General features: G+C 42.3%; 3 protein-coding genes across 10 annotated transcripts in view; all 3 read left to right on the top strand.

Moving 5' to 3' along the window:
* Positions 1-11,969: 11,969 nt before the first annotated feature.
* On the top strand, positions 11,970-111,171 carry LOC109981732 (plasma membrane calcium-transporting ATPase 1). Of its 6 annotated transcripts, XM_065955189.1 has the most exons (22): positions 11,971-12,534; positions 48,615-49,068; positions 60,318-60,515; positions 60,699-60,956; positions 61,712-61,837; positions 62,662-62,787; positions 66,810-66,845; positions 73,420-73,602; positions 76,194-76,408; positions 76,588-76,830; positions 78,843-79,084; positions 79,167-79,404; positions 81,951-82,130; positions 82,945-83,032; positions 83,243-83,349; positions 86,775-86,966; positions 90,633-90,846; positions 90,947-91,158; positions 92,887-92,994; positions 94,757-94,939; positions 100,369-100,582; positions 104,522-104,650. In XM_065955189.1, the coding sequence occupies exons 2-22, from the start codon at positions 48,873-48,875 to the stop codon at positions 104,524-104,526; spliced, it is 3,564 nt and encodes a 1,187-aa protein (XP_065811261.1). In that variant the 5' UTR covers positions 11,971-12,534; positions 48,615-48,872; the 3' UTR covers positions 104,527-104,650. The 6 variants fall into 6 exon arrangements, with proteins under 6 accessions (XP_065811263.1, XP_065811261.1, XP_020486313.1 ...); XM_065955191.1 differs by lacking the exon at positions 66,810-66,845 and having other exon boundaries at positions 11,970-12,534; XM_020630657.3 differs by lacking the exon at positions 100,369-100,582 and having other exon boundaries at positions 11,977-12,534; positions 104,522-111,171.
* Positions 111,172-121,783: 10,612 nt separating this feature from the next.
* Positions 121,784-126,440, top strand: pth4 (parathyroid hormone 4). Of its 2 annotated transcripts, none has more exons than XM_020627537.2 (3): positions 121,784-121,894; positions 123,485-123,573; positions 125,652-126,440. In XM_020627537.2, the coding sequence occupies exons 2-3, from the start codon at positions 123,488-123,490 to the stop codon at positions 125,911-125,913; spliced, it is 348 nt and encodes a 115-aa protein (XP_020483193.2). In that variant the 5' UTR covers positions 121,784-121,894; positions 123,485-123,487; the 3' UTR covers positions 125,914-126,440. The 2 variants fall into 2 exon arrangements, with proteins under 2 accessions (XP_020483193.2, XP_065811260.1); XM_065955188.1 differs by having other exon boundaries at positions 121,856-121,894; positions 123,488-123,573.
* Positions 126,441-127,104: 664 nt separating this feature from the next.
* The window catches only part of cept1b (choline/ethanolamine phosphotransferase 1b), a 14,899-nt gene continuing 8,680 nt past the window's right edge, over positions 127,105-133,323 (top strand). Inside the window, exons 1-6 of one of the 2 annotated variants that reach the window (XM_065955186.1) lie at positions 127,105-127,328; positions 128,995-129,292; positions 130,305-130,479; positions 131,066-131,213; positions 131,305-131,446; positions 132,584-132,668. In XM_065955186.1, coding sequence (XP_065811258.1) covers positions 129,102-129,292; positions 130,305-130,479; positions 131,066-131,213; positions 131,305-131,446; positions 132,584-132,668 — 741 coding nt within the window. In that variant the 5' untranslated portion in view covers positions 127,105-127,328; positions 128,995-129,101. The remainder of the gene's footprint in view (positions 127,329-128,994; positions 129,293-130,304; positions 130,480-131,065; positions 131,214-131,304; positions 131,447-132,583; positions 132,669-133,323) is intronic. The other variant, XM_020630704.3, reaches the window with a different exon arrangement.

Below are 133,323 nucleotides of genomic sequence, written 5' to 3'. Positions count from 1 at the left end.
TTTTTAACACTAGGTTTCCGAGTTACATATTGGACTTTTAAGCTAGAAAAACATTGCTGACCACCCACAACATATGCTGATATAGATCACTATGATTTGAGAATTTATTCAGTTTATTTGTTCCCTTTCACTTGTTGCAGTCTCTGGGTTTGACGCTTGCTATGAGCACCAGCTTCCCAGCAGATCCCAAATGTAGACCAAGAAAAATATTTTCTTTATTTATTTATTGGGGAGGATTTCAATTTTTAAGATATTTGCAGAGGAAGATGCGGCACCGGGGAGACAGAGGGGTATGACAAGCAAAAACAGTTGTCTCAAAGTTGCCATAACAACCAAAATAGTTCGACAGTCCAATGGTGAAGGATGAGCGCCTGGGATGTCGGGTAGTTCTAGTGCCAGATCACCTCGATGAAGGTTGGAGGAGCTGCGTCTACTCGAGAGCCGGCTTCTGCTGCCGGGACAAGGCCTCCTGGGCTTCTAGCATGGAAGGGGAGGCGGGTCCATATCAGCAGGCATTCCTCACCAACAATCCCGAGGAACCTACAAGACCTGAGAGCTCAGGAGCGCCCAGGAAAATGAATGTTCAAATGTTCTGGCAAACCAGGAGCAAATTAAATCATATCACTGAAAGTCCAGTACCCCAGGTTCTTCATGCTCCTATTGATTTGAACCTCTCTCTACGACTCTGACTCTGTTTGGTTCTGCCTCCTTCACATATAGAACTGGATCTGTGTACATGATGTTAGCTGTAAGCTCGGGAGGAAAAAAAACTGCTAAGTCTTTGTGATAAAAATAATTCAGATTACGTGGTGAGAGTGTAGCCATGGATACAACATCCAGTCACCCTTGTCAGTGCATATATGGAGAGATTTATGTGTTTCCACCTCAAGTAGTTGTCTAAATGCTGTGTGTTGTCAGATAGCTGCAGTGTAGGTGGATCCTGACCCCAGGAAGTCACAGCGTTACATAAGCCTGATGGATTTGAATCACAGCCTCCATTTCATAATTAACACTAATGCTGAAAAAAGTTTATCTGGAAATCGGTGGGGCATTCCTGCAGGATCAATGGTTACATGATTATCTCACTGGTTTTTGATGAGCTCCTGATCTTTTCTCGCCCTTTCAACTCACACATTTCAGACCTTGAAAGCCTCCAATTAAGGTGTTAACATGGTTTTTGTGTGTGTGTACAAAGCCTGGAAATATAGCTGAATAAATGCATGGATCATTTTCAGAGGTTTCAAAACAAATTTAATCCTTTCTGAATAAAAAATATTCTAATCACAAAAACTGGTCTGAAATCTCCCCCTGCTCGCTGAATCACTTCCCCCTACATAATGAACACTTGGTTGTTTCTTTAGAGAGCAGAAAGCTAGAAATTTAGGACAATGAATCATCCTCATCATAACATCATCACCAAGAGAGAGAGAGAGAGATAGATAGAGAGAGAGAGAGAGAGAGAGAGAGAGAGTACATGCCAAGGACATTACCTTTTGTTCCATTCAGGGAAATTTTAGGGCACAAAAAAGTGCCAGAATTTCTCTTCTAGGATCAGACATTTAAATAAAATGTGAGGGAAATGGTGTAAAGGGAGGAGAGGTTGAACTTCAGTCATTTTCATTTTTCTAAAAATTAAAATATTCTTTGCTGCTTCCAGCTGCTCTATTTGAAAAACAAAAATCATACAGTAGAGTTTTTAGAAGGTTATGAAACAGACTATAAATTAATATTTAGGACCGGGCTGTATAACCAACAACACTTTAGACCATCAGTAAGAAGATCAACTATTTCTACATATCTTCAGTGTCTGTTATAACTGCTGCCAGGTTGGTGTCAGACAAGGAAATTAAAAAGTACACGGCCAAAACTGATAAAAGCCCCCAAAGCCTCCACCATCCCCTGCCACTGACCAGTCAAACCAGTCATTCCTGGTGAATGTAAAACAAGTCACTGTTGCCAGTCGTTAGCAGGAAACAACTTTTAGTCAGGACTTCATTTTCTGCGCGCTGGATTGTCTACAGTCCAGTAAGAAACTTCAGAAGCGACAGTGTGTTCAGATCAAAAGTGAAGCAAAATAGAAATGTCTGCAAAATAATAACAATCTTTTCCTGGTTCATTACATCCCCTGGAGTCAAGTCCGTTCAAGGAGTCTCAGTCAAACTGTAAATAGAAAGTTACACAGAGGCTTCACTCTGGCTTACTGTAGCTGCACGAACCCCAAATACAAAACCAATGTGGTGGTGAGTTTCTTGCATTAAGAAGTTTAAAGTTTGCAGAGAGGAGAATATAACTTTTGAAATGTTTGCTGATGCATTTCTGGAAGTCTGGAAATCTAAATATTTTAGACATTTGCCTTTCTTAGACAGGACAGCTTTGGATTGATGGGAAATCTGGGGAAGAGAGAGTTGGTGATGACATGCAGCAAACAGCGTCAGGGCCGTGAGTCGGACCTGCGGCCAGTGCAGGGGGGACTGGAGCATCTGTAAAGGGGCGCCTGCATTACCAGCTGTGCTAAACCAGTGCTCCATTTTGAATCTTCTAACCTAACACAGACTGTTAGCTCAATTTGCAGATAGACATCTGTTACAGTAGATTTCGTTCAGCCTGCTTTTGCTCTCCAATGGACTGATTTAGCTCCATAGCCAAAGCCCGTTTCATTCTGTACAAATTGCCTCGAAGCCACTGTGACAAAAAATAAAAGAGGAAATATAAAGTCCTGTTTCCATGAAGCCACCTGCTCAGCGCTGCAGTGACTCGGAGCTACAGGTGGAATCGGTCTTTTGTATCTGTGAAACTGCGGGGCAGAAACCCCAATAACACATCGCACACTGATGTATGACGCTATTACGCTGCCGACAACAAGATCAGTCAGCAGCTGGCTCCAGTCTGTACTGCACCAAGCTTCAACAAATACAGCTCACAAAGACCTCGACCATTAACACTCTTAGTTAATGAAATCATTCATACATGTCTAATGATACTTTGGTTATAGTGCTGGTGCTGAAGGAGGGCTACAAGTTTCATTTCCACTGAAGCGGGAACTGAGAGGAGCTGATTTAGAAGAAAGACTGAGTCATGTGTGACTTTATGAGACAGGTGGGACTGGCCACATCGACTGGCTGAACAGGAATCCATTTAGTGACAAGCCGTTGACGGAAACTGATTTTGTATTATTGCCTGCAATTTCATTTTCATTGCCCTGACTCTGAAAATGAATGTGAGACTTGAAGATGATGTGGTCACTGGTTTGAAAAAAGGTTCTGGAAAACGTCCAATGACTAGTCGATTTTCCTCCTTTTTTGAGTGATTAAGGATGCATGTGTGTTTTTGTGAGTTATTGTTGCCTTTGAATCCATGAACAGGTGGATAGGTGATGTTTTTGAACTGAACTGAGGCCCTGTTCACACAACAAAGTGGGCAGAAAATGGTAATCTTTTGTTGTGTTTTGGCTTTCGGTTTACACAACATAAGCGTTTTGGGTGCCTGAAAATGCAAATTCTGGAAACTATTCCCGAGTGCAAACTTTATAAAACAGCACCGTCTCGGTGGTCATGTAAACTAACATTATGCAGTACCTCTGAAAACGGAGACATCTGGAGGTGGACAACAACAACAATGGCAGGTTTCACAGTATTTCAACTGGCATGTCTCCCAGTCGCCATTTCTTGAAATTTACTCGCTTTGTAGTTTCAGGTCACTTGGAGTAACAACCTTCCTCATCCTTCCATCCACACAAATGTTTTCTGCTTTAGCAATTTCTGTAGGTTTTTATGTTAAAGTCACACCGCCAACTACTGGCCTGGCATGAATACTACATCGTTTTAAGTCATTCTTTCAGATTAATTTTTGTTTTGGTTGTTATCAAAACATCATCTGAGTGCAGAACTTTTTTAGAAACGCAAACGGTTTCAGTGGATTTTTTTAGTGTAAATGTGGCCTGAGTCTCCGAGGACACTTTCAGGCTCTGGAACGCCTTCAGTTTAGATTAATGTCTTGCACTAGAGTCCCGTCCTTAACACATATGTGGCCTCAAACTTCCTTCAAACCATCCATTTAGGAGGTAAAAGTGAGATCCACTGCTATGTTTTTTTTTTTTACACATGAATAAAACTTTTTGGGTTGAGCTGCATGTGTGAACGCAAATAGCTGGTTTGTTCACGCAGGTGCTGGCCCCCTGAGTCAAATTTTGGCATGAAGTCATGGTGAGCTGATGTGTGAATGTAGGTAATGTAGCTAAGATTCAGGAAAATGTACCACTTTTTTATTTTCTGCTCACCAATATGTTCTTTTCCACTCGTTCACTGATACTGTGAATACATCCAATGATTTGTAGCATTGCTATTAAATCACAAGTTGTAAATACTGTGTGTGACTTTTTGTTTCCTCTGCCATCTTGGACTTCCCCAGTGTCCTTTCTACATTACGGCTTGCCAACTGAGACCCTCCCACCCTCTCCATCTAACAGGCAAAACTTCCTGCTGTGAGGCGCATGTGTGAACAGGCAACTCAGGAACATTTCAGGGGAAGCCTGTCCTCAATTTCCTATAAATTTTCAGGAATGCATGTGTGAAAAAGGGCTTTAGAAACAGTGACACTGTCGGTCTCAGTCAGACTCTGAGTCATTCTTACTTTTCACTCACCACCTTGTTTTATAATCGAAACACAAGGGCAGAGTGTTTTGGTTCTGCTCATTTTTAGTCTGCTGACTGTCCCGCAGGTTAAAAATGACAAACTGGTGTCAGATGATGTAATGTTCAGTTAAATTATGTAAATTCTATAAACTCAAATGTCTGCAAAGACTCTCTCCACCAACCACACGCAGATGTGACTCGAACAGAGTGCCTACAAATAAACTTATTGATATCATAATTATTAAGCCGATCAACTGAGGCCTTGTTGTATCTCTTCATTTATGGCCTTGCACATGAAGATTTTATCCAGGAGGTCTGGAGAGCAAAAAGCCTCATAAAAAGCACATTTAGAGGTTGAATAAGATGCAATTCTTATCTGACTTCTAAAGATGTGTCTCAATCCGGATGCTCTGGGTACTAAAATCTCATTTCAAAGGGTCACTAGCATCCCTCTCAATGCGTCACACAATGATGACGTGTGAGAGAAATGCATCTGAGCAGCTTATCAATCTTTTCAAGCTCCATTCAGGCACAGCTTGTCTGTTGAATAATTGCAGCAGAATGGTTCTGGACAGCATCTTCACAGTGAGATTGTTTGGAGGGCAAGAAGATGGAGCTCCATTTGTCATGCATACACTCTGAAAACCAGATCACAGGCTCTGTAGTTACTGACACCACCTTCTTTTTTTTTATTACCAGATAAACAGTATGTCAGGTTGGTGATGAGTGAGCCCCGGTTTGTCCCTGTTAGATTGAGAATGAAGCTACAACCTAGTCCTAAGTATGAGTCCAACTTCACCTCCTCTCCCTGGAGGATGACGGGGACAGGAAGCCTCAATGACCAGCCAACTATTCCACTTAAGAACAATTCAATTTTCTGCCCTTGCATCCCCTGTTTCCGTTGCTGTCTCAAGCCTATGCTCACGTCCCACAGGCTCTTCTTTCCTGTTCCTCCTGCAGTTTCTCTACCTCTCCACCAGGTGTCCTTAGACTTTACCTCTTTGTCAAGCCACACACCTCACAGCTACAAATCAGCCCTGCAGGTATCTGACACTCTCCACCCCACCTGCTAACCTGTCTCCACTTTTTACTCCTTAAAGACCAGACCATTTTCATTGTTAAGTTTCCAGTTGTACTCATTGCTTTGTTTCACTGTTTGAGCTTTAGTTATGTCAACTTACCTACCTGCCTGCCTGCCTGCCTGCCTGCCTGCCTTATATGTTAAGACTTAAATCTTTGTTCTCAACTTGTCTTCCTATCACAGAATGCGTTCGTTTTTTTTGTTTTTTTTCAATTATGCAAAACTCTAACACCATCGTATAAACCAAGCACCAACTTCCCGTGTTGAAAAATGAAGGAAATGCAGAAATTGCAAAACACTGCAGTTCCTCTAGTGTCAACTTGAGGCTGGCTTTAAAAGCCAAGAAATAAACATGTTTACAGCCTGGTTCAAAATACAGTCACGGTCTCTATAGCTTTTTCCAGGACTCATCAGTTTTGATTAAATTAGAGCAGAGAGCGCACACAGAATAACTGGGGCGTGGTTGATTTTGCTGACAGGTGGGCGTGTTGGAGCAGTTTGCCAGGAGGCTTAAGGCCGCCTTTACTCCTGCTCTTTGCCTGTTTCTAGAGTGATCGAAAGTTAAGTGGACATGGAAATTCCAATATGGCGACTGCCATCGTTGGGCTTTGAAACATCTCTTCAGACACCAATGGGTGATGTCACTGAGTCTTTACGTCCATGTTTTATACAGGTATAAGCCAACTAAAAAAGTTATGAATGAGAGTTTTGCAGGGTAATAATGCCACAGGTCTGTAAAAAGTTAGAGGCAGCCCGAGTCATACAATTCTGCTCTGAGGTGCCCGGTGGCCTTGCGGTTAGTTTTGCAGGCCCATGTACAGATGTTGCAGTCCTTGAATTGTCCTTTCTCCGCATTGTAATCCCCACCCTTTCTCACTTTGGTTCAAATCTCTTGTTGATACTTTCTTAAAAATAAGTCCTGAAGGGGTTAGCAGTCTGTTTACTTTTCAGTAATGAAGTTTGCATCTTCGATCTGTTGAAGACTGGGATTTCCAAATGGTGCCGAATTCTCTCCAAATACGAGAGTTTTACAATTTGGTTCATCCATAATTGAACAGTTGTGGCTTCTGTTTTCTTCCAGAACATTAAGACAAGTGTTTTTCTCATGATAACTGTGTGGGAACTGATTAGAGACTTCAAACAGCACCAGAAGAGGGCCAGGTTCCAAATGCCATATTCATAGCATTCAGAAAGAATTGGGAATGTGTTCATCCAAAATGGAGTTAACTCTGGACAGTAAACAGTGAAGAAAATTGACTTCTTCACTATTATTGTCACACAGCGGGGCTGCATCTGGGAGCATGTTTCTTTAAAAAAAAAAGTAAACCAGATTATGAAATACTGTATATCAGTGTCTGTGGTAATATTTATATCTCTCACCAGGTTGAAATGCCCTGACACACTCTGCCCACTGATTTAAAAAGAAGGCTTAAACATTGACGATCACTGAGACTTTAATGTTTGTCTCCTCTCTGGCCTGTCCTGCCTCAGACACACTCTGTAGAATATATTGACATTAGACACACAGTGTGTGTTGTGGCAACAGTGTGTCCAGGACTGGAAGCGAAACCCTGCAGTGAATCAGGCAGGTGAGTCGTGACACGGCACATTCCTCCAATCTGACCCACAGCAGGGGGTAGAACAGGTGGAGGGGCACAGCACTAACACTGAAACGTAACCAAAGGTGATAAACATCTCTACATAAAACCGAAGCAACAGAGAAAATGACACATTACCAGTCTTTGAGGTTAAAAATTCAAAGCATTTTCTGGTTTATCATATAATTTACTCTAAACAGGACCCTTATGAACTAAATGAACATGATGGAATATTTAATAGAACTTGAAAATCCTCTTTTTGCGACCATAACAAGAACCGACTTCTGTTTGCAACCAGCAGAGTCGCCCCCTGCTGGCCATTTGTAGGAACTTTTGTTTGAAACTTCTTAAATTAACAACTCATCATGAACATGTTGAGTGAGGTAAGAAATTAATTATGAATAATAAATAATAGTGGTCGACTCTTTTCTCATAGACTTAGTTGTACGGTTTTTTGAAAGCAGCAGTCACTCCCTGCTGGGCTTTTACAAGAATGTTGATTTGAAAGTTATTATACAAAATTAATTGTTACATTTTTTAAATTTAGGCCTAGTCCAAACGTAGGTGGTAATCTTTTGAAAACGTAGTGTTTTATGTGTGTTTTGGATGCACCTTTTGGTGAAGATTTTCAGAAACTCAGTTTAAGGTGTTTATTGTGTAGACGAGGAGAACAGAGTTTTGGTCTTGTAACGTCAGACTGCGCACCATTTTCTCCCCCGCTTGACATAAATGTGCGACGCTGTCACTTTTGTTTATATGTGCGACAGCAGACGTATTCAAACTGGTGCTGGTGTTAACGTCTGCTAACTGGACTTTTTACACACACATACACAGTTACTTTCCCACTATGTTGACTAGCCGAGACGCCTGAATAGACCACAGAGATCACTTCTGCTTCGTACAACACAAACCAGTTTTGGATGAGACCCGGTCAGACTTCAGGTGGTGGACAACTTTGATAATGAAATGGTCATTGCAGAAGAATGGAGAGAAAAATCTCCCATGTCAAAGAAATGCCATAACAATACGTTGTTTTGCGTTTTAATGTGGATGAAGATATCTTTGACAACTGAGCGTGTGAGCAGGATTATATATATATATATATATATATAAACACCTACATGTGGACTAGGCCTTCAAATCAGTTTGATGTCCTGTATTTGTTGTGCTCATTTTGGCTTAAAGCTCCTGTGAGGAACTTTTGGGTTGTTGTTGACAAAACGGATTCTTTGTCAATTTTGTCCTGTTCATATGTCAGAAGTGTTTTCTGATAGAAAAGCCATCCATTGTTATTCTAAATGCAACGCAATCATGTTCTTATTTTCTTTTTTGGAAACAATAAAGAGCCTCAAACACCTTTGAACATGTCTTTATACCTGAGCATGTATATTCCAAATATGAAGCGCTTACAACTTGTACCAACTATGACCTAAAGCATCAATAACAGGGAGGAGTGAGGAGCCAACAGACTGCAGGTTTATACTCAACAAACAGCAAACACTCCACCCACTAATAAGCACTCATTAAAGTGGAGAAGATAAACTCAGCAGTGAAACCACCTGTTGAGGTGATTCAAATGAAAACCTGCAGACCGGTTGGCTCTGGATGGATCAGTTGGACACCTCTGGAGTCATCCTCACAAAGTGCCTCACCTTACCGGTAGAAATCCTTCTGAATAATGCCAACAGGTTAAAGCTAAGGTCACAGGTAAGCACTCTGATTTGCACTGTGTGAAAAAAAAAATAGACATTTACTTCATTGTCAAGCCACTGAGAGCCTGCAGGTAGCCAACTTTTCTACGTGAAGAGTTTAATTCTAGTGTTTAACGGCTGATTGTAGAGACAGAAGACAAAATGACCACCTGGCAGGCCCGTGTTCCAGAAATGATGGTTATATACTTACAGCAGATATGCTTTTGGGGAAATGTAATGCCGCCTGAATGATGCCACAAAACTAACTGAATCCTGCCTGCCCAGTGCCAAACTGGAGGCCCCGTTTCCACCAAGCAGTCCCGCTCAGCTCTTTACACATTTATTCATGTTTCCACTGTCAAAAGTTAGGAAGGGTGTCAAAATAATTTATCCCGTCCTACTTTTTTTGGCACCTTCCTGTTGTGGTGCCCAAAGGCGCTGCTTGTCATCAGGCAAGGCAGGCAAATGCTTGGAACCCCAGACCAGTAGGGGGGCTCAAAAACTTTAAACCAGAAAATGTCTCAAAATATGCAAATTCTGCAATGACACTAGGAATCCTCCCTAAGGGGGCCCCGTCTGACAGCACTCGTTTTTTGGTGCCCTGCTAAGTGTTGCATGCATTATTGCTGTGAAAAACAAAGTTTGTCAATGAAGGTCAACAAAGAAACATTTAGGAGATTCATCCGTCTGTAAGAGAGAAAAAAGAAACAGGAAAGAAGAGGTAGAGGAGGAAGCGTCGGGAGTGAGCTGTTGCCGCCCTAATCATTTGGCGATGTGTGGGAACGGTTGGCTGTGGAAACGCAAGCAAGATCAGGGTTCAGCGTACCAAACTGTATTGAACCAAACCTGACCCGCTTGGTGGAAACGGGGCTGACACAATTTTTACCTGAGATTTCTTTGATTTCTGCGCCTTAAAATGTTTTTTTATCAGGTGAGTTTTTTTTCCTAATCGAGACCAAGGGACTATGGATAGATGGTGTTAGATGATGTACAGATTGTGAAACACCTCCAGGCACATTTGTTATCTGTGATACTGGGCTGTATGTGCAGATAAAATTGAATGAAAAATGTCCAGTTCTTGGATCTGTACACAGCTTTACACACACACAATGGATGAAAATCTGTGGTTTTCTGTGACTGATGGAGACTTTTGGGAGCAGATATGAGAATCAGCAGCTCTCCTTCATCTTGCAGTCAGTGTGTACTGAAAGTGAAGCTGTGTACTGTGCTGTTAAATGGCAGCTTTAACCACCTCTCTGCCTCCCTGTCATTAGCATAGCGTAGGAGGCTGTGCTGATTGAGTGGCCAGTTGGCAGTCAGAGAGAAATTTCTTTTCAGATTCTTGGTTCATGTTCTGTGTTTGGATCAGAAATGTTCACGACAAACACGAGCACAGCCTCAGCAGTGTACTTCTCCATTTCTTATTTATAAGGATGTAATTTGTCTGTTTCATAAATGCATATTAAGCAGATGTGAAACTGAGCGCTTGAGGATTCAGTAGGAGCAGTTTCACAGATTTTTTTTTTTTTTTTACCATAACAGCTGTTTTAAAAAAAACTACTTCTCAGCGGAAATGGATTTACATGACAATCTAAAACATTTGAAAAGACGAGTTTCTCTTTCTCTTTAAATGTTTAATACATACAATAACATCCGCTTCTCAAATGAGATTCTGCCTCATCTGTCTCCGCTGACATTTAATTTCAATTCAGCTCAGATTCAATTGAATATCTTTTACAGCACGTTTGAGTTGAGCCATCGTAAAAGTGTAAATAGTGTTTTTTTTGTGGCTCCAGATCCAGTCACAACAGCATTTATTCAATCTGAATATCTTACTGATGTGCCACCTTTAATGAATCCTGTAGTAATTCTTTGGGGCGGCTGTGGCTCAGCTGGTAGAGTCGGTTGTCTCTCAACTGGAAGGTCTATGGGTTCGAACTCCAGCTGCTGCAGACATTCAACCAAAAGTTGCTCCCACTGCTTCGTCGGTGTATGAATGTGTTTGAGTGCCTTGTTTTTTTTTTCCATCATTCTGAATTTTTGAGTTCCCCGCCAACGAGCACTTTCAACATAATTTCTTTGAACTTCCGACCCCTCCAGAAATCTCGTTTTTTTTTAAAAATTAGACTTACTATTTTGGACATCTAAAATACTAAAATGTTTGACCTTGCCATACGATATGATAGGACACGATATACTTTATTGTCCCTATGAGGAAATTTGTCTTGGCCTTACATGAATCCTTTTCCTCAATCTTGAAATATTATTTTAAATTTGTCTGCAAATTTTTAACCAATGTGCAAAATACACCACAACAAATAAAGTAATTTCATGTTGATTTGATCAGTTATTATGTTATTGTAATTTTCCTTCTGTATGCTAAAACCTTTTTACTGTTTTACTAATTATATTTGCTGAAACACTCTGACGTTAATCTTGATATAACTTTTCTTTTTCATGACGCATTGCGATTTTATTCTGAAAATATTGTGACTTTTAAAAACTTTTAAATCTAAATCTATTTCTTTCCCCTTATCGTGCATTTTGCCCTCCACTCCTAGTAGAAGAATAAGATAGAAGAAACTATGAAATAATAAATGTGATAAAATCGCATCAGTGGATTTTGTGCCATGGGCGGAAATGAGCCTCCATACTGTAATCCAGACCAGATCCAGATGTGGATTTCCTCTCTCTCCTCTCATGTGACGCTGCATCTCAAGTTTCCGGGACTGCAGCAGGCTGAGTCTGCGCCCGGGGGCTGATGTTCTCGATAGCAGGGTTCTGTTTCTGCCTGATTACCTCATTAATTCATAGATCCACCTTAAATACAGGGTAATCCCGGGCTGGTCCCTCCCTCCCTCCCTCTCTCTCTCTCTCTCTCTCTCTCTCTCTCTCTCTCTCTCGCGGTCTCCACCAGCACCAGCTCACCTCCCTCCCTCTCTCTCTTTCAGTTCCCCCACAGCTCGCCAGGAAAAAGACGGTGATCCGGACGTTGGGTCTTTTCTAAGGTCCTGTTTGAATGTGTCGGACCCCCACCTCCCCCTCTACCCCCTCCCCAGTCCCACCCACCGCTCTCCAACACAAACACACCACCAGTCCTCATTTACTGGATCTGCGCTTTGTTATCAGAGCCTTCCCCTCCTCTGCCTCTTTTATTCCAGGAGAGAGAAGGGAAGTTTATTTCTTCCTTTTCTGACGGATTGGTTTCGGACTCATTCTGGATCTTGCGTCCTCCGCTGCAGGACCCACATAGCTCGATGCAGACACGAATGTGGGCTAATTAGACTGGCAAAGAAACTGGTTTAAGCGCCGGAACAAAAAGGACGCCGAAGAGCTTTCTTCTTTTTCTTCCTTCTTCTTCTTCTTCTTCTTCTTCTTCTCCACCCGGTGTGTCAATCATTTTCCCACCACTGCAGTTGTCAAGTTGGGAGCCCTGTTGGGAAATGGACAAACCCCTCTGAAGTGAAGAAGCCGCTCTCTTCCTCACCAACACGACCACAGGACTTGATTTGGACGAGGATCCCCGAGAGGAGGTAAGGTCTTATATTCTCTAGCTTTTTTTTTTTTTTTTTTTACAAACTTTAAGCGCTACAAGTCCCATTTCTTTCGATTCACTTGTAGCCGAAAGACAAGAAAACCACCATTTATGCGGCTTCCTGTTTCAATTAAAGTGAATTTTACGCGTTTTTAAGGAGTCTATCGTGTTCCCAGTTGTCCGCACTGCTTAGCATCCGGGTTACGTTTCTTTACCTTGACACCCACTTATCAGCGACAACAGGCGATTTTTTTTTTTTTTTTTGGATTTCCCACAGGTGTGAACGCACAACTAATCTCAAAAGAGTCATTGTAACCTCAGTTTTTTTTTATTATCGTATATTCAGCGATAACCGCAACAGTGTCTCACAAACTCTCCAGACACGTTTTCTCCCCCTTTTTCTCGCCCCGGTAACGTTACGTGCCTTTCTCTCGTCTGCAGTAAACGCTGTCAAGTCTCCATTCAAAAATGTGGACGTTTAAAAAAAGAAAAAATCGACTATTCGACAAAACAAAGTATAGTTATAAGATGGATTAGAAATAATAACACTTATGATACATCGCATGTCTTGTCATTTTGATCAAATATTAACTTTTAGACTTGGTACGCAGTGTTGTGTACAGGCTACTTTCATTCGCCCACTGCTGTGTGTTTTCCACATATGAACGATGGCTGCGTACCGTTTGGTTAAAGTTAACAATTTAGTAAATTGCGATGTTGTTCATGTACTGAAGGTACGCCGAATTAAAGAGGTGCTTCTACTGATGCTGAGTGTGAGTTTTAATGCTGGAAAAATCCCCATGCACCCTGTTTAAAGAGGACGTCCATGTTAAATTGTGAGATTGTGAATGGCACTGTTGTGGGGGGTGGGGGGGGGTCTCCCCGGGCGACAGTGTCGACTGTTGCGGAGGCTGAGAGGCAGGACTCAGTCCGCCTCATGATGTCTCCGAGTGTCTGGAAACAGTTTGCTCATAGTCTCTATGCCTGCAATGTTTTGTTTTCCGTGTGATATTTCCCCTGGTAACAGAAGGAACCCCCCCCCCTTTGTCGTCAGTGAAATTACTCTGTGTCATGAAACTTCATTTAAAAAATACGCGTTCCCCCCCCCCAACTAACACTGGTTGCTGCAGTCTGATATTAAAGCCTGTGTGTGTGTTTCTGGTATCTCTGTGGTGTCATTGCACAGTTGTCATGAATGCGGCGCCTTCAGGTGAAGCTTGTTCAGCTTGTTGGAGTCGTTTGACCACATTTAGCACTGTCACATTGTAAACACTAGGTTACTTCTGCTTTTCAGGCTGGAAAACAGGGGTGGGAAAAAAAAAATCTCTACATAACTGGTTTTTATTTTAATTAACGGGCATTCAGCTCGCGATCAACTGTTCTTACGTCATCTGCAGAGATGGGCGGATGAGCACCAGTAGCTGCTCTTGCTTCTTTCTCTTTCTCTCCTCTCATTTCATCCTCTTCTCCAGCTCCTGCTCCCTCCACCTCCTCCCCTCCTCTATCTGGGTGTGTCCTGCCTTATTGCGTTAGGAAGGAGGGGGGATCCCGCATCTTGGCTCATGGTGACTCCTCCTCAGCTTGTGACCTCCAAACGAGGGCATTGCTCCTTCTGCTTTCCTCTGCTGCTAAATTCAGCCAAACAGAGAAAGCTTGTTGCAGGGAAATACACTGGCAAGGAAAACTTTAATGTTCTTTTACAGGAAAAATGTTAATTAGGCCTATAGGTTGATAAATTGGCGCTATAAGGCGACTATGTTGCATACTGCACCCTCAGGGAATAATTGATGGTTTTGATATTGTCTAAATCTACAGGGTTGTCTGTGCAACCAAAACCTATTCAGATTTATCTCATTTTAAGGAAGAAGCAGATTATTAGTGAAGCACTGATCTGATTTATTGGATCAGTATGACAGATTCAGAGGCTTATTGACATGTGTATGCAGAGAATCACATACTTTCACTATAGTATCTTTCAGTCCTCAGACCTACACATTATTAACACTTAGTATGAAAGATTTTGGGGGTGTCTTTATCGGAGGATTTATTGAAATTTTCCACCATGGCATAATTGCCGTCTCAGAGAATGGTTCAGCTACGGTGGTCTGCCCCGTATCAATCATGTCTTGTGATCTTATTCATTAAAAGAAGAAAACACCTATACTTCATAAAGGTGTTTCCTTCAAGAAATGGCGACTGCTCTGGTACCCTGATGTTAAAAAATGTAGTTTTTCCATAAAATATGATATTTTTTGCAGAGCTAAGGTTGTTTTTGCTTAAAGCTGCTTACAACTGCTGATCAATTAATTAAAAAAAAAAAATTGAAAGAAACATTTGGGGCAACTTTTTCATTTAAAAAAAAAAGGGAACAGAGACTATCTTTTTCTAGTGAGGACGCTGCGTTTTTGTTTTAATGCCAGTTCAGCATCTCCTAAATATCATGAAGGATGATGAATTGATGACGCGATGAATTGATGAGTTGCAGTCTTTACTACAGAGCTGGAGTAACGTGTCTGCAGAGATGAACATGCGGCATGCACTGACTGTAGACCATTCTGTGTCAAGGAAGCTGATTGGTTTATCTCACATCCTGTTGAGACATATGGCAAACATTACAGCACGTTATCTCAAGTCGTCTTTTTGCACAGCGTAAGCATTCCTTCACAGAAAAATATTGCTCATCTTTTCATGTCCTGCTTATTTCACTTGGTACATCTTCGTTCGTTCGTTCTTTTTCTTTTTTTTTTAAACACTGTCTTTGGGCTTCCGTGTTCCTTGCCAGGCTTCCTGCCATTAACTTCTACTAAAAGCCAGAGTGCTTCCTTTTGAAAATCAGCCTCAAATCTTTAATTCATCATCTATGAAAGAAACAGATAAGAGACCTGGTCCGAATGATGCCTGTGAATGTTTGCTTACCTGCAGCCTGGATTACCTAAATTCCAGATAGAAACACTGTGTGAGATCCCTGATGTTAGCATAATATTAGCGTATCCAGTTACACTTCTTAAAACTAAAACCAGGCTGGTGCCATGCCAATTTCTGCCGGATGGGTGTGGTGTCCACTTCCAGTCTCTGAGCCTTCTGGTATTTAATTCTCTACTCATAAACTTCAGTAATCGCATGCAGTCACACAACTTCACCTGCAGACATGCTGTACAGTTTCTTACCTGCAGACATGCTAAGCTGTCACTTCTTATGCACACTGCTGTTTACATTACTCTGCTGCACCTAATAACCAGTCACTTAAACTTTCCACTTACAACACGTCTGATTGTCCTGTATAGTGTTTTGTTTGGCCATTAATGGGCGGTTGTGGAGGGTTTACCTGTAGACAGTGAGCCTTACCTGCAGACATACAATGAGCTTTCCTTGCAGACATACATATTTCACTATGATTAATGTCAGTCCGGCAGTTACTTCATAAAGACACTGTCATGTCCGTTACCTGTCACAAAACTTTAGACATTTTTACAGAAAATCTGTTTATTCTAAGCTTCAAGTTCCTGGTAAATATATGATTTCATGAATGTATATAATCAAAGTTTAGGGGAAGTTGTTTCGATAACATAGACTTCGCCTCGAGTTCCAGCTGTACTTTTTCAGTAGCTGTTTTTAGATTGCATCAGAGGTTGTGATAGGACAGTTCAAAGAGTTAAATTAAAGTTCCCCCTCATGAGTTGCATCCATATTATCCTGTGAAGTATTGGTGTGCTTTTTCTTCTATTTCTCACTCAGGATGTTGAACTTTCTGATTGGTTTGCTTGACGTGGATGATCGCTCATGTTAATGAACACATTATTTTGGCTTCATTTGCATTTGAATCACAGCATGTTTTTTCTCACTTCATTGCAAAAAGGCAGTGTGTTGTTTCCTACATCTCCCATAAGGCCTTGTGGGAAGTAGAATATGAGGTTGCAAATGTCTAGGCAAAAGAAATTCAGAAACTATTTATAGACAACAAACCGGAGAGGACAATCTGTGGTAGGGATGGGAATTTACAGTAATCTGTGTACTCGATTACTCGAATTACCTAATGAACGAATACCCGAGTACCCGCAGATTATTATTTACCGTCGGAAGACTTTATGCCTGTAAAATGAAATAAACATCCACTATTTAAACATAAATATAAATAGATAACCAACAACAGAAAGCGATTTCAATTTCACGTGATGCGAGACTGCCTGTTTTCTGTCTCCTCTGTTTTCTACTTGTGCTTGTGGTTAAGCATCAAACTAGTATTTCTATGGTATGCAAGTTTAACGCCACATATCTTGCGTTGCACTGCACATTAACTTCATCGTTTTTGTCGAAGTACTTCCAGACGTCACTTTCCTTGACTGACATGTCGCAGGTGTAGCAGACGGTTCTGTATTTGTTGTGCTTTTGCTTTCGGTGCAATAATTTGGTCCTAGAGAGTTGCCGTAGCTGCCGTAAAAAAACAGCTGTTTTTGGCCAGAGAAGTCGTAAGTTTGTTTCCCGTTAATTATTTTCCTACCTAGTATATTCAGTTAGGCGAAAACAAAAAAGCTGGGTCGCACATGTAACCCTGTATGAGTTCAAGTTTTTGTAGCCAAAAGCAGCGCTTGCACAGGTGCGCGAGTAACGAAATGTTACTCGAACAATGGGGTCAACGGCGAGTACTCATCCCTAATCAGTAGTTGATCATTTTATTGACACATGGCCGCAAAAAAAGCAGACATTAAGATCAAACCTGTGTGAACAATAAAGCAAAATCACTGATGGCTGACCACTTTAAATATCATGCATGATATGTTGTGCAACAGAAGTACACTATTTGTTTCTGCAATTGGAAAGCTGATGTGTAGAAACTTCTTTCCTCGGATACTGGTGACAACGGGTCATAAATGATGACCTCCATCTATGTGTGGATGCCACACAGTCGTACACCTTCAGTGACTCATCCTCCTCATGCTCCTGAAGCAGTGTGGACAGATTTCTCTTTAAAATTCAGTGAAGAGTGGGAACCCCTCTGCAGACGGAATCCCTGCCTGTGAAGCAGATCCTGCAGCGCACACTTTGTCTCTTACGTAAGTCACGTCCATTATTAATGTCTCCGTCCTATATTTAAGATATGGAAGCTCTTTGCTCAGCGGGTCCTCTGTGTTTATGGGTATAATAGAGCTTTTGGCCTTTATCATTATTTTATGACCCCGCTGGCAGGAAGGAGAAAAAACCCCCCACTGTAGTAGAGAGCTGCTGGAGAATGACCGTGCATGATTATTAATTTATCTATTTGGAAATCTAACCTTTAATTAATGTGTGAGAGAGGTACCCTCAGCTCTACACAGGGACAACATTTAATCAGCACATTTTAATAAGGGCTGGAACAGTCAGCAGAGGTCTGCAGCCTTTTCATTTGGACAAACTCAGAGTAAGTTCAGACGGCATTCATTCTCAAACTGCAGCTTCTGACCGGGGTCTATTATATGCTCCAACAAAAAGCTCAGTTTGAAGAGAACAAGCACTGAAGTCCCACTAACGTGTCCCTTTATGAATAATAAAGGTTATCCTATCGCATCTTACACTATTGCATATATATTTTCGGGGGGGGGCATTTTTGCCTTTATTGGATCGGACAGCTGAAGAGAGACAGGAAATGTTTGGAGGAGAGAGAGCGGGGATGCCGTGCAGCAAAAGGCCGAGGTCGGATATGAACCCTCGGCCTCTGAGGCGTTGACCATAGCCTCTGTACTTGGGGCGCCCGACACCAACTCTGGTCGGTGACAGGTGTTCAGTAATGGACTCAGCACACGTGTCACCATACAGACGATGGCAGAGCTCCATCATGCTGCTGTGTTGTTGTTTCTGAGGGCTCATTCTGCACCTGCTGTTTGAAAATATCCAAACAGATGACATGGAGGCGTCAGCAGGATTGAAACTGGACCATCCGAGTGTCCTCCTCCTGATACACACTTACATAACGCCTGTGTGTGTGTGTGTGTGTGTGTGTGTGTGTGTGTGTGTGTGTGTGTGTGTGTGTGGATACTAGCAGGTGTTTAATAGTGGGGTTTATGGGAGTTTGTGTGTGACAGGAAGGTTTGAGCAGCAGGAAGAACATTCAACAATATACAGTACATATATGTATATTGAGACAAACCTCCAACCCCTCTCTACTCACCTTGACACAAAGGATCAAACTGGAATGCACCATAATTAAGGACAAAGCGCAAACAGCGGATAAAATTGTCCTCGTCTGGAGCTGCATTGTTGTTAGCAAGCTAATGTTAGCGCTCTTTACTTAGCTCGTAGCTTCACATTGCATGTACATTTCTAAATTTTACGCTTTCATTTCATGCAAATAAGCAGTGAGTACAGTGTGCTATTCCTTTTTTTTTTCCCTGATCCATCACTTAAAACAGCTTTCATACTCAAGGGGCTGAGCCAGCCGTCCCGTCCATAAACACGATGTAAACACGGCTCTGACAACAACACAGCCAGCAGGACTCACATGTCACACTCATTGTAAACAGTCATGACTCAGAGAGACATTCACAGATGATATACTTGATTTCAGCTGTATTTATGTGTAAAATGTCGCACGTTCTCCCTTTTAAACATCCAAGTGAAGGTTCATTTAAAGTAGCTGCTCTGCTGTAACCATGGACACCAACAGAGTAGTTAGAGTGCAGTGGAATGGAATGTTTGGGTTGCTTGGCAACAGTCTACTTTGAGTTAAATTGTGGAACTAGTTAAGTTGGTGGAGTTATAAAAATAATCTGTTGTTGATTTTTTTTACATTTTGATACTCTTTCCTACTCGTGTAGCTGCTGTGTGAAAGCAGCATCACACTCAAGGTTGAGGTGTTATACTCGATATCAGCTCTGCTGTGATTCTCTTTCACCCAGCCACATCAATCCCTCTTGTGTGATATTGCCTAATCGATATACCTGATCGATATGCATGAAATGAGTTAGTATTAGTCTAAGAAATAGACAACAACCTGTACACCTACAAACTGCTCATCAGCTCCTGAAAGCTGCTTTTATTTTGACTACATGGTGTTCATACATTTCAATACTCTCCCTAGATTTCTAGTTCTTAATTCTTCCCTGTGTGCGTCAACATGTGTTCTGAAACATAACTGGAGTAACAAACAACAATAAAGAAACATGTCGTGCTCAATGACTGGGTGACACATTTGTACCACACATGCGGTTTGTGCACCAAAGCTTTTTTAGGTTCTGGAAAAAGATGCTGGTTTGGCTTGAGTACTGGTTTCACTTGGTAACTTACATGAACAGCTGTTTCCTGTGCGAGAGTTTTTTTTTTTCAAATCATGGGACACCAGCTCATTTCGTTTGGCTCCATGACGTCACAGTTCTGATTGGTCAGTAGTTTTTCCATCCAGGGAAACGGTCCCCTGTTATCGAAATATCAACAACAACAACAAAAAAACCCTCGATGTGATGTGGTCGGTGATTCAGACGTGTTAAAACCAGGCTGTTCTTTTCCTCTGTTAAAACCAAACTGTGTTCATCGTTTGACCTCCATGTAGGCCAACCACAAGCGACGAGCAGCTCTGTTTACCACATTCAAATAGTATGAATAAGGTCAAATTACAAACCCCATGACAGACATGACATGTTTATCGTTGCCGTGGGGGGGTGGGGGGTGGGGGGGGGGGTAGCAGACAGAATCACTCCCATGATTCCCCAACAGCCCTGATGTCATCTTTTGTTATTGTTGTGATTGACAGCCCTCTGGTGGTGGTATGCTGTGCCATTTTTATTCTTCAGAGTAAACTGAGGGGTCCAAAGACTTGAACAGAGGAGAGAGATTCCTGGAATTGGTGTCTCTTCCAGCAAATATCTCCGTCTCTGTGCTCTAACTTCAACTTTTCGCACCTCCTGAAGGTGAAAGTGCTGCTGTGACACATTCAAGAGTGTGTGTGTGTGTGCGTGTGTGTTTTTGTGTGTATGTGTGTGTGTGTGTGTGTATGTGTGTGTGTGTGTGTGTGTGTGTCTTAATCCTGATGAAGCTGTTGATGCAGAGAGGTGTTGAAGCTTGTTGTGAATGTGGTGAGCTCAGCTGTGTGTGTGTGTGTGTGTGTGTGTGTGTGTGTGTGTGTGTGTGTGTGTGTGTGTGTGTGTGTGTGTGTGTGTGTGTGTGTGTGTGTGTGTGTGTGTGTGTGTGTGTGTGTGTGTGTGTGTGTGTGTGTGTGTGTGTGTGTGTGTGTGTGTGTGTGTGTGTGTGTGTGTGTGTGTGTGTTGCTCTGTGTCTTGTGACAGTGTTGATGTGCGTCAACAGTTGCTTTGAGAATCAATACATCTCAGTTAGCAGAGTTTTATCGTCTATATTCAGTCTCAGCAGATTGATCGCTCTGTTATTGATCTGCTGATGAGCCCCAATAATCCTTCTGCTTTCTTTGTAACAACACATTATATAACAGAGCTTACTTGAGTGGCACGGCGCTGTAACAGGTGGAGAGCGTCTCGCTGTGCGTTGAGTTTGTCTCGCTATTTATGTGTTCCGAGTCTACAAAAAGGAGACGACCTCATAAGAACCGCTCGCTGTCTGAAGGTTCCATAATGTTGGCCTTCATATATTATATATTATACAGACTGCAGCAAACAGACTCACGGCCAGCTCGGAGCAGCTGTGTGATTTAGACGGGTGTTGCTGGAGATCTGTGGTGGAGTCTCTTGTGTGTGTGTGTGTGTGTGTGTGTGTGTGTGTGTGTGTGTGTGTGTGTGTGTGTGTGTGTGTGTGTGTGTGTGTGTGTGTGATGCTGGCAGCTTACTTGGCATCCCTCTGCAGCATGTTAACAACTGATAAAGATGAGAGAATAGAGAGAGGAATGCTGCGGCAGAGAGAGTGTGTATCACAGAGCGCCCAAGCTTTCTACAAATAAGCTGCCAGAAGTGAGACACACACACACACACACACACTGACAGTGAACTGACTCAGTTAGAGGCTCATTATTTCATCACTGTCTAAACTCCGAGCCTCAGAAGCCCCGCAGCGACCTAAATCTGTTCGCGTCTAATCTAAACCTCATTCTGTGTGTGTGTGTGTGTGTGTGTGTTTGTTTTTAAAGCTTTACTTTCATAATGTTTCCGTTTGGTTTGTGTCTTCACTCCTGAACTCCTGAAGACGGAGAATATGAACCTCGGTGTGGGTTAATGGACAGTTTGAAACGGGAGATGATGGTGTGTCAAACAGCTGTGTTCACACATTTTGCTTTTGTGTTTAGAAGACGTAGAAAAAGACAATAAAAACACAAAAGGAGTGTATACATTTATTGTCTTCCATTGTGAATAAAGGCTGCTATCTGTCATGAGTAAAACACAAGATATAAAGCACAGTGAGCAGGTTGTGCGATCTTAATTTGTACAATTTAAGATTTATTTTTAGGCCTTTATTGGAGAGAGAGAACAGTGGATAGAATCTGAAAATTGGTAGCGAGAGAGAGAGGGAAAAGAGCCGCAGGTCGGATTCGAACCGGAGACTGTAGCCTCTCGTACATGGGGGGTGCGCACCAACCACTGCGCCAACAACAGCGCCCCGCTTCGTGCAGTTTAGACGGTGCTTTGGTTCGATTGCGCCAGCTGATCTGAAGTTTAGAACTTGTGGCATCGACTTACTGAAAAAATTCACAACTGTAGTGTTAAAACAAGCAGAGGTATTAAAGAGAGAGTCAGAGGTGTAAATTAAAACGACTAGATCGGGGCGGGGAATATCGCCGTGGTACCCGACCCGACTGCCTCCTGATGAGGGCTGAACATTTTGGACTGTAGAAGTATTTAGAATAACAAGTCTTTCTATCGTTGTAAGAACTCTGTAGTTCAACAGCAGGACGAGATTCCACTCAGACTCTGGAGTCACTTCAGTCTGAAGGGTGCTCATCGACTGCAGGGCGGAGGTGTACGTGTGTGTGTGTTTGTGTGTGTTAGTGAACAATCCCCTCAGAGGTATTGAGAGAAAGGTGTGGGTCAGAGGAGGAAGTGAGCAGATGGAGGGCGGATGGAGAGCCAACAGGAAGTGAAGGCTCGATGGTTTCCTCATGTTGTGCTGGCAACAGTCGAGATTTCACTTCCTTGTACAGCTAACAGGTGCTGTGTGTGTGTGTGTGTGTGTTTCAGATTTCAGTCCTATCCACGCCTGAAATCAAAAGTGACTCCACCAATAAGAAGAGTGATTCCATGTGTATGTGATCCAGCTCAGAAAGTGATATCTGATGTCACATAAACCCACTCCTACAAATGCTTTATGAATCAGTGAGAGACATTTTTGAAAATTAAAAAAGTGTCACATTCAGTGAGTTTAGAGTGTCGTTTCTGCAGTGCAGCGGGCCGCACTGTGCAACACGTTTTTAGAAGGTCACCAGAGGTGGTCACGAGCCGCGGTGAGTCAGGGTCTGAGTGCATGAGGAGCCGTGTGGGGGAAACCCTGCTGACGCTCAGTCCTGGTTCCTGTTCAGACTGCAGACGCTGCTGAGGTTTCTTTTCTGCCCTCCTGTCAGTGTGATGTGGAGCTGACCGGGAGCGCTGCCAGTACACACACTTGACTACCTCCATCTACCAGGTCTGTCTGCTCAGGTCCTCCTGGTCCTGTTGTGTTTGATTCTTGTGTGTGTGTGTGTGTGTGTGTGTGTGTGTGTGTGTGTTTGTGTGTGTGTGAGGGGTGGACCCGGTGGAATGCAGTGTTTGTGTTGCAGAGCTGGGCGTGGCTCTGTTTGACCGCGGTGACTGAACATGATCAGCACGCAGCCAGTCATTACACACACAGACACACACACACACACACACACACGGCTCACATCTGAACACACTCTGCTGTCACAGCCAACACATGGTGAACCAATACCGGATAACAAAAAAAATGTGTAAAAACTTTAGACACAACACGGCCCTGCTGCTCCTCTACTGATCTGGAACTCCTCTACAAAGAAACACTTCACTCCACTCGAGTTTGTTGAACTCTCTGTGTCGTTTTAACTCGGTGACAACGGGCTCGCGGGGAGCAGAATCAGATCTGCAGTTCTGTCCTCCTGACCTGTGATTGTGTTTGTCACAGGCGGACTCTGGGCTCGCCCCCTGGCCTTGGCTCTGTGAGATCATGTGCTCGATGAGACTGAAGTGGCTTTTCATTTCAAAGTTCAACAGAAACCAACACGTAGGAGAGGGTGGTGGAGGCACATGAGAGCTCTGTGTGTGTGTGTGTATGTGCGTGTGTGTGTGTGTGTTACACTTTCACATACACTTTTTATGTGGCTTTTAAACATGTCATACTTCTGTGTTTCGCATCTAACAACATAGGAAGTTTTGAAAATGCAAATATCTTGTAATATTCTGAACAAAACATGTCAAACTCCTTCACATAGCTTGTAGGAACAATCAGGGTCAAACTGCAGAGTTGGTGCTTGGTTTTCCACCTCCTCATATCTTTACAGCTCATGAACTGAGGACTGAAGAGGTTATCGTAATCATTTTAACAAGCCAACCAGGGAGCATGGTAGGCGACCGTCACAACCAAACATGACGTCACCACTGCAGGGGGTTGCAGATAATAAATAATCTCTCTTAACAACGTGCTGTATGTAATGACTTGTCTGTTGACCGGTTTACACAGGAGTCTGATACACTCAACTTTTAAAAAGAATGTAAACAGCCAGACCAAAAAGGTCGAATCTGAGCAAAAAATGTTGAATCGAGTATAAAGGTGTGCAGTGTGTCCGCTTGACGCAGGAACACCGGAAGTCACATACACATGACTGGCCAAAAAGCTGTTTTTACAGCGTAAATAAACATGTTTACAGCCTGGTACAAAAAACTAAATATATCTGATTTAGTTATTGTCATCACTGGCACACACTGTACAGGGGGTGACTTGTTTTTAAACGATTTAACGATTTAATTTGGAAAACGACATGTGTTATCTATAGTTAGGCGTGTAGCTGACATGATTGACAGGTGAGCACGATGTAACGGTTCATCATGAGGCTTAAAACCTGCCTCAGCTCCAGCTCTCAAGCCTGTCGTTAGGTTGACTGAGACAGGATTTCCAGCATGGCGGCTGCTGCTGATGAGTCTCCAGAGCCCCCCTGCAGGAACAGATGGCAGACATCACTCAGGCTTCAAACATTCATATTTACAGTGTATGGTGTTGACGGCCGAGGGAGCTCGGAGTTGTAAGGGAGAGGAGCGGACAATCAGTGCATGCGTATCTGGTGGAAGTTGTGGGTAAGAGACAGCTAGCAGGAGGTAAACTCAAAATGACCTGCAGAAAATAAGTGCAGGAAATACTTTGATCCACTGATGGAAAAAGGTTTATGAGGCTTTAGGAAGCTTATTTATTTCATATTCCTGTATGAATTCTTCCTGAGGACTCCCAAACACACGCTTCTTGTTTCTGTTTTCATGCTAATCTGTGAACACTTTTTAAAAACACTCGAGACTTAAAGAAGTGCTGCTGCACCCTGAGGCCGTGGTGCGTTCAGGATTCTCTGTTGAGCTTCATATTGACCCTTTAGAAAGAAACATACATCCTCTATCACTTCCTCACATCATCACATTCCTGCGCTGAATACCACCCTGTCACACTCAGCTGCCCTCTGATTGGTTGGTCAGATACTCCCCTGAACATGAATGGCAGCTTGTGTTTCAGACTCCGCTCTCTGCAGCCTGAACAGCTATTTTTTTTTTTGTTCATAAAAACCCAGGAATGTGTGGTGTCACATTGTCCAACTGGTTTTCAGGCCAATAAACAGCAGACTGTGAAGCTTTTTTTCCACTCGGTCACAAGATGCTCCACCAGCAGTCATCTGAGGCTGAGTAATGTGTGTGTGTGTGTGTGTGCGTGTGTGTGTAGTTGCTGAGCACTGCAAGAGGCTGACGGCTGTTATGAAGAGTTGTTTCGCTGCACAATAGGAGAGAAAATGTTTCACAGAAGAGACGTTCAGGGCTGCAGAGAGTGTAAGGATGGTTTTCGGGTGTGATTTGGTGAAACTCAAACATTACTGTAGTTTCTCTTTCCTGCAGCACCTTGACCTGAACCAGGAACCTTTTAATGCTTCTGGGCAGGTCAGAGTTGCGGCTGCAGGTCTTCAAATTTTATTTAATTTAATTTTATCCATCCCTTTTTATGTACTTGTACGTCCCCCTTCTTGTGAACACAATATCTTAGGAATGCGAGCAGGAAATATCTCCACATTCCACACAAACATCATCCTGGACTGAGGATCAGCAGATTATCTCTGTGGTCAAAAGGTCAAGGTCACCGTGACCTTTGGCAAAGGCGTTTTATCTGCGGAAAGTGCCGTCTGATTTTGAACACTCTGTGGATCTGCAGCACAGGTTCTGAGTTTTCCATCTCTTCATAACAACACATGTTTACGTCACCTGACAACCCCAGAAAAATATAGCATACAGCACAAAACAAGACTACATCAACCATTAAAAACATCGACGTCCGAGCCAGCACTTCACTTCGGTGATGGTTACTTATACTAGGAGGAGAATCCTTCCCTTTACAAAGTCTACAAAAGTAAAGACAGCTTAACGTATTTTCGAAGTGGCTGGGTGAATAATGCTGCCGTTTGGGAAGTGAAGGGCGAGAAATTCATCATCAAATCATGAATGCTCACGAGCTGAAATAATCTAATTATTGTTACCCAATGAGAGCATCAGGATCACTTTCAGACCGTGTCCTGGGGCAGTCATGTTAGTTAAATGTCCGTCATATTTAAATCAAGTTAACACGATATTTATTTTGTTCCCATAGCGTGGACAGCAGAGCGTCTTTAATCCGTCTCCTCCTGTCTGGGTTTTCCTCACGTGATAATTATGACTGACTTAAAAACTCCTCATCCACAACTCAATTAGAATATTATTGGGGAAAGCGTGCCTCACACAAGTAGTTGTAGTTACACCGTTTGGCCACTGTGTTAATCGCTTTAAAGCGTCAGTATCAGGAGTCTGTTTTCAACTCTATAACAAGACACACATACCTCCAACAGGATCTCTGCTCTGCTAACATGGCCGCTCGCTGCTCAGATTAAAACTCCCATTAGTGAGCGTATGATGTTGATGACTCATTTTGTTTTGTGATTAATTTAGCATCACATTGTTTACTGTTCCTCATTAATAATGCACTCTGTGCTGTATGATATAGCTGATGTGCTGCCAGCTCTGCAGCTGTCTGCAGACGTCACATTCATCATGTAGTGAACACAAACAGCTGAGCTCTCCGATCTACCTGTGCTGGAATCCATTGTTAAACAGGAAGTCCATGCTCTACTTCTCCATAACATCTGGTATACTCACAGTATGAGGCTGCACAACAATGACAGCCTCTTAAGGAGTTTCCACAATAAGTCCTAAAGAATAAGTCTGAAGGAGGAAAAGTCCCAGACTCCAGGAGGATTGAATCATGAAGTGTAGATTCTTCTGGGGCGTTGGTGGCGCAGTAGTTAGTGCGCGCTCCCCATTTGTGGAGGCTGTTGTCTTCCAGCCGGGCGGCCCGGGTTCGGATCCGACCGGTGGCTCCTTTTCTGCATGTCATTCCCCACTCTCTCTCTCCCTGATTTCCAACTCTATCCACTGTCCTATCTATCAAAAAGGCACAAAAAGCCCCAAAATAAATCTTTAAATTTTTTAAAAAAAAGTATATATTCTTCCAAATTCAAAAGCAGAGAGCATGAATATGTTATTGCAAAACTAAAATGTATGAACAGCTGCAGCATTTTTCTACAGCGTCAAAGCCTCCCAGTGACCCGGAGTTCTGAACAATCAGAAGAGCAGTGGAAACAGGAACTAATAATAAAGGTCGATTCAGCGCATTTCTAATGTTGCCTATTTAACAAAATCTAAAGCCATCCTTAAAGGAGCGGTGCTGCGTCGTGTTTTAAAAAGGGCCCGCGGTGTAGGAAGACTAATAGAGACGGCTGCTGTGTTGTCTGTGCGTGTCTCCGGGGTTGACTTCCTGTCTGTGAGGACATTAACCTGAAGGATGTTTGAGTGCACAGTGTGAGGCTGCAGCAGAATCAATCAGTCAGACAGGTAACCCCCCCCCCCACTCCACTCCCCTCCTTCTGCAGGACTCTCCAGAGACAGATCAGCGTGGACCTCACAGCTCCACATGAATAATGGTCGTCATAATGACTCCTGCTCTCTGATGCACACCTGACCTCTTCAGTTGATGCTCACATTGATTTTTTTTTTTTTTTTTCATTCTCTCTCTCGTTTTGTTTCCGCTGATTGCCATGAAAAATGTTGCTTTGAATATTTTTCTATCAGCCTGTACTTCATCCATCCAACACTTCCTCTGACCTCTGTTGTTTCCTGGGTTACCTAAAGGCCAATACATGATTGATCCTCTGTTTAGCCGTGTTATAGATAGTGCTAAATGTGAGAGTATTCTTACCTTGAGACTCATCTGGTTGAAATATGTATTTCAAACAGGAGAGAGAGAGAGTGGGGAAGCGGCACGCGGTAAGGGAGCAACAGGTCGGATTCAAACCCGGGCAGCCTGCTTGGAGGACTTAAGGCCCTGACACACCAAGGAGATCGGGCCCCGTCTGCCTTTTTTGGCCAATTCAAATCAGTGTCGGTCGGCGTCTGCACGGTCGTTGAGAGGGATCTCTCTGATTGGCTGTTTGGAGGTTTCATTCAGCTCCAGCTCTCGACACAGGTTCAGGAAAGCCCCTTGAGCATGCCGCTGTAGTCTCCATGCTTTCCCCCATTAGTGTGGTTTGTCCTTATTTGTCTCCTCCGCCTGTTCTTTTCTTCTTCCACTAAAAGCCCAAGAGCTGACAACGCCAGCGCCTTTTTTAACTTTTTATCAGACATTATTCTCCATTAGTAGGCTACCTATAATACGAGTGGTGAGTTATAGCGGTGTGAAAACGGTCGTCTCGTATCAGAACAACGGACTACCCGCCGCCTGCTGGCATGTAGAGTTATTTCCTCTCATGCAAGTGCAGAACGTAGGTGGTGGTTGGTCAGCGGCTGTAGTCTTTGTGGTGTGTTCAAGTGCAACTTTTTGCCCAAGACAAGTCGGCCTTCGTCACCACTAGTTCTTTGCAGTCTGCTTGGTGTGTCAGGGCCTTTAGACCTCTGGACATGGGGCAAGTGCACTAACCTCAAGGCTACCTGCGTCCCTAGGATCAAGTTTAAATGTACTGTATTTAATCCTTCTGAAGACAGTTGAATGAGGTGGTCTAAACAGATTTTCTTGAGGTTTTGCTAATTGCTCTTTTGCTTTTCAGACGACATTATAGAAGTCACTATATTCCGAGTCATAAAGCTGTAGCATTGACTTCCATAGAGATGAAATATTGCTCACATCAGTGTTTCTTATTGAACATTGAGAGAACATACCCATCTGTCTAAATGTCTCGCTCCTCTGCTCATTTCCCTGATAAAGGTGTAATAGTAATTTCTCTTTATTTTAATGGAATGGTTTCTTTATTTCAGGGATGGTTGCATGCTTTAGCTTGAATACAACGAGGGAAAAACCCTGTACACTTTTTAAGAAGTGTTGTTAATATTTCCTGGTTGTTGAGTGTTTGAGTCATGGGCTCGGCGGGGGAATGCAGCGTGAAGACTCGTCCTGAGTTTCAAAAATCTGTTGTTTTGCAGGGTAATCATTAGCTTTGGAATTCACTGACGAGGCCGGGGATTTCCTCACTGCCTCTGTTTCAAACTCAGGTTGTCTTTTGTTTTTTTTTGCACAGGTATTATGTGCATTTGAATGTAAGGAAACCCTACACACATGATGTATTCTGTTTTTATGTAATGAAACGTGTTTGCATTGCTGCAGTTATACATATTTAAAATGATGTTCTTAGGGTAGTACTCTTGAATACGATCGCTGTGTGATAAATCAAATCAAGAGTTGATTTAAAAAAAGGAACAACAACGTCATTCAAACTAAATAAATTGAAAACTGGTGACCAGCGGTGACAAACAGGCGCTCACCAGCAACAACGAACACCAGTCCAGACATCATGAGGTCTGAACCATGCTCCCTTTGTTGGTGGTTTTATAAGTGAACATCGTCCTATTTGTTTACCTGTCGCAGAACACGACACAGGTTTAGAGCCGACTGTGTGTCTGTGTGTTCAGACGGTAGCTGAGTAATAAACATCGGAGGAGGAGGGTGATGGCGGTTTGTCGAACACAACAAAAAGCGAAGCAGGAAGGAAAGAGGCTGATTGCTGATCCCATTTCCCTCTTGGAGACATTAAATCTGAGCTGCAGGAAGCTGCTGAATGCTCCCAGTGCTCCCAGTACACAGGATTCAGGGGCTTCTGGTCTTTGATTCGGCTGGGTTGTATTAACTCGAGTGTATGGTTGCTGGAGGAACTTCCATTTTGTGTTGATTCTGGCAGCCCCTGTGGACAAAAGTGTTAGTGTTTCTACTTTGACGATAAGAACCATTGCCTTGCTTTATAAAGATGTTGATCAAGTGTTTGTTTTGTTTCTATGGATTTGGACGTTTCTTTGATAGGATTCCAAACAATGCTGATTAAAAACGACATAAACGACTCATGTTCATCTTGTTTTTCTGGATCCCTTTGATTGTTTATTGCTCTTTGACCAGTTCTGTTCTTTCCTCCTTTGCATCTGGCTTCTTATGCACTGGTCAGTGATGTAATCGCTGCAAAGATTTGCCTGGGAAACTGTAAACAAAGGCTCGTCTGGTTGAATATCGGGTTGAGTCTAATTTTGAGTGATCGCTCCGGGGGACAGTTTAAGAATAACTATACTGAAATAACCCGTCTTTAACATCCATATGACTTTGATGAGGTCTTAAAAACACAGCGAAGGGATTGAAATGTCAGGATTCAGAGAGTACTCGGAGGACAATGTCTGAAGATTCAAGTCTGTTCAGTAAGAGTCCACAATTGTATCAACAAAAAGGTGATCACTGGCTGACTTTGAATGCTCCTCAGGTTGCTGGGTGACCTGTCGGCTGTAAAAGACTGTGGGAATAAAGAAAGTGACCCAAACCGCCACAATGGTGAACAAACGTTCTGTATGGAGGGAGGGGCAGAAAAGACTTCCCTCTTGTTGAGATGCTCACACAAATGGGATAGGTGGCACAGTGGTGGAGTCAGACTTTTTTTTTTATAGCTCATAAGTTTGTAACCGAGGTGTTTTTATAACCACTTAGATAAAAACCACATAGCTGCTTTAAAACAAAACCTCAACCAGAGGAGATAAGCCGTTTCCCTACAGCTGTTTATAAATCGCTGCACTACAACATCCTCTTGTTAAGATAAGCGCTGTATGTTCACATGTAAAGCAGCTGAATGAGTCAGACGCAGGGCTCGCGCTCACCACCATCATCACTCATTTGTTTCCCTGCTGTTGTCCCTCGTTTAGATTGAACCGGCTTCTGTTGGTGCCGATCTTTCCTCTCTCTGAACCGTCGTCTGCCGCCTCTCAGGATCGTGCTTGTGAGAGCTGAAAGAGAGATCGTTCAGACGACACGATAAAACTTCATTGACAAGAACGACTTATACAATAACATTATATTATGCATTGTAAGATACTTAAGAGGTCAGCTAGCGAGCTTTTTCCAGGTGTTTCTGGCTACGTTTCTGACATGAAACCCCCTCCTCATTCTTTTATCTTGTGCCTTTATTGGGGAGATAGGACAGTGGATAGAGTCGGAAATAAGGGAGAGAGAGAAAGGGGACTGACATGCAGGAAAAGGTCAGATTCTACATGGGCCGCCTGCTTGGGGGAATAGCCTCCAGACACCACTGCCCCACCCCCTCCTAATTATAAAGTTGCCAACATTAACATAACATTATAGCAGCTAAAGGTAGCAAACAATCCGCGTGACGCTGTCTCATGAAAGCCAATGTAATGATTTCATTTGCCAGCTTCCTAAAAATGCTCATGTTCAGCATTTACCCGTAGAAGTTCGAGTTATGGTTTTAGCTTCAGATACCTGATGTTGTGAACGTTACAAACTGTTCTCCTGTGACATGGAGTATGGTGCTATTCAAACAGTTTTGCCACAATAATAGCTCCATAATGGAGCCACCTGATATCTGAAGTTTGGAGACAAAGTGACGTGTCTGTCCACTCTTTGTCCTGCACTTCTTAAACGCTCTCATGCAGCTGATTCTGCCTGCTCCGATATCGATGGTATGTGTATGTGCGACCAGGTTCAGGATGTCATCAGGAAGGGTCGTGGCATGACAGCCTTTGTCGGACGTGTTGTGTGCTTGTGTTATCTTGTCGGGATGTTCACAGAGCAGCGCCGTCATATTTTTAGCTTTGTCTCCCTCTTCGTTTACGTCGTGAGGAAAAATGTTGCCGCGGCCCGCTCGGTGTGCCCCGCTTATCACCGAGCTGCAGACAGAGCTGTTATCTAACCTGTGAGGAGACACTCCCCATGACACACACACGCACACACACACACGCACACACACACACACACACACACACACACACACACACACACACACACACACACACACACACACACACACACACACATACGCACACACACACTCCTGAAAATCTGCTGTGTAATTTTCTTAGAGGGGAAACCGTTTATTTCTCACTCAGTGATTATCATGTAAAGTCATTTCACTGAGATGTTTTATTTGAGAACTGCAGCAATTCAAAGGTTACATTTACAGATTCAAAGTCTGAAACACACAATCCTAGAGAAAAAAAAGCAATCCATCCATTATCTTTACAGTTTTAACCTGTTCAGGGTCACGGGGGGGGGGGGGGGCTGGAGCCGATCTGAGCTGTCATTTGACGAGAGGCAGGGTTACACCTTGGACTAGACTCCAATCAATCACAGGGCTGACAGATACAAACAACCAGGCACACTTAGATGCACACCCTAAGGGAATTTAAGTCTCCAATTAACCTATGAGCATGTCTTTAACCTGTAGGAGAAAGCTGGAGTATCTGAAGGGAACTCAACTGCTCGTGCTGTGAGGCAACACTGGGAACTCGCCATCAATGCAACACAAGAAGCAAAATAGCATCTTTATAACACAGTAATGAATAAAAGCAACAACAGCAGGCGATGGAGGAGGGTCAGGTGTGTGACAATGTGCTCATGTGAACTTGGAAAGTTGTTAATCAAAAGTTGTTTTCAAGTTGTTCAAACTGGATTTCATTTGATTTTTTTTTATATTATTTTGTCTCCATATCAATTTAGGGATTTTTTTTTATTTATCAGAGCTGACATAGAAGCTTAGCTCTGGTTCCTCTTAAGGTGCAAGGCTAACTGATTAGCCCACAAATAACTTAGGGCAAATTTATTTCAGTTAGTCCTTTGCACCAAAATAAATTTGCCTTCAGTGATTTTTGTGCTCCTCTACATTTTTTGGATCGTGTCTGAGAGAAGGAGTCCACTGAATTATATTTTGAACGTCTCTGAGGGCACCGACCTCCGTTTTTGGAGTGGCTGAAACTCAAGAGTTTCCTGCTACTTAGCATACTAACGTATTAGCATTTACGCTAACCAGCAGCAACTGTTACAGCTCAGTATGAACCTTCTGCCTCAGAGTTTGATTGAACCCTCAGAGGGTTTCTTTGGTTTGGGGCTCCACCTTTCAGTGAGCGGCTCAGGGGAGGTCAGCTGGCTTCTACCCCAGCTGCAGGTGCCTTCACCTGGGCCTCATCAAAGCGGGGACGCCCCGCCCCCGCAGCCCTGCGGAGCTCGTTAGCTGTCGGAGGTGATTTGGGAGGGTCTCCTTCGGCTGCACAGCTGCTGACGCACTTCAAACGTTTCCCCCTCCAAAGAGCAGGCGGGTCGGAGCGGGAGGAGGAGGAGGAACATAAATAAATGCATGAATTCATGTTAAACAGTTTGACTGAGGGTTCCTTATAGAACAAGGTGAAGGGCACATTAACCTTTCTTTTAATTAAGCATTTATTAATCAATATTTCATGGATAATATGAGATTAAAGATGGAGTCAGTAGCTTTATCCTTTCAAAAAAAATATACTGTATATTTATAAAAAAAAAGAATCCTGCTCAATCATCACTTCTGGCCTTCCAAACATATGTGTTTGTGTTTGTGTCTGGAGAGATCCTGTCCTCTGCCTTAATTTTGGACAGGCAAACACCTGAGGTAGTGCTAGTGTGCAGTGTAGGAACAAGCAGTGAAGGTACACACTACATCCTGTAGTGAGTGTGAGCTTCTTTAGGCGATGACCCCAGGGGGGAGGGGCCCCGTTTGAATGTTGTGTTCACAAGCTACAAAAAAACATTTCTACTGATACCACCTTTAAAACAAATACAATCTTTCACCTTAAACTAGCAAATCTCTTTCATTATGGACCTCTTATCCAAGCCCCCCCTCAGTGACCCCTGGTGACCCCCCCCCCCCCTTTATAAACACTGCTCTAAGCTACGACAATCCCCGAGTGTTGATTTGATGGACATGGTCGCTGTAGATAAATCAAATATGAAATGTGATCTGAGCTGGCCACAAACTGCACCTCTGACAGAAAGTGTTTTTTTGTTGCACAGCCTGTTTTCAGAGAGTTCCCCTCCAGCAGTGTTTACAGTTCAACATGTAAACACTCTCACAGTTTAAGAAGTACACGGCTAAGGGCCAGGTGTGACAGGTGGAGGTGGATCGGCTTTGACAGAAAAATACCCTCATGTCTGAGAAGGATCCGATGGCTTGTGATTGGATCAACTGTTCCCAGGTATCGCAGAGTGTTGTGATTGTTGCTGTAACGCCGAGCAGCGTTTACAGTAAACACGCTCCTCTGGTGTCGTGGTCAGGCGAGAAAACACCACTGTTTGAGTTTCAACACTTTCGATAATCTGATTTTTAAACAACACTGAATGCTCATAATCAAACTGAGTTTCTCTCCTTTCTTCAGTCTGGCTTTGTGGTAATTTGAGTGTTTTTCCACTGTTCAGCGTTTTTTTTTCAGAGGGACACTGAAATGAACTCAATATATATATTTTTGTGTTAAGGCTGCAGCTATAGTAACGGTTGCCAGGAGCAGTTAACTTTTGTGATGTCAGATAAAGTATCATCTCGATTGAAGAGGAGAGTTTGTAAATAACATCTTGTGATTTCAATATTAAATTTGATAAAGTAGAATTATGCTGCGTTTGAATAATAAAATATGCAATTCATGCCCAATATGTATCTTTTAATAGTCATAGTTTTTTGCAGATAAAAAGACACACTTTCATCAAGTTACTTCTAGAAAACAAAGTTCAGAGATGCCCTTAGACAAAAAAAAAAAAAAAGGCTGGCAAAATATTCCATAACACGTCTAGGTTCCACCATAATGCCTGATTAATACTTCTGCATGTGATCTTTTCTGTCGCTACGTCGCAGTGGTCGTTTTCAGGAGAGTCGGGGGTTTGATCCCCAGCTCCTTCAGCCACATGCCCGATTTGTCCTTGGGCAAGACACTTAACCCCAAGTTGCTCCTGCTGCTTCGTTGGTGGTGTTTGAATGTGCGTGAATGGATTAGTTACTTCTGAAGGTTTCTTTACACAGCAGCTTCTACCATCAGTGTGTGAATGTGTAGGTGTGACCTGCTGTGTAAAAAACGCTTTGAGTAGTCAGAAGACCAGAACACGCTCAAGTCCATTTACCAGACACACAAAAAAAAACAGAACAACTCTTGAGGGGCCCATGTGATGAAAACCCTCCCATCAAAGTTTCTTTACATTGTTATGAAAAGCACCTCTGTAACGACGGGTTTAATCAGCCAATTTTTATTGATGTGTTTTCCAGTATATTCATCGCAACCTGGCCGTTTCCTCGGCCTGACTCCCTCCCCTGCTGTGCAGAAACCCTAATGGAGCGCATTGTTTCATGAAAAGCGCCGACATTAAAGGCACAGAGCGCTAAATCCTTCAGCCCGCTGTGGGTTTTGATTTTTGCAGCCTGTTGTCCTTCATCTGCTGCAACAATGGAGCCTTTTATCTGACTGCCTCTCTGCACGTCGTTCACACCTGGGGACCGACCGGTACCACTGGTGTCTGATGTGTCCACACACACACACACACACACACACACACACACACACACACGCTGTATGTACAGTCAGTGATGAAGAGGCTGAAGCTTCAGGCTGTAAACAGGATTATTGGATCTCTGGACGCTCTCCAGATGTTGCTGCTCTTTGTTCGGTTCTGATCCGTCTCACCCCGGGCGACGCCTTCTTTCCTGAAGGTCGTCTCTCCGTGTAGCCGTCTCCGGTGTCCTTCTGAGTTCATCAGCGGTGTCTCCTCCTCCGCCTTTTTGTCTCCCTCGCTTCCCCTCTGTCGCTTCATCTGACGGCAGGCACATTTTCTTGGCTCAGTTATTGATTCTTAAAATCACTAAAAGAATGAGGAGAAACATCCAGCGAATAGGATGTGATTACAAAAATGTGAGGCTGGCTATTGAACAGTCTCCGTCTCCAGAGCTGCTCAGCCAAAGATTGTGCAGTCTATAACTTTCAAACATCAAGGAGTGAGTTTAATCCCGAGCTGACGCAGACGGAGCTCTGCTTCAACCCTCTGCGTGGGCGGATGTGTTCGCACTTGTTTATTGGCCCATTTAACGTCAGACACTTCCAACTTTTTACCTTTTTAGAAGGCAGAAACTTGGAGGGTAGATACAGAAACAGACAAAAACTGTGAGTGATATAACACACAAGGAACCACGTGTGTTTGGCCAACCAGCTTGCCGTAGTTTGATTCTTTTGCTGCAATGAAAGGCAAGGACAGCAAGTTATCCCCCCCCACACACACACGCACACACACTAACACAGCAGTACAATAAACAGTGGGGGCCTCAGGTTGTCAACACTGACCTCTCATCCAGCCAGTCGGTCAGGAATCCCTGGAATGAAATTTCTACATGAAACCAAAGACTGTTGATTTTCTAGGATCAGTGTGTGTGACTGTCTGGTGTGTGTGTGTGTGTGTGTGTGTATGTGTGTGTGTGTTTATGTGTGTGTCTTTTTATTATTTATGGTCTGTCCAAGCCGTCTGCCTCTGAAATATCTCACTGCATCAAGGGTCATCTGTCCATGATCTCCATCACTCCTTCACTCTGTCACTATGATATACACAGAACACACATCATGTTGACGTGGGCTGTAACATCATCTGTTGTTGTGTTGCAAATCTCGACCTACTTGTCGCTTATCAGACTGCACTAAGTCTCTCCGGTTGCAGACGTTGCTGTCGTAAAATCAAACTGAGCATCTTCCTCATTTATCGATCAGTTTGCTCATCCTCTGATTGGACAGCAGAGCTTTTATCTGCTTAGGGTTCAGATTTCTTAAGCCTTCAATGCTGAAAATAGAAAAAACCATTAAAATACTTCCCAGTGTCTCGAGGATCGAACTTTGTACACAAGCATCCATTGGGTGGAAAAAGAGTGGATGGCACAGCTGATGGCGCCGTGAATCGTGCATCATTAGCTGCTCTATATCCGCTCCATCTCAAGGTATAGTGTGCTAATGATATTCAAGCTTAAAACCCTGCACATTAGCTTTTGCTTCTCCGTGCAGTTTGCTCCTGTTTTGCTGAGATAAACTCTCCGCACCGCCTCTCTGTACCGGGCAAAGCTGCACTCTCATCCTGATGCAGCTCATTTCTGTCCACAAAGATTTTTATCTGGATGGGAAGGGGAGTGGAGGGGATACCTTTTCCCGTTTATTGGGAAGTCCAGCCTCTCAGATGTGATTTCAATTTGAATGTAAAAGCTTCCTGCCTGTAAAATGAGCAGCTCTTCCAAATAGATTGTTGCTCTGGTTGACCAGTCTGTAATATTTACTGACTGTAATGAACAGGTGGGAAAGTTGTGATGATCACGGGATAGTCGGAGCATTACAGCAGCAGTCAGCACCAACTCTATTCATCCGGGTTTATTTTCACTATAACTGCACGTTGCTATCAGCAATGCAGTTTAGGAATGTGCCACCCAAGCGGCAACCTCCGGTGTTAAAAAATGAAGCCAATGTGGAAGTGCAAAATCCTGCAGTTCATCGAGTGTCCACTTGAGGCTGGCTGCAGGAACACTGAAAGTCACATACACACCACAGGCGAAAAAGCCGCTTTTCCAGCAGAAATAAACATGTTTACAGCCTGGTACAAAAATCAAAATAGGTGTGATAAGTTATTGTCTGTTTGGTTTTTGAAAACGATACGCGTTATCCATAGTTAAGCGCATAGCTGATGTGATTGACAGGTGCGCACGATGTAACGGTTCGTCAAGAGGCTTAAAACCCGCCTCAGCTCCAGCTCTCAGCCTGTCGTTAGGTTGACTGAAAGTTAGACTGAGACAGGATTTCCAGCATGGCGGCTGCTGATGATGAGCCTCCGGAGACCCCTGCAGGAACAGACGGATGACGTCACTCAGGCTTCAGCCGCTAATATTTACAGTGTATAGTACCACCTTTTACACCTAACGTCCATGTCGAAGTCGGGCACAGGGGTGTGACATCACAGTGTATCGCTGGAGCCGGCGAGGTGAAGTAGTGCTGTATGTTTACATATAAGAGGCATGTCTGATGTGAAGCTCCCGTTGTGTGTGTGTGGTTGTGTGTACATCCTGCCTCTTATATGCTTCCACAAAGCTGCAGCTGCTTTGACCTGTAGTTGTAAAGGGTAAAGCTCACTGTCTTCAGCACAAACTCCCACTGCAATTTAGTCTTAAATGTAAGACAACATTTGAGGACAATAACACATTTTCCCTCATTGTTTAATCCTTCTGTTGTTCATGGTTTATCAGGCTTTGTCGACATCAAACGGCTTTCTGTTTGTTTGAAGTTTTGAGAGAGCAGGTTAAAAGAACATAAAGAGACTAACAGGAAACTACCAGCAAGTCCACATCTGTACTGTTCCTTTTCCTGTGATGACTCATTCAACTAGTGTGTGTGTGCGTTTTAGTGTGTGTGTGTTCCAGCCCTCTGCCTCGTCTCTCTGCAGTGTGGGGATTTCCTTTTTCCACTCTGGTCACATGACTGCAGACATGGGTGTGGTCTCCTGCATTCTTGGCCTTTCTCTCTATTTCTCTCTATTTCTCTCTCTCTTTCTCCCTCCCTCACTCGCTCTCTTGTTGCTCTGTCTGGCATGCTGCGACACTCTCTCTCTCTCTCTCTCTCTCTCTCTCTCTCTCTTTCTATAATACACACACATCCCCGTCTAGACCAAACACACACTCCCTACTCAGTGTTTGACGTGCCCTGCATGCAAAATGTCTGTGAAGCCACTGTGACAGGATTCAATGGATTCAATGGGACTGTTTGTGTGTGTGTGTTTGTGTGATTTGTTGCTGGCTGCAACAAGGATAAAGTTCATCTCTGTGTGGAGGGTGTGGCCTACAGGGAGTTTGCATAGAGGGATTGAGTGTTTGTGATTGTGTGTGTGTGTGTGTGCAGGAGGGGGGCGCAGGCTGCTGGTTTAGTATGCAGAGCAGGTGTGTCTGCAGAGGCAGAGAGCAGAGAGGAGGAAGATGAAGGAGGAGAGCAGCAGTTGAATAGAGGGGACGGTCTGACTCAATTTAAAGAACAGAGAAGAAGAAAAACCACCCAGCCTTTTTCATGAACTGAAACTGGTCCTGTTTGTGAGTGTGTGTGTTCAACATGTGCAGCTTTGAAACAGAATCAGAAACATGTCTGTGCAGAAGCTGCACATTGATTTCTTGTTTGAAATGTAAATTCTAAGAGACCAAAGAGAGCACTAAATATTCTGAAGTCCATCATTGATCCTACCTGTAAGACATGTTTTAGGGCAAAAAGATCCCATGAAATGATAACCCTTCCAAGACGAACTCAGGGGATTATTCAGTTAGATGGGGTGTGGTGAGTTTTAACTATAATCTTACAGATAAAATTGTTAGTTTCAACTCTTGTTAGTTCTTTTCCTGCATGGTAAACTCGTCTGAGCAGGGAGGATGCTGATTGGCTGCAGTGAGTAAAGACAAAAAGAGAGTTAATGACATTGAGTGTCAGATAAGAAGCTGCTTAATTTACAACTCTTGTCAAGTGCTGCTGTTAGCATGCTAAACATTTTAGCTCCTGTTATTTATATTACCTCTGTACCATCTATATTTTCAGTCTGTAGGGGCCTGGGTTGGGAACCGGAGGGTTGCCAGTCCAAGTCCTGGTGTTGGTCTGGTAACTGGAAAGATGGCAGGGCACTTCCTGAGTACTGCTGAGGTTCTCTTGAGGAAGGCACTGAACCTCCAATAGCTCCGGCGCGCTGCTTGATGTCCCCGACTGCTCTCCATTAATGCATGTCCACACTTCCTGTTTGTGCACGTGTGTGTATAGTTCCGGGCTTAAGTGTGTGAGAAGCATGTCTCATAATAACAGAGTGTCAAACCAGAATTGAGTATGCAAAATAAAAATTAAGACCAGGGCAGTAAAACCGCCTCCGACTCATAACACTCTGAATCTGCTAGATTAGGCCTGTTGGATAGATACCCTTCAAAATAAAATGTAGTTAATACATCAAGAAAAATACGATTGAAAGACAAAGAACCCAAAAAATGAACAAGCTTCTAAAAAGGAGCATGACAAAAAACATACTTACGTCTTATAAACATTGTTGATGGGGAACCTTTGAGGAACTAATCCTAATAAGGAACTCATTAAATAATTACTACATTTATCTAAAACGTCTGCGTAATGCTCTGGTGTGGCCGGTTGACGCCGCTGGTTGTTATTGACCTCTCATCCTTTGTCATGCAAAAATCAGACCAACAAATCGAGCTTCTTGTGCAGTGAAGTGTCCTAACAGACTTTTCAAAGAGGTCTGTGCTCCAGCTTTTTTACCCTCAGCAACATTCAGCTTGTATTTTATTCATCTTGGCACTAATTAGCAGGTATGAGTGTGTGCTGTCTCACCATCGCTGGCTTGTTAGCCTGTGAAAGTGTTCCTCGTGCCTTGATTTATTTATGCAGCTGAAGCTCTGGAGTCCAGATTTCTGTTCACGTCCACGGCACATTCTTTCTTTTAAATATCATATATAGCATGTGACCTCAGCGTTCTGTGTAAAATCCAACATTATTTCCTGATGTTAAAAATGGTGGATGGGATGTTAGTCAGTATGAGTCACTCTCCTTCTTCGAGCCGTTTCATTTAACTGAAGGTAATCCTGACATGTGTGCCGTGTGATCTGCTTCACCACACGTCATGTTCTCACCGAGGTGGATTATTCCTGAAAAACTGTTTACATGTGAAAAAGACGTTTGCACGGTTCAATGTTTTCAGGTCTTTTCTAAAAAGATTCAACACGGGGACTTCATGAAAACAATAGAAACAAATCTGTTCCTCCGCTCCTCAGCGGGCTGATTATCAAACACATTTATATCAGAATATGGGAAGAAAAAGCAACGACTCAATCACAGAGACGGGAGTGTTTCCATCTCTTTATGATGGAAGCGCAGCATGAGGCAGGAAGCGTGTGGCTTCTGTTGTGTAACATATCATGACATGTTCAAAAGACACAAATAATCTCTGCAGAAATTAACAATCCTGTGGATGCTCACTCTCTCTCTCTCTCTCTCTCTCTCTCTCTCTCGTCCTGTTGAGCTTCTCATTGAACATTTTTGTCCCACCTGTTTGTTCTTTGTAGAAAAGTGAAGCTGAGCTCAAACTGTGATGACCTGAATCACAGTCTAACATTAAGTGTAACACTATTTCACAATCCAGATGTGTTCTCTGGGTTTAATCATGTGCACTATACTAATAATGGGGGACCAAATGAAAAGATAAACTACATTTTTAATTGCCACACGAACGTTTCGAGCAGTCACTCTTCTTCAGTGGACTAACTTATATTTGTCCAAAATAGGTACCAGTCCATCCCAGCAGACGGAGTCTCCACCCTACGCCCTATTTAAATAAAGACATGTAGAATGTAACTGGTGAGGATTACATTTATCACATGATTTGATATAGTATAGTGAAGAAGATCAATGTTTGGTTTCACCATTATTTTACCAACTAAAGTCTTGTTTAAATGAGTCTGTGAGGTCAAAGTGCAACACTCCACTCAGGCAATCTGCATGATCTCGTCTGCTAATTTGCATGACGAGAAACCGGAGCTGTTTAATGCTGTGATCATAATAAACATATTAAATATAATAAATAAGAAAGGTTTAACCAGGTAACCACCACTTATCAAATCTGCACAACAGTGAAGTCCTGATATATTTACAAGGTTGCTGCCGATAACTTAAAGGGATACTTCCTCCATTTGCATTAAGCTTTGTATCATTAGAAACCTGGTAGCCCTCATTTTCCCCTGAGATGGGAAATCTTTGTATTTCTAAGTCTGAAAAGGAACTTCCGATGACGCAAAAAAATGTGTCAGTGGGGTGAAAACTACAACGCTAGTTTCTCATATTTTGGACCAGTGAAGCTACAGACCACTGTTTGCCTGTGGACACAGACATGGAGTCTGTTTTCTGCCAGGAATTTCCAAGATGCCAATTCCTTCAGGAAGAAATCTCGGAAAGAGGTTGAGGAAAGGACCGTATGTGTAGTCTGTAAATATAGGACTTTAGTGGGAGTGGCCTGCGGTGCGGTGCATTCTGGGATTTGGTGTCTTTCATCCACATGAGCCAAAAAGACACTTTCTGCTTTTTCTCGGCCAAGAAGACACCAACTTCAAAATGTATTTCACATTTCTACTACATATATGACCCAATGTCAATACAGATTCATGTTTCAACGGGTGAAGTATCCCTTTAAAGAGTCTCTGATTTGTCATTATAGATCACTGAGAAGTCTTGAGAGAGGTAGCGCTGAGTCCCACATGAACGCTTATGTGCAAAGATGCTATGTGGTGCAAATATAGTAGATCTATTTGTCTTTGTTTGGGTCTTAAACTGTCTTGTAAATTGATCTCAAACAGTGAATGGAGTTGTGTTTGTCTTAGGCCTCGGAGTGTTTAGGAGTTTTATGGCTCTTAAACTAACATAATGTAGGACACTCCCTTATCCCATGCTGTGGGTTACTTTAGCCACACCCACAATGACTCTTCATTGGCTGGTTTGTTAACCCGGAAGCAAACATCCGCACCTCTGAATTGCTCGGCAGGATTTGCATTTTTGTTTTTTGAGCCACGCTGAATCTGACAGAAACAGAACATGTAAGGATTTAAAAATGGAGACGAGTAAAAACGTGGAGACAAGAGGCGGCGTGTTCATGGGATGAAGACAGCGCTTCATCTCTTTATGTGCGTATTATCTTCTCCTCTTACAACACACCTAATGCTTCATGAACGGCAGAGTGAACAGAGTGTGAGAGCTGGCGGAGGGTGTGTTACCTGTGTGTGTGTGTGTGTGTACATATTTGTCCGTGTCACTTGTTAGAAGTTGCACACTCGGTCACATGACATGGAGGAAAAGGTGAGTGTGTGTGCAGAACTTGAGTGTGTGTGTTAGCAGGTATGTCATTAAGGTCTAAAGATAGGAATGCTCACCTTTAGACCTCAGTGGGAGTGGTGGTGAAGCTAACAAGCAAAACAAAACAAAAAAGGAGTGTGTGATGTTTGTGAAACTACACCCAAAATCTGTCATTTGTGTCATTCTTTCTTTCTTTCATACGTCTCCCAACTCAGTCCACACCTGACCGTATGAACGTGTCATACAACTTATACTAAAACAGTAAAGTTACCTCACACCATGATCACCTTACATCTTATCAAATCTCAAAGCGTATCAGTGAGTTGTGTACTGAAGCTCTGCTGGACTCACTGCAGACGACCTTCCATCAAAAACATCTTAACCAGCATGAAGTAAAGCAGGTTGGTTGATTCTGTTTAAAGGCAGTTCATTGGAAATTGATTTAAATGTAACTATCATTTTTATGTATTTTTAGTGTTGTTTTGTTTTCACTCCTGTTGGCTTTCTTGTTGGAATGACTTCAGGAGTTTGTTAAAATCCAGCATTTTCCCGTTGCTTCAGAGTAAAGGTGTCGCTAACGGTGTAGCCCTTTTGTTTTTTTTTTAAGCTACCTTGTTGTATTGATACTAATGCAGGAGCATTACCATTAGACTTCCTGTCATTACCTCAAACCATAAACCATGAAAGTGTGACAGAAACGGATGGCTGCACGACTCCCCCGGTTAGCAGTTTCAGCGCTCTCTGCTGTGGTTTTAACTGTTAGTGAAGTTGGCTAATCCACTTTCAAAACAGATATTATTAAATGTTTATAACCTGAGTATTTAGAAAAATAATGTTTTTCCTGAGCCGATCCACGCTGTCATTGGGCGAGAGGTGGGGCTACACCCTAGACTGGTCTCCAGCCAATCACAGAACTGAAATACAGAGACAGACAACCAGCCACATTCACACCTACGGGGAATTTAGAGTCACCAGTTAACCTAACGAGCATGTCTTTGGACTGCGGGAGGAAGCCGGACTACCCGGAGAGAATCCACACATGCATAAGGAGAACATGTAAACTCCACACAGAGAGGCAGACGGGGATTTGATCCAGGAACCTCCTCGCTGTGAGGCAAAACGGTGCAGCCCCCTAAATGAAAAAGTCAATGTTGAGCCGTTTTCACATACGCACTCCGGATAATATCTATATCATTTTAGGAGGACTGCTGAGGAGATTCTCCTGACCTGGCAGAACCCGGAAGTAGCGGGCGAAGCAACAGAGTCCGCTGTATTACGCTATAAGATCGTAGTGGTCGCATGCAGACGCTCTATGCACCGTGCAGCAGTCACAGGATATAAACGTCACTCCCCCCTCTTATTGGCTCGAGGTGAATTCTCCGGAGAAAATCCTGTTGCGTTCTCACATCAGCTCACTCGGACTTGCTGCGGAAAAAATACTAAGGGTCTGGCAGGAGTGAAACTCTGGGTGAAGTCTGAGTGAAAGATTTGGATGCAGCTCCTCCGGGAAATATCTGGAGTTTTTCCAGGAGATTTCTGCAAGTGTGAAAGCACTATTCGAAACAGTTTTAATCCACAAGACGAGACAGGAGAGTAAAAGCTCCTCGCTACGATGTGAAAACCAGTTCACTGGAAACTTCACATTTGTTATTATTATTATTATTTATAAAAACAATTTACGATCATTAATTCCATCGATGGCGAGGAGAGATTGTGTTGCTGTAATGTGAATCGCTCATAGAGAATTATGTACCTATTTGATCTGCTCTAATGAAATACTTGTGTGTTTCCTCTCGTTAGCGCCCGTATAATTAAGTAATCTCATAATCTGTAATTAACACGTTCATCACCGTGACATCAGCGAGTGTTTGTGTAATAATCAACAACAAACATTCATGTGCCGAGGGTCTGCAGGCACTTCTTTTCACTTCTTATAATGACTCGACTTCTGGTCAATGAACGGACGGATAATTACAACACACACACACACACACACACACACACACACACACACACACACACACACACACACACACACACACACACACACACACACACACTGGCAGAGCGCTTGTTGAAACCGGATACTGTGGAGATATTAATAACAGCTTTAAATAAGTAAAAGACAGTAGATTATCACGTACAGTAGATAAGAGCAGTTGAGAATTTCCTTTTCAAAATCTCCTTTTTAAAAATAAATAATTTCACCGCTGTGTCCCCAAAAAATTCAACCGTTTGCTTTTTTATCCCAACAGAAAGAAGTGTCACAGCCAGCTAAAAACCAGTGAATAATAAGTGGAGGTGAAAAGCAGTTCCTCACATTTATTCACCGGGACAAATTAAGTTAAGACGTCCAGTTTTGAGAGTCAGGCCTGTGTTTGGTGAATAAAATGTATTAGTGTTTGTAGAGCAGCAAAGTCACCAAAACAACACGCACCACAGGAGCAAAACGGTTTAATCTGTGATTTTGAATCACAGATTAAATGTTAAGATTTTGAAAATCTTTTAAGTGTGAGCCCGGTTTAAAACCGTTATGAAGTCAGATTATGTAGATAAAGTAAACAGCCAACAATGTGCAGCTTCTGAAATGTTTGGACTTCTTCTAGGATAAGTCTTTCAGCTTGATGGAAGAAGCAATTAGAGCAGTGGTTCCCAACTGGTGGGTCGGGACCCAAAAGTGGGTCGTGGAGCCATTTTCAGTGGGTCGTGAAGGTGTGCCTGTGCCTGTTTCTGTATATCTGTTTTATCATGCTTTGTACCCTCTAATCTGATAGATTGAAACATATCAGAAATATGGTTGCTGTTTTTCATTAAGGAGTTAGTGGTGGGTCTTGAGCTTCGACCGGTTCAGAACCACTGAGTTAGAGGATTTTGGTTTTGTAGCAGGGAGACAGTGATGAACAGTTATCAAATCAAACTTTAAAGAGTAAAAAGTGAATCCATTTATCATAGAATTCATTTCCCTTTACATTAATCTTTTGATTCTGCTCCGTCTGTGGATCAACCGTAGCTCAGGCGGCATGAATCTCATATCGTCACGTCTAAATGAAGCTGTGAGTGTAACCTTACAGGGATGCACCCCCCAGTTTGAGAAACCAGTGACCTCACTGACCACAAATCAGCACAGGGGAGAACCCTGAGTCCAGCTCCTATAACAAGCTCAGTGTGTGTGTGTGACCATGACAGAACACTAAACTGTGAAAAATGGAGGACAGCCTTTGATGTGCACTTACATAATCGGTGTTGATGGACTGGAATGCCACACTTTGGCCACACACTTTCACACTCAGAAACACACACACACACACACACACACACACACACACACACACACACACACACACACACACACACACTGGTTCATTTACTGTATGGTACTCGCTTGTTGTTGATTGGCTCTCAGAGCTGCAGAGTGTTCTTTCCCTGTTCCTCTTCAGCATCATCCCTCGTACTCTAGACTTTTATTCACAAAAAGAAAACCCTGATATAAACTTTATTGTTTCATAATTATCTCTGTGATAGAAGGGTTGTTAATACACACATCATGGAGATGCAGTGCAATTTAAAAAAAGAGTGGAAAAACTAGACAAAAAGAAGGCGGTCCTGATCACTTTAGCGGTGTACACGCGCCTGTTTTTGGTTCGACTCCCCCCTTCTGACAAAGTCACCAAAAAGCAGAGTAGAAGAAATGGAAGTCAGATTTTTCTGAAGTTTTTATAGAACATCTTGTGCGGTGAGGTGAGTTAAGAGTCTTCTGTTCTGATTGGACGAATACCATAGCTGCAAATCAGAAATACTGAATTACGATCTCGGCGGGGGGCGATCTGTACTGTGTCTAATCACTCTGAGCCCAGTTCCTTTAGTCCGACCGCTCCACGCCATGCTCAAGCACGCTACACCTCCTTGGCCCTGGCACGGTTAGAAGAGGTGAGCTTCAGCACGGTACAGTTTCTACACGAGACCAAGTACAGGAACAACATGGACGTGAAGAAGTCTATAATGGATCCCTGCCGCCATTAGCGGGAATTCCCATCATACAGTATCGCTGTATCTGACTTAAATGACTCACGGTCTTTACTCACAGCCACCAAAAGTTTAATGACCTCAATGTTTTGAGGCAATGGTCGACATCAGGTGATGGGTTTTGAATTTGAATTGTTTCAAGTGATGAATTCAGCTCGTAGCTCTCGTATTGCTTGTGTGTTAGGCGTGCTTTGTGGCTGTACACACACACACACACACACACGCACACAGGAAGTAGAGCGTGAGCATTTATAGATTCATAAGCGGGGACTGTGGGGTCAGGGAGATGTAGTTTCCAGTTTGTTGTCACACCTTCTGATCTCAGTGTTACATGTAGATATGTTAATCTTTCAAACCTGGATTTACAGATTAAAACAGATGTGTGAAAGTCATCTCCAGGTGAAGCTCTCACTGGTTTGATGTTGGCAGAGGTGAACTATAACTAATGCATCAATCAGAAAAATGTAGAAATTATTATTTTTTTAAAGTGTTGACTGTTTTTTTCTGCATAAGAGTCTTGATCTCGGAGCAGATGGTTCAGGGAGAGCAGATATTTACAGACTAATTATGAATCCCAGAGGAGCAGCATGAACCGATAATCACTTGATATCATAGCTCTTTTAATAACCAAAGATCAGAAAGTCTCCTCTAATTGGCCCAATTAGTCTCTGTGCTGTTAATGGAGAAAAATCAGCTCGGACACGGCTGCTGTTTGTGTGTTTAGACGTCGACTGAGGGGTGATGTAAAAAAGTGACACTGTGATGTGTTTTCTTTCTGAGCTTTATATTGTGATATGAGAAAATACAGGAAGGTATTTTACATGTGCAGTCAGTTTCTATGAATTGAAATATAACATGAATCAAGCACCAGTGGAGGTTTGTGACCCTGTATAAACCAGCTCTCTCAGAACGCTCCGTTTTGGTGTGTGTGTCTCTTTAAGTACAATGACACCCCCCCCCCCCCCCCCCCCCCTGAATTTTCCCGGTGGGTTTATTTCACATTTTATGGGTCGATAGACACTCAGGTTACCCAAATAAATAAATGTTCAAAAACACTTGACATGTGGATTTTTCACAATATGTCCCCTTTAATTATTTTGGAATTTAAGTCTGTTTTTAGGCTGCAATAAATATTGTGATTATCATAGCTGGTGGCCTATTGGTCAGTAGCATGTCTCGAATCTGACCTCTGGCTCCTTTCCCCTTCTGCATGTCTCTCTCTCTCTCTCTCTCTCTCTCTCTCTCTCTCTCTCTCTCTCTCTCTCTCTCTCTCTTTCTCTCTCTCCCTGATTTCTGACTCTCTGTCCTCTGTCCTGTCTCTAAATGAAGGCATAAAAAGTCCCAAAATAAACCTTTAAAAATATAGATATATTCTGATAATGATATGAAGGGTGATAAATAAAAATTCTGCAGCTTTAAATAAATGTTTACCACTAAATCCACTCTGAGGGTAGCTGACGTTGAGCTTGACTTTTATTTGACTGCATGAAATGGCGCGATAGCGTGTAAAATGTTCACATGCTGAGTGAGAAAGCAGCGATCGTTTGTATATAATAATTTTTCTTCTTTATTGCGATGAATTCAGACTTTTGCGATTTCTTTATTGTGGCAGCTCATTTTGTGATGACGAGAAAATTTAAATTGATTATGCATCCCGAGTTTAGACGGTTTTCTGTCTGATTTTTAAAAGTCTGTTTTTCTGTTTCTTCTGCAGAACATGTTTACATCCCTGTTTCCATGGTAACCCCAGAGGAGCATGCACATCCGGGTCAGGAGTTAGCCTCAGTGTTCGTCTCCTCCGCCCGCCTCCTGTGAGAACTACACTACCCGCAATTCCTGTGAACTGACAGAACACACTCTGACATTTATTGTATCAGTGTTACAACAAAACAAACAAACAAAAAGCACTCAGTGGAACAAAAACTACGAAAACAACAACAAGAACTACAACTCTGCTGTGAAGAGGACCAACATGGCCAACAACACGGCGGACCACCCTCCGGGGAACTCGGTGGCCGAGGGGAACCATGACGGGGACTTTGGGATGACCACGGAGGACCTGAGGGACCTGATGGAGCTGCGGAGCGCAGAGGCAGTCAACAAGATAACGGACACGTACACGGACGTGCAGGGCATCTGCCGCCGCCTGAAAACATCACCCATAGAAGGTAAGACACGATTAGCACACAAAACAAGACTTCAGTCGTCCACATGTACTTTTCCTGCTTCATAAGAGTCACATCCAAGAAACGAAAATTCTGAGGGATTTAGCTTAACGTCCTGATTGGCGAGCCCGTGCTGAAAGTGGTTACGCTTTGCGCTGGTCTGACACAACATACGTACAACTTTATCTCCATTTTTTAGCTCGCCAAACCGTGCTGCTCCTACAATATGATCCGCTCGCTGTGCTTGTTGTTTTATTCAGGCGGCAGAGCGAAGGGAGCAGGCTCATTAGCCGAGGTTACGTAGCCACACACACACACACACACACACACACAGAGGTGGTGACAGAGTGTGAGGCACTAAACAATGACAATTCCCACAAACAGATGGACAACATTTTTGGTAAAACTCAGACGCGGTCGATATTTAGTGTTGATAGAAGATCCGTTTGGATTTCAGTCAGAGATTCATACGAGGCCAGAAAATGGCTGACAGCCGGCTGTTTGTGTCTCCCTCCCTCATCTTTTGATCCCTCTCACTCTGTGTGCTTTTATGAGTGTGTGTGTGTGTGTGCGAGTGTTTACAACCACGGGTCCATTCCAGGATTGAAATTAGTTCCAGCCCGTTCCCCTAATGGCTCCATAGATCATTGCTCTGTTCCATTTAGTAATCAGAGGACAGCTGTAGTCTCGTCCTCCACGCAAGAAAATTACTCACTTTAATGAAGAAACTGTAATTATTTTTTCACTGCAGAGAGGGAGGGAGGGAGGGGGGGAGGAATGTGGGGGAGGGAAACCCTGATGTAAGATTGAGGGCAAAGACACACACGCACACACACTCTCTCACACTCACTCAGTGATTGACTGTTACAGTGAACTAACGTGATGCAGGACGAGTGTGTGAGTGAACATTGACTCTTCTGCAGGACTTCTCTTCTTAGTGAAACTGTTCTTTTCTTTTTAGGCATTTTATTTGTGTTCACCCACATTTCATCACACATCAGTCACTCAGCATTTAATGTCCCTTTTACATTTTTTTTTTTTTTACATCAAGCCTCAGAACCACTGCCTCCTACATTTCCCATAATGCACTGGGGCATGGTTTTTTATTGCAGTGAGGACCACAGCCTCCGTACATGGGGCGCGCACACTTACCACTAGGCTACCGGCGCCCCCACTCAGATGTCTTCTATCCGACTTCTGACCAGCTGGTCCTCAAACGGATGAAGTTATAACCCGTCTCTCTCTCGCTCTAAAACCCCCCAAAAAGACGACCTTGTTTTTCTGTCTATAGCGAGGTGAGAGCTAGCTAACCTGTGCAGCTCATTCCCATTAGCGTCATGTTAGCAGTCAGAGAGTTCACACAGTTATATTTAACCGTGTCTCTGTATCAGCGCTGTGATAATGGCATGTTTTACTCTGCAGCTGCTTCACTTTCACTCTGATGGAAAAAAAAAAATGACACTGATTGAATTCTGAGCTGACTGTCATCACTCCGAGTTCAACCTGAAAAAAAAACACACACAAACACACACACACACACAGACGTCAGTGAGCGGCAGCTTTGAACCCCGCTGGTTAATGTGTATTGATGAATCAGTCTGCTGCCTCTTTTGAAAGTCATTGATCGTCAGCATTTTACAAAATCTGAGTGTATTTCATGTTGAGAGGGACACGCTGCCTCCTGGTGCGAGGCGATCTGACAGATGTAAACTTCATTTAAAAAGGACACGGGTTACAAAGAGCTTCACAGAGACACACATGCGTACCTAAAAATACAGTTTTTATTTTAGGAAAATGCTAATGAACGTCAGCGTGTTCTGTCAGCGCTCAGGTGAGACAAAGACAGGAGTTGATTTATTCTCACTTTTATTCCTTCATGTGAGATTATAATCTCCACAGACACACATTCAGCACTGAGGGCTGAAACAGGCAGAAAATAAAAAAAAATGGATTCAACTGTCACAGTCTGACTCATCAGCTGATGTTCAGATGTTTTATGCTAGTGTGAAGCACAAACAGTTCTGGGCTTTTTCATCTCTCATGTGCTGATTTTTCAGAAACTTGGGATTAGATGAAGCTAATCAAGAAAAAGGAGAGAAGTAGATGTCTCCATTGCTGACTCTTTGCTGAACTCAAACTATAGAAGTCCAACTGAAACTGTGCTAATGATTTCTGCTTAACTGCCTGTGTTGCTGTCAGTAGGCGGCGCTCTAAATGTTCTGGATTCACTTTTGTGGGAGCCGTCATGTCGTCCACTTTTTCTTACATTTGTCAGCAGAATAGTAAACATATTTTAAATCATTTGTCTGCTGAAACGGTCAAAAATAAGAACAGGAATCTGTCTCAACCCAAACTCTCGAAAAAGACGGCCATAAATTCAAAGATGTGTTTTCAAAGGAAACATCTCCTCATCATTCAGGCTGAATCTGGGCTACAAATCGGTTCACGCTCTCTCTCTCTCTCTCTCTCTCAAGGATTCATGTTTGAAGGTTCAGAGGTTCCTCGGCCTGCTGGCGTGTCAGATCTTTTTCTCGAGCTCCGTGGTGTGAGAAGTCAGCCACCAATCTGAGATCTTGCTTGAGCTGCGTGACCCGAGACTCATTCACTGCAATACACACACACTCACACAAACACACAAACACACACACAGCCTCAGGTCCTCCATGCCTCTGCCAGTTGAAGCAGAATGCTCCTCTGAGTGATCAGCGAGAAGGGGTAAAGACACCAAGACATGCAACGCTCTTCTTCTTCGGGGTCTTTGTGTGTTTGCTTTTTCACTCTTTCTCACCTCTTATGGTGAAGTCACCTGTTCTCGCTCTTCTACCCAACGCTCTGAAATGTTCCCAAATGTCATGGGAAAAGCTGAAAAGCCTGAATCCCTCTTTCCGTCCTCTAGCTGCACGTTCTTAAGAATAGATGCTTGATTTTGAGCACTTTGGATAAACTCTAATTGCAAAACATGAGGTGCAAAGTAGTGATGCATTTCGTTATTGCCCCTTAAATTACATGAATCCTGGCTGACAAAGAGAGAAAGTCTGGGTTTACCCCGGACGAGCCACAAGTCTGGCACAAGCCTTACAAAGAGAGGTTGAAATATGTCGTTTTGTCGTGCCTCTGATTTATTGGCCTGAGGGTTTCTGGAGCTTGGTGGTTGCATCATTCTGCAGCAGAGGATGTGAGCAGCGTCTCTGTATTAAAGGCAGGTTTATATCCTGTAGACGGCGGCGCGAGGAGACTGAAGATTGGAAAACTGTTTTCAATCTCCCACCTCGCCGTTAGCTTCTAAATGAAACTCCCCTGTCCAATCCAGTGTTCTTTTATCATCTGAGATGTTTGTTCCTACGACCACAACCACGAGAAAAGTTTTAAGAAGAATGTTCCCGGAGAGCGTCGTCGATATATGCGTGTCTCTTTTACTCTTTTGTCTCAAAGAAGGAACTGTCACACCATCAGTTATCAGCGTTTTCTCCTCGTTGTTGATGGCGTCCCTTTTTCGATTGAATCCCTCCCTCAGAACACTAAGTTACTTTTTAATCTTTCATCTCCATTAGAAACTTTTCTTGGAAGCTCCTCCGGCTTTCCCTCCTTATTCCTCGATGCTTTCATGCATGTGTTAGGAGAACTAGACGCAGTGTTGGGTGCAGGCTGCCAGTCATTCCTAGAAAAGTTGCAGGATGGCACTTGAAGCCAGAAGAGTTTGACTATGTGCATCTCCTGCCGGGTTTTCACACTTGATACTCCAGGGTCAACTGATGACCCTGATGAACGCCACAAGCCGAAAAGCGTCCGTCTAATATGTTTATAGTTTACAGTTGGTGAAGTTGTGCCAGAAAATCCTGAATAAAGGTTAAATAAATAAAAATCATCAGATCTTCATGTTACTAAAGAAAAGATGATGACATCATGCTGAACTTTTAGCTGACATATTGTGCATCTGGAGTTAGCTTCATGCTGTAGCTTTAGTTTCTAGAAGCATGGTTTCTCGCACACACTGTGAGTGGTTTTTACTCTGTACCAATCACAGATGAAGTCAAATGAATCAGTTTGGCACAGGCAGAGATGTGTTTGGCTCCAATAGCTGCAGAATGTGCTTGAATATAAATGAAATTCATTTTTATGTTCAAAGACTTTCAGCTTTAAGATGATGTGTTCAGTTAATGTGATGATTTCCCAAGATGCACCTCTGCAGGAAATGACAAATCACTTGGCTGTACATGAACATTCAGCAGCATTACTTACTCCATGTGTGTGTGTGTGTGGGCATTCATGTGCGTGACCTGCATGTCATCACATACCATTGCATGCTATAGAGCCACATTTCTTCATGCATTTTTAAACAGAGTGAAAGGTTTCTTTCATTGCAGGAAAAATCTGAATAATGTGGTCATGTGATCCAAACAGTGACACACAGCGCAGAGTTCTTAAAGGAGCAGTTAGCAGAATGAGTAGACGTTAGGTTCATGAAGCAGGAAATACAAAAGAAAGATACATGGAAATTAACTGTAATAATGAATATAATTAACTGTTTACAGGATGTTCATCGAGGGCAATGTCAGCTGAGATGATGTTTTAAAATGTAGCCATTAAAAAAAACATTTATATGGAATAAACACGTGTTTAAAAAAAAAGAAGCATTTTATGACTCGTATACACTAATAATGAGATGCGCACAGACATTGTGGAAGGGAGTTTGAGCTTTACAGTGCGTCTTGTTGCATAGCGTGAATGTAGACATGAGCAGGGGCGTTTTCAGACTATTTTAACTCGGGTGGCGTACCCGGAGGTACAGGGGTGACATGACTTGTTCTTTAAACTACCTTTTTTATTTCAAGAGATTTTCCTTATTTTGGCTTCAGCTGTATGTATGTCAAGTATTTCTTTTAAATCTTTCTTAAACTTTAACCAAAACAAAGATATCTTCAGTGTCACTTTTTGAATTTAGGGCCGGACCGATGTGGGATTTTTAGGGCCGATACTGATATCGGTATTGGCGAGGAAAAACATTCGGATCAATCTGCCGATATCTTTTTTAGATACATTTTCAATTTGTAGAGACGTATAGATGTTTATTTTGTTGATCCCTCAAATGCAGTTATCAAACACTTGTGGAAAACGATATTTAATGAAGTCAAGATGGTCACTCGACTGGAAAGTAACTGAGCATGTAGCTGCAGCACGGCTCGACACTCTGAAGAGTGATGATGCTTGTTGTAACCCGTATAGCGCCCTCTGCCAGTGATACTCAAATGAAATGCTATTTGACTGGTGAATAAATCTCATAATATCGGCGCGTGTCTGCGATAAAATTGGCCGATACTGTTAGTAACTGTCTACTTGTATTGGTAAGTGTAAAACCTCCAAATAAAAAAGTATTCATAAAGAAAAATAAGGAAACAAGATATTTTTCAAATTTATATTGTCAGAGATTTCAATTTAAAAAATCATATTTAGTCATAAATTGTGGTCAATCTGATGAGTGTACGAAGTTTAGACATTCTTAAAAATAAATGTGATGAAATCATATTTTGAACCCAGTATCATGCCAGTATACATATCGTATCATCCCTGCTGCAGGATGATTATAAAAAAAGATTGTTGGTAAAGACAGAGCTGATGTATGGATCACAGAGACGATCAAGAATAAAAAGGAGTAAGTTCTGCCAACATGGAGGACGAAGAAGAAGAAGAAGAAGAAGAAACAGGCGTCTGTGTTTGTAGTGGACATCAAAAAGTCTCTGAACAATGAGAGCGGACACTGAAACGTGTTGCTGCTCTGTGAAAGAGAGCGAATGACTGAAAGTGAAAACTGAGTAGAAATGTGCATCTGCATGTTGGCTGATAAACCTGAAGCTCCTAAACGTGTGAAGGCAGAGCGTGCTGCAGACCGCTCTGCTGTTCCAGAAACATCGTCTCACAGCTTTAATCTGCGTCTCAGCGGGGACGCTCAGCAACACAACGGTCCGACGCCAGTCATCAAATAAATCCTGCTGTCACAGTCACACACAAAAAATCAAAAACAGGCTCAAATCAGACTGGTATTGATGCCACAGGCAGAGAAAGAGCTCTGCTGTTTGTTCTCTGTGTTTTATAGAGATGGCAGCTTTCAGCATCATTCAGCAGCTTCAAACGGATCAAACCAAACTTTAAAATGAAACCACAGTGAGACGACAAACCACAGATGAAGACTCTGACAGCAGGTGTATTTTTATAATCTGTGTTCAGACATGTTTGAGAGCGGCTCTTTTGGACACGTGAATGGATATTACAAGCTGAATACTCAAAAATTTATTTTTCATCTTGTCTCCTCATCATATCGCTCATCTCACATCAAAACTCTTCATCTTTAGAGGTCACTTCAACCCTTCTTCATCTGCTCTCAACTCACCACATCCCTTCATTTAATGTCTCAATATATTTATTATCTTACATCTATAATTCCTGCTTTAAAGACGTCTAATGAAGGTAGCATGGCACAGGTCATGAGGTCATTGTCCAAAACCTTCACTTTATCACGATATCTTTGTTTTTCAGTGGTTGTCTTGTGATGTAAATTCGCCTCATTTTGGAGAGATTGTAAATTAACAAGCCTGTGCTGCAGCTACACAGAGAGTTCAATCAATCAATCAATCTTCATTTGTGTAGCGCAGATTCATAGCAAGTGTTATCTCGAGATACTTTACATAAAGAGCAGGTAAAAGACTGCACTCTTTGCTATATTACAAAGACCCAGCGTTCATCCATCATGAGCACTATAGCAACATTTAGCATGTAGCTAGATAAAAAAAAAGGCCTTTACAAAGGCAGAAATCTTGGGCAAATTCAGGCAACTCATGATAGCTGATTAGAGCGAGTTAACATGAGAGAGAGAGAGAGAGAGAGTGGGCCTGCTCTATACAGACTGATTAAAACCAGCACCGCGTTACTCTGAGAAATTTGACCAAATCAACAGGATTACAGCGAGGTAATGCCGTCTGGCAGGAGGAAACTGTCCGCCTCTTTGTGGGGTTTGAGGCTGTGTGGAGGCTGCAGCACAAAGCCTCAGAGACGGGCCTTGCAGAATCTGCACAGTGAAACAAAAATGATGGAGGATGTGTTCTTTTTAATGAATTTCATACTGTAGTAGCTTTTTAGATCTCGTCAATTAACAAAAACTTGTACCTTTTATTGGATATGTCAGCTGAAGAGAGACAGGAAGTTTTTGGAGGAGATAGCGGGGCGATGGCATGCAGCAAAGGGCCAAGCAGCAACATAACCGCTAGGCTATTGGAGCTCCAGCGTAATGACACTTGAAATAAGACAAATACACTTGAAAAGACTTCAGTTTTGACAGGGTTGGGCTCTGATATTTATCTTGCCTCCCTGCTCAGAATCGTTCGGTGATTACAGCATCTATAGAGAATAAAAGAAAGACAGATGGAGAGAAGTTTAGTGGAGGAGGAGGAGGAGGAGAACTCTTCATCTGATGTGTCCAGAGAGAATCCTCGGAGAAGAAGAGGAGGTCATTACTAAAACATGAAGAAGACAGAAACACGCCTGAGCTCATGTTTCTCGCTGACTTACAGAGTCCTGCTTTCACGAGGAATCCTGGCACTGCAGCCTGTTGAAATTCACATCACGTTCCACTGCACATCTCCCAATTCCTCCCAGAAAACACAGCAGCCATGTTTCTGCCCTTGCAATCACACCGAGGAAGTCGCACACTGCTCTGAAAAACACCCAGATTTAGTGCAGGAAAAAAAAACAAACAGGGGAAGCGGATCAGTGAGTCTCGATTCCATTCACTCTCGTCCCTGTGCTGCAGAAGCCGCTGTGAGTAAACACAGATTGCTGAAGTTACGGTTAATGAGGTCCTGTGGTGATGAACTGAGCTCAGAAAATCCTCCGGTGTTAGAAAGAGAAGATAAACACGAGCTGCTGATTACGCTTAATTGACGGAGCATTATAAATAAACTCCAACTGGTGAAGAGGTTTATATGAACTTCTCACCCAGATGTAATAAGAACCAAACATGAGGAGCCCTGAAGACGAATCCCCCTCCATGAAAGCATCCGGCTGCACAGAGAACTCTTTTTATTGTCTTTATATGGAGAATGAATGAGCGTGAGGGATGAGTCACTGCTGGAAAATGACGGTCACACATCTGGAATCAGGAAAATCACAGATAATATTTGATCTTCAGTTGGCAGAGGATTGTGGGAAATCTTTCCGCAGAGGGTTAGAATCAATTAAATGGAGAAATCCGATGGTTGGTTAAAGGTGGGGTCAGTAGCATTTTTCATTGCAGATTGTAAACTCAACATTCAAATTGGGCCGCTCCTCCTGGGCTCACTCACACTCACTGCTGCAAGCTAGCCCAAGCTAACTGCCTGTCAAACAGAAAGCCAACTGAATGTTCACCCCAGTTTTGGAACAAAGTTTTGGTGTTTCAGCCTCACTGTCTTTTCTCTTCTTTGCACGCTACGTCCATGTCCGTCATTTTTTTACCAGTTTGAATCGCCTCCAATCCCTGAATTGTATCCACTCCTAAACTCACCTGTGCCACTGTGTCATTGGCTGGAGGAAACACACCAGCTCCCCACCCAGAAACGTCCCGTGCCAACCAAGAGCGAGAAGGAGAGAGAGGCGGTCAATTCAAATTTACAAGTGCACAAGTACTTCAATTTCTCATGTACTTTTTGTTGTCTCTTTAAGATGCAAAGTAAGGTTGATGTCTTTTAAAAACAGACAGAGAGCAGAGGAGGTGACAGTGTCTAAATTGCACCAATACATTGACTGAAATGTTCTCAATGTATTTATGCAACTTAGACAATGTGCAGGTGTTTCCTTGTAATTTTGGAAAATCAAAACAGGAAGTAACCTCTCATTGGGGGCCTATGACAGTTTCGTGGAATTGGTCAGTATTTAATGATTTCTCAATACGTGTTTCCTCTACAGTATTTTTCCTGTGACGCAGCATATTCAAACTGGCTGATCAGGTGGAGCCGTGTTTATGTGCAGGATTTTGGCTCCATTGGAGCAGCAGATTGTGTGTTCAGCGGGGATGTTGGGAGGGTTCAGGTCAGCTCGGGCTGCCATCAGCTCATTACTGACAGAGATTCCCAAACCAAGGGCCACAGATTAAAGATCAGAAGTCACAGCCTAGATGATTGACAATCGAACAGAACACTAACTTCAGTGAATGATTCTCTCATTTAACTATATGACCAAAAACAGAAAGATTTTCTGGTTTTCTTTAAGGGGTTGCATCCAGTTAAGAAATAGAGCTGCTTGGGAGGGGTCTAAAATAACCAAGCAACACTTATAAATAAACAGTGATAACTTAAACATGTCGGACATCACAAATACTCCCAGCTGTTTATCATTCACTTGTGTTCATGGGAATTTTTTTTCTCCAATTTCTGTGGCTGCACCTGAATGCACCGTTTTCTTGACCTTTTGAGTCTTTTATTTTCGTCTGATCCTCCAGACAGAGAAGAGGAAATAATGAATGCAGATACAGAACATCTCTGGGTGGAACATTTGTGTTGGTGATTCTCCCAAACAAACTGTGTGTGTGTGTGTGTGTGTGGAGAGGCTGCAATCTTCTCATGGAAACAGAAGTAGGTCATGTTGCAAAAACGTCTGTTTATAGAAACGTGTAAAATCTGGATGTTTTATAACGACAGTGCATCTTCTGCCTCTCACTGTGTAGGAGCACCGCTACGCCTCAAAGTTATCGAAGTTTAAAAAAAGCTTTAAGGCGGGAGAAGTTGAGGTTCGAGCAGTTTGGACAAAGCATGAATAGAACGAAAGTTACACAAGTGACAAAACGCTGACGTCTAAAGGGAAAATGTGTGAACAAAACCTTCCACACGATTTATCAGGAGGCTAACTTTAGAGTCTTACAAAAGAATAATGGTTTTATAATGTTTATATTGTTGTTATTCAATACTTGTTTTTTTTCTGTGTCCAGATTTTGCTTACAAATGAATAAATTGCAAACACAGGGCTGGATTTTGGTATCTTAGGTGTCAGCGGACAGAATTCTGTACAAGTTTTGACTTAGGAAAGAAAGTGTTGTGACATGAGAAGTGACAAGTCAGGGTTGTTTAAGTCTGGTGTTTGTTTCTGGATAAAAAAAATCAATGATTCATTTCACAATAGAAACTGTGGTGTTGGATTTAGATTTCACTGAGAACAAATAAATGAACCAGCAGGAACACCTTTCATTTTCTTCAATAGATAATGTGTGAACTGGAGTTGTAGTCAAGACCACACTAACCAAGACCAAGACATACCCGAGACCGGAGCGCTCTGAGACCGAGACAAGACCAAGACATTTAGGGATCGAGACTGAGCCAAGACCAAGACTAATGCAGGGGAGACTGAGTCAAGACCAAGACCATAAATATGACAGGAAATACCCTCATCTTGTGTGCAGCGGGCGTGTCCCGGCTGGATAAGGGGTATACAATTCAAATTATAAATGAAGTTATTCATGCTTTATGAAAGAGGCGTTTTCCTTCTAATTACAGTTAAAACTAGGAAAAATAGCTTTTCAGTGGTGGTCTTCACTGGTCTTCATTTAAAATCTGGAGTCCACCCAGTCTGAGACCGAGACAAGACCGAGTATATATGGTTTGATTCTGAGAAGAGACAGAGACCTTCAAATAGTTGTCTCGAGACCAGTCTTGGGACCAAGACTGATTTTGAGTACTACACAAAAGTGTGATGGGAAAGATTTAATTTAGTTTTCAGACTCTGGGGAACCGGTGGTGAGAAAGGTCACGACTTTGAGACTATGAACTTTTCACAGAGCACGAACATCCATTAGAACTGGGAATAAATAGGGAACAAAGTTACATCATGTCTTTTATTTAACAGCGGCTGCAGCTACACGGTGATGATGTTATGATGTTATCATTTCTGCGGACTTGAGATGAAAGAATTTAGTTTGTCTCAGGGGCAGAAATGATTCCTGAGTTCATAAGAAGGACAGGGGCTGTAAAGAAGAATGGCTGCATAGGAAATGTATTTGATCAAAACCTTTTCAGTTGCAACACTTCCAGTGGTTAATGAATACAACCATTGTCTTTTTTATATATTTTCTTCTAAAGAAATCCAGTTTTTTGCAAGGTCTTTTAACCATCTTTGGTTTGGCTTATTCACTCAAAGGTTTATCAATTTACACAGTTTCTTCTTTGGTAAAAAAAAACAAAAGCGACTTGTTCTGTATAGTTTTGTACATTAAAGTTTTGTTCTTGTGTCTGCAGGTTTGTCTGGAAACCCCGTCGATTTGGAAAAACGTCATGCGGCATTCGGCAAGAACTTCATCCCCCCAAAGAAGGCCAAGACATTCCTGCAGCTGGTGTGGGAGGCTCTGCAGGACGTCACGCTTATCATCCTGGAAATCGCTGCAATCATCTCACTGGGCCTGTCCTTTTACCATCCACCAGGGGGTGACAGTGAAGGTCAGTACAGTCAGAGTCTGAACTCAGGTTTTATACCAGCAAAAATACTGCAAAGACAGGACTGTAGATACCATTGATGAAAATTAAGAATTCCACAGATTAAATGATTACTGTCAGATTTAATATGCAACACAACGGCTATAAAAACTGAACTGAACTCATCATGTCCTTCTCTTCACGTAGCATGCGGACAAGTTGCAGGAGGCGTCGAGGACGAGGGCGAGTCCCAGGCTGGCTGGATAGAAGGCGCCGCCATCTTGTTCTCTGTGATCATCGTGGTTCTGGTGACGGCCTTCAACGATTGGTCCAAGGAGAAGCAGTTCCGCGGTCTTCAGAGTCGCATCGAGCAAGAACAAAAGTTCACCGTCATCCGCAAAGGCCAGGTCATCCAAATCCCTGTGGCCGAGCTCGTGGTGGGAGACATCGCTCAGATCAAATACGGTACGAGACGAAGCATAAAACCCGACTTAAACAGGACAGTTTGGCTCTTGTTTAACGAGCATTCTGCTTTTTTAAACATTGATATAATTTAATGAAAGATACTTGTAATCAGGTTAATTGTTGTTTGATCACTTTTACAAAATGTACAGACCATTTTTTTATGGACTGTCCTATTGAAACAAATAAGGCCCTTTGTTAGTCTCACACAATACTGGTAGCAAACTATTTATTTTGATTTACAAAAATATGATTGTACACCAAAGCATCAAAATTCACTTCAAGAGTTACTAAGAATAATGACCCAATCAGAAGAAATTTGACTTAAACCAAAGTATGTGGACAGAACTGTCCATTTGGCCATATAGTTTGTGATGAATGGGAAATATTGACAAACGCACAAAATGATATATCATAATTACTTACTTAAAAAGATGGAACCAAACATATACAAGCTAAATGGTTATAGTTACATCTGAGATCTGAGGTCTTACACAACAAAACAATGAGTCCCTTGGACCTTTCTGGTCTCATGTTTTTTAACAATAACATCTTCAGAGTAGGAAGGTTAAGTGAAGTTGCACTTTATTTTCAGCAGTAATAGCAGAAGTCATACAATGTGTACCCAGGGACTTAAAAAGCTTTAAAAATGATCGCTCATACTTGCAGACACATTTGTTTACACCAAAGCTGTTTGGAATAAAGGAATAAGGATTAATAAAGGAATAAAATGCATCTTCTGACTCTTATGTCTGCAGGAGACCTGCTGCCTGCTGACGGGATCCTGATCCAAGGCAACGACCTGAAGATTGACGAAAGCTCTCTGACTGGTGAATCTGACCATGTCCGCAAGTCTATGGAGAAAGACCCCATGCTTCTGTCCGGTGAGTGTATGCTGAGAATCACAACATATGACAATGGCTGAGGTTTCTTCTTTCGAGTAATACAGATAATAACATCCACTTAAACCCTTATTTTCTATTACTGTTTGATTCTTGTCTAGAAGGAAACGCGTCTGTGCCAGAATGTGGTTTCAGATCTTAAATAAATCTATCACACAACAGACAAGCTGTCAGGATAGATGATTAGACAAATAAATCAACAGGTGTTTAAAAAAATCAATTTATAAAGACTAGTGCCATTCAGAATGAGGTGTTTACAGGATAACAACTGGCACTTAAACAGTCAGGAACGAATGCATATGAACAACAACTCGGATAACATTACTTTAAGTATACACTGATCAGCCATAACATTATGACCACACCCGTTTACATTCTCAGACAAATAAAGATCAAATATCACATTTTATTTTCAGCCGAGGTTCGGTCCGACCTGTGGCTCCTTTCCCACATATCGTTACCCACACTCTGTCTCCCCGTCTTCTGACTCTTTCCACTGACCTGTCTCTAAATGGAAGCATAAAAAAAACCAAAATTAACCTTCAAAAACAACTAAAATATAGTGGCCCCAAGATTGATCCATGGGGTACTCCAGAAGATGACAATATTGGAACTGAATCAGGATCTTTTATTCTGTAATGACTGGATCTAAAGCATGCCAACTCAATTTCAATGAGGAGCCAATAAGAAAAGGATTCGATCCTTACATTTAAGTTTTTATTGCTCTCTAGCTGTTACAATCAAAGTTTACTGAAAAGTGATAGGTTTACCACTTGTGACTCAAAGTCTGTTGAATCTCTCCTCAGGGACCCATGTCATGGAGGGATCGGGCAGGATGTTGGTGTCAGCCGTCGGCCTCAACTCTCAGACCGGCATCATCTTTACTCTACTGGGTGCCAGCGAGCACGATGAGGAGAAGAAGGTCAAGAAAAGTAAGACACGAGACAAAGAATGTCACAAACATCTCAGAAAACACAGATCATGTTGAAGTACTCAAGGTCATATGAGGGCAATAAGTGTGTGAAGTGTTTTGGGAGGAAAGTTTGGCTAGAAAGATGGCTACCCTGGTGTCCACTACTGAATATTTCTACTCTACTGTCTAAACAGTGCAGATTGGAAATATTTGCACGTTTTTATCAGCTGGTGTTGATTTGAAGTTTCCTCTGTTGTACTAGCCGACTCTGTCAGCAGGTAGAGTTCATCCAGTCTGAGTTGATTACAGCAGAGCTGTTTGAAGGGTCTAAATATTATATGTTTGCTTAAAGAGAGCTTCAATCTGATCACAAAAAGCATCATCAGTGAATAAATGAGACCATGGCTGAGCTCACCAGTAATGATCAAATATGTTAAACATAACTCAACCGACATGAGACTTTGGTATCTAATTAAAAAATAATTGTTACAACAGCAGAAGATTAAGTCGTTTATCCACCCCCTATCATAATTTAGCAACCAAAACAAGACACAACAGTTCCCTCTGTGTTCAGATTTTTCTACATGTTCAAGCAGTGAACATGGGGTTAGGTTAAGGGATATACTCTATAATGAGAGAGTGCTAAGATAGCATGAGTGTTTGCTAAATGTCTAAATATATAACGAAGGCTCTGTCTTAAATAAATAGACCTAATCAAATATTCTTGCTTGACTCTACTACAACACAGTGGATACTTAGGCTTTATCTGCAATGAAAACCTTTATATTTTTAAGTCATATCTTGGACTGTTTTGATAAATATATGTCCACAATAAACACACATTTTAAGGCATGTTACAGAGAGACAGAAATATTAAGAGATATTTAGATACTAGGTATCATTAGGATACTGAGACAAATAATTATCAAGTGAAGTATAATACCGCTGACAAATTTGTTGTTCTTCGCAGCCAGCACATTCATTTGACGTACATGGTGACCCTAAAGAAATACAAGCTTTTTTTTTAGCTGAGTCACCATTGCTTGTGAGGCAAATTTCAGTACTCAAAACAAAAATGGCATCCCAAAAATGTGACTTCAGGGGATGCATTTGGCTGACTTGGATTTTCAGCCAGTCATTTTCTTAACTAGATATTCCCAAAAACTGCAGCATAGCAATGTTTTAGTTGCTTGTGGCAATGCATCTTGATACATGTAGGCTCTGCTGAATGAAGCTGATTGGAAATCCCTGTAGCATAACCCTGCAAGAGGTGATTAAATCAGCCACCAAACTTTGAAATAGATCTTAAAAAGAACAAAATAATTAGATACATTACACATAATTAGTTTGTAGAAACATTACATCATGGTCTCATTGATTCATTAACTTGTGGTTCTTCATGACCACTTAACTGAAGCATTAATTTGCCATTAATGTGATGTTCGTTAAAAATGCCAAATGTACCATGCTTTGTTTGCATTTTTTGGAGCTGAACCCTTCAAAAGCCAAAGTCCAGATGATCCTCGTACTATCACAGAGCAATTTGATGTAAACCAACAGGCTTCTGCAGTCGGTCTCTATTGCTTTTGATTTGCTTGTGATCATGCTAACCCCCTTTTACCCATGTCTTCTTTCTTTAGTTTGTTTTTGTCTCATCATTTGTTTTACTGGCTAAAGTTTTGAGTTTGTCAGGCATTCATTGTGAACTGGCTGAATGAACCAGCTCAGCGGAGAGAGACGCTCAGGTTTACATCCGGCCTCCAGTCACTGATTTTACAAAACTCTAACCATCGTTGAATTCCTAATGAGGAGAGCCACAAGACTGCAGAAACAGTTGAATGATTTCTATTAGACAGCATCTCTAACATGCATCTGTACCCATTGATAAAACTGATTCCCTCACTCCCAACCAAAGAAAATGTCCCCACCTACCATTCATTTGACATTAATGGGTCCTCGCAAATATGGAAAACAGGACCATCAGAGAAACACAGTTTTGTGTCTCGTTTTCCAGTAACAACAGACACAAAGCAGCCTTTACTGTCACGCATGGATGCGTCAACCCACTGTACACACACTAATATGCACACACATTAATGCATTCATGTAAAGTCACACCCATTCGTTATCTTACAAGCATAAGAGTCAGTGAGTGCAAACACTGAGACACACAAACACATAAATCTCATCAATCACAAACCACAAGCTGAATAACAAAGATCTGTGTGTGCGTGCGTGCGTGCGTGCGTGCGGCCGGGGTGTGCCTTGTTTGAGCTTGCAGAAACCTTTTATCACAATAAAAGCAAATACTTCCATATTAGGGCAACATAAAGAAGAGAAATGCACCTGTTACATGCTATCACCTTACTGTATTTAATCAGCTAAACGGCCCAATAACAGACTTCAAGGTCAACATGTAAAGTACATATGCATCCATACTCGACATTCAAATAACACAACCATAATCATCAGATTTAAGGTTTGAACGTGAAGTTTTTTTATGCAGTTGTGTTAAAGCTTAAAGAAGAATTAACAAGTTAAACAATCAGCAACTTCTTTGACATATACCAGTCCCTTGTAGATTAGGGATGCTCCAAATGGCTTGTTTTCCTGTCAATTAAACGTAAATATGAATTCAAACCAGTCCAATAGATGAGAAAACACCCAGAAAACAGTTAAACTTTGGCACAATTTATTGAACCAAACGAAACCCATATTGCATGTGGCCCATTCAACTTGAAACATTTGCGGTATTGGAGACATTTATGACCACTCCCATGAAAGATTTTTTTATTTCTACTGACTGGTGGAAGGCGCTAGAAATATAAGCCTTGGGTCAGCTAACGACTCCCGTAGGACCACCTTGATCATTAGTACACTCATGATTCGTGGAGGCTTAGACTTCTAGCTCCTTCCACCAGTCATTTTAGAACTGAAGAAACGAAGCCTTTCAGGTGAAACGTCCTTTAACGAAAAGACCTTTAACAAAATCGATCAAGCCTTGAGTTACCAAGACATGGATGAAGGAGCTATTTTTTTTATACCGCTTAAATATGCAGGTTATTAGTGTTAAATTGGTTTGCAGAGTGTGGTTAACGTTCGCAGCACTAGCCCCACCAGCTTTCAGTCATCCTTGCTTGTTAACGTCCACATGCCTGTGCTGAATGTGGTTACACGTCGATCCAGTGGAGTGGTTATGTGTTTACCCACACTACTCTTAAAACCTCAGGGGCAACATGCAACATTTATCCCCTACCAGATTTAAAACAGTTTGTACCAAAGACTTCAAACCCTTCTCACTGACTGTTTACACTTTCATCAATGACTGCTGGCTAAGATTGAACTGTTTCAAACTTAATCAAAGCGGGAAACAAACAAACCAAAACTTCCAAGTCTAGAACTGTTTTATCCATTGACTTCAGCCAAAAAGAAATAATTTTGTACTTTTTATCAGTCCATTGGACTTCTTACTTTTTGTTAGTCCATAAACTGTTGTTGTTTATGAGTTGGCCTAAATTTTCAATTATTTCTTCCTTGACCCTAAACACAACCTTCCACCAAATATCATTTAAATCAGGCCTTTCATTTTTCTGTAATTCCTGCTAACCTAATCTGACAAACAAAAACGTGCCCAAACTTGATCTCCTTGGGGAAGGTAATAACCCAAGCCCATATACCATCCAACCAATAGGATAGTATGTATTTGATTTACACAGAGCATCACTTTGAAGCAAGCCAATAATTGTTTGATATATTTTTGTTGGTTTGGATTGAACTCTACATTTAAAAAATTATGTTTACTAAGATATTTTTGAAAAAAAGGTCTGCTGCAGAAGAGTGTAACTGTTGGTTCTCCGCAGCCAGAAGTCTTGTGTCTCTCTCCTCTGATTGGTCCATTCCTGCCCACAACGCACACACGACACACACACACCTGTGGGTTTCTATCAGTTTGAACTTTGTGTTCTCCCTCAGTTTGTTTTGATCTTATTTTTCCTTTGAGCCATCTTATCAGCATTCCGCCCTCTCTCTCTGTCCGAACAGGTAAAAAACAAGGACCCCCCGAAAATCGCAACAAAGGTAACCCCTCCATTCATCCATCTGTCCCTCTCTCTGTCCCTCCATCCTCCCTGTTACTCACCCCCTCCTCACCCTCCACCCAGCGGCAGTAGGGGGGTGTCCAGTCCATCTCTCTCTCGCTCCTTCTCTGCTGTTCAAAGGGGGACGTTCTCTCGCCTTGCTTTACCTGTGAAAGGGTGCAACTCTCAACCGGCAAGTCCTTGTCAGCCAATCAGAGCATCCACAGTTACTGTGGTAACGGCCATGGGTGACTTTGGGATTATATTTGTTCACTTAACTTCTGAGAGCATGTGGGGGCATTTTCAGAATGGGATAAGAGTTTTTGAAACAACATAAATGATGATTTATAGAGTTTATCACTTGGAGAAGAACTTTGTGTGAGATGAGAAAAATATTTATAAATGGGTCCATAAATGTTTGTTTATAGCTTATATTCACATTGGTACACAATTGCGACACTTCAATTTTTGGTCTTTTGCTCTCTAACTAATGCTAACCTGACACACTGTGACTGTTCAAGTAGCGATGTTCCTATCGACTAGTTTCCCTGTCGATTAAACAGAAATTTAAATTCAGACTCGTCGACTAGTTTAAAGTTAAGAAAACACTCACATGTTGCTCAAGCTCCTTGTGAAGAGCAAAATAGGTGCACAATATTATGCAGTCCGACGATGATTTATCTTTCTTTAAATCGCTGTAAGTTATCTCCATGAAATCTACGTTATCTGAAAAAAGTGGGGTGGTTTGATCTCAATACTTCTTGAGATCTTTTCTTCATCTTTATGTATTCGTTAAACTCAACACATATCGTGATTATGATTTGGAAGTAGCTCCTTGCTAATGACCCGCTAACTATAATAATGCTAAACCCGCTAATGTTAGGCCTCAAGCAGTGCAGAAAATGCTAATTGCTGCACACACAATAGCAGCTGCCTTTATTTCTGCTCCACTGTCTTCTTGCCTTTTTCCACCTGGAGCATGATGGGAAATAATCTCTTAGAGTCTGACTAAAATGCCTTTAGATTTGAGAGGATTTCTTCTAGTATTGGTAGGTATTAGATGCACAAAAAATATTGGTATTTATGACCACTTAACAACACTTTGTTTAGTGTTTCTAATTAAATTGTTCTTTAAGTGATAAAAGTTTCTCTATAAATTTAAGTTTATGATCTTAGAAAAACTCTGATTGCCCTCTAAATGTCCCGTTACGCTCTGAGACACAAATATATCTCCCCCTGTGAGGGTCACCCAGACACACACGTCTGACCTTTAAGGTGTCCTTCACAAGTGTCCCTGTGGAGAAATCAAACGTTCCCTCAGTGCCTTTAAATATTTAATTTTTAATCGATTTGACGACTGTATGTTTGTGTTGATGACATCATTGCTCCAACCTCCAAACTCTACCAGCCAACCGTCTTCAGTGTCCCGTGTGATCCGACACATGTCCAACTTCCTCTGCAAGCTGTCTCAGCACGCACACACAAATGCTGTCACACACACCAACACACATGGCTCCCCCCCCTTCCGACCGCCCATGGTTGGAGCATCTGCTGCAGACAGAATGCTTTTTGATGTACACAGAAACACACACACCAACACTACTTGCTCTTGGACGCTCATCACACTTTAGCATGCAGAAATAATTCACAGAGCAGAAGTCACGGATGACCTCCAATAATAACACAAAGAGAACAAAAGCTGCTGAAACACTGACAGTCGCCAGGAAGTCTTTGCGGCTTTTAGAGGTCTTATCCTAAACGTATGAGTTATATCCTGCTTATTGGTCGCTTTAAGCCCTTGAACATTCACTTAAGTTTTACTGTTCTTATCTACACAGATGCAGCAGTCCAACTTCTTCAGTTCCAATTTGGAAATTAATACTTTTGCTTTTGCTATCAGCCAATAGAGATTATGGATCCAAATCAAGTATTTCATGAAGCTACAGTCCTCAGCAACAGAAAAAGTCCCCCATTGGGATTATTGTTTTCACAGTTATCAGTTCACCACAATCTCCTGGGACATCGTTAGTTAACACTAAAATAATGAAAGTGTGTCACGTTATGTAACATAAGCTATAACATAATCTGCACACGAAACGCAATGACTCAAAAGATGGAAACCTTGGCTTTCTATAGAAAACCCGCGAATGCTTCCTGCATTTCCACAAGCAATGGAAACCTCACTCTCAGCCCACACATTACCCCACCTCCCTTTTAAGTCGTCACAAAATAGAAGAAATAGAAAGAAATTATGTCTTTTATAAATTTCACTAAAACATTCAAAGTCTAGGTGTTCAGCTACAAAAATAAGAAGTAGTTTATTGTAGTTTTTTATTTAGATCATAAGGATTATCTGTCACCACATGTAACATAAGTATAACATCATCGACATATATGTAACGTAACAATGCAAAAGATGAAAACCTGGGCTTTCTGTTGCAAAATTGGCGCATCTGCTATTTTAGCTTTTTTTGCAAAAAGGTGAATGCTTCTTGCAATTTTTGTTTTTCCCTTGGCTCAATTGTAACAGGATGGTGCAAACCACACTCTCAGCCCACGCATTACCCCCATACCCCATTTAATACATCATGAAATGGGGTGCCGGTGGTGTAGTTGTTGGTGCACACGCTGCATGTGCAGAGGCTATTGTCCTCCAGGCTGGTGGCCCAGGTTCAGGTCCGGCCTGTGGCTCCTTTCCTGCATGTCGATCCCCACTCTCTCTCTCTCTCCCTGATTTCCAACTCTATCCGCTGTCCTAGCTCTACAATAAAGCCACAAAAGACCCCCCACCATTGCAAGAAAAAAATTATAATACAGCATGAAATAGAAGAAGTAAAGCTCTAGACACCTTTCAGAAGTGTACATATTGACGACCCGAATGTTGTAAGTCTTGACTTTTGGTTGCAAAAATAAAAAGGAATTGTTTTTGTTTTACATTGATTTAAAAGTCGTTATTAAGCGAATAAGTATATAAGTAGATGCCTTACTACATGGAAGATTCTTGGATAATTTTTTAAGTATTGGGAAGCATCCGCCTTGACTTAAACTTGCACTAAAGTGCAGATGAGTCGTAATAAAGGCCTTTTAGGAAAGGAAGGTTTTGTCCTTGAACTGCTATCAGGCATTTAGCGTAAATCAGCAAAGTAAGAAATAGTGAATTTTCTAAATTCTATTCCGTCAGTTTTCCCACCACATGTTTTAACATTTAGTTAAACTGATAATAAATATGAGAAAGCAAAAAGTGCAGCGCTGTTTTTTTGGCTGAAGCGAGGCTGTCGGTGTGTGTGGGAGTTGCACCCTCGCAGTATTATTGGGCTGTGAGCTGTCGTCTGTTCCGTTTGTGTATCTTCAGTTTCTTTTCTTTTTTTTTCGCCTTTGACTCCTCATTTCTCTCACTGTTGCCTCCTTGCAGGGTGTTGCTCAGGACTTCATGTTGTCTTGTAATCACTGTTTGACTCTCTCCCTCTTCTGTTATTTTTCTGTCTTGCTGAAGTCTCCTGCAGCCTCCACAGCTCTGCAGCCTCCTCTGTTCCTCTCTGTCGTGGTTCTGCATCGCTGTCGTTTCTTTCAGTTCTTTGGGGTGATCCTTTGATTTCGTCTTCTGTTTGTTGACTTGCTTCTTTTGATTGTCAGACACCCCCCTCCCTCTGCCCGCCGTGCGCTCTCCCATGGTTCAGTGCTGCGCCTGTTTACAGTTCTGTGATTGGTCAGTGGGTCTCAGTCCTGTTCATGTGAAGCTGTGTCAGTTAGTTCTATGTTGTGGCTTGTCTTCAGAGTGGACCATGTGCATAAAGCTCCACAGCTTCCTGGTTTGACACCCACATTCAGATCGTGTAAATGTCATGCTGAGTCATGAAATCATTACTTCCCTTTTGGCAAAATATTCTGTGTGGGAGCTTTTTAAGAACCTGAAGAAAAGTAAGGCAGAGTTGATGACGGCGGAGGAAGTTTTTGGAATAATTATGTCAGAAAAATCTAATTTCCACACTTTGAATATACATTTCCTGCATCTGCAGTAACATCCACAATTCTTTGAAGATCCTGAAGCTCACTGTTGATGTTTTCTGCAGAATATGACTGCTGTGTTGGAAGGAAATGTGTGTTATCTTAGTAGATTTCTTTTTTTTAGAGAGATTGAGCATCATGCAGGAACCATTTAGTATCATCAGGTTTCTGTATGTTCAAGCAAGTGTACAAACATCCCTGGTCATAAATCTCTTGTTTGAACTAGATAGAGAAAAGTGGTGTAATATATTCATTTGTCTCTACTACATTTGTTTACAAGTCAAACGTTCAGAAATGTCACACAGGAACAAAAAGGAGCCCTATAACTGGAAATCAATAGACAACAACAGCCTAATTACCACAAAACTAGTTGTCATGCTTTTAAAAGTCAAGTCGATTTACAAAGTAAGAGCATTGATATTTTCTTCTGTAATAGAGGTGTTAATTAATTATGCTGTATGATTGAGCAATGAGCCAATAGATTGAGGGGGGGTCTCAAGTACCTCCTCTCTCCCCACACATCTGTAAATGTGGAGAACAACAATACCTTAATGCAAATCATACAGCCTAATGTAACATGAGGCATATCTTCCTATATAGTACCTTAAAACAACAAGCTTTTCAAAAAGGTTTACATGCATTGAGGGGACATACAAAAGATAGGCGTGGTACTTTTAACCGACTGTTCAAGGACAAAACATTCTCATGTTCAGCATTTTTAAAGTCTCACAGTATCTCAGCCACAACCCTTAATACACAGGCAGAATACAAACATCCTCACTAAAAACATCTTCAGTTACTATAACACAAAACTGTCCTGCACACCTAAATACCTTAAACCGTATACACCAGACTCTGAGCCTTTAAGCCTCACAGCCTCCCGTTCAAATTGTAAAACATGCTGTATGTGTGCAGCATAGCTCAATAAGCTTCTTCCACAACTGTCTCATCTCTCGTGAGAATGCACGTGAATCCGGCAGCAGGATAAATCCTTTTAAAGTCCCTTTAGGTAAACATTCTGTCTGTAGAAATGGTTCTTGCATGAGGTCCAGTCAGCTTATTTTTTAAAATACAGATCCAACTTTCTGCTCAAAACTCGCTGCGGAAAACTTCTGAAATTAATCCAGATTGAATTTATTTTATAAATTAAATGATTGATTATTTTTCTTTTGGTTGCTTCCGGTGATAGTTTCTTCAGCTGAAACTCGCGAATGTAAAACCTTTACTGAATCACCTGGATCGTAACTTAGACGACTTAGCAAAGACAAAAGTAGGTTCAGGTCCTGCAGCAGTGAACCATCGTCAGATTTAAATGATTAACTTCTTGGTAAGATCTTCTTTTGCAGAGTTTATCGGCAAACACTATAATTTCTTTCTGTCATCCAGGAATCTTCCGCTGCTTTATGTCCATGATCTGTTGGTATTGTTGGTTCCAGAAGTGATGTTGGCGTTGTTACCAGCAGTGACTCCACACTAGGGATTTATGAACAGTTAGCAGGTGGACAATGTTTGAGTATTTGTGTAAAACTTTAACGACCCAATCAGAACATTTCCAGTGTTAAAACGTTCAAAACGTACCATGAGTATATATCAGATCAAATCCTCTGCTTTTCAGTTGGTGTTGTCTGCTCAGAGGTTCATGAGGACAAACAGCATCAAAACTTGTTTCCATTCATCACCTGCTCACATTTCTTTGGTATGGAAATACGACAAACAGCCGTGGAAGCTGGATTCAGTGTAAGCTCCGACAGATCAAACAGCTCCACGTTCAGTGTTACAGTCCAAACAGGATCCCGGCTGATGAAGTGAAATGCAAATACACAGTTTGTTTATGCAAACGAGGAGCAGAGCCGGCGAGAGCAGACGCCACGTCAGGCTTCAGAGCTCCAAACTCTGAGCTCTGATGTGAAATAAACACAGAGTTGTGTGTGTTTTTGTGTGTGTTTTTGTGTGTGTGTTTGTGTGAGTGTGTGTGTGTGTGTGTGTGTGTGAGAGGGGGTGAAATCCTCTCCATTGTTTCTGCTGTTCTCTGTTCTGTCTGCTGCTCTTCGTTCTGATCTGCTGCTCCCAGCTCGTCTGTGACTCTCTCTGAAAGCTACCTGGACCTTTTCATGAATGTTGTGTGATCATAAAATGATAAATCGCTGCTTCCTGCATTCAGCTAAAGGGTCACCATGTTAAAGATAAATATCACAGGTCTTTTTTTTCTCTGATCTCTGAGTAAAAACGACCGGCCGCTTTCTGCTCTCCCTGCAGACAAAGTCTTTAACAATTTCTCTGCTTCTCTACCCTTCATCCCCAAACCGCTCCTGAACCCTGCCCCTCCTTCTTTATTTGTTTTTTTTTGTGTTATTATTTATTGATTTTATTCATTTACCTTTTGTCAACCTGAAAACCTGCCTCCCTTCATCCTCTGCCCCCCTGATCCTGACCAAAACCTTCCTCTCTTTCCTCTCATTCCTAAAAAAATATTTTCCATCCCATCCTTTACTCTGTCCACTCCTCTTCCTCCTCCCTTTACTCCCTGACCACTTCCTTACCCCCCTACCTCCTCCTCCTCTTCCTACCAGCCAAAACCCAGGACGGCATCGCCCTGGAGATCCAGCCGCTGAAGAGCGAGGAGGCCGCCGAGTCTGAGGAGAAGGAGGAGAAAGAGGAGGTGAAGCAAGTGAAGAAGGTCAACGTGACAAAGAAGGAGAAGTCGGTGCTGCAGGGCAAACTGACCAAACTGGCTGTGCAGATCGGGAAGGCTGGTAAGGAACACACACACACACACACACACACACACACACACACACACACACACACACACACACACACACACACACACACACACACACACACACACACACACACACACACACACACACACACACACACACACACACACAACCACACTAACTCCTCACATTGGTCTCATCAGTTTCATATCTATGTTTGAAAAAAAGACCCCTCAGCCCAACTAAGCACAAAAACGGAAGCCGAAAACTCAAAGGTGGAAATAATTCACCCTCTATCGATCAGTCATGTCATTACGTATAGATTACATTAAAAAGAACATGTTTGAAACATAATGCAATAAAATTAAATCTGGTTCGGAAAGAAAACACACTATCAATCATGTAGTAATGTATATCACAGGTTTCTGCCTCAACAAAATATGAGCTTTTTTAACTGAACCGCTCTTATGAGAAGTGAGTTTGTATGAAGTACTTGTCAATGGTGAGTATATTAGCTACAGGAGACGCCGGTCCCCTTTAAGGAGAGACCGGCCGGAGTGCAGGTACAGAAGCTAGGCTCTACAGACGAGGTTGTTTACTCCACATTATTTCCCTAATTTTATAATAAACTGATGTAAAAAACAACATCTGGGTATATGTACACTATATTGAAATAAAATCACTGACCTTTCACTAGCATGCCACTTTGTTTTAGGGAATAAAGAGGTAAGTAAACAAAAGGGTCTTATAAGATAAAAAATAAATTAAGAGGGTGTAGGTGTGGCGGCAGCTCAGTCTGTAGGGACTTGTGGTTGGCCGGAGGGTCGCTAGTTCAATTCCCGGTGAGGACTAAAACATGGAAGTTGGTCTGGTAGCTGGAGAGAGGTGCCAGGAGTAACTCTTGAGCAAGGCACCAGTGCGCTCTCCACTAATGCATTTATAACAGTTCTAGCATCATCGGAGTCTGATTTTCAGTGACATAATCAGAGATCACGTTCACGTTTCTCATCCGTTGATTATTCTCTGAACCTGCTGCTGTGTCCTGAACAGGCTGAGCAGTTGTAAAAAAAAAAAACAAGGGTGACACAGAAATAGGAAATGACATGCAGGATGCTGTCTCCCCTCTGAACATGCAAACATTAGCATGTGAACATTTTAGTGTTGAGGTCCTTTTGCAAAGTCACTTTCCCCTCCATTAATCTCTGTTGACTGAGGAACTTTTGTCCTGTGTAGACATGTGGCATGTTGCAAAAGGTTTACAAATGTACAGCTTCAGGGCACCCGATAGCCAAATCATTAGGATGCACGCCCCATGTTCAGAGGCTATATTCATCATCGCAGCGGCCGTGGGTTCAGATCCAGCCTCAGGCCTTTGCTGCATGTCATCTCTGTGCTCCTGTCTCTCTTCAGCTGTCCTGTCTAATAAAGCCAAATATATTACTTAAAATATATATATATAAGTTCAGCTTGTAATAATGTCAATGTGACACATTTGACCTGATTGTTATTGAGGTAATATTTCACAACGTCAACATGTTCTGAACAGTTGACGTTGGAGGTTAACTCTGAGTTCTGTCTCGCCTCTTCGGTCGTCTGGTCAGCCCGTCCCCGCTGAAGTAAACCGATTTGTAGACGATTGAAGGTGAATCTGAGGGTCAGACTGCACTCACTGTTATTGGATAGATGTTTTATCGGGAACACGAATCATCCCGGAGCTGGCCGTATTTTCTGTGTCATTACAATTGACCTTAATACACTGAGGGGCTTTCAGGACAGCTTCAGTAATAAACTCATAACTCGTAACTGAGCGGAAATATAAATTGGGCCAAAACACTTTGAGAGGAGAACTGAAGCAGAGCAACGCGAGCTGTGGGTTTTTACACGTTTCACCTGAACTCATCTGGATCTGTTCTACACTCAGGATGCTGTCATATCCTGCTGACATAGACAGACTTTTTTTTAATCTAAACTCGCAAAATCTCTGCAAGAGTCAGTATCAGTTTAATTGCCAAGTCAGTTTACACAGACCAGGAATTTGACTTTAATTAACACAAAAATAGAATAAAGATGTAAGAGGCCCTAAAACTTTGAGGGCAGGAAACCTCCTGAATTCTTAAAGTTGCTCCTAGTGACAAAATCCTAAGAAAATTCTTTGACATTTTCTAAGAATTTCCCCTCAAAGTTAGGACTAAAGATGAAAGTTATTCACAAAGTGTCTTAGCCCTTAAGAGCAAAACAAAGCACACAGAATCAAAGCAGTGATATTTAAATTAAATGAATTATGTTTCAGATGTTTTGTCCAGAAAGAAACTTCTCTGCAAACTTATTTTAAAACGATCAAAATCACATTTTTACTATTTTTACTTTGTGTCACTGAAGTTAATCTGACTTGTCAATACTTCTTGTTCAAACTTCCATGAGTTAGGTGACATAAAGGGTTCCTGAATGCACCACGAGATGTTTAAAAACTTTTGCAAAGATTGAAAAAATGTGGGGAAAAGAAGCTTATCACACTGTTTCAAATTTAAACCTGCGATAGAAACTCAAAGTATTAAAGTGACTCGGCTGAAACAGGTGGACTTGGAAATATTGATGGATTGTATTAAACTCTGCTCGCTCTGCAGGTCTGATCATGTCGGCTGTGACCGTCATCATCCTCATCCTCTACTTCGTCATCGACACATTTGCGGTTCAGGGACGCTCCTGGGTAGCCGAGTGCACCCCCATCTACATCCAGTACTTTGTGAAGTTCTTCATCATCGGTGTCACGGTGCTCGTGGTCGCCGTTCCAGAGGGGCTGCCGCTCGCCGTCACAATCTCTCTGGCTTACTCTGTCAAGGTAGGAAAGATTAAAGCAAAGGGCATTTTGGGAAATTTGAGATTAAAGAAGTTTGAACGCCACGTGAAAGACAATGGCGTGTTGGCTGAAGATTTGATTACCAAAATATTTCATTAACTTCAAAGCAAGATTACGTTTGGTTTTAACCTCAGACTCTGACCTTCTCTTCCATATTTTAGAAAATGATGAAGGACAATAACCTGGTGCGTCACCTGGACGCCTGTGAGACCATGGGAAACGCCACGGCCATCTGCTCGGACAAAACGGGAACGCTGACCATGAACAGGATGACGGTGGTGCAGGCGTACGTCGGTGACACGCACTACAAAACTGTTCCTGAACCTGACGCCATCAAACCTGAGACTCTGGAAATCATGGTCAACAGTATCTCCATCAACTCTGCTTACACCACCAAGATCCTGGTGAGACCGCCGTCGTCAGAGCCGCATCAAACTGCAACATGAACAAACAACACAACACCTTTATCTAAAACGTTCACCTTAAAAGACAGTCTGAAACCATGGTAACCTCCGGTGTTGAAAAATGAAGCCTATGTGGAAGGTCAAAATCTTGCAGTTCTTCGAGTGTCCACTAGAGGCTGGCTGCAGGAGCACAGGAAGTCACATACACACCCATTCAAAAACGCCTGTTAGAAATGCTCACGTCTCGCTCAGCACACACTGTACAGGGGGGGAATTTTCTGATTACTCGTCCGTTTTGTTTTATTCACCTTAAGGCGTGTAGCTGAACTGACTGACAAGTGGGAGTGATGTAACGATTTGTCAAGAGTCTTAAAACCCGCCTCAGCTCCAGCTCTTAGCCTGTCATTAGCTTGACGGAAAAATAGGCTGAGACAGCATGTCCAGCATGGCGACTACCATCGATGGGACTCCAAAGCCCCCTACAGTAACAGATGGGTGACGTCACTCAGGCTTCATCCATTAATATTTACCGTTTATGTCTAGAACCCACAAAAGTGAGAGATGGACTTAATGCACTCTTCACCAAAAATATCCGCATTTTGAAGGTCAAGTAGAGAGTTTTTGTCTCTTTCTGAGAAATGGCGGCCCCTCTTTGTCTAAATAGAAGCAGCAGCACAGCTCTGACGGAGGTCCGCTGTTTCACTCCAAACCATTTAACTGACTGAACCTCGACTGACTGTGTGGGACCATTTTGGATGTGTAGAAAACATGTTTCTATTTGTTAATATAAGATTCTGAACGATCCTGAGATTTTATTTATTAATGAAGTTACTGTGGTGTTCGTCGTGCATGAATGCACACCGCTACCTTCTTAGGGAGACGCACTAATCGTTTGTGCTGCGGTGGGATCGCAGCAGGTGTCTAATAAACTCAGAAATACCTGCAACCCACCTGTTAGTAATGAGAAATTCTAATTTTACAACCCTGGTAGCCCAATCCACAGTGATATATGATTGCAATCCACACATCTTCACGACACACAAACTATGGCTGAACAAGACGGCACGAGAAGGAACACGTGTCAGCCTTGACTCCAAACTAAATAAATCAGTAGGGTCTTATTAGAATCATTTCAAAAACGTTTGAAAGTTTGAGTCCTCCTCTTCAGATCAGAATGCAGTAAATGCTGGAGTCCGAGTCATGAGATAAAATTAGAAAACTTCATTAACCCTCAGCAGAGAAACTCATTAGCCACCTGGTCAGTTCAGACACACAACAAACAATATCAACATTAATATCACATTACTCAACAAGTAAATAAATTAGTGCAAAAGTCAGAGTCGAGTCAGACTTAAGTTTCGAGTCCTGGACTCACTGATGATAACTCAAATCAAGTTGAGTTTATTTTTGCAGCACCTTTCAGAGCATGCAGCCCAAAGTGCTTCACAAAAAGGGACAAACAAGAAACAAGACGGTGAAAGATATGATAAATATCAAGAAAAAAGTAAATAATTGTAAAATAATATGGATTTTTTTTTTTTTTTAAAGAATGGAAAAATATTAATAGAATAAATTAAAATCAGTTGAATAGGAGATGAAACTATATATGCGCTGAAACAATTCAGTAGCCAATCAGGTGAATTGTTTTCAGAAAGCAGGATGTCTTTTTCCTCCAGATTTAACTGTTGTGTGAACAGCACAGATTAGCACAGCGGCCTTCGCTGCGTGCAGAAGAAGACAGATTGCAATCTAAATGTTATTGGCCACACCTTCAAGGAGTTGTGTTAATATTATAAATTAGCAGCATTTTGATTGAGTTTATTTTATTTTCATGAAGGTTTAGTCTGTTTTTTGTTTTTTTAGACGCTTCATGAGACTTTCAATCATGCACCCACTTCCTCATTTTCAAGTCACATTTCCGAACGCTTTCAAATCAATTTCACACAATGGAGCCGCTGCCAAGGCAGACGTGATCTGTGCTCCTGAATCTGAACCTTTTTGTCCCCTCTCAGCCTCCGGAGAAAGAAGGCGGCCTTCCTCGCCACGTCGGCAACAAGACGGAGTGCTCTCTGCTCGGCCTGGTTCTGGAGCTGAAGAGAGACTACCAGCCAATCAGAGATGAGATCCCTGAAGAGAAACTCTACAAGGTGTACACCTTCAACTCCTCCCGTAAGTCCATGAGCACCGTGCTGAAGAACGCTGACGGAGGCTACAGGATGTACAGCAAGGGAGCGTCGGAGATCGTCCTGAGGAAGTAAGAACAGAGGTCAAATAATCTGATGATGTGGAAGACCCCTCTGACCCTAACTAATGCCCCCCCCCCACGTCCCCTCCAGATGTTCTCGTATCCTGGACGCGCAGGGTCAGCCCCGAATCTTCAAGCCGAAGGACCGTGACGAGATGGTGCGTAAAGTGATCGAGCCGATGGCGTGCGATGGGCTCAGGACGATCTGTGTGGCGTACAGGGACTTTCCTGCCGAGGCCGGAGAGCCGGACTGGGACAGCGAGAACGACATCCTGAACGAGCTCACCTGCATCGTCGTGGTCGGCATCGAGGACCCCGTCAGACCCGAGGTACGCAGACAATCTCACACGGTTATGTTCAGATTGATGGAGTCAGGTAAGAGTCTTAAAGATAAAAAGGTTTTATTTATTGATTTTTAACTAAACCATCCAGAGCATTAAAAATCTCTGACACATGGAAGTCCTGACAAAGACAGTTTACCATATGCTACGATAAGCTATGATATGATACGATCAAATTGGCTGAATAATAAAGACGTTCACTCTAGCGCCCCTACAGGTCTGGAGCAGATCTGCTGGGTTTGATGGTTTTGCAGCATTTTTTCTTGTTCAGCTGTTTTGCTGACAGAAGTTCCTACAAAATAAAAGCAGGTTTGTATCCAAACAGGAAGTAAAGTAATCAAAATCAAAGCACATTAAAATAAGATTTCAAACATGCAGTAAAAGATGGGATTAATTACAATTAACTATTGAAATATATAGCGATTTATAGATTTTTTTAATCATTTGAGAGTCCTAGTATGTTCTGCTGTTTTTGCTACCCTTTTTTTAAGATTTATTTTGGGCTTTTTCGTGCCTTTAATGCAGAGGGAGGACAGTGGATAGAGTCGGAAACCAGGGAGAGAGAGCGGGGAATGACATGCGGAAAGGGGCCACGGGTGGAAGCGAACCCGGGCCTACCGCTCGAGATGAGAGTCTCAACACATGGGACGCGCGCCCTAACCATTGCGCCATCAGCGCGCCCTGTTTTTGCTTTTTGATGCACATTTCAGGCTCTGCTCTTATTTTGGACTTTTGCATGTGTTCTTGGATTTGCATCATTTCTAAATTTGCAGTATGTCTCTTATTATTTGAATGGCTCAGGCAGGTGCAGGTTGATTGCCCCAGTCAACCATCACATGACACAGATTCACTTGAGTTCAGTTTATTCTTGAAAGGAAACCGAGACATCATGGAGTGGAAATGTGAGCTGATCAGACGGCTGCTCGTATACATGAAAAGTGTATTTGTGTAAAAAAAAAAAAAAAAAAAAAAAAAAGGATGTGAGAGTAAAAACTCGATAGTCCATGACAGACATCTACCACGTTCTGTCCCGTTCAGGTGTGCAGAGTTGTGATGCTGCGATGAGTTAAATGAAGCCTGTAATGAAGCGCAGGAAGCCTCGCTGCTGCCTGCTGCTTTAATGTCAGAGCACCAAGATCAGAGACGGGATGGAAATAACCGGCGAGCAGCAGGAGGCGCTCTGCAGCTCACAGGTTATTTCTAAGCAAACTGAGGTGTGATGTGCACAAGTTTAGCTCATGACCAGAAACATCACTCTGACAGCTTTTTATTGTGTGGAAATGTGATAGACGTTTGAGGAGGATGAGAGAGTGGGTTAGAAAGTCATCGGAAAATAAAGGAAATACAGGAAGAAAATACAACTGAAGATAAAAAGGGAGAAAGGGGACTTGGAGGAAGTGAAGATTAAATGCAGGGTTGGACATTTTTGAATGTTTTTGAAAGTAGCATTCCCTCAGTGCCCCGTCTACACCCGCCCCCTCCCCTCTGTGATCCCTCAAAAGCCACGCCCCCTCACTTACATGCACGAGCGCCGTTGCTCCAGAAGTGGACCTCAGCTCATCGCTTGCATTAGTTCTTAAAATTGGTTTCTCGCGGCAGCCTTTTCCAGAACACATGTCAGGACCTAAAGACAATTTCAACAAAAATCTTAAAAAGTTGATCTAGAGGAAAATTACCAACCCTGCCTTTAAGTATAGAAACATCAAGGCGTGTTTTTGTTTGTGGTTACCTATATAGCACGTTAGTCAGGTCACAAGCAGGTCAGCTCCACTGGAAGAGGAGTACCTGTGGTGCTGCCCGTTTAAATTCCGATTACTTTTGAAATGTCTCTTAGCAGCTTCATAGTCATATGCTGCTGGTGCTGTTCTGTCTAAGGGTGACACAACAGCGAGGACATTTATGTAACCCAATGAGCCCTGCATTTAGCATCAGAAACATAGCTTTTGGCTGTAGATGTGTTGCTAGGTGTAGTGACTACCCAATTGTTCTCTGCACAGGTGAACAGGGAGGTCTTTACGCATATCCATAATAAAACATAAACGTCCAGAATGAAAGGGCTTTGGGAGATGTTTCCGATGTCAGTGACCCTTTTCTTGCCGTCCTCACGGCAGGTCACTCCTCTCTGCATGACTCAAAGCTCTGCAGTGTGAATGTATTTGTAAGGGAACGCTGAACTCCCGTTGCTCTCCATAAAACACCAGCTGAGCCTCCTGTTGAGCTGACAGCTTTCTGTTTGTCCACTGACCGCTGCTGCTGTGTTGTCCACATGGACTCCTCACAGAGCTCTGCAGTGTCAGCGACAAAGGGATTCTCCGGCACACGTTTAGTCCCACATCCCGGCGTCTCGAGATGTGACTGCAGCTCTGATTTATCATGGCAAGCTTCTAGAAATAGTCACCTTCAGACTCACTCTGTTTGAAGCTGCCTTTGTGTCCCTGTCTTGAAAATCATCAAAGAAAAGTGGGAAAAAGTTTCTCTGACTTCTTTATTCAATTTGAGGTTTTTAAGATCTAAAAAACTTGAATGTCTTGCAGGTACCTGAGGCTATTTCCAAGTGTCAGCGTGCCGGCATCACAGTGCGCATGGTCACCGGAGACAACATCAACACCGCCCGCGCCATCGCCACCAAGTGTGGCATCCTGCTGCCCGGGGAGGACTTCCTGTGTCTCGAGGGTAAAGAGTTCAACCAGCAGATCAGAAACGACCAAGGAGAGGTGAGAGACACACACACACACACACACACACACACACACACACACACACACACACACACACACACACACACACACACACACACACACACACACACACACACACACACACACACACACACACACACACCTGTTTATAAACCCAGCCACAGAGAGTGTCTGCAGAGTTTAGACTGAATGATGAGGTCACATAACTGAGCCTGCACAAGTCTCTGACTCGGTGCCCATGGAGACACACAGTGCATTCACCATGAGTGTGTGTGGCAGGTTTTTACCGCAGCTGTGTGGGAGAAAGTTTGATTTAAAGGGGGGGGGTGTTATTAACGACAAGTTCTCCAAGTTTTATTAAACACTTCACACTCAGCCTCTCCAAAGCATCTTTGTCCACATGAAAGGCGACGATATAAGCCTAACTGTAAAGCCGCGTTGGCCAATCAGAAGCATAGATGAAACATTACTGGTTCCGGTAGGCTAACAAGGAGATAACCGGTTAGCTGATATTCAACAACATACCAACCTTGTGACCCTTTTCTCTGCGTTATGACACATGTCAATCAAAACGTGAGCTGCCACGCCCCCACACAGTCCTGAGAAATGTTTTTGAACCAGGTTTTGTAAAAGTTATAAATGTTTATTTTCACTCAGAGTTTTGTAGATGATATCACATGCTGTAGAAATGTTTAATATTTCAGTTCAGACTTCCAGTGGCTTTGAGTAAATCTTTGTATTTCTATCTTCAAGTGCGAGGCTTTATTCATTGTGAATGTATTTTAATAAACAGATTATTTGAATGAAACTTCCTTCTTGACGTTTTCAGGTGGAGCAGGAGCGTCTGGACAAAGTTTGGCCCAAACTTCGCGTTCTGGCCCGTTCATCTCCAACAGACAAACACACTCTGGTCAAAGGTGGGTTCATCCTAATGCAGGTTCTGTATTTACTCTAAGGGGGGGGGGGGGGAGGCTGGGATTCAGAGGTAGAGGGTTTTTCTCTGAATTATACTTTCCGCTGTTTGTAATTATTATTTTTTTCTGTCTGGCAGAGCGTTCATTTGTCCTTCCTGTCTCGTCATTAAAATGAAGATTTGCTTTTTGTTTTTTTCCCGCTCTGTTGATCAGGAATCATCGACAGCACGGTGGGAGAAACTCGACAGGTGGTGGCGGTGACGGGAGACGGAACCAACGACGGCCCCGCCCTCAAAAAGGCCGATGTGGGTTTCGCCATGGTAAGAAGAACCCCTTTCCATTTTCTTATCCTTTGTTTTCTCCTCCTCTCCTCATCTGCTGCCTCAGCTCGCTCTGCATCATTACCAAGGAAATAAAAAAAACCCTTTGAGTTGATTGCGTCTCTAATGCAGCCATGAAAATAAGTCTTCTCTCCGAGCGTCACGCCTGTGCCGGGGTTCATCAGGAAGGCTGTGAAATGGAGAAGAAATCAATAAATGTTTAAGTTAGAGGCTTCAGTTCATCAGCAGAGTGAGGTCACACTCTGCCTCAGCGCTACTGCGATTATTCTCCAAAGACAAACAAACAGAGAGGCTGCTTCTGTCTTTTATACTTTCATTAATATTCAGTTAACATCAGTCTGAAACCTGCTCACAGCTATTTAGACATCCAAATAAATCAAAATCCTGATTCCTGATCTTTTACTGTCCTTTACTGGACTGCTTCACTACTTACTGGTGTTGTAGTACTCGAGTTCGGTCTTGGCGACCATTTTTTGAGCATTTTCGTATCGGCCTCAGACTGAGCGGACTCCTGAATTGGTATTCAGGATTTTTTTTTTTTTTTACATCACTACTGTCATTAAAAGGAAATCTCTATTTCTTAAACAACAAATAACTTCAATTCATTTATAGATTGATCACCCCCCCCTCCCGTTTATTGCTGCAACCTTCCTGATGTAGCGGCCTAAGTGAGTGACACACCCCCTGCACTCAAGATGAGGTGACATGGTCTTGGTCTTCACTCGGTCTCGATCCCCAAGGGTCTTTTTCAAACCAGCCACTACGCACTCTCCCTACCCACTACCCCTCCATTTGCACGTCCTCGCGGAGGGTCCGCCATATTAAGTCCGTCCCAAACCAATTAGCGGGGAGTGGTAGTGGGTTATTAAACCGCCGACTTTCGGATCACGTACAACCTTTCGCTGTTAATATTTATTTCTTATTTTTCTACTTTTGATGTCTTTGTGAAATCTCAATTGAACAACAAAAAAATACACTTTTTGCTGCTCTGGTGTTCAACAATATTATCCTTGTCTTTGCATTAATTTAGGACACCCTGTTCTATGAAATTACACACCTTGATGAAGGGGACTTCATTCAGCTGCGAGTGTTACCTCTAACAGAGTGCACTACGTCACGGAGGGGGACGGGTTGGTTTGAAAAAGGGCCTAAATGTCTCTGCCTCTGAGCACTCTGGTCTCGATTAGACCAGCGAACTCACTGACCCCCGGGTTTCATCACCCAAAGCATTATGGGAACTGTAGTGTCAAAATGTCAAAACAGAACATGTGTGTATTATAGAACATGGAGAAGATGCTGTTATGCTCCGTGAAAGCCAAGACTCAACATGAACAAAAAGACCCAAGTCCAACACGGATATAATATTGATTATATGAATAAGCAAGGATTGATGATTAGCTGTGTACCATCCGCTGCCTCCTCTGCCTGTCGTTGTTGTTGTTGTTGTTGTTGTGACCTTTATTTTGTGACAAAGTCATGTGAACACCGAGCTCTCCTGCAGGCGGCGGAGCAGCTGCTGTGCTGTCAGACCAAACACGTCACACTTAAAGCCACGACCTCCCCGTCCTGATGTGAGACACTTTGAAAAACGTTCAGTTACCACCCCGATGTCCCAGTTTAATTATCGCCTGTTTAGCTTGAGAGAGAGAGAGAGAGGAGAGAGAGGAGAGAGAGAGAGGAGAGAGAGAGGAGAGAGAGAGAGAGAGGAGAGAGAGAGAAGAGGAGAGAGAGAGAGAGAGGAGAGAGAGAGAGAAGAGGAGAGAGAGAGAGAGAGAGGAGAGAGAGAGAGGAGAGAGAGAGAGAAGAGGAGAGAGAGAGAGAGAGAGGAGAGAGAGAGAGAGAGGAGAGAGAGAGAGAAGAGGAGAGAGAGAGGAGAGAGAGAGGAGAGGAGAGAGAGAGGAGAGAGAGAGAAGAGAGGAGAGAGAGAAAGGAGAGAGAGGGGAGAGGAGAGGAGGAGACAAGGAGAGGGAGGAGAGAGGAGAGGAGGAGACAAGGAGAGGAGGAGACAAGGAGAGGAGGAGAGAGAGAGAGTGAGATCACAGCTTCTTCACGGTTCCTGTTTTATTTTTAACAAGCCGTTAGTTCATTGGGTCAGAAACGTCCTTGCGTAAAGTTTTGCACACTTCAGCAGCATTCAAGTGTCAAACTCGGAGAGAGAGAGGAGAGGAGAGGAGAGAGAGAGAGAGAGAGGAGAGAGAGATGAGAGAGAGAGGAGAGAGAGAGGAGAGAGAGAGAGAGAAGAGAGGAGAGACCAGGAGGTCGCTGGGTAAGATTTAATCTCAAACAACATCAATTAAAAAGAAACTCTTGCATGTTTCTGTCGACAGTAAACCCCAAAGTCAAGCAGCTGGTCTCTGTCTCTCTCCCCCCCCCCCCCCCCCCCCCCCCCCCCCCCGCTCTCGTGCCTGTCACACACCGCGCAGGCAGAGGAGATAAATGTTGCTGAGGTTGTAGAAACTTGTACAGCAGGTGTTTTCAACCTGAAGAATAATGACATGATCAGTCTTCTGTTCCCCAGGATTTGTTTGCTCTTTTTATTTTTATGTGTTTAATTGCGTTGAGTGCGTACGATCATCGTCTGTCAGTCCAACGTCCCCAGTTCGACCCCTCCATGCCTCTTTTAAAGGGATACTTCACCCGTTGAAACATGAATCTGTATTGACATTGGGTCATATATGTAGTAGAAATGTGAAATACATTTTGAAGTTGGTGTCTTCTTGGCCGAGAAAAGGCAGAAAGTGTCTTTTGGCTCATGTGGATGAAAGACACCAATCCCAGAATGCACAGCCACCGCAGGCCACTCCCACTAAAGTCAGGTTTACAGACATGTTTACTTCAACGCATAAAGGCCGTTTCCTCAACTGATTCTGAGATTTCTTCCAGAATTAATCTTGGAAATTCCTGGCAGAAAACAGACTCTATGTCTGTGTCCATAGGCAAACAGTGAGAGCACCGACACTACCAGTCCGCCCCAGCTCGAGCCGGCATGGGCTACTGGTCCTCACCACCGCCGACAGGCAGGTCTTATGTCTCGGCTGCTGAGCTGGCAGCGTCCAGCAATATAGCAATATAGCCGCAAGATGGTTCCTGCCGACAGGCTGGTTTTGTTTCTCAGCTGCTGCGGCAAATGACGATTTTTGCGTCACTGGAAGCTCCTTTTCAGACTTAAAAATACAAAGATTTCCCATCTCAGGGAAAATGAGGGTGGGATGCACGTCCATTCAAAAATACTACCAGGTTTCTAATGATACAAAGCTTAATGCAAATGGAGGAAATATCCCTTTAAGGGCTCCAAAAGGAAAACTCTGAAAGTCCTTCAATCCTGCAGAGTAACACATTTGCAGCTTCAAACTCTCCGAGACCTTAAAGCAGGATGTGATCATCCCCTCTCTGCTTCTCTTTAGGGTATCGCCGGTACAGACGTGGCCAAGGAGGCGTCCGACATCATCCTGACCGACGACAACTTCACCAGCATCGTCAAAGCCGTCATGTGGGGAAGAAACGTCTACGACAGCATCTCCAAGTTCCTGCAGTTCCAGCTGACCGTCAACGTGGTGGCCGTGATCGTGGCGTTCACCGGCGCCTGCATCACACAGGTAAGATACATCCTGCTGTCGACAGGAATTCTTTGTTTATAATGTTAGAGGTCGTTTTTGAACTCGTGAATCTGCTGTTAATGAACCTGCATGTTGGAGGCATCAAGTGTTTTAATTCTTAACATGTCCACGTAGTCGTCGTTACAGCTGAAAGCTTTGTTGTTGCTATGGAAGTTAAGAGCTGTCAATCATCAAACAATTATTTAAAGGAAGAATGTGAGACATTTTAAACATGAATAAACCAGAAATACAGTCCTGTGTAAATGTGTCTCTGAGTCATGACTGTCTACAATGAGTGAGAAGCTCGAGTCCCGCTGGCTGTGTTGTTGTCAGAGTCGTGTTTACATGGACGGGACTGCCGGCTCCTCCCCTTGTGTATAAAAAGCTGTTTTAGTCAAGGACTAAAGAGAAGAAGAAGAACATACTCACTGATTATTTTTTGATGTCATGTAAGTGTCTTTATATGACGGTCATTCTGTGTCATTTTATGTGCAATGTGAAGCTACGAGTTTAGTGTGCTAACATTAGCATGCTAACACAACAATGCAGGACACAGGCAGTCATCTGGAGCAAAGGACGATTTTGTTGCGTTTCCTGCTGGAGCTCAAGGGCGACATCTACTGGATCAAGAAGTCGCACATTCTTCCTTTAATCACATTCAATTTCCATCGGGCATTTTTGTGCACATATTGCGTCATTTCACACTGAAAAAGTTGCATGAAGTTTGTGTCATTATAAAAAACAGCCTCTTGGAAAGTATTAGTCTAAGTTCACTCAAAACAGACGGACATGACAGACATGATTAAATCCCAAATGTTTTGAGCTGCAACTACCTCATGTGTCGATTGTTTCCCTGGTTGATTGAAAAGGAAAGGTGCGCAGATAGCCTCGCGGTTATGTCGCCGCCCCCCTATGTGCAGAGGCTGAGGTTCTACAGTATGTGTTGTCATTTTCAGACGATGAATTTTTAGAAGAGCTGAGTCTGACTTCCTGCATAGGATGTAAGAAAAGACAATCCAATGATTGTTTGCTTTCTGGTGGATTTGACGTTTGTACAGGACTTGTTTAAACCAGAGGGGGAACTTTCCTGTCTGCTGAGTTTCTAAACCAGCAGTATTTCTACCGTCGTCGTCGTGGATTCAGATGATCAAACATCGACTGACTTGTTTTGGAAAAGTTGTTTTACATTCTAAGGTTAACTGTGTGTGTGATACATCTGCTGCGCTTAGATGGCATCCGTACATTTCCCTTTTTGATCAAATCTGCACAGAAAACTGGAAAGAAACAAGTCATTCTTTTTTATTTTTGATGTGACGGTCTGAGTGCTGCGAGGAAGCGAGGCGGTGTGTCACACTTTTTTTTTGTTTCCTAATGTGTCTCTAATCAGGAAACTGAACTCCTGACACAATATAAAAAGAGAGTTACTTGCGGCTGTGTATTAATTGAAAGGCTCACAGCTGGCAGGGCAGATAACTAACTCGTCTGCAGAGCGCCGAGCTCAAAGTAGGCTAAGATACAGCCTGAAACCATGGCAACACGTCACCATCATCATCCTGAAATATAACTGGGACTCAGCAGGTCTGCGCTCTGTTTATACGACTGATCATCGGCGCTTGTTTCCTGACATGTTGGCACAGATCATTAGAGCCTGTAAACTGGTCTTTATTGTCTGCAGAGGGAGGCGTAGGCTTCGTCCTGTGATGTGTGAATTCTGCATTTATATACATTTTAAATCCGTCCGGCAGCCAACACACTGCACTTTGATATTTCTGATCCTCGGTGTTGGCGGAAAACGAGTGAAACACAAAGTAAATCTGTGTGTTGTAAAAAAAACGTAAAGCTTCTTCTTAGGGAGTCACTCTGACCCACTTACCTCTCTGTGACCTGCTGCAAGACGTTTAGGACTTCAGTTCATTCTCACTTTTTAAATCTATTTTTATGGAACCAAGATGACGACAGCCATGGAAACAGGGATTAGGTTTTTTTTTTCCTTTTGTTGGGTTGTACAACAGAGAGTATATAAGAAGTGGATTCAACCTCCAAAGACAATGCAGAGGAGCCTTTAACCTGCTTTCTAGCAAACGTCCTGCAGGGGGCGAAGAAAGAAATCTGATTATGTTTCAGTCTATGAGAAAAGGAGCATCCCTTCTTACTTCAGAAAAACATTTTTTTTAATGACTTTATGATTTTAGTGTCTAGTTTCAATTCTTTTTTCTAACAGGGGTTGGCTGATGGGGGGGGGGGGGGTTATTACACACCTTATGACAATCTTCTTATGACAGTCAGATGTGTCTTTGGGAAAGAAACTTAAGATACAAGGTGGTCGTAGCGTGCGTGCTGTTATGTGTTGACAGACAGGTGCAGCATGTTTCTAACATCCTGTCCCCTGCAGAGATAGTTTTGGTGGCAATCAGAGCTGAAAGAGTGGAGAGTGTCTCCACTATCCTGAATGTCTGTGAGCCTTTTTTTCCAGCAGCCTCAGTAAAAAAAAAACTAGTCATCTGTTTTCTCCTCACTAGTTTAGTTTAACTGAAAATATGACCTGCTGCCCCCCTATTCAATATAACCACACAATACATTATATAAAATAATACCCCAAAAACATTGAAATATATCCCATTACACACCTCATCCTTGAGATGAATTCAAACACATACTTTGACATTTCATTCATTAATGGCTCCTGCAGCTTTTATACAACGTGTTTATGACCCCCCCTTATAAAGCAAAACAGAAGAAAACAATAACAGATTTTTTCCTCCAATAATTCAACTAGTTCCACAACTTGTCATCCACAATACATGTCCTTTAAAGAGGACATATTATCCCCCTTTTCCCTGTGGTCTAAATGAAACGTCTGTGCTGTGCTTTGGTCAAAATATAACGTGAATAAAGCGCCAGAGGAGGTTTGTGACCCTGTATAAACCAGCTCTCTCAGAACGCTCCGTTTTGGTGTGTGTGTCTCTTTAAATGCAATGAGCCCCCCCCTGAGTTTTCCCAGTAGACATCACTCCTCTGTAGAGAGAATAAAAATGGCGGACCTACTCAAAAGTTTTGTTCTAGAATGTGGGTGGTCATCACAAGGAGAGCAAATTTGAAACGGAGCATTTTTCTGTGTTGTAAGACTTATGCAGACCACAAACAAAGGACTGGATGGATTAATTTTACATTATTTGTGGGTCTGTAGACACTCAGGTTACCCAAATATATGTTCAAAAACACTTCACAAGTGGATTTTTCACAATATGTCCCCTTTAAGGTTTATATACTGAGTAACAGTGATGCTCCAGGACCAACCCAGCACCTCAGACATGCAGTAACATTGTGTTTCACAAGTGCAGTCAGCTTTGGCAGGTCTTTGAAACTCTGTTTTGGCCTGGCCCAGGTCCAAATGTTACACCAGCTGCTGCAGACAGAAGCCCTCATGAGGGGACGCTCAGAGTGTGTTTGACCTGGACTGAGGGGAAGAGGTCGAATTTGATTTAATAAAAGGAGAAGAAGCTGCACAACCTGTATCCTAAAGCGGTGTCACATCAAACATGTAATGGCCAGAAGGCAAACTGGAGGGAAATAACAGCAGGAAAATAAAGTTGTGTTATTGGTTTGTTGTAAAAGAGAACCGTCTGAATGTGAATTTAACCCCTCGTCGTCCTCTTCCTCCTGCAGGACTCTCCTCTGAAGGCCGTCCAGATGCTCTGGGTCAACCTCATCATGGACACTCTGGCGTCTCTCGCTCTGGCCACCGAGCCGCCCACCGAGTCTCTGCTGCTGCGTAGACCGTACGGCCGCAACAAGCCGCTCATCTCCAGGACCATGATGAAGAACATCCTGGGCCACGCCGTGTACCAGCTCGTCATCATCTTCACGCTGCTCTTCGCTGGTGAGTCCAAAAACTGAAAACATTCAACTCCAAATGAAGAAACAACGATCATCAGCGACATTGTTGTGCGAGAAATTCAGATTCTTTTTTTGTTCTTCAGGTGAGAGCATTTTCGACATCGATAACGGCCGCAACGCTCCCCTGCACTCACCGCCGTCTGAGCACTACACCATCGTCTTCAATGTGTTCGTCATGATGCAACTCTTCAACGAAATCAACGCCAGGAAAATCCACGGAGAGAGGAATGTGTTCGAGGGCATCTACAGGAACCCCATCTTCTGCAGCGTCGTACTGGGAACCTTCGCCCTGCAGGTAACGCCTCCATCAGCATCGTCTTAAATCATGAAAGCTCATTCACCTTCAGAGCTACAGTGTGAAATGTTACCGTATCGCTCTGATCAACATCACAGCCCTTCAGTTTACCCCTCACCCTAAAGCCCCTCCCCCTGACAAACACAACATATACGCACCAGCTGACTGCAGCTGCCACGATAAGTCCTCCAGGTGGCGTTTTAAGAGAGAAGCACGCTGTTTGCTTTCTTCACTCTGCATCAAATGACCTTTTTCTGTGATACTGGTGTGAGCAGCTAGCTGGCATCAACATGTTGAGTAGTGATCTGATTACAAACGCCTTTGAGTTGGAACAGTCACACCTCACTCTCACTACAAAACGGCCGCCATTACAGACATGACATGTTTATCGTTGTCGTGGAAACACCAGTTGTTAGGTCAGACACTGCTACATAAGGAAGCAGGGACTGCTACTGAAAGCTGATGTGCTGTTGCTCTATAAAAACATCATTCTCTTCCCCAGGTCGGTTTCACCCGGTTGTTTTGACTACGGTCAACTCAGTGTTCATTTCGGTGGGATTTACATATTGTGCGTTTAAAAAGTAAATTGCTTCCTCATCTTCAATATGAAGTAAGGACAGAATTCCATTTACATCGAGAGAGATAAATATAAAACCACTAAAGACCTGCCAGTACAGAGCAGACGGTGAGCCATGATGTCAGAGAATGAATGATTATAAAGTCTTTAACTACCAGTAAAAGATAGATAAATATAACATGAATCACGCACCAGAGGAGGTTTGTGACCCTGTAGAAACCAGCTCTCTCAGAACGCTCTGTTTTGGTGTGTGTGTCTCTTTAAATGCAATGAGCCCCCCACTGAGTTTTCCCCATAGACATCACTCCTCTGTAGCGAGAATAAAAATGGCGGACCTGCACAAAAGTTTTGTTCTAGGCTGGAGGTGGAGTCCATGGGTGGAGATACCAGGGGAGGGGAGGGTATTGTTTTACCAGAACCCCATTGTGACATCACAAGGAGAGCCCATTTGAAACGGAGCATTTTTCTCTGTATTGTAAGACTTATGCAGGCCACAAACAAAGGACTGGATGGGTTTATTTCACATTTTGTGGGTCAGTAGACACTCAGGTTACCCAAATATATGTTCAAAAACACTGTACAAGTGGATTTTTCATAAAATTTCCCTTTTAAATGAAGTTTTGTTATCTCACAGGAAGTTACAGTAAAGTGTGACTGTTAAATAAAGTAACTGTAAAGATGTGATGTGGATATTTCTTTTAACAAGAAAATAAATATTGGGAAATTCTAGTTGCAACAAATTCCAGACTTGAGCTTCATAAATGTTGTGTTTGATAATCACAGAGCAGAGATTATTCATCATCTGCTTAATGTTTCATGAACCTGTTGATGCTCTGCTGCAGGAACGAAACAGTTTCATTCTTGTTCATGAAAGTCAATCACTTCCTGACACAGCTGGTTGATGTAGTTTTTAACAAACTTTACCCAAATGTAGAAGTCGGGGACTTTTTTCAGGGTCGTATTAAAGCTGTGTGAGTGAGTGTTTCCAGCAACAGGACAGATTTTAATGAGTTTCATGAGATCACAGTGTGTCCACTTTAATGAAGTAACGTGTCACTGATGTGCTCACTGTTTTTAAAGTTCAGTCTTTGTTCGGTTTATAAAAATATCCTTCGACTCAGCGATCATTTCCTGTTTCATTTCCTCCTCAGATCGTCATCGTTCAGTTCGGAGGGAAGCCGTTCTCCTGCACGGCTCTGACCATCGACCAGTGGCTGTGGTGCGTGTTCATCGGCGTAGGAGAGCTGCTGTGGGGACAGGTGAGACCAGAACCAGAACTCTGTGTGTGTGTGTGTGTGTGTGTGTGTGTGTGTGTGTGTGTGTGAGGGGTTCTGAACAAACAGAAAGTGAGCAAAGTGAGGATGAGGACGATGAAGAGGTGGGAAAGTAGTTGTTAGGTTTGTGGATGAGAAAAACTGTCGTCTGTCACACTCTGCTGCTGCAGCGTTGCCATCACTACAATCGCCATGGTAATGAGCTCTGCAGCGCGACTCCTGTTTACACACACACATAAAACACACACGCACACACACACACATACACACACACACAAACATAAATGAAATGCAACCAAACAGTCACATGCATGATTCTGCTCAACACGCACACACACAGACACATGAACGCCATAAAAAATCTATTTCATGCGCATTCCTATACACACACATACAAATACACACTCACACACACACCAAACATACACTAACACACACACACACAAATAAAGTTGAGTGATGAGCAGCGTTGTGGGTTCAGGTTGAGGACAGTCACAGAGAACAGACAGACTCTGACAGAAACAGGCTAATCTCAGGTCTGTTTAGCTTTGTGTTGTTTTTATTTTTTCAAACAGAGACGAAGTGACAGATGTATAAAAATCTGAAGAGCAGCAGGAGGCTCAGTGCGTCACCGTGCTCTGATTTACACCAGGAGAATCAACAACACATCTAATCTGGTTTTCTTTATTAAGAATATAAAGTAGGTTATCAGTATAATAATAGTTGTTATACAAACAGAGACTTCATGATGAAAACACAATCTAATCTCCTCCTCACTACTCACACAGAAAACGTTTAAACAGGTGATCTAATACGAGAATCCGAAAAGAGGACAGAGAGGCCATTAATCAGAACGAAGAAGGAGAAGAGGGGAAACTTAATGATGTTGACAAGATGCAGAGCTCAGTGAACAAACAAGTGTGTGTTTTCAGACATGAAAACCAGACAAGCAGAGTCCTGCACACCGGCTATCAACAATTTCAACAAGGATTTCATCAGAGCAAAAACTAGGTCTAGTAGTGTCAAAACATTGACAGACTATAAGAATATTTTTGCAAGTGAGACAGCGTGAAAGCGTTTGAGTCATCCCTCGCCCACACACCTGTCATGTGAAAAAGATGTGCAAAGTGTTTTTTAGGACGAAAAAAAAGACAAAATTTTTGCGTTTTTTGCAGGAAAACAGCTCAACTTCAATGAGAATTTGGCAAAGTTCCCTGATATTCAAAGGTTACATATGATGTAAAATACACTTTCCCTTGCTTTTCTAACACCCTAGTCCGTCTTCATACCTCCCAATGATGAGAAAACTTCATCCTTTCCGTCTTTAGCCTGCTCCACTTTTTAGAAAATGTGTGCTCAAACAGGCCGTTTGGAGATTTTCCCTTCATGATGTCACAAAGGGTCAGTAACCCCTCCCCCAAGTGGGTGACACTCCCACAGCTAGGTGTTTGTTCTGCCCTCTGAGTCTGCCTTCTCACCATAAACAATAGGACATGGAGCGAGAAAGCTCGAGCCAGCTGAGGCAAAGATAAAATGTTAACTGAAATGAAAAGATGTTAAATCCTCTCCAGGATCACCAGAGTCTTATAAACTCAATTCCTCCAGTTAGAAAAATGTTTTCTATAGTGAAGAATTTTTCCTCTGCCAGCCACCAAATCATACAACTGTTGTCATGGTAACCTGACCGATAAAACAATCTCAGTGATTTTTCGACAATTTATAATCTTAATTTTTCCGTCGTTGTCAGCTGATCTCGGCCATCCCCACGCACCACCTGAAGTTCCTGATGGAGGCGGGTCACGGCACCACGAAGGAGGAGATCCACGAGGAGGAGCTGACGGAGGGCGCCGACGAGATCGACCACGCCGAGATGGAGCTGAGGAGAGGCCAGATCCTGTGGTTCAGAGGTCTGAACCGCATCCAGACGCAGGTACGGGCGTAGCTCCGCAGACTTTATGCTCATTTTAAACTTTATTCTTTGTTTGAAGGATTTTTCTGATATTCAGGCTCCTGAGGTCGAGATGATGATTTCAAACATCTGTTCTTCGTCTGAGCTGCAGGAACATGATTATCTTTAGTGATTCAGGTGGCAGAGGAGATCACTTCTTTATTTTTATAATTATTGTTTTTGTTTGCATTGCAGGTGAATAATTGTTTTAACCGTTGGAAGCTTTTCAGCTTGGGTCAGCTTTTTCGTCTGCAGAACAAACTTTAAATCAAACTCCGCTGCACTCCCCCTCCTCGCCTCAACTCCCCCAAAAATCAAACAAACATGAGATGAACCAACGGACGGAAAGAGAGCGGAGAGCAGAGCCAAACTGTCACAGCAGAAATGTTTCAGTAAAACAAATAGGAGGAGACATGAACACTAAAAAAAAACATTTCTGACAGGTTGTTAGAGCTGCAGTGGATGTTTGTCCAATCAAATACATGCAGGAGGAAGCAGAGTTCAGATATTAGACTTTAAATCAAACAATCAGACTTTTCATACAACAACAAATGTTACACTAAGTGCTTTACATAAACAGAGAATCACTAGAAACAGTTTGAGCAGCAGCAGCCCTCCAGACCATCCATTCACACACACAGTTATCAACCTTTTTGTTTTTTAAAGGTTTATTTTTGATCTTTTTATTTTAGAGATAGGACAGCGGATAGTCTCAGAAATCGTGGGGAGAGAGACAGAGAGAGCGGGGAATGATATGGGGGAAAGGAGCCCAAGTCAGATTCAAACCTGGGGCCGCCGCCCGCTTGGAGGACAATAACCACTTACCTTTAACCTAACCACTAGGCTTCCGGCGCCCCCCCCCCCCCCAGTAGTCCTTTCAGCACCTTTTTTTCAACACATAAAATGCGCCCAGAACACTTTCTGGTTCTGCTTTACGCGGACGTTGAAGAATTCAAGACAATAAACACAGACAGTACAATTCCTCCACCAGGGGGCTCTCAATCAAAACAATAACAAAAGATGATGTCGAGTCCAGCTGGGAATCATGGGAGTGATTCTCTCTTCTCCCTCCCTCCCCCCCTGCTGAAAACCAACTCTGAGTTGACCGTAGTCAAGACCACCGGGCGAAACCGACCTGAGGAAGAGAATATGTTTACCGACGATGTATCTGAGTATAATTCACATGACGTCTTTATCACAGCTCCTCATACAGCAACAGTACGACAGCTTTCAGTAGCAGCTCACACTTCCTTATGCAGCGGTCTTTGACGTAACATCTGGTGTTTCCACGGTAACAATAAACATGACATTGTGTCTGTCATGGCGGCTGCCTTGACGACACGTCCAGTTACAACTACAAAATTACGGATAATGTTGGAAATATTTGAGGTAATGTAAGCACTCAGCAAAAGATTATATATAACATAGGTTTAGTACATTTATAGTTAATTTAGATATTTGATATTTTCATACAATTCTACGTACTATACCTTTAAATCTGAGTGACCAAAGATACTCAAATACGTACTTACCGTACAGGGTGTACAGTGTTAGAAGTTACACACAACAAAGAGGGGAACAACACGTCTCTTACTTTAATATTTAAATACCTTCTCTCAAGTCAAAGTCAGAAGTGTTTGATCAGCTGAGGAGGGCGAGCGCTCTGCTTCAGATACCTGAAGAGATGCAGTGTGGCCCCGAGGTAAAGAGGAGTAGATCCCGACCGCAGGAAATATGGATGATTTATTTAGATGCTCTTTGCTGGGGGATTAAATCAGTTAGAGTTTTATTTCTGCAGTGTAGTTTTCACTTTGACTTGCAGCAGCACAACCCCCCTGTGGAGCAGCACAACACTGAAGCCCCTCACAGCAAAAGAAAACACGAGGGTTATGAATATCTCAGAGAGGTGATAAAATATGAAATGTAAAATATGTTGGAACAGCCTGTCAGCAAAGTAGAAGCTCCGCGTTTTAGGTGCAACAATGAGAGAAATGAAGTCAGGGATGTCTCAGATCTGAAAGAGAAAAATGATGGTTTGGAGCTTCTTATCGTCTCGTTTTGACTCGAACCGTCCTCCATGTTCAACATTTTCAGTTTGTGTTGAAGACGAATGAAACCTCATCAGAGTGTGTGGACGTTAACAGGAGCTTTTTAACACACACACAAACACCCAGGAGTTAATTTCACACTCTGCTGCAGAGCGACAGTACAGAACGACTTTATTAAAAGCCGAAAGTAAAGGCGGCAAACAGCGTAAGACAAAAAAGCACTTTGGATATTTTTACACTTCAGTCAGTCAGTCATTCAGTGTTGGTGGCAAACAGCAGCACCTTCACAGCACCGCCTTCCCCTGTGACTCATCGCACAGTCTGGGACTTAATACTGTGTGTGTGTGTGTGTGTGTGTGTGTGTGTTATCCTCCTCCTACAGCATAGATCAGCTCTCACTGAGCGTTAGCATGTCCACAGGCAGTCCTCATTCAGTCCCTATGGGGTTCATTAGCCTCGATGCTAACACCCACCTACAGTAACAACAGCCGAGGCTCTGCTCTCCCACACACACACACACACACACAGAGGTCAGGTCTTTCCTCTCAGCAGTACACTAACTTGTTGTTATTTTTCCTGGAGGGTAAAATCGTCTGAATTATTGATAACTTCTATCTGTCGCCTGCTGAGTCTCCGTTTGACCTCTGCCGAAGCTTCCTCAGAAACCTTTCACTCTCTGAAAAGTCTGAAAAGTAAAGACTGAATAATATTGTTCCAAATATTTGTCCTTTCCAAAAAAAAAAAACAACCATAACAAAATATTCCTGAAATCAAACTTCACCTTTATGCTCCATAAATCCGATTAACGTCTCATTTAACGCGGCTGTTTTCGTATCAAACAGGAGCGTTCTTGTTATCAGCGGCAGCAGGCGTCAGCTGTTCTTGAGCTCAAAGCACTTAAAACTGGGAACGCAAGAAACTGGATTTTACTGAAATATGCTGATATCCCTCAAATTTGATAAACAACTGTATGAAATCAAGCCGCATTTTGGATACATGAAGTGAAGAGGTCTGTCAGAGACGAGGTTGAAGTGATGTTCTGTTCTCTGCTGAGGGGTCGCGTCACCCTGTACCAATGCAGAAGCCTACATACTGTATGTAGCCTGACATGCACCTCCTCAAAGACGTAACTATGCATCAAAACAAAGCAGACTGCGAGCCCTGTGATTGGTCCGCTGGATAGCATCTTATTTCCACTTCCTGAATCGCCGCCATGTTCAAAACATCTGCAGAAGGAAGAACGCTACAACGCTTTCTGTCATCTCCAACGCCAACATTTCTGTCACCATTGTTTCCTGCACACAGAGACGATATAACCAGATTGCTAATTGCAATGCCAATTAGCATTCTTAGGCAGAGTGACGCAGATACAACAACAAGTATGTTGTGCTCATGATTTGACGCAGAAGTATAAAGCAGGCTGTAGTTCTAAAAGTTCAAATGTCTATAAGAACATCTGCAGATTAGGTTGATGTGATTCGATCAGGAGCTCCTGAAGAGACGAGCAGGTGCAGAGTTTGATTGATTCAAGGTAGGAACTCTAAATCACAGAGTGCCAAAAAAGAATCCTCAGCAGGTCTTCATGAAGCTGCCGAACGTGGTGAAAGAAGGAACAGAAATAAAGCTCTCGTCCGCTTCTGTCTCTTCAGCCATCCGACGCGCTGCTCAGCAAAGAGGATGCTCTCTCCTCCCTTGTCATGTCTGTGTATCTGAATATCAGTCTGTCGCCCTCTTGGGATAGGGGGTGGTGGAGGGGAGGCGGGGGGAGGGTGGGCTCTGAAAAAGGCTGCAAGCTAATTAGGTTCTTATCTCTCCACGCTCCTCTTCCTGTCCTCCTCCTCTCTAATCCTGGTGGGCAGCGTTGTGCCGCTCAACGCCTCGCCAGTCAAACACAGTGGGGGAATAATTGGTACAAGCAGCACCTCGCTGACGAAACTTTATCAGTCGCTCCGAGAGACACATTCTCTCCTCTCCCTCCTCTATGAGAGCTTTCAGCCCGATTCAAAAGCTCTTTATTCATCACTCTCTCTCTCTCTCTCTCTCTCCTCCTGCACTCCGTTCTCTCAGAGCTGCTTCTGGACGCTTGTGTCTTTCACTCTGAACTAAATGACAGCTTTCACTTTCTTTAAGCATTTTCCTCTCTCTCTCTCTCTCTCTCTCTCTCTCTATATATATATATATATATATATATTGTCTACTTCCTGTCTGTTTTCTGTCTATCAACATGATGATGTGTGTTTCTGCTGCAGAATGGATCAATACTGTTTGCCTCATCCTATTCAAAGACGTGTCATCTTCGTCCTGAAACACTCAGCTCAAGCACTTTCTAAACATTATTTATGAAATCAAAGGTTAAAGATCATCTCCATCTTGTATAAACCCCTGATGTGAGTTTGGATGTATCTGGAGAAACACATGATAATGAAGGCGATCACTGCAAAAACTCAAATCTACGGTAGCCCAAAGTGGACATACACCCTTAATTTATTTATTTATTATTTTTTTAACTCAGTCTCTCCATGACGAGTACACATTTGTTGTTTTCACAACTTCTTTATGATGATGATGATGATTTGTACTAATGGCTGTCAATGCATTCATCAATAATAACTTGTTAAGATTGTTTAAATTAGAATAAACAAGTCAATCTGAACTGCTCAGGTGAATGGAGCTTATATGAAGTGTAATGAGATATGTTTGTTTAGCAATTAGACAAATACACTAGTTAGGATTTGATATTTTACAGTGTAAATGTTGCAGATAATACAGTATTTAGACAGGTCTCAATGATACGTGTCACATTATTTAAAAATAAATAAATCAAAGATAACAAGCCGCCACCTCTTCTGTAGACGTGCTCAGATCAGAAATGTTAGATGAAACATACAGAGGCTCAGTGACTGTCGTCTTTGGACACCTGAAACCTTGTTAATGACCAACAAACAATCGATTGACCTTAAAAAAAACAGTTTAAAAGAGACACTGCTGAGGGAAACATGGTCGTCATACTCCTATTCTTTTTTTATGTAAGAACAATCCGGTAGATTCCCGACACACCTCTGTTCTGTTTCATCTCTTAAAGAGAAGTAAATGTTAACTCTCAGAGATAGACACATCCCAGCTGCTGCTCCCTCTCTCTCTCTCTCTCTCTCTCTCTCTCTCTCTCTCTCCCTCTCTCTCTCTCTCTCCCTCTTCTGTCTGTCGGGTTTGTGCTTCACTTGAACTGTGAAAGAACTGATCTTCAAAATCCAAGCTGTCTAACTTTACCACTTAACTCTCTTTAACCTCTCCATAGGTGTTTCCCTGTCCTGTCTCCTTGCTCTGTCTCTGTGCTCTCTAACACTGTGGCTGTCCTTCCTTCAGATGGATGTGGTCTATACCTTCCAGACGGGCCAGGCGGCGGTGCCCGGTGCCCTGCGCCGCCAGCCGTCTGTCGTCAGCCAGCACAATGACGCCTCTGCCGGCAAAACTCTTTCTAGCCCCACCCACGTAGGGCTTAGCTCCTCCTCCTCTCTCACCAACTCGGCTGGGGCTCTGCCCCCTGCTGCTGCTGCTGCTTCCTCCTCCACTGCAGGCAGTGAGTCGGTGACGCCTCACCCGGCTGGACTCTCTTTGTTTCTCTGTTTGAAATGCATGAAACTCTGAACTCTGCATGACTCACCAACACTAAAAACCTTCGTACTGTTTCTGTCATCAGCAGACGTCTGCACATCTGAAAAATCTGAGGGATTCTCTCACCTTTCATTTTCAATAACTGGCCAGTACAGCATCATACTAACTAAAATAAGCTGAGACAAAAGTTTCCAAGTTCAAAGCTGTACATTTAGTTATTAAGGTTTATCAAATTTTGTTTGGCAAGTGCTCAAACCTTTCCTTGGAAATCTCTAAATATGAAGCAGTAACAAAATGAAATGCTCAGTTTTTTATTAAAGTTATTAATAAGAATTATCACACCATAATTAGAACTACAGATATTTGATTAGAAGATACAAAAGTGCTTCAAATATTGGATGTTTAAAGATACAGTTTTAAGTTTGGTTAGCCTAGATTAGCGTAAAGAACGCAGGAGGAAACAGCTAACCTTGCTCCATCAGAAAAAACCCATTATGGAGCCTTTTTATTGACACAAAATAAGTTTACTAAATATTTCCAAAGCTGAAACGTAAAAACCTAGCTGCTTAATATGAAATAAAGTTTGAGCTGTAAGATTTTCATCTTCAGAAAAGACGTGCAGACTTAAAGCAGTGTGTCATACTCAGATCAGGGAAGTCAGACAGTAAGGAGGTTTAAGAGACAGGCTAGCATATTGTTAGTTTATGTGCTTTGATTTTAAAATTAGGAAAATAAAGAAAATAAAATCAGCTTCATGTGCAGACAACGTGTGACCTTCCTCTGCTGCAGCTTTTCCTCCATCCTTTCTCTTCCTTGCTTTAATACCTTTCATCATTTCCATCCGGCCCGCTGCTGCTGCTTCCCCTCCTGCATGTTGTGGAGATTTAAACTCATAACGCGCATCTATTAACCCTTGTGTGACTTGCTGCCTGACGAGTCGATGACAGATCACAACTGTGCACCGATCATGAGAGAAAGAAGCTGCAGATCGTTTCTGATTCGTGACTTGGGGAAGGGGAGAAAAAAAGGGGGATAAAAATCCCTGTTCTAGTTTCTTTGTTGTTTTTTTTCTCTTCCTTTTTCTCTGAGGCGACAGCCTGACAGCCTGGGCAGCAAGATAATTTTATGGGTTAATCCTGTGCAGGGTTAAATCTGTCAGGCTCAGCAAGTCTCTCATGGTTTAAAAGCCAAGAGCTTTTTTAACTTGAGTGTGAGTGTGTGTGTGTGTGTGTGTGTGTGTGTGTTTGTAAGTGTGTGGTGGTAACATGTATGCTCTAAGCTGCAGTGCTCAGCCTGCAGCTCTCCTGTGCTTCAGTAATAGAGAGCTTTGAACTGCAGGGTTATTAATTATGATGAAGAGTGTCTGCTGGTGCGTATAAATCAGTGTGATCAGCTGCAGCCTCTGTGGATTCATGACAGAAGAAATTACTTAAGGCACAGAGAAGAGAGCAGCTAGAGGACAATATGAGTCCGCTCTGAATGTGATTATAAATACTTAAGAGTGTGCATGTGTTTGTTGTTTTCCCCAGTGTGTGTGTGTGTGTGTGTGTGTGTGTGTGTGTGTGTGTGTGTGTGTGTGTGTGTGTGTGTGTGTGTGTGTGTGTGTGTGTGTGTGTGTGTGTGTGTGTGTGTGTGTGTGTGTGTGTGTGTGTGTGTGTGTGTGTGTGTGTGTGTGTGTGTGTGTGTGTGTGTGTGTGTGTGTGTGTGTGTGTGTGTGTGTGTGTGCTGTGCATGCATTGTTTACTGGGGCAGCGTATCGTTTGAACATTTTCTATCTCGCTGCCAACACCATGAAGGATGAATTAACGGTTTGTAAAAGCGTGAGGCAGAATCCCAGAGCCTCTACAGGTCACATTTTCCATGCATGTCAAGTGGTTGTTTTGTTATTTATACAATTTTATAAATCAAGATGATGAATCAAGACAAGCTGTCCACAAATATTTAAAGCTTTCTGACTTTTAAAGGAAGAATGTGCAACATTTTAAATATATCAGAAATTAAGTATATCCTCTGAGTCATGACTTTCTACAATGAGTGAGAAGCTCGAGTCCTGCTGGCTGTGTTGTTGTCAGAGCCGTGTTTACATGGATGGGACGGCCGGCTCCTCCCCTTGTGTATAAAAGCTGTTTTAGTCAAGGACTAGAGAAAATAGCAGTAACATGCTCACTGATTATTTGAACGTCACGTCAGCGTTTTAGCCTTTGGGTGTCAATTTACATGCAATGTGAAGCTAACTAAAGAGCGCTAACATTAGCAGGCTAACATAGCGATGCAGACTAACAGGCGATTGCTGCTCAAGCAAAGGACAATTTTGTCCGTCGCTTCGATTTGACTCCTTTGTGCGAACGCAAGAAAAGAGGATTGGAGGAGGGCGGAGGTGTGGCCAAACAGCCGTTTGTTTTGGTTTCCTGCTGGTGTTCAAGGGCGACATCTACTGGATCAAAAAGTCGAACATTCTTCCTTTAAGGTTTCTGAAACCCCTTATGGTCTAAACCACTAAAAGCCTTCAGGTTCAGGACATGGCCTCAGTGTTTGGGTGATTGTTTGTGGGGACACAGACTTCCTGCAGAGGATTGTCTACATATGGTTTTTAGTTTTAAATATTAAAAATATGCCGGGCGGGTGATACGTCATTTGTTCTGCCACAGTCCATCCCAGACAGTCGCTCCGTCTGTGTTGACACAGCCCAAGGCTGTCCTGGAAACCCCCGCAGTGGTGCTGTGGTGATGAAATCCACCCACAGTCTTTACACCTTAACCCTTCACCAGCAGTAACGAGATGCTTCAGACATATTAGTTTATGATTTTTCACATGTTGCTCAATTTGACAGAGATATACTTTTAATTATAGAGCAAACAGAGGTTTTGTTTTTGTGTTCACAGTTTGTGAAAGTCAGTTAACTAGTTCAACATTTCAGTGGCCCTGCTGGTCAGAGCCAGGTCCATAAAGAATCTGTTTCCCCGTTTGTTGTGCAATAACTTGATGCCCTGAACTGAAACCCATTCATTACACTTTGGGATGAACTTGAACGCTGACTGGAAGCCAAAACTTATGTCCCAACATCAGTTTGATGACCTCAGTAATGCTTTTGAGAACAACTCTCGGCAGCTGGGATCCAAAGTGTTGGTGGAACTGAATCAAGAAGAGTGGAGGCTGGTAAAATAATTCTAGTCGATTAAGGTTTTTCAGCCACATATTTGGCTTCCTCATAAAGGTTAAAGGTCAGCTGTTCACAAGCTTTGGACACATCGGTGTAGTATTTGAATATTAAAATGAAGGATATGAAAGTAGATCAGTGTATCTGAGTCTTACAGTTAAGAATAGTGTGTGTGTGTGTGAGTGTGAAACTTAGTCACTTTCAGGGTCATACGTCAGACTTATGACCTGTTTTTTGGGGACTCTATCCCTGGTAGGCAAAAATGCTTATTGTTGGGGTCCATTTGAAAGGGATTGATTTGATTCATATTCAGGTAAGATTTAGGTTTAGGGAGCATTGGTTATCCTTTAAGTGACCCGGCATAAAATGAAAGTCAGTCTATGAAATAGCCCTTAAGTGACTGAACATGTTTGTTTGCATGGATGTGATGTCCCTCCATATTCAGTTGCCTGCTTGTAGATTTTTGTTGCAGTTTATCGTCATGCATTGCAATATCATTTTTATGAACGCTTGTGTTGATATTTTGTAGACTTCAGTTCTCCCACTGTTTCCTCATCAAGCCGACCTGCATCACTTGTTGTCGTTGTTGTGTTTTGTGGTTTTGCACCTCCTTGCCCGGATTCAGACACACGTCCACCATGTGTCCCATCAGCCCCCGCTGCCAGTTTGACATCACATTTTCATAATTGGATTCTGTATCTGTCCCTCTCCCAGTCGTCTGATGTTTCTTTTCTGCTCTTGTTTCAGATTAAGGTGGTGAACGCTTTCCGTAGCTCCTTGTACCCGGCGAGCCCAGAGTCCCGTAGCTCCATCCACAGCTTCATGGCCCATCCCGAGTTCGTCCCGCTGTCCGAGGAGGAGGCTCGCATCCCCCCCATCGAGGAGACCGGAGACGAGATCGAACCCCTACCAAGCCCCTCCTCCGGGGCGGGAGGAGGAGGAGAGCCGCCGAGCGCTTTCCCCTGCAGACGCGAGTTATCAATCTGAGCTCCTCTCTCCTCTTCCTCCTCCCTTCAGCATCATCTGTCATCCCGCCAACCGAACTGTTGCACCAAGGAGGGAAGTCATCACTCTGCTCATCCCCTCATCCTGCACGCGCACACATGCTTCACATTGCCCCCACCCCCCAACCCCTTACCCCCCAGTCATCGCTGCCACATTGTGTCTTGCATACTGACTGTGGCGTTGTTCAACCTGTAAGTTTGTCCCTCCACCACCACTATACATGTATCAGCAGAGGGGTGGAGTCCAGAGTCTCCACTGTGGAAGGCCTGTCCTGGTCCATTCATGTTTCGTTTTTTTTAACTTGATGATCCTTTTAAAAAAAAGGTTTTAAAACTATGTCAGTTTCAATCTTTTTTTGCGGGACTCTCAGCAGCATGTCGTGTTCTGTACTCGCTTTCATTCCTGCGTAACGCTTCTCAAAAACGGCACCGAACTTTTCAAAGAGTGCAGTGATTCTCATGTACATACGCTTTTGCTCTTCTACACAGCTAACGGCCGGGGTTTGGTGATCAGAACATTTTCAAGGCAAATGCAAAAATGTAATTTTTTTTTTTTGTCTTTTTTTTTGTCTTTTTTTTTTAACCTCCTCCAATCATTGATTCAAACTCCTGAGAATGTCTTGTGAGTGTGACACTACAGTCTGCAAGGTTCAACTGTTAAAATAATGTTCTTCCCTTTATCGTGTCTGTATGTGTCACTTTTTCTTTAGCTGCTGTGTTGCATGTGGAAGGACAGAATGTTAACTGCACATAAATATATCTAACATTGGGGCGTCAAGAGAGGGCTCGCTCTCTGCTCATCTCACCTTAGTTGGGGGTTTTGGTTCTCTCTGCCCCTCCCCACAGTGTTGATAGGAAACTGGAGTGTGCTTCATGTTTCCCCCTCTTATAGAGTGCATGTTATGTTTCGTTCGTGTTGAGTCGCATGATAACATTGGAATGAATATTTGGGATTCTGTTTAGACAACCATATGTTATGTTAGTTAGTCTGCAGCAGCTTCTGTTCAGAGCTCGGTCAACTTCCTGAATGTGGGACTGAACTTCCTGTTCGCACAACAGGACAATATCAGACTTGTCAATAGACAAATCATGTTGAGAAAAACTGAAGAAAAGTTTAGGGTTTGCATTAGGCTTGCTACGGTGGTTGGTGCTACCTGTGTTGCACGTAGTTCAGGCATACTCACATTACATGACCTTTTTTTATAGAGCATAATCCAAGCTTGGTCATACGGTTGAAGATAATTTAAAACTAAGAGTGTCTCACCATATAGCAGCAGATTTTAAAGATATTTCATATTTCACTTAAAGAGAAAGGAGAGGTGACAATGTTGGAAGAGCTTGTGTTAGCGATCCCTGAACTGGCATTCCTAACTGGTTTGCCGTCTACAGATATCGTTGATAGAAATAACAAAATATCTGGTTTAATCGTTAACACTGTCCGTCTCAAGTGATTAGGTGGCATCCCCAATCAATGTACGAGGAAGTGTACCACTCAAAGGCCCAGCTGACTTTCCTACAACCAATGCTTTCCTTAGTTTAGTTTAATGGTTCCCTCTAGGCAAGGAGCCAATCTCAGCTCCCATGGGGCGAAAATTGGGTTCTCCCAATTGGGCCATTGATGCCTCTCTTGCAGTTGTCACAGCGGAGGTAGTACTGATAAAATGAGGCCACAATAGATACTTGATTGGCCTGATTCCTGAAAAGAAAGGATGCAGACTCCCTTGAAACTATCACACCATCACCCCCCCGCCTGGACCAGCCTGATGTTGATGACAACAGATTGGTTGGTTTCATGCAAAATATGGGATTAACAATTATTGTGCATCAAGGACTCCATTGCCAACTTCCTTGCATTCTTTGCTTCTCTTTCCTGTAAACCAATCAAAAATGTAAAAGACCACATCTGACCATGACACTGTGAGGTGAGACCCCCATCGCTAATCACTGCCCCGCTGTAATGACATTGCAGTTGACCAAATTTACATCCAGTGGACCCTCACAGCTACAAAGAAAGATCCAGTTCTTGTTTACTGTGTCAGAGTCAATGAAAAAACAGTACTGCCAAAGGATGAAAAGTATCATCCTGTTGTCTCTTGGAAATAGAAATCCTCATTGAAAGATGTACTTAATTTTCTTTTCATTTTCTTAGTTTCAGTGGCGTCAGATTAATAAAGGTAGCCCCCACTTTCCTCCCCAGAAACATCCCAAAACTCTTCCTAGTTGACCCTGATATGTATATAGTATATAGTAAGACCAGATAGTATATAATCTCTGCAGCGAGATAAATCCAGAATGAAGCAACAACAAGTCATCTGGATCAGAAAGTTAACCACTTCAACTATCTCTTTTGTCTTAGGTTTCATCAACCACAGCTAATCCAATCATCTTCGTGCCATATGCGGCTTTCAGTTGACTTCATATGTTATGATATTGCCTCTAAAACTAGACTTCTGTTCATCCAAATTGGAGCTTTAAAATGATATAACTATTGACAAGTCTGTTCTGGGTCACAATGGGAGATCTCCAGTTCAAGAAACAGGGAGTTAAAGGATCTCTGAACCGTTTCTGGACCGTCTCTCTGTGTTTAAGACAAATCTTAGTACCAACTCTGAAGTTTTTGTTCCTATATTTGTCAAGAGTTTCAGGAACATAAACTCAATCAGTGACATTGCACAGCTGGCAGAGGAGAAGGTGTTCAATCATCATCCCTCTCCGCTCTGCTGTGATTGATTAACAGTCGTCAGTGTGGTGGCCACGCTGAGGTTTATGGGAGACTGATGATGTCACCAGTCAGCCTGTAGAGTAAAACCCGCTGTGTGTCAGTGCTGCCGCTCAGTACTTCTTGCCTGCCGTTGTCCACAGATTACTGTCTTAAAAGAAGAAGGAATCATCTACCAGTCAGAGGCAGTGATGAGTCTAATCCCCTCTTAGTCCAACTAGTAACCATCAAGCTATCTTTGAACTAGGACACGTTATTGAAGTAATGTGCTACTACTGCCATATTTCCAACTTTCCTGTCACAACTAGGTTCTTCCTCTCCCCTCTGATGAGCTTTTTCTATGTAACTCAGAGCCATATTTTATAGGTTGTCTGTATTGTTTTTTATCTCATTGTTATCAAGGTTTCCTTTGGACTTTCCTAACCCCAACCCCAATCCTTCCCCCTCCTCCTCCCCTGGCCCTTTACTCCAAACACGACCAAAAAAGCAAGGAGAAAATCTTCAGTCGTCACTGCCGAACCAAGTTTCAAGGACCTCTACAATGTTTACATGAAAAGCAAGTGGGTGGCAGTTCGCCTGCGCTTCTCTCATCCGACCACTTCCCTTTCATTCCCTTGCTTTCCTGAATCTTAGAGTTACTATTTAACTAAATGGGGAATCTTTCTTGCATGGTTTTCATATAAAATTCAATGTTTTGCTCATTTTTTATAATTCTTCTGTATTTTTATATTAAGTACTTTTTAATATTTTGGAGATATATGAATATATATGTATAGGCTGAAAAGTTTGGTGACAGTACAGTACATGAATGAGATTAATCTAACGTGGACTCTGTCTTTTTACAGCTCTCTAAATATTTATGCCACGTGTGTCGTCACCTAATGTTAGGGCTCAGAAACCTGCAGTGACTTGTTTACTCCCTGTCGGCCATTCAATTGGAATCCCAACAATTTTATTCTCATCAGCCCCCCTTTAAATGAGTCTAATCACTTTATCTAAGATGTTGTGATACACTACAGCCTATGTGATTTTGCAGTTATCCAACTCCAGTAGAGTTCAGCCAATGCAACGTGAATACAGCTAACTGTATCAAACATTAAATGGGAGTGTATAATTATTTATCCAACCTCTGGGTATCTTTGTTTCTGTACTTTGAAGCTACTACGACTAATTTCTTTGAATGAGTGGAATGATTCTGTTTTCTAACTGACTGATGTCAGAGCTGGTAACTTTAAAGAGGATCGAAGCTGTGTCCCGACTCGGGCTCCGCCTCCTTTTGAAGCGGCGTGTCGGCCCAAGTCCAGAAAGATTTCTGATCCCTCAGATGGACCAAAAAACAGAAACCTTAGGACCAAAGCAGAGCCGGCCCGAGTCATAAAATAAACCCATGAGCTGCTTCAAGACCCCAAGCCAGGAAGTCAAAGATGAACCAAGAATAAAATATTTTCCTGAACTGGGTGTGCATAAAGTCTGTAGGCTCTAACCCAAAAGACATTACGACCCAGTCAAACTGTCAAAGGATGATTGGATCTGCTCAATATGAATTCCCAATGGTGGTGTATTGAAGAAGATTCAACTAGGGATTGAGAAACAGATTCTAAATATTCTACATCTTTTTGAAACCACAAAAGTCGCCATGTACTGGCAATTAGAAACAATGCAGGCTTAAGGCACTTCCTCGTTGGTATCACCTTTAAAACCTGAGGATACGTCCATTTTTTTATACATTCAATGTCCTAACTGGACTGACCAATTTATAAATTTAGCTTGACTTGGGTCTTTGGTTGGATCTTGTTGCTAAAAAAAATTATAGGACCAATAAAAACTGCCAAATGAAACGTGGAGTCTTTTTGCAGAACCAATGTTAACTCTTTCTTTAGAATTTTTGTATTTAAAGCAACACGAACATTTTGCTTTGACTAATGCTATCTCTTCAAAAACAGTTTTGGAACTAATTTGCACACTGGGGGTAAGGGGGCTTGGTGGGTTGTCTTGCCCAAACTCGAGGCTCTAAAAAAGCTCAGGTCGGCCCTGGATTGAAGGTTTTGTTTACCAAATTCTGGCCAAAGAAAGATCAGGAAGCCACATTTTTTAAGCTTCAGTCTTAATATTTAATTCGGTCATGAAATATCAAGAATTAAAGGAGGCGGAGCCAGGGACAGGACATGCAGATGTAGACGTCATTGCCATTTTGTACCAACTACAAACTTAAAAAAAAACACTTTTTGGGAAGAGAGCGGGACTGTTAAAGCGCTTGTGACATCACTTCCTCTTCCTGCAGGGTGTCTGTTTGTCTGTGAATGAGACGCACACCGTCAAAACGATGACGCTTTTCCTCTTTGTTTTGTTGAATGAATTGACAGAACACCTGTGCTCCTCCAGTCAGTACAATGTAAATATTGTCATATAAGTGAATGAAGTGTACCTGCTGTCTGTGTCCGTGATGGGAAACGGGAGAGGGGGCAATCAGCCAATCATCACCCAGCGAAGCTTTAAGAATGTTCTGCCAAAGTCGTTTTTTTTTTTTTTCTTCCTTCTGCACAAGTTTGATAGAAAATTTGCTGCCACATGCCCCCTTCCCTTCCTCCTGCTTGGATACGATTGTCCCTCTGCTCTTGCCATAGCCTCAGTGTGGCTGTGGTGGTCGTCTGTTGGACTGGTTGGACTGGTTGCCCTCAAATCTCATGCCAGGCGCACAGTACAGCCTCGCCATCAGAGACGCTCCAGGCCTGTTTGTGCTTCTGGTTTCATGAATAAAAAGTCCGGACGAGACTAAGCAGCGGACTGAAAATATTCACCTGCTTTTAGGTTCAATTTGTCTTGGAGTTTAAAGGAATCTCCGTTTGCCACAGTTTTCCAACCTGGACTTCTGCAAGGCGAAGGAACTCACTTCTGATCATTGCCATGTCATTGTTGCGTTTTGACTGCTTCCTCTTCAGAGCGCTGCCTTTTCTCGAAACAGCACCTGTCATTGGATTTTTAAGGAATTCTTTGGAGAACCTTGGCATCCACTTCAAGAATCATGATTTAAAAAAATGGTCCAAATGAACTGGAATAGTTGGAAAAGTCATAACCACTTAACATATATATCTATATATTTATACACTATCTCTATATATTTATATCTAGTATGCATATATGTTTGTATATGTATATTAGATATAAGTACATCGACATATATATGGTTTGAACTTCATTGCAAAAAAGACTGAAAAAGTTGTTTTCTGTAATTACTATGATACACAGTAATAGGCGTTGGTGTTATTTTTGTATAAACATAATATCATCTATGTGGCATGCATGACATATATACAAAAATTTGGTGGTTTAAAGCAATATGTCCAACCTGGTGCGATTGGTTCTGTCGTGTTCTGTGTAGCCTAAAGCCACTCTGTGCGAAAAAGAGATAAAAAAAAAAAAAAAAAAAAGAGAAACTGCATTTGGATAAAACTAACTGTTCAGTATACGTGTTCAATGTTCTGTGTTCTGCATGTTTTAGTATGGAATGAAACATCCCCAAATTTCGACTTGTTTTTCCAAATGAATCTCAAATACACGCCCCAAACACGTGCAACATTACCAACACACAGACACACACATACACTCACACACTTACATGTATTTGCACTGTGAGGTGAAACACACTGAGGAAATTAAAACTGTGTGACGTCTGATGGATGGATTGATGAAAGATGAAGATTTTTACTTTTAATTTCTCATTTAGCCAGAAACAAAACAAATCTGTCTGCTTGTCCAACTTTTTTTTTTTTTTCATCCTCCTGTCCCGACCATACACAAGACAAACTGACGCTCAGATTTACAGATGTTTCCTGAACTCATCATCACCCACTCATCTGTGCAGTGAGAGGAGGAGGGAGACGATGACAGTTTACAGACCTGAAACATTCAGCATGTTGTTCAGGTAGGCTTCTGCTCTGCAGGTGTTGTCATCTCACCGATCATATCCATCGATCCCCACAATCTATTATCCTCCCGTTTGTCTCCACTTGCTACTTTCAGGAGGAAACAAGGATAACAGTTTTTTTTTTCAATCTGCTCATGTCTGTGTTCATGCAAGAGCCCAACATGGACCGATTATTTTGGCTGATATGACACTTCAGTTAAGATATCATTATTCAGATTTATCAATTAACCAATTAATGATTGTATCTCTAGACTGGCAGTATAAGATGACATCTTCAAATCACTCCATCTTGTCAAAGGCTCAATGACAGTCAGTTTAAAAAGCAGAATTTTTTTTCCTTAATTACTAGCCGAACGCTAAATGTTACTAGCTTAACAATAATTTAACTAGCATGCAACAGTCATTTTAGCTACATTCAAATCCCGCACATGTTGGTCTTAATTTTTGATTAACAGATGTTTGCTTCATCAGAAAGTTACTTGGGGATTTCAACATTTAAAAAAAACACAAACTTAGTTTTAAAATCAGGCTCTTAAACACATCAATATTCGTCATTGATTTAAAAGTTACAACACACCAAAAAAATTGAGCTAAAACCAAAATGTGTCCTTCCAAGTGTTCGATTTCCTCACCTGAATGTGAACACATTTAAATTATGAGAGTTTTAAGTTGTTGTAAGGTTGATTTTCTTTTGATGAAGGCCGGCTAACAGTTTCCCTTTGCTTCCAGTGTTTGTGCTAAGCTAGGCTACAACATGGCCTTGTAAGAGAATAACTTGACAGTCTGCAAAAGACGGAGAATAAGAGCATTTCATGAAGTTGGCAACTAGGCGTGTGCTAACATACAAAGTGTCTGTGATGGTGACGTAATTCACAGCATTAAAGTTGGCCATCATGTTGAAATTATTGTTGGACTTTTTGGTCGCATTAAAGTACGCTGTGTGTTCAGTCTTCTTCAAAATCAGGCTGCAGGATTTAAGACGTTACAAGGGCGCTAACCCAAGTCGCTCTCGATGCAACAGGAAAATAAAGTCTGTCCCTTTAATTATTTAGATATATGCTAATTTATCATTTAGGTTATTCACTTTTTTAGATTATCTACAGTTTGTGACAAAATGTAATCTATGGGGCTGTTCTCCAAAGACATGAATCTTTCCATTTTAATTATTGGAAAATGACCAAAGTCTTTTAAATCACATCACCTGGTGGTCGCACGATACGTGTTCCTTCAAGGTATCCTGCTAGAAAGCCTTTAGTTTTTCACCCAGGAGACAATCTTTTCTTGTCCCTTTGTACATCAAGTTTCAAGACTGATGTGTTTTATTCCAAACTATTTACTTTTTCTTAATTTTACCAAACTGCGACTATTTCATGATTTTAATTAACCAGATTTCCGTAGCTGATGGGAGATGTTTAGGCACCTAAACTTCTTGGTTATTTCTAGGAAAGATTATGGTTAGGATTAAAATAATAATGGGACCACGTTAACTTTTCCCAAAGGTCACGAGATCTAGTACCATGTCTGTTTGACCACATGGACTAATTGTAAATTTAGCAGTCACAACAAAACAAGAATATTTGTAAACATGTTCAGGGATTTTAAGATTTAAGTTAAAACATGTAACCTTTCTGAGAACTACTGTTTGACTGGTTTTGCCAAGTTATATAACTTTGGTTTTGGACAGTTAGTCCATACTGTTATCCAGACTTAAATATCTAAAAACCATTTTGAAATAGTTTGCCATGAAGAGGTTAAATTCTTTCTAGCGTTGGTGACCGTCAGACTCTGTTGATTATTTGTATGAAGACGTACCTTTAAACTAATGTCGTGCCCATCTGTGTCGAGTGTACCTTTGTGTTTAATGCTAAAAAAAAATGTTAGCATTTTAACTAAGATGGTAAACATGTTGTATCATCAAATGTTAGCATACTTACAGGCTGGTGAACATAGAAGCTAATGTTAGCATGTGTAGAAGCTAAATATGGACATAAACAAAGTAATTAGTTCATATTAGCAGGCTAAGTTAAGAAATAAAATGAGAAATTCTATGTAATTAGCCCAAACTGAGATGATTAACATGACACTAGTCTAAACTAAGATTGTGAACATGGTAAATGAGCTAATTTTAGCATACTTAAAGGTTACAATAAGCTGCTTAGCACGTTAAATTAGCAATTTTTTAGCATGTAAACGGGTAAAGTTTAGATGTTAAACATGGTAAATTAGCAAATATTAAAATACTCTAATGCTAAGCTAAGAATGTTAATTGGCAAATGTTAGCATAGTAACAGCCTAAGATAAGATTAATGATGGAAGATAAGCAAATATGTTAGCATACCAATTAAAGTAACGGAGGAGTATTTCGCTAATGTGGCATGTTATCAGGTTAAATTAAGATGTTGGCGTGGTAAATTAACAAATTTATATTACCGTGACAACAGGCTACATTAAATTATTGAGATTGGTAAATGAGCTAATGCTTGCATGTTAACCTACGTAACTAGTTAATATGCTCTAGCCCTGCTCTGTCAGAGTCACAGAGCAGCTAGCTCGGCTGCCAGCTCTATGTCTTATTTACATCAAGATGACTTCCTTCACGTTGCTAACACACAGAGGACTCAGCGTCTTTGGTCCTGGTTGGCAGATTCTTAGCCTCAGGAGTGATTTGTTTGTGAGCCAAAATAAAACTTCCTGTGCTTCCCTGTGTGTGTGTGTGTGTGTGTTAACGTGTGTGTGCATATGTGTATGTGTGTGTGTGTGTGTGTTGGCTCTGTTGTGTTTCCTCAGTGTGTACGTCACCTTCCCCCTCGTTCTGTCAAACATCCTCCTCCTGTTTGCTTCAATCTATGCAACAGAATCCTCCAGTTTGACTCCAGAGGTTCATTTGGTTTCTCTCTTTCTCTCCCTCTCGCTCTCACTCTGTCTGCTCGTCTTCGTCTTTATCCTCCTTTTTTCTTTTTCAGTTCTTTCTACGAACAGAACCACGACACCTGTACATTGATGTATGTACGTGTGTGTGTTTGTACGACAGGACAGTGCACACACTCATGTTGTTTTCTTTACTCTTTTGTAAGATATGATCGTGTGGAATGCCTTTGGTCTTAGTGTCATGTCGTTTGAACTTAAGCTGAACAAAAGATGATAATCAAGCAACTGAGTAAAAGTTGTTACATGAGTATATATATATAATATATAAATATATATAAATATATACAAATCTATATACATAAAATAAAGCCATTGGAATTTGAAATAAATCAGTGTCAATTTGTGATTTTTAAGTTTTCTTTATGAAAATGTTTTCTCATTTCCTGATTTTTCTTTTTAGCATTTATAATCCAGACTATGAAACAAAGCCTGTTTGGACGTAGGCTAAACCGCTGAATTATATAAACCCCTAATAACATCTCTGCAAGAAGCCGGCGGAAGCTGTACTGAGCCCTGCAAGGTTCAGGTTAAAAAAAAAACAAGGAAAAGGATGTTATCAAATCTATTTCCATGTACTGTTTCCTTAACCTAGTGCACAGATTTGGAAACTGTCCCCACAGCTTTAGGTTGAGACAGAACCAGAAGACTACAACGACAAAACACATATATGAACTTTACTCACAACATTATAATTGTCTATGTGTAAAGTTTTGAGTTTTAGGACAATAAAGGAGACAATAGGGAATCAGTGGAGGTTGTTAATATTCAAATAAATTCGTCAGAATTTGGTAATATTGAAGTCATAGATTTACATTAAAATCTTATGAAACAAGAAAGTAGAAAAAAGTATTACGCAACATACAACAGAACATGTTCTTGATGAAAGTTGTAAATCTGTCAAAATAATCACAGAAATATGAAAAATAACTCTGATTCACTCTGGTATAATGAAGTTACAAATGACCAAGAATGTTTTCAAAGATTAAAGTCACACATCAGAAACAGAATACTTCCGTGAAATTATAAATATAATAAATCAGAAATCCGATGAAGACATAGTCACAATTTAAAAGCCTTTTTTTACTCAGGGACTGAATGCAACCTTGAGCTTATTTTCTTGGAGATGTAAAGTTCATTTCTCAAAATAGATCTCTCTGCATTTATTTATTTTTTCTACCTACAATGGCCATAAAACATAAAGCCCAAAAAACTACATTCAACAGCTTTTTTGGTAAATGGTAAATGGACTTGAGCTTGTATCGTTCTTTTCTAGTTTTTTGACCACTGAAAGGGCTTTTCCACTGCAGGTCACACCTACACAGTCACACACTGATGGTAGAGTCTGCTATGTAAAGTGACCATCAGAAGTAACTAATCCCATTCATACACATTCACACGCCGACGACGAAGCAGCGGGAGCAACTTGAGGTCATTAATGATCATCAGTCGTCGACTTTACTGTCTCTTTAACGCATGTCATAAATCACTGACTCAAAAGGTAAAAAGACAGTGAGCAGATTTGAACATCAGAGAGCTCATGTGCAGGATTAAAATCCCTCAAATCACATTTATACTGTGGACATTTTAGATCGCTTCGTTACCATAGAAACAGCTTTTACCTCCACGTGTTAAAAGGAGAAATAATTTTCCTGCGGTCTGCTGTCAAATGATTTTTGGTCCCACAGCCGAGGATGATAACGATGTTAGATTGATTTCTGCTTGACCTGGGAGTTCAGACCAGATACTGCAGACAGGATGACCTCATAGACCATGATGCACTGCTGCAGACTGAATAACACGACAGTAAGGTCGTTAAAGTTAGCCTCAACCCTAAACATCCAGAGCAGTAAATTCCAACTTACACCTTGATGCAGCAGTGATTAATTTAAGAACAGCATATAGATAAAAGTAAACATTGTTCAGGACACATTTCAAACATTGACTTTAAGATTATTTCCATGGAGTTACTTTAATTAAAACCTCAAGTTTTCTACTGATTTGTGAAACTTCCTCTCATTGGTAATTTTATCCTGGAGAAGCATACGAGACCATCAGCATGAAAATGGACCATTTTAAGTTCTGATGGACTGACTCCTGTAGTCCAAACAATGAACGATGTGTCTCTGCCTCTTCTGGCTGTAGAAAATTGAAGCCAAAATAATGCTTACGTCTCTCTTTAGTGACCAGTGCCGGCTGGTCAATAGAGGGCGCAAAAGTGCCGCCAAACCACTCCCACAAGGAAAACACAGACCTTCACTGAAATGTAAGTAGTTTTAAACTATGCAGTATACAGAGCCGGCCCGTGGCATAGACAGTATAGGCAAATGCTAGAGTAACGCCGACTGTCCATAGGGGGCGACCATGGCCAAAATGAGCAAGGAAGAAAAGTATAGTAAACTATCACTAAATGTTATTTTATCTTTTAATTATTACAAAACAAGCCAAAACAACATAACTACATCACCTATTTCAAAAGGCTCTATTTTCTTGCTCCTTGCTCAACCTGATGCATCACAACACCGCTAACACCAGCTAAAATCTTGGCAAGGGCATTAAGTGGGTTGGGGCCGGCTCTGTATACATACAGTTTACATCTGTGTGGAGAAAGTTGCCACTGTTTCAAACTTGGGCGATCTGCTCTCGAGGACAAAAGCCTCTGTGCATGTTGCGAGTGCTGGCAGATAAAAGAATCAAAGAATCGTCTTCAAACTCCTCCTGTACACCTTCAAGGCCATCCACAACCTCGCCCCTCCATATCTGTCTGACCTCCTTCACATCGCCACTCCAGCCCGCTCCCTCAGATCCTCCTCCTCTATCCACCTCACCGTGCCCTTTGCCCGCCTCAGCACCATGGGGGGTCAGAGCTTTCAGCTGCTCTGCTCCTCAGCTCTGGAAATCTCTGCCACCTGAATACGCAATATTGACTCTCTCCCCATCTTCAAATCCAGACTCAAAACCCATCTGTTCAAGATCGCCTACTCACTCTAACATTTTAACTGCAATTACACTGTCCTACATTTCATTTTTTTTATTGTATGCTGATTTTATCCATCGTTGTTTTTTTTAAATGTTGATTGTTGTACAGTGTCCTTCTGTGTCTTGAAAGGCACTTCTAAATACAATTTATTATTATTATTATTATTATTATTATTATTACCCGTGCCACTTGCTGCAATGCATTTTGAGGCAGTTTAGTGTGACCAGTCTGCTCTCGTTTCTTGCTTAAAAATTCTGGCCGGTCTAGTTTACATCCAGGTATTTCTCACATACACAAAATGAAGTAGAGGATTTGAATTCATCTTTCATTGGTGTTGGTATTAAGGCTTAAGAAGAATTGGGCTGTAATAAACACTTCCTCCACTAGGGGGCGCTATTCAACAGTTCTAAATGTATTCACAGTTAATGTTACATATCAGAAAATGTCAGTGTTTTTCGACTTCTCCTGGATTTGCTGCCCCAGCTGGGAGACCACAAGACTTCCTCTTCCTCTGCAGCGCCCTGTTAGTCAGTGCAACACTGCTACCAGGTGGTGATGAGCGGTATTACACCTGATTCCTGTTTATCATGGTCTGCTTCGAATCAGACCTGATTCATTTTTCATAGATCTTTTTTGCTGAATGCTTCTTATTTGTAAAATATTGCAATTAATCCAATCCTATGTGTGAAACATTTTGAGGACCTGGAATAACAAAATAGAACATAAGCAGCACTGTTGCACAATTATTATTAAGAACAAGTACTATAATTTAATGCTGCTGGAAGTTGCATTATTCAAGTGTCTCCACCCCAAAGTAAAGGCTTGATTAGCAGCCTTAAGTAATTTATTTATTTAATCGTCATTATCTGAGCCACTTAACGCTGTCTTTCTGTATTATTTCCTTTTTTTTCACTCCAAGGTGGATCTTCATTTCATTCCTTTGGTGACTTTCACTGACAAACTTTGGTTTTCACGGGAAAAGGGTTGTTGAAGTACTGCTGTGGTTTAAAGTCTTGGAGCCCTCAGGGTTAGCCTAATGACCTGCGGCCCCAAACAGTTGCCCTCCTTGCCTCTGTTTATCATCTCTTTCACATGAGCACATCGCTGATCATTTATATTTTGTATACTGTAGGCCTCTCTCTATTCTTTGCTTATTTCAAATATGTGTCACACCTCTTTTATTTGTCCTACAAAGGAAACACCTTTGCTTTCACGAGATGCCTCTCAGGAATTGAGACGTCCTTCAAGATGGCGTTGTGATTGATTTCCCATCACAGGCCGCAGTACAAAGGAGAGAGGAGACATGGAGGCAGGGCATAAATGAATTAGAAAGTCTTAGAGAGTCTGTCATCTTCAGATTACTCTGAAACCTCTCTGTTCCTTTTCTCATCTCCACGGGTTGTTTTAAATGGTTGCAAAGCTGAATGCCCCCGCAGCCAATTAGATTAAAAAAAATAAAGTACATTAGCGTTATGTTGCTAGGCTAGGTGGCTAGTTTCCACATCCAGTTCTTACTGCTTCCAGTTTTCTTACACAAAACAATTTCAGCCTTCCTTCATACTCACACTGGAGATTCAGACTGTTCCACTTCAGCAGCAGCCATCTTGCTTGTCTCGTCTTAAACTCGCAGATTATAAAGCCCTTTATGATGGGCTGCAGATGTCCTGGCGGTTAGGATGTATGGGGTTGTGGTTCTCCAGGCGGGCGGCCAAGATTCTGGTCCAACCTGCGTCTCTTTTCCCGCATGTCATTCCCCTTCAACATCCACTGTCCTATCAAATAAAGGCAACGATTGAGAAAACTTCAATCAAATATGAATGAATGAATCTTTATTTTCCAACACGTCCCATCTGGGATTATTCAGACACATTTAAAGAAAACATTTCCTCATGCCTTCACACTGACACAAAACGAAACAAAAATTATTCAAGGGTAAAGTCAACAATTCAACACCAGAAAACCAGAAACCAGAAAAAGTCAATAAATACCTCAGACAAAAAGAGAGAGCAAGAGGGTAGTGTTGAAGTCTAGACCACACTAACTGACACCGAGACATACCCAGGACCAGGAGTGCTCCAAGACAGAGACCAAGACATTTAGGGATCGAGACCGACTCAAGACCAAGACCAAGGCAGGACGAGACTGAGACCAAGACCAAGACCAAGACCAAGACCAAGACCAAGACCATAAATATAAATGAAAATCGTCATCTTGTGTGCAACGTTGAGTGTGTCACTCTCTTAGACGTAACACCCAGAAGGTTGAGGCGATAAACAGGGGATGAAAATCTAATTATGAATACATTTCTTCTTTTAGAAAGAGGAGTTTCCTTCTAATCACAATGATGAGGTGGAAAAATAGCCATTCAGTGGTGGTCTTGACCAGTCTTGATTTAAAATCCAGAGTCCGCCTAGTCTGAGACCAAGACAAGTGGTCTCGTACCGGTCTTGAGACCTAGACCGATTTCTAGTACTACAGAAGTACAAGAGGGGTGTGAGCGAGAGTCAGAGAGAGATAATAAGAAATGAGCATGGAGGTTAATCTCTTCAATAATTGAAAATATCTTTGAGGGAATAAGAACTTATGTACGCTCTCTCTTTACTTGGAATGAAATACAAAAAGAGCTGGAACAGGAACTGGTCTCACTGGATGCTTTAAAGAATGAAGCTTAGAAGATGAATATATTGCCATGATCTTGTGTTTCTTAAAATGTTATCACTGCTGACAAAAGAGGTAAATAAATGTTCTTCATTCATGTCTGTGTACAGAAACTTCAGGCCATCCCTGCACAAGTCAGTTCGCCAATTGGGCCACCCCACTCCCAATAATTCTGGACACGCCCCTGAGTCTTGGAAAAGAGATTTTGAGTTTTTTCCTGGTTAAAAAGATGTTTAAAGAGGATATATTTTACTTTTCAAACAGTTCACCCCTGTGGTCTAAATGAAATATCTGTTCAGTGCTTTGGTCAAAATATAACATGAATCAAGCACCAGAGGAGGTTTGTGACCCTGTATAAACCAGCTCTCTCAGAACGCTCAGTTTTGGTGTGTGTGTCTCTTTAAATGCAATGACCCCCCCCCTGAGTTTTCCCGGTAGACATCACTCCTACACTAGCGAAAATAAAAATGGTAAACCTGTGCAAAAGTTTTGTTCTAGGCTGGTGGTGGAGATACCAGGGGAGGGGAGGGGATTTTTTTGTACCAGAATCCCACTGTGACGTCACAAGGACAGCAAATTAGAAACGGAGCATTTTTCTCTGTGTTGTAAGACTTATGCAGACCACAAACAAAGGACTGGGTGGGTTTATTTCACATTTTGTGGGTCAGAAGACACTCAGGTTACCCAAATATATGTTAAAAAACACTGTGAAAGTGGATTTTTCATAATATGTCCCCTTTAATTGAGGACATAAATAAAAATGAAGCTCTTTTGTCAAAATGTTCAAATAGGAGTAAATATATTACTGATCCAGGATCTGATGTTGAACTGACCGTGAGTAAAAACATTGATCTGATCGGCCTCAAGCCTACTCCATCTGCTGATTGGATCATTCTCTTTTTTCTTTCATCTCCTTCCTGCATTCTGTCCTCTCTGTCCGTCTCCTTTTGTCTTTGAATGTCTTCAAACCGCCGTCATTCACTCTCTAATGGACTAAATCACTAAACCTCCTCCTCTGATTGCAGCCCACATTTCTGTGTGAGGGAAACTCGCCCTGTTAGGTTGTTGTCAGGATGACTGCGTCCCTGTCAGGTAGTGAGGTGACACCATGGCAACCGGAGTCTGCGGTACATTTGTGTGTTAATTAGTGTTGTGATGTCAGAGAGCCGGAAAGAGTAGCTCCAGGCGCCAAGCATCTTAACTACACAGAGAGCGAGTTTAGAAAAGTTTAAACCTGAAGTGACGGACAGTTTGCTGACGCTCAGTTTATACAAACTGACTCATCCCTGTGTGTGTGTCTGTGTGTGTGGATGTGTGTGTGTGTGTGTGTCTGTGTGTCTGTGTGTGTGTGTGTGTCTGCAGCCTCAACACCTACACAACTATGAAACCCCATTTTTTTATTCTCTCCACTTTGAGTCTCTCCAAAAGAAAGCGGATTAGACCAGAAAATGGAAAAATGATAATCCCTCAATTGAATTTTATCCTCCTTTTCAAATCACCTGATTATGTAAAGTGTGTGTGTGTGTGTGTGTGTGTGTGTGTGTGTGTGTGTGTGTGTGTGTGTGTGTGTGTGTGTGTGTGTGTGTGTGTGTGTGTGTGTAAACATTGTTCTCTGTTGCTCTGAGGTGCAGGAGACAGATTAGGATTGCGTTAACATAAATAAACCCCCCAAAAATGTTTCATATTTTCACTCTGCAGACACAAAATCTGCTGTCAGAGAGACGAGGGTGCTGACGTGCGTCTCATCAGCAAATCAAACTTTGAATTAGTCTGATTCCATAAGCCAAGGGGGGTGGTGTGTGTGTGTGTGTGTCAGGGGGCTTTATAAAAGGTCTGAAAGGTCGAACCTGAAGTCAGTTTAGGTGTCGGATCATCAGAGGAGCTGCTGTGTGTCGACAACAGAGACAATGTGAGTACCTTTAAACGACGCAAGTGTGTTTTTCTTTCTCCATATTTATACAAAATTTGATCATAATTGTTATAGTTTTTATTCTTGTATATTTTTTGTACTGTGTGATCCTTGTTTTCTTTTATTCTGTTGAAGTTATTTCTGTATAAAAGCAGATTTATCCTCCACGTCTGTACGGACAACATACAGCTTTCAGGCACAAATGATGACAACATTTTCCATTAAGATTTTAAAAAATAAAAAATAAATGTATCAACCCATCTGATGTGTTTTCTACTTTAAAATTAAAGCAATATCTAATTTAAATTAAATATGAACTGAACCAAATTACAATTTTGGTCCCTCAGATCTAAAAATTGTTTATATTAATTCAGGAAGGGAAAATTAGCATCTTTATATTTTTGTATAATTTGTTTTTTGGGGGTGATTAAATGCAGGATGGAGTCAAACAAACTCAGGTTATTCTGGGATGTTAATGTTGCTGCTTTAGCATCCTTCTTACTTGATATTTGTTCTGCTTTGTTGGTTCTCAGTCATCCAGGTTGGGGTACATTTGAAGCTTGATACAAAGGCATCTGTACTTTGTTGAAGATCTTGAAGACGTTTCACCTCTCCTCCTCCGACAGGCTTCTTCAGCTGTAAACTATCTGGAGCTGAAGAAGCCTTTCAGAGGAGGAGAGGTGAAACGTCTTCAAGAGCTTCAACCAAAGTCCAGTTTCCTTTGGATCAAACTTTGAACTTGTTGGGTTCCTTAAAGCAGCCAATGAATCATTCTTCTGTCTCTGTTCATGAGGAGAGATCAGAAACACAGCCGCACTTTATTATGAAGCTCCTTTTCTGCCTCTTACCTCGTTTGAAACATGTCGTTCACACACAGTTAGGGACGGATTTGTTTCCTGACATTGTGCCTCACTCACTCATTTCTACGTCTGAGTCGTGCTTCTTGTTTCTGTTTTTAATTTTTCATCGTTTTTTTCTTCTGCTCTGATCTTTAACCAAGTGTCCATGTTTTTACTGTCTTTGATATCGAGGTCGTGTCTACGCTGTTGTCTGACCCTCGACACTTTACAAAATGAGAGTTATTGCTCGATTTGTTTTCCGAGCTTTTAAATAAATGATGATGAATATGTCACATGTTTCTTTGTCAGCCTCTGATTGGCTGCACGTCTGGGGTTAAATTACTGTGAACTCTCGGGTCCAGGTGTGGTAGAGGTCTAAGACGTGCAGAAGAAAGGTCTGTTTGATACGAGTTGATTGAGCTATGACCCAAACCAGCAATTCTCAATCGACCAATCAAATCGATCAAATCGACCCTTTGCAATTTGCCATTTTTATTGACCTTGCTGATTGTTTCAGTTTTCAAATGTAGAAATGTCAGAACACTGACTTTGCTTTATTTTCTGGTGGATGATTAAACTTCTTCACCTGTAATAAAGTCACAAATATGAAAAGAAAAGGTAAATAAATCTACATATTGTTTAAGTTTCACATGTTTATGACTAAAAGAAACCCTAGAACTGTTCTGTAGTTCTCCCTCTTCTTCATCTTTTTTGAGTTTTAATGCAAGTGCTTTGTGCTGCTGTGTTTCAGAAGATGCAGACATCTCACAGACCTGTGCAGTGGCTCACTGTCATGCTTCTTATCGTCTCCACATCCGGACAGTGTGAACAGAACAAGAGGTGAGACACAGAATCTCAAAGTGCAAACTGTGAAGGCTGTTTCTTTATCACGTTGGGAGAATACAGTGGAGTGATTTTATAAATGCAGCAGCAGAAGGAAGCGTTTGGTGTGCATCTGAGAGGAATATATCACTTTAAAACAGAAGCCTACCCAAAACAGTTTCTATTGATAAATATAAATTAAATCAAGATCAAAAGGGGAAAACAAAATTTTTCAAAATGTTTGCGCCAACACTTGACCTCATCCTTCTTTAGTTCTTAAAAACAAGGCTTGTGAAAGGCTGCATTTGATTTATCTACGACTAGACCAATGACTTTGTTGATGTCATTTGCACTGGGATAGAACCAATACGAAAAGATTTCAACTAAATTCCAAAAATTCTTGTGGTTATGAAGGTTGTAGTATCATTGGGACAAGAATTTAAAACTGCTTTCACCCCCGACTGTAGCGAGCACATTAGTGCAGGATATGCAAAGTCAAAAAGAGAAAGGGAAAACATACTGCTGTTTAGAATATCAGCTTTTACTCTGACACAAAAAACTAATAACAGCCAAAGAAAATGACTCAGCGTGTATGCATCTATTGTTAATATTAATCGTTAGAATCAACAGAAACCTGCAGACTGAAAAGTTTAAAAACTGCAGTTCCTGGTGTGGCCAGTAGAGGCTGGCTACAAAAGTGAGTCAATGCCAAAAGACTGCAATGGTACAAAACTTTACTACAGGACTAAATATGATTACATCCTGGCAAAAAAAAAACTGTATTAGCTTCTATCTTCTTTCTCTACTCAGTACAACGAGGGCTGAATTTTTGTCTAACTAACCCATTAAAAAATATTTTAAGGCTTCAAGTTTGTCACTGGAACGTGGACGCTGTTAGCTGTCTGCCTGATATCTTTTAAAGTGAATGTTTGGAGGAATAATTTGGCTTGGTTTGTTTGCGGTTTGTTGCACTAACAGGCACAAGAAATCTGTGCTCCAGTTTGTTTTGGTGAGTAGAAAATCCTGTCGAGCTCGTCTTCGTGTCCACCAGCGCTCACTCTGCCTGTTTACTCATTGCACAAGAGCAAAGTCTGCAACAAACGAGAACACTCATCCGTGACAAGAATGCGCTCAACTACTCAAAGCTATTTCTGCTGCTAAGAGAATAAGAAGACTGGTAACTGTGATGCAATCACTTAGAAAAAAACCCCAAAGAAAAACAGAGTCCAATATAAGTATGGACGGTTTATTAGATAAAAGTGACAAAAGGAAATCTTATGACAACTACAAGATGGTTGAGATGGTCCACAGAAAATATTCAACCTTTCTTTTTGTCTGCCTCCCTCCACCCGACAACAGGTTTAAATGATGACGTCGTTGTTGTTGTTGAATTCTCTCTGGGCTACAGAGCTGTATGTTGAGGAATCTGGAAACATAATACATCCATAGAATTCATTTTCCACGCAGTGTGAACACGGCCAGACATAAATGACTTGCTGGATATGAGAGGAATAAATTATAAGTTTGTTAAAAAAACAAATTTTAAATGGACTTGAGTTTGTAGTTTTTTTCTAATCTTCTGACTACTCAAAGTGCTTTTACACTGCAGGTCACACCTACACATTCACACACTGATGGTAGAGGCTGCTGTGTGAAGTGACCATCAGAAGTAACTCATCCATTCATACACATTCACATGCCGACAAAGCAGCGGGAGTAACTTTGGGTCAATTGTCTTGCCCAAGGATACATTTGACATGTTGTTAGAGGAGGTGGGGATTGAACCCCCAACCTTCCAGTTGAGAGACTACTCACTCTACCAGTGAGCCACAGCCTCCCCAAGTTACAGACGTGTGTTCAGCTCAAGCACATTTACATTACTGAATTTTATGTTAGAGCAAGTTTAGCAAGAAGTCAGATATCTTTGGTTGCTCAGGTGAGAACAGGTATCCGTCCACTCGCCCTGGAAGACTTTGTGAGTTATGTGATGTAGGTGAAGTTGAGAACAAATCTGATGTATTTTTGTATTGTCCCTTTAATGATGAATTAACTAACAGAACTAACAGAACCTCTGCTCTCTCTCTCTCTCTCTGCAGTCGTCGAGCTGTAACCGAACACCAGCTGATGCACGACCGCAGCCAAAACATTCAGAGTCTCAAGAGACTCATCTGGCTGTCCAGCGCCATCGAGGGTCTCCACACAGCTCAGACCCGATCGGCCTCTTTCAACCCCTCAAAGTCCCTGAACCTGCCTGTGAGTCCTGCTGCCGAGAGCCCCCAACCCAGCCGGGTCCAGAGCCTCCTGAGAGACTTCTTTAACAATCCCTACCTGACCCAGCTGCCCGACAGAGAGCCCTGACACCACACTGATGCACAAACATGAAGCTACTGTACATACACATACAAAAAGATTTATTGTTTTTTATTTTATCAATAAAACGTAGACGGCACAACGACAATAACATCCACACTGCTCAGAATTCTGTCCAGCTGCAGACACGTTTAACGTCAGGTGACCTGTTTGCTTTTTCTCCTCCTCACTCTCTCACTGCAGCAGATAACATATTGTAGTCCTGAAGGTTTTCAGCATCATGAAGGTGGATTTAAGAGAAACACTGTTTGTCATCACTGTTCACATCACACTGATGTCGAGAGATGGACAATACAAATAAAAAGTACAAATGTTTTAGAGCATGGGGACTCATTTTTTTCCAGAAACAGAAATAAGAGACACAGAAATAGAGAAACAGAAACATACTGATATGTTTAATGAAACCTGTGTGTTTATTGTGATTGTGTACTGTCTTTATATTTGGACATGTTGAACTTGATGCTCTGGAAAGTTTGATTTTGAACTGTCATGCCAATAAAGCACTTTGAATTAGGCATTGGTGATGATTGTAAACGACCTCTCGCTGATTCATCTTCTCTGTTTGAGTTTTTTTTTTTTTTTTACATCAGCCTGATAACTGCAGACAGCGGGATAGCAAGTGTTAGATTCAGAGTCCCACAAGGGGGAGGGATACACAACATCAACAATAAAATCAGACCCAATTTAAACACAATACAAATACAGACAGGGAAAGACAAACAAATTATATGTCACATTTCTTATAAAGGCAAGCGGGGACAAGACAGGCTGTAAATGCAATTGTGTTTTATGCCATAATCTCATAACTCTTGTCGTTATAATAAAGATTAAAATAGCTTTTTTTCATCCACACACAAAAATAGTTAACTTTAACTAGTTTTTAGATTAACTTTTGCATTCAAGATTTTTTTTTTTTGTTTACTTTTCGTGACTTCATGGGCTCCGTAGTCTTCAGATATTTACTCTAATGAATGAAACATTGTTAAAACGGTCTTCCATAAAAAACACCCCAAAAAACTTTTTTCACTTAAATGTAAAAGAGAAGAAGTCCACAAATAAAAGCATTCACAAACCTACAAGGGAAGAAGGAAGGCGCTCACCTCCCTCTAAGATCAAACGGAGGGCAGAGCGATAACACGAGCAAACGTGTCAGCTAACGCGAGACTTCCGTGTCAGCTAACGCGAGACTTCCGTGTCGGCTAACGTGAACTAGCTCGCTGTGACAGCCTCAGTGACACCGGTCGAGGTGTTTCCACCTGCAGCTTCTAAACGTCGTTCCGGTGTTGAAGTCAGACAGGGGCAACTCCGAAACTCAGCGTCCACAGCGGGGTCCTGTCTGTCGACTTGAAGCTCCCTCACCGCCCCTTGGTTCTACCCGCTGATCTCGTCCTTAACTCGGCCAGGTCAGTCCGTCAGGTCGGCAGCTAGCTAGCCGTCTCTGGGTTAGCATGTCAGGCTAGCTCGGACTAGCCGCAATCTTCACCGGACGTGTCAACAGTGTGGTCTGATTTAAACAATATTCCTAAAAACGCAAGGCTATTTAAAGCAATGTGTGTATGCAGAGGTGATTTCAAGCCAGCAGCGAGTGATTCACTTTAAATAATTAAACTGACACGAGTCTTCCGCAGCTACGAAGCGAAGCGGACGTTTCGACCAGCTAATGCTAATGCTAACATCAGCAGTACTGACAGGCAGCGTTAGCAAATCCGAGGGAGCAGCTTGTTTGTTTGTTTGTTTGTTTGTTTGTTGGCAGCAGCGCATGTGTTGCTGACAGTCACAAGGGGCAGTAGATACGGTCCATGAAGAGGAGCTTTTATCTCTTCATAGTTAACAGCTCGTTAAATCCACTTTATAGCTTCTCATGGCTTTTCACTTTAATGTGAACAAACTCCTGTGATGATGATCATTATATCACAACATCTGTGACAGGACAGCTTCAGACCCAGAGGTGTCCACTGGTTTGAGGAGGGGAGGGGAGGGGGGGCAACCCTGATCACGGTTATTAAACATGCTCTTTGATTTTACAACAAGCTGTTTATCAAACATCTTTAAACACTTTGAAGAAGGAAGTGAACAATAATTTAAAAAAAAAAATGTGCTTGTTTTTTTCTGGTAGTGTTTCTGAACGCTTGTGTCCAAAATATAACAACAAACACTTGGAAACATTTACCTTGCGACAAAACCTACAAACAAAATGAGGGCAACGTTGAGGCGCAATAATCGTTTAATCTGGATCATCTACTGAACTAAATTATTTACCCAGCTCCAAACGACGAGGACACAAAACAAAACATCATGGTATGTTTGAGCTGAATGGTGACGCACACTTTAAATCGCTATTTAAATCTCCGTAAACAAAGTTATTTACACATGGGTCAAATGTCACCGAGATTATAATAGATTCAGATTTTTTTTTATTCCAGTCACTCCTGTGTTGACGATGGTCTGCAATAGAACTGACAATGTGTTATAATAATAATAATATGTTTTTTATAGCGCTTTTCTAGGAACCCAAAGACGCTTTGACAAAATATAAAACCATAAAAACAAAAAACGACGAGGACAGTACAATGAAGAAGTAATGTAGGGGGGAGGAGGCGAGTTAGTGGTTGTAAGCAGTGTTGAAGAGGTGAGTTTTGAGGGATTTCTTGAAGGGGGTGAGTGTGGGGGAGTCTCTAATGTTTTTTGGGAGTGAGTTCCAGAGGGTGGGAGCTGCACCAGAGAAAGCCCTGTCCCCTCTGGACCGAAGGTTTGTCCTGCAGGGGGGGGGACAGGAGGTTTGCATCTGCAGACCTGAGAGTGCGGGGTGGGAGTGTGTTCGTTTTCTGCCTTCTGAGGCCCTCAAAACTCTTATTGGTGCACAGTCAACATGAACACATTCTTTTTTCTTTTTTTTTAAATTCCTGCTACAACATAAACATTATCCGCCCTCATATTGGTTATCTGGGAATTTGTCTCATATTCATCTTACAGGTTCAGGTTCCAGCCGTTCCCTCGGTTTTGTGGAGCTGTATTTATTTATATGATGTCATCACAGGACAGTAAAGTTATGTGGTCTTCTTTTTCCAGGTGTTGCCTCCTCCAGCCCCATTGTGGATCTTTAGCCCCTCCGGCAGGACAGTGGCAGAGCCAGAGCCAGACCCATCGGGGACCAGACCAGCAGGCAGCAGGGCTCCATGAGTGCGACGGGGCAGCAGCAAGGGGGGGGCCTGCGTTCTCGCCGAAGCCTTGGCCGGGAGAAGGAACCCGGGCAGGGCATGGGCATGGAGGCGGCCTGCTGGCTGGCCCCCGGAGTGCTGCGCAGGCTTATCGAGCTGCCCTCACCCCCCCTGTCCCGACACCAGCTCAAGAGACTCGAGGAGCACAGGTAACCAGTGACACCTGCTCCACTGACAGAATGAGTCAAGCTATTCTTCTTCTTCTATTCTCTGTGGAGATATTTAACGTCATCTTGACAGCAAATGAGGAGATTCACTGCATTGAATTACTTCTTTTTATTCAGTTATATTCTCATACAAACAACGCGTGCGTGGCTTCATCAAATCTGAAAATCCTGCAGTTTGTCGAGTGTCCACTTGAGGCTGGCTCTAAGACCCCCAGAAGTGACATACACAGCACAGCCAAAAATGCCCGTTTTTACAGCAGAAATAAACATGTTTACAGCCTGCTACCAAAAAACAAAATAGTTCTGATATAGGTCTCAGCTCCAGCTCTCAAGCCTGTCGTTAGTTTGACTGAAAGTTAGGCTGAGACAGGATTTCCAACATGGCGGCTGCTGCTGATGATCCTCCAGAGCCCCCTGCAGGAACAGATGGGTGTCGTCACTCAGGCTTCGCCCATTAATATTTACAGACTATAGTTGGAACGACCTCCTTGTATTTTAATGGTGGATGCCTCGACCCTGTAGCTGCTTTAGGGAGCTAACATTAGCTTCTAGCATGTGAGCTAAACGCATCAGGGAAGAGTTTGATTCTTGCCCATGAAGCTGTTTGTTGCCTTCTCCCTCTTACTGATAGCTGCCCGGAGCTGCTCCGCTCAAATCACTGATTCCTGAGGGGGGGGAAATCTCACTTAAACACAAGCCAGATAAAGATGCAAATATAGTATGGGCTCAGCAGATTTATCTTGTTCCCCCTCAGGCTACTTTTTTTTCCTGCATCATAACTGCCTTCAATCCTTGTTTTGAGTTGAACTGGAGCAAAGTCAGTGCGGGAGATGGAGCAAAAATCCATTCTTTGCGCCATCCAAACTCCCTCTGCACACATGTGATGTCTTTCCAGAGCGAGTGGACGGACTGGTTCAGGGTCCTGAGGTCTCACTGTGGGCAACACGTACATCTCTCCTGTCCTCTCCTCACCAGCTTTGTTGTGTCTCTGCAGGTACAGCAGTGCTGGCCGCTCCCTGCTGGAGCCTCTGATGCAGCGCTACTGGGAGTGGTTGGTGGGACGAGTCCCCTCCTGGATCGCCCCAAACCTCATCACCATCATTGGCCTCGCCACCAATGTCTTCACCACCCTCGTGCTCGTCTACTACTGCCCCACTGCCACCGAACAGGTGAGTCACTATCGTGGCAGCGTTTATTAACTACAGCTTTTTTAAATGCTTTTTTGTATATCTTTCTAATGGTCTTTATAGCAACATTATGTAGGAATTTGGTTTGGTGCACTCTAGCGCCCCCCAAAGGTCTCCTAGTGTAACTGCAGTGCTGTTACGCCTTCCCGCCACAGACAGCGTGTATTTGTTGACAAGCAGAGGGATGGCCAAAACAAAGGCACCCTGTCGACTGACAAGGTTCAGTAATATTGCCAGATTTTCTCAAGTCTTCAGCCCAGTGTAGAGACGACTTTTGGTGTAAGATTTGTTTATTTATTTGAATTCAAGCTTGAGGCATAACTTGGGTTAGACGACTTTCTGTTAAAGCTGCTAAACACTGGACAACGATGACACTGATAACAACACAGCTTAACGTTACAGCGCAACCTCCTATGAATAATATCTGCAGGGATTTAGCCTCAGCAGAGACAGGCTAACTGGCTAGCAGCGTTAAGCCGCACACACCATTATGATGAAAGCTAGCTGCTCTGAACCTGCAGTTAGCTTCATGTTTTTGAGTGTTTCTTTGATGTGTGTGTTCCTGCAGGCTCCTCTCTGGGCGTACCTGCTCTGTGCCGTGGGTCTGTTTATCTACCAGTCACTTGATGCCATCGACGGGAAGCAGGCCAGACGCACCAACAGCAGCTCTCCACTGGGGGAGCTGTTTGACCACGGCTGTGACTCCCTCTCCACCGGTCAGTTGTTTTCCTCTTTGGTCTGTGTGTCTCTGTGAATCTGAAGCTCTTTTCATCACAGGCCTCGTGTTCCTCGTGTTTTTCTCTGCAGTGTTTGTGGTGTTGGGAACCAGTATAGCCGTTCAAATGGGAACCAACCCAGACTGGATGTTCTTCTGCTGCTTCGCCGGGATGTTCATGTTCTACTGCGCCCACTGGCAGACATACGTGTCAGGAACTCTGCGCTTCGGCATGTGAGTCAACAACAACACCACCCCCCGCTTTTTTAAGCTAGATATCTTAGGAGTACCGATCCAGTTCTTAGCATGTCTGAGTGACGTTCATTATCCGAAACTTCTAAATACATTTTGTCATAATTAGGGCTGTCAAAACAACGCGTTAGTTTGATGAGAAGTGAATTGTTACTTTCACTCTCTCACTTTTGATAACATGAAAAAAGGAGTCACATTAAAATGTGGACGCTTAAAGGGACAGGCAGCGGAAATTAGCATTTGCTATAAATGCTGTGGAGCAGTGCATTGGTAAAGTGTTGTTCAGTTCTCCATGTATACTGCATCAATATCTGCCAAATAAACCAGAGAAGAAGAAGAGGATAAAACCAGGTGGAAACAGAGTTATGCAGTAAATCTGCCTTTAATGTAATCATTCTCATTTTACCGATATATGCAAATAATTGTTTACAAAGCCTTTAAATAATTAGATTATTTTTTAATTGATTGACAGCACTAGTCATAACATTTTGCCGTATGATTTAACATGAATGCGATCGGTTCAGTGACTCACTTATCAAGATTTCAAACTGGGTGTTGAGTCAACTTTGGAGAGAAGAAGAAATTGCCGGCTCACTCACTCTGAAGACCAGAGATCTTCTTCAGCTGACGAAGTTTTTGTGGCATTTAAAAACGTGTGCGGGCACATCTTCTTCTCTCTGATGTTTTCATATTACCCTGCACCTACTTGATGTGTGTATGGCCCGCCCTGCTCTCTGTTGAGTAAACCCTCGCCCCCTCCCCTCCCCCCCAGCAGCGGTTAGTTTGACAGAGAGCCGGTGGAAATGGTGCACCTTTTCTTCTCTGCTCGCTGCCATTTTAAAAAAGCACAAAAGAAAAGACAAAAACAAGTTCTACGTTCAGACGATGTAGTCAGAACTGTAACCCTGGATGTCCCTGTGACGTGTCCTTAAACACACCTGCAGTTATCACTTCCTGCCATAGGTGGCACCAAAGACAACCAAACAGAACAGAAGTTGCTCTTTGATTTTCACTCATTATGTGAAATTTATTTATAGTATCCAGTGTAGATTTGTGGGTCTTTGTGTTATGATAGGTTGAATGTTGGCCTCAGTAAATGTGGATGTATTCTGTGTGTAGATTTGACATAACAGAGGTGCAGCTCTGTCTAGCAGGATTACAGATGCTCACAGCCTCTGTGGGTCCTTCTCTGTGGAACATGATGGTAAACCTCCTGACTGCTGCTGCCGCTGCCTCTGCATGGCTCGCTGCTGCCTCCTTCCACAATGTCTGAGCAATCAATTTCAGTTCAGCCTGTTCTACTTAAAGCTGTGGTCAGTGACATGCAGCTGGTCAGCCAATCAGAAGCTGCAGCTGGAGGAGATTGATAGTTTGCAAACTGCCTGATCTTGGACAAAACCTTTGACCTTTTTTTATTTGAGTAAATATTTTCTTTTCTTATCAAAACTCTATTTGATCCTGTTTTTGAGGTGTTCAGCATTTTTGCGTCCGTCCCATTGGCTTAATTTTTCAACTTCTTTTATAGAGGTTTAGCTTAGCATAAAGAGTGGGCGTGGATGAAAACAGCTAGCCTGGTTAAAAAAAAAAAACTAAAACACCTCCTATGTTTATTGTTTTACGCATAGTGTGTCTTCTTTATTTCGTCCAAACACAAACGGAAATGTCAAAAGGACGACTTGCGGTTTTTATAGGAACTTATGTTCAGGTGATGCACGCTAGTAGCTGCTTGAAGTCGACAACAAAAAGCCTAAACATTTTCTGAAGTCATTAATAAAAACATTTAGTGACAAGTCCTTTATGTGTAGAAAGAAACCCAGAGACATATTACTCATTCAGCTAATTCCCAGTTAAACCTCCAG

This window comes from Labrus bergylta, chromosome 5 (genome assembly GCF_963930695.1).
Source record: "Labrus bergylta chromosome 5, fLabBer1.1, whole genome shotgun sequence".
Classification (NCBI taxonomy): domain Eukaryota; kingdom Metazoa; phylum Chordata; class Actinopteri; order Labriformes; family Labridae; genus Labrus; species Labrus bergylta.
Note: the sequence above shows the minus strand (reverse complement) of the source record. Positions and strands in the feature narration are given on the sequence as shown.

Bases quoted from the DNA above. Each gene is read 5' to 3' on its own strand.
- pth4 (XM_020627537.2), top strand. From the start codon at position 123,488: ATGCAGACATCTCACAGACCTGTGCAGTGGCTCACTGTCATGCTTCTT. The intron at 123,574-125,651 runs GTGAGACACAGA...CTCTCTCTGCAG, and splicing joins CAGTGTGAACAGAACAAGAG to TCGTCGAGCTGTAACCGAAC.
- LOC109981732 (XM_020630657.3), top strand. From the start codon at position 48,873: ATGGCCAACAACACGGCGGACCACCCTCCGGGGAACTCGGTGGCCGAG. The intron at 61,838-62,661 runs GTGAGTGTATGC...ATCTCTCCTCAG, and splicing joins AGACCCCATGCTTCTGTCCG to GGACCCATGTCATGGAGGGA. The intron at 76,831-78,842 runs GTGAGACCGCCG...GTCCCCTCTCAG, and splicing joins CTTACACCACCAAGATCCTG to CCTCCGGAGAAAGAAGGCGG.